The following is a 142,020-nucleotide window of genomic DNA, read 5'->3' on the forward strand; positions in this document are numbered from 1 at the left end:
ACTCTAATTGTGTTTAGTGAAAGTTAGCTAGAGTCCAAATGTTTGAATCTCCTCAAAAGTCATATGTGGAGATCTTTATGCCCAAGGTGATGACATCAGTGGGTGGGGTTTTTGGAAGGTAATTAAGTCACGAGGGCAGAGCCTCAAGAACGGGATTTTTCTTTTATTTTATTGGCACTGGGGATTGAACCCAGGGGTTTACCACTGAGCTACATTCCCACCCCCTTTTAGTTTTTTAAATAGAGATAGGGTCTTGCTAAATTGCTCAGGATGGCCTTGTACATCCATCTTCCTGCCTCAGCCTCCTGAATCACTAGGATTACCAATGTGTTCCTGGCATGAATAGGATTTTTCCTTTAAAAAGAGACCTCAGGAAGCTGCTTAGCCTCTTCCACTGTGTAAGGATACAGGGACAAGGCATCATCCATGAACCAAATAGACTTTGCAGCCTCCAGAACTGTAAGCCAGAAATTTCTCTTGTTTATAAGACACCCAGTTTATGGTATTTTGTTACAGCAGCCTGAATGGACTAAGACAAGTCTATATTTCAGTATTGATGGTGAAACTTAAAAGAGGTTGTTAGTTTCCAAGTAGGTTAACAATGCCCTAGAGAATTGCCACCAATGACCTGCTATGGAGAAGACCTTATCTGCACAAGGACTGGAAGCAGATGTACCACTTGGCCACTTCAGGAGCGCGATGGGTGGAGAGCTCATGAATCCTGGGACTTAGCAGTGGAAGCAGGGTGGAGTGGTAGGATTTAGGGTACATGTTCATCTAATGTCCAGCTGTGAGGGCTCTTCCCTTCTGCTCCTGTGGTAGTATTATTAGCACCATTTATGGAGCAGAAAGCTAAGACTCAGGATGTTCCAGTAGCTTATCCAAGGTCACGGGGCTAATAGAGTAGAATCATGTTTGGAGTCTCAAATCTGAGAGAAGAGAAATCTTGATGCTGAGAGCAAGGAGGGTCTAGGTCAGTTCTGGAGCCAGTCAAGGTGCTTTGTTGGCTTGCCCCACCCCCCCACCCCAAGTACGAGAATTGATCCTAGGGGGCGCTCTAACCACTGACCCAGATCCGCAGCTCTTTCCATTTTTATTTTGAGACAGGGTCTTGCTGAGTTGCCAGGCTGGTCTTGAACTTGTGATCCTTCCGCCTCAGCCTCCAGAGCAGCTGGGATTACAGATGTGCACCACCAACAGAGACCATCCTTCTAGGTGAGTTTTGAACATGAGTGAATTCCACAGCCGCCTGTGCAGGGCACCACTCCAGGGACAGTTTCCCATTTCAACCCATTCAGGTTCTCCTTTCCCCCTATCCTTCCGTGAATTCAGACACTGTTTGTTTCCTGGCTCCTGCCCACCTCGGGAGTGGTGGTCTCTTTACCCCTCAGTGGTCCTGGGAGTCCTGCTATGCACAGAAGTTGGAAATGGGGCCAGAGTCTCAGGCAAAAATCCCAGGATACAGATTAGAATACCTCAGCCACTTAGGGGGATCCTGACTCAAAGTAAAAAATTAAGAGGGCGGTGTTGTGCGGTGGCAGAGCATTTGCCTAGCAAGCACGAGGCCCTGGGTTCAGTACTGCAAAACTAAAAATAAAAAACAACAACACCTCACCCCTAGGAAGGCAGGGAGAGCAGAAGGAGAAGACTCGGAAAACCATATCCTCAAGAGAAGTAGTTTGAAGAATCAGGACTAGTTAACTAAGAAAAGAGGTCTCAGAAGAGACCTGACATCATGACAACTGTGTTTCAATATCAAAAAGGGCTACCTGGGAAGGGGGGCAGACAACCTGGTGGACAGCACTGTCCTGAACGCAGAACTATAGCCTTTGGGTTAAAAATTGCAAGGAAGCAGATTCATGCTTAACGAAGGGAGAAATGTCTTCCAATTTAATCCTTCTGAAACTGTGACTTATTTTTTTAAAAGTGGTAATAATACATCAAGAGTACTGCATGTTGACATGTAGCAGGCTGGTTGAAACGTAGGAAATTTGCTGTTCAACCATTTTTTGTTGTTGTTGTTCAACCATTTTTGATCTACAAGAATAGTGATTTCATGTGGTTTGACTTATTACATCTTCCCATCTTGGGGGTAACTTAATTTCCAAAGTCCTCAGAGGACCGGTTCCAGTTCACCTTTCTGCAGGATTTCTTACCAGTCTTTCATAGCCCCAGCCACAGTTTTTGGTGGTGGTTCTTGCTACTGGGGCTGGAACTCAGCACCCTGTGCATGCCTGACAAGCATCTACCACAGATGCTACACCACCAGTCCTTTGTATTTTTATTTTGAGGCAGGGTCTCACTAAGTCGCCCAGACGGACCTTGAACGTGCCATTCTCCTGTCTCAGCCTCCGGAGAAGCTGGGATCACAGGTGTGCCAGGCCACCACACTCCTTGTTGATTCCTGAGCTCTCTACACTCAGGGACATCCGACCACTGAGCCACATCCACAGCCCTATTTTATATTTTATTTAGAGGCAGGGCTCACTGAGTTGCTTAGTGCCTCATTTTTGCTGAGGCTGGCTTTGAACTTGAGAGCCTCCTTCATCAGGCTCCAGAGCCACTGGGATTACAGGTGTGCACCACCGCACCTGGCTGCACCAGAGATTTTGCAGCTGCTGTTGCCTCTGCCTAGACTATTCTTCCCCTAGATATCAACCCAGCTCACCTGTCCACTTATAAAGACAAGTGCCTTCTCCAATGGCACCTTCTCCTTAAGGCTTATGACTCTCCGGTTTTGTTTATTTGCTGATCGTCCGCATTCTGCCATTTCAGTGTAGCTCTTAGAGAGTGGGGACTCTGTTTTGTGCCCTGCTTTGTTCCCAGCGTATGGGATTCTGTCTGTCACGCAGTAAATGTTCAATAAATACTTTTGGCAGGGATGAAAGGATGATTTTTATCGATGAGGAAACAGAAGCCCAGAGAGGCCAATGGATTGTCTCTCTGGATCAGACATTCAGATTCCAAAATCCAGACTTCATAAAAAGACACCCTACTTTCCTATCATCGCCTGTCGGCCTTGACACAGAACCCATTTCTCTCTGAGCCTGAATGGGGGCTTCTGCTTTGGGTCTAGATTTGGACCAAATGGCCCCAGAGGCGCCTTCGATTTTTGAGGTTCTATTTTCCACAGGTAAACATCTATTTTACGGAGGGAATCACACGGACTCTGAGAAAAACAAGATTTTTGGTCACCCCTCAGGCTATCTGCTAGTAATCTTGACGGGATGCTGTTTGAAAAGAGGCCCCCACCAGTGTCTCTTTTGGAAAGGTGGAACATTAATCTGAGCCTCAAAATATGAAATATCCCCCCACCCTCCCACCCCTGTTTGCAAATGAATGCAGGATGTGTTTGCCTAGCGACCACCAAGAGAGCAGTATTAAGTGGAGAGGAACCAAAGACAAAGCTCTGTGGTTCAATTCTGGGAGCTGATGGCTCCGCTCTCCCCAGGAGGTAATCTCTGGGTAGCTAATTACAATGGGTAAAGGAAATGGGAAAGTGAGTGCCAAGGAGGGATCGTTCTCCTCCCCCAGGTTTCTGCTTTGCTGAGAGCTGGTCTTTTGGTTTCAGAAGCCTGGGGCCTGCAGGCGGAGCTCCATCAGGCCCACCTGGATGGGCACAGTCTTCTACTATCAAGTCCACCACTAGAGCCTGTTCATATGGTGCTGTGGCAGGCCCCTGGGTGAGGGGCTGGGGTGCTGGGGGTGGGGGCTAGGTAGGGTGGGGCAGGATGCTACAGTGTTAATGGGTCAAAATAATCCACTCACATTTGAATAGTGTGTTGCTATTTACAAAAGGCTTTTGAATAATTCCCCTCATGGAAGACTTCGAGAAAGATTTCACAGATATATAGGTAGCCGGAAGGTGTGCTGACCTGCCAGGTATCACAGGGTTACAGCAGGCTTTGCTGGGATTTTAACCTACTTATTTCTTCTCTTTTCAGAGACCAGGTTCTGTTTACTTTAAAAATAAATAAATAAATAAATTTGTTTTTGGTCCTGGGGATTGAACTCAGGGACACTCCACCAATGAGCCACATCCCCAGCCCTTTTTTTGTATTTTATTTAGAGACAGGGTCTCCCTGAGTTTCTTGAGGCTGGCTTAGAACTCGAGATCCTCCTGCTTCAGCCTCCAAGCCACTGGGATTACAGGTGTGCACCACTGCGCCTGAACAGGTCCTGTTATAATCTCTAGGCAATTGTTGTCAATTTTCCTGAGATCTCCAAGGAAAGGGGCAAAGGAAGGAAAGGGGCAGAAGCCCACTGCTCCCCTTCCTCTAGATTAACAAATATTGACATTTACTGAGGACTCTGTGCTAGCATTCTGCTAAATACTTTCCCTGGAATAGGAACTATTACCAGTCTCTTTCACAAAGGAGAAAAGAGAGATATATAGATAGGAAGTAGTTTACCCAAGGACCAAATGTGAAGGAAGGATTTTAACACTCTCTGTGCTAATCAGGATAGGACACATTGTGCTGCTGTAACAAACAACCACAAGTAGCTCAGTCCTAGAGCATGGGCTTAGCATGTGTAAGGCTCTGGGTCTGATCCCCAGCACCACAGGCGAGATAAAAGTATCTAAATAATATTCGTTTCTCCTTCAAATTGCGTGTTCACGGGTTGGCAAAGAGACTCTGCTTCACATAGTCACTCAGGGACCTGGGCAGAGAGATTCACTATTGTAAAACTGCACCATCTGGAATCAATGAGCTCCTGACACTGTGGCAGAGGGGGGAAAAAAAGCTGGAGAGCCTCACACTGGCAATTAAATGCTTTGGTCTGGAAGTGACATGTCACTTCTGTTTATAGCATGTTGGCCCAAAGTAGTCAGATTGGCATTGCCCAGCAGCCCCCGGGGACTCAGAGAGAGCTCGGTATCAGCACTGGTCATGTTCATCCACTTGGCACTGACCTGAGTCCATGCCTCTCTACACCATGGGGTACTGCTTCACCCTGCACGAGCTCCTCCAGGTTCAACCCCCTTGACTCACTGTTTCACCACTCCCCCTCCCCTGCCCACATCCCCCCCACTTCCCGCACACACGGAGCAGCTCCAGGCTAGGCATGCTGGTTGGGTGATGGGGACACAAATAAGTGATACATGACCTCTGCCTTCATGTGTCCTTCTTTTAGGAGAGAAGCGCTGATGCGTTATACACCAAACCCTGTGATCAAAGCAGAAGGTATTAATGGGAGGGAGAAAAGGTGACGACAGTTTCCCAGAGGACAAGGAAAAGGCCTTAGAGCTGAACCCTCAGGATAAGTAAAATTTGGAAATGAGAAGGTAAAGAGATATGGGCAGAGAAGAGCTTGGGCAGCAGCAGAGAACCAGGGCCATACTGCAAACAAGGCACGGTCCTTAGACTGTGGTCTGGTTTGGGTCAGACCCTGGAGGACTTTGAACTTCACTCTTTGGTGTGAAAGTGCAAAAGGGTACATGTCCGAAGCTCAGCCAGGAGCTCTGGTGGTGAGGCAGACCTCACAAGAGACAGTAGAGTGGCTTTTAAAGCTTCGTCATGCTTGGTGACATAGCGGCTGTGTCATGATGATTTGTCCTGGGGCCTCTGGTACAGGATGAGGCCCAATATACAACACAGGACTAGCCCCTGTGGCCTTTCTGTGGTTAAGAGAGTGGGTTGGTCCAGCGGAGCCTCATGCCCAATACGCAGACTTGTCCCCAAATATCTGCTGGCCCTGTGCTAGGCTCTGGGGAAGCAGAGATGAATAAAACATATCCTAACTGGACACAGGAAGCTGCCCGGGAAGTGAGGACACACAAACAGACTCAAAGAACAGGACATCCCAGCCAACACCACTTGGCCTAACCAGACTTCACCTGGGCCTCCATGTTTGCTTAACTTTGCTTCTTCTCCGTCTATCCCCTCCCCTCCCCCACAGTCATCTATTTGTCTCTTTCTCTCTCTCTTTTTTTTTTTTTTTTTTTGGTGGACTTGCCACTGAGTCACATCCCCAGCCCTTTTGATTTTTTTTTTTTTTTTTTTTTTTTTTTTGAGACAGGGTCTCACTAAGTTGCTGAGGCTGGCTTTGAACTTGCAATCCTCTCGACAGCCTCCAGAGTGGCTGGGATGGGATTCTAGGCCTGTACTGCTGAATCTGGGTGATCTATTTGCTTCTAGATGCTGACTATGGATGCAATTTTTTTTTTTTAAATCTGTACCAGTGCAGTTTACCTGGCTTCAGCCTCTACATTCGCCCCGCACTGGGCCTCTCATTCCTATCTAGATTATACTCACCTTGGGAACCTATAGACATAGTCCTGACCACGTGCCTCCAGATTCCAGACCTCTTGCACCTATAACCTCCCTGGGCTTCAGCTCCTGGGCTGTAACCTCCAACCTTCTTAGAAACAGTTTGCATTATATGGAAAATATATTTTTTTTTCAGTTCTTACATCCCATATCCCTGGCTGTGTTCTGTGTCCCATGTGTACAAAAAGGCTCCTATAATCAGTCTTGAGCCTGCTCGGTCATTAACTGGATGAGGAAAATGATAAGCCACAGCATTACTCTCATATGAGTTATAGCTTTCAAAATCATTATCCGAAAATAATTCCAGGTATCAAATGCTCCCGCAAACTACTCACGGTGAAATCCCAGAAAAACTCTACTAAACTCAGAAAATTTAAGATTTCTCTGTGTGCACACTGCCAAACCATCTCTTTCACCACAAGTTCCAAAGATTGGAGGCTTGGTAACCTTTTGCTTTTTACCCAAACCACAGCATTTTAATAAATGAAACCAAACCCTGCTTGCACACCCACTCCCAATTTCTTTGGGACCTGAACCCCAGGTTCAAATGCTCCCCCTTTCTCGTGCTCATAATCAGGCCGGGTACAGAACATTGGGAGTCTATGTTCAAAACAAACAAATGAACAAACAGGAAAACCCCCAGAGCTCCTAGTATTTGTCTCTGAACTGCTGTAACTGGCCTCAGGGTTCTGCAATAGTCACAAACGGGTGAATGAAATGTTTGCACATAGTGTGGAGGTGACCTAAATATACAGCTTCTGCAATCTCAAACCCAAACCTGGACCATTTCACTCCAAACCCAGTCAGACCGAGAAGTAACTAGTTGCTTGCGTACTAAATAACACAAAACATCATACTTTTTAAAACATTTATATTTATATATATAAAAAATTAAATATATATAATATATAGTGCGTTTGAGACTAAAAATATAGTACATAATATTTAAAAAAAAGAAAAAAACAAAGGCAGAATAGGAAAAGGTGTGAGGGACACACAGATACACATTGCTAAAAATCTACGATGGTTTGTCCTAACAAAAATAATATTTCTTTTTCTCTTCTCTTAATTATCATCATGGATCCATCGATTGGGATTTGGGTGGAGAAAAATTCAACTGGAGCCAGAAATAGAGGTTACAATCCCAAGAAAGGCTGGGGTAGAAAATGTGACCACAGGGAGCCTTGGGCCTCTTTCTGGTGAAGTTAGAGGCAGCCAAACTCCTCTGGGTCACTATTGCTAGTGAGATTGGGTCAAGAGTTTTGATTGTATTGGCAACTTGGCTGTTCTTTCTCCCCAGAATTTGGGTGTTCCCAGGGGCTACATCTGAATGCTCCAGAAGTCCTGACCCACACCAACTCAGAGGCCAGTGGTCGGGGCCAGCAAGAAGCCCAGGGATGGGGAACAGTGGAACGGTAGGAATGAACGAGAGTCGTGTGCACATGGAGTTATTATTATTGTTGTTGTTATTATTTTTTTTTTAAAGGGCAGCCCTGTACCGGAACTGCCCAGTATGGCCTGTGACTTCTGCGCAGCAATGATCTCTCCAGGGGCAGGGCCTGGAGCTCCCTCACAGTGATACAAGAAAATGGGATTCTGCCCCATCTCCCCAATTCAGAGATCCCCCAGCCACGCCTCTCCTCAGCAGCTCAGAGGTTGAGTGTCAGAACCAAGCTGCCAGAGGTGAGCCAACAGCCTCGCCAACAGCCAGGCTTTGACAAGAGGAGGAGAAATACCCTGGGGGACATGGAGAAGGGAATGGGATCTATAGATGCCAATTCTGTAGCTTTTTCACAAAAATGCATGCGTAGTGACGCTGGTTTGCCGGTGCGCCTCAGTGTCCCCTCGTGACACCCTCTCTGGGCTCACTAGGGTCAGGAGCCTGACTAGTTCTCTCCGGTGACTCCCTGGACATGCAGAATGGGCTGCAGAGGCACAGAGCAGTGACCTGCCTCAGGTCACACAGAACTGAAATGATAGAGAACCAGGGTTTCCGAGCCCAGGGCGGCTCTGGGAGGTCCTGCAGTTCAGCCATCGGGACAAACCGCCCACACAGCAAAGAGTAAGGTTGTGACCAAGTCAGCTCACTCCCAGTTGGGGTCTTGGCCTTAACCTTGGTTTCCACACACCCCACTGGGCTAACATTGCTGTGTGTGTCCAGGTGTACCGTGTTTGTGGCCATCTGACTCTAAGGAGCCCGGGACGTGATGCTCCTGACAGTGTCTGCAGGTTCACCACAGAAGTGGAGGGCAAGAGACTCCCCTGCCATGTGCTCCATCCTGAAAGGCAGAAGAAGCCTCCCTCAAAATCGTAAGGAAAGCAGAAACTGCTGGATAAGTATCGCTGGCCGACAGGGTGGTCAAACTAACCTTCCATTCCAAGCTCGATATTTGAGAACCTAGCACTGCTCTCATGCCTGGTACTACTGTCCTTTCTCACTACGATGAGTTTTGTTTCATGCAAACTCGATGGCTACACTTTGAGGGACCCAGGATTTAGGATGCAGGCTGGGCCCTTCACAAGCAGAGAGACCATGGCTCATCCAAGGTAATAAGAACCTTTTTGGGACCCAAAGCTTATGTCAAAACCACTTGCCTCCTCTTTCCCCCACCCGCTCCCTCATGGAGAGGTCAGCTGGACCCACTCCCAGCCCAGCTCGAAACATCTGGACTGCAGGTTTCATCTTGTTCAGTAAGCAGGAGGAGTTATTCTTCGGACCATAGGAGTGTTTCGAGGACCAATTACCACTCCCCACCAAGAAATAGATGCCTGTCACCTGGGAGCAAACTAAAGGAAACCCACTATGCCCTTCTCTAGCCACAGAATCTCTTTGCAAACCTGTCAGAATCAAGTGGGAAGCAACACAGATAACTAGGGTAGCTGTTGCTGCTTGTAATAAAGGGGTTTCTGGTGGAAATTAATTCACAACACTTCTGACAAGATAATGAAGCACATGGTGAAAGCTTCTTTCAGTAGGGGAGAACCCCTGAGCTCCCCAACCCTCACAGATTGCTGACTGCTCCCAACTCCTTGCCAGGGATGCACAGCCCTGCATGGCACCTCCTCAGGTGAACAAAGCCAAAACGGAATCCTTTCAGGTTTGTGTAACGCTCTCCCCTCATCTCGCAGGACAGAAAGTTGGAGGCAATGAACACAGAGGTTAGGCCAGGCCACTCTGTGAATGAACCCAGCACCGGAACTGGGTCCTGGATCTCCTGACCACTAGCCCCGTGCCCTTCCCACTGGGATGGTAATGTCCAAGGGAATCAGGATTGCCAAGTCCTGGGGCAATGCAATGTTGGGGACTATAGCTTCAGATAACAGAGCTCTGGGATCAAGGGCATCTTCTCCTCCCTAGAAAAGCTATCCCACTTGGTCCACCATGCAGGTTTCCACAGTTAAAACCGAAAAGCCCAATTCCCAAACACAATTGAATACCTTGAATTCTCCTGTTTTAAAGGTAACCCTATTTAGGCTTCAATTGTTTAGATTAGCCATAGCTGCTGGTGCCTATGAAAAATTTGCACAAATTTATCTGCACAGGAACCTGCATTCTTAAAGCCTTCTCTCTGTGCTCCCATGAGGACTCCGTAGGACCGTATGAGCTTCCAGGGGTGGGATACAGCAGGAAGCCGTAAATACCCCAGGTAGGTCCCATTCTGCAGGGACTGTCCGGCTCAAGTGGCAGAGGACACAGGGGCAGGCTGGAACTGCAGCTGCTGGCTTCCGGGGTCTGACTTAGTCTTCACCTGTGAGAGGGTGTCTAGGAATGTCACCCCACGGAGCCATCTGCAAGGGGTGGTGATGGCCCGTGGCTGATGAGCATGTAACTCATTAAAGCGAACATGACTAATGAATGGTGACCACCGAGAAAGGGCAAGGAGCATTCTGGGAATTGCACCGGAGTCCCCCTCCCATCGGGCTGGCCATGGGCGGAGGAGGCAAGCTGCAGACGCAGCTCCTCGGGCAGACAAGGCCGGGCAAGGGTACCGATTCTCTTTGGGATGCCTGTTCTCTTTGGTCAGAAGGTGGCAGCTGAGAAGTGATGGCATGGAATGTGCGTGGGCGCGGGTGCACGTGGGGGTGGGACGAGAGCATGGGCTTTGGAATGCCCGCAGTGCCCTTCCATGCCTCCTCCTCCACCCGGGTCAGCGCTGAGCTCCCCCTCAGGGCCATCTCCAGGCCTCCTTTCCCTCCAGGTCCTCTCCCCTCACTCTCCTCTGACACGGTAACCCTTGACAGCCTGTCTGGAGCTTCCCAAGTACCGCTCCCTGCCCACACAGGGACGGTCACCCAAAGCTAGACACTCAAGGCACTGAAGTGGAGGAAGGAGTCGGATTGGTCCAAGGAGGGAAAAAAGACACTTAAACCAGAACTTTCCTAGAAAGAACCTCTCCCGGCCCTCTGGGAGGTGGGCCCTAAGCAGCTGGTGGGGCTTAGGGTAAGACAGCAGAGTCAGAGACCCATGCCCTTCCCTAACCCTGTTGGAGCCCACCTGGACCACCTGAATGTATAAAATGAATTCAAAGTGCTTAGAGACTGAAAGGGTAATGGAGGGTGTCGGGAACTTGGTGGAGAAGAACAGGTATCCCTTTTTCTTTCCACTGGGACTTGTATTTGGGCGAGGTAACCCCTACAGCTTCTTTCCAGATGAGGTTTTCATCATTTTTTGTTGTTGTTGTTGTTGTTGCCTTTGCAAAATAGCTTGCAACACCTCTATCTCAACCTACTACTTACTCCCCAAGCAGGCTCAAGAGTCAAAGCCAGGAAGTGGGGCAGAAAACGGGGCTCGAGTGCCTCCCTCTAGTGTGGGTTCTGGGAACTGCCACGCAGCAGCAGCAGCGCACAGTGGTCTCTCGCTGATCCATCAGGACACGGACCTGACCTTTCCTTCTCCACCACACCTGCAACTTGATCCCGCTGCACCCTGACAGATATCCACAGTGGCAGCTAGGGTGACTGACATTTTGATCCCAGCTGAGCCAAGGCTCCCAGGGCTGTTCTATAGACAAGAGCCAACATGAACCCAAGGTCCCTTCGGCAGTGCCCTGAGGGACAGATGCACCCAAGACAAGAGAGCAAACAAAGGGACTGGGTGGGCTATCCTGTTTTCCATCTGTCTGTGCTAGAGCCACCCACTCCCATCCTTAAATGTCCCCTAGGTCAAAGCCTGCCAACCCCCTGCCTGTTTATGGGAGACCAGAGGGGCGGGATAGAAAGGGAATGCTAAAAAGTGCCCCCTCTGTTCTCCGCAACCTTGACTTTCCCTGTCCCCGTGCTGGGGTCAGCAAGGGCACAGGTCGCAAGAGACACAACCTCCCGAAGAAGAGGGAAGGGCAGGCCCAGGAGGCTGGGGCATGCGCAGAGCACCATCCTCGGGACGGGGTGTTTCTGGGAGACCTGCTCCCCACCTGCCTTGGTGGGAGGAGGAAGGCTGGTCCAAGAAGGGAGCAATTAGCAACGCCCCTGAATATCAGGGAACAGCTGTGAGAAGCCTTCTCCTCTGCCCCGCAGAGATGCCCCCGCCAGGTCTGGCCCCTACACGTGAGTCTGCATGCGCTGCTGGAACCGCTGGCCGTAGTCCGAGTGCTGAGAGGTGTAGGAGAACCGAGTGGCCGTGGCGTACTTGCCGATGGGGTCATACGCCTCGTACGGGGTCCGCTCCAGGCTGGAGGGTGGGCCCTGCGGGTAGCCCAGTCGGTAGGTGGAGTACCCAGCTGCCCCGGGGAAGGGGTGGGAGTTGAACTTCTCGTAGTTCTCGTAGGACAGCTGGCTGGTGGTGTCGGTGCCCGCAGGGGCAGCAGGGCCAGCGGCTGTGGGCTCCGGGCCATAGTCAGAGGCGGGGGCCCGGCTGTAGGTATTGAGCTGGGCATAGCCGCTGGAGTGGGAAAGACGGGATGAGGGGCGACCATCAAAACGGGCAGGGCCAGGGGCGCGGTAGTCAGCATAGAGCACTGCCCTGGAGGACGGACGGTCTTCGTGGGCGCGCACATTGTAGTAGCCATTGGTGGGGTCCTGGGGGGCAACGAGAGAAGAGCACGGAGGCTGGAGTTTCCTCTTGGAGTCTCCCGGGGCTTTCTGGGCCTGCCCCTCTGGCTCTCCCTGTTCCTATCCAGCGCCACTCCACCCGGCTACCTTCCACAGGCCTCCTCCAATAGCAGGCCCTGGACCCCAATTTCCCAGGTGGTCCTCAACCAGCCCCCAGCCAGCCTCAGCCCTTTCCCACCTTCATCTCATACTCCTCCCGCGTGTCGATGGTGTCACAGCGCAGGTCCTGCTTCAGATCCACATCATCCTTAAAGGACTGCAGAGCGGCAGGAGCGGGTGTCAGGAGATGGGGGCCCTGCTCTTGTCCCCCCTCGCCAACCCCGTCCCCATGCCCAGAGGCCACCTGCTAAGGGAAAGGTCTGGGGTCAGAGGCAGACTTGCATTCTCTGTCTTCCCCCAGCAGAGGCACTGGGATGTGGCCGGAGGAGGCCAGAGACCTGGCTTCCAGCAGGTACTGGGGATTGCACCCAGGGGTGCTCTACCACCGAGCCACATCCCCAGACCTTTTTATATTTTATCTTGTATTCTGAGACAGGCTCTTGCTAAATATCCCAGATGGGCCTGGTGCTCCTCCTGCCTCGGCCTCCTGAGCCTCTGGAATTACAGGTGTGCACCACTGCACCTGGCTACCCAGCACGGATTCTGTGGCTAACATGCAGTGTGACCTTGTGTATGTGCCTGCTGCTCTTTGGGGCTGTTGCCTCATCTCGGTGATGAGGGAATTGGAGCAGAAAACACCTAAGGAGTTCTAACTCTGGGACTGTGTGGCAGAAAGACGGGACAAAAGAAGCCTAAGAGAACCCCACCCCTCCCTGTCCTCCCCTGGAGGGAAACCAACCTGGCATGTGTATGTGTGCTTGGGTGTGAGTGTGCAAGTGTGTGGAAGTGGGTTTATCTGTGTGTGGGCGTGCATGGCCGGACTATGGTAAACTGAGGCAAGGGAGAGCAACAGCAGTTCTCAGAGAGCTGGGTGGAGCTGGTCAAGAAGGGGACCCTCACCGAGTAGATGGCCTTCATGACCCGGGTGGCCGTGGAGACGCTGGCAGTATCGTCTTCCCGGTCAGAATGCATGGTGAGTGGCTCTCGGTTCACAGTTTCCACCTTGATGTCCAGCTTCCTCAGGGTCACATCTTTACGACCTGGGACAGGGAGATGCAGCTGGGCCACATGCTTTCTGCCGTGTCTGCTTCTAGTCCCCCCACCCCCCCATGAGCTAGGAAGCTCAACTGCCACCCCTTTGGCTCGACACGGGCACTGTCTGCCGCGTGCCCGGGAATGAATGCGCATGCAGTGGGGATAGGTGTGCTGTGGCTGCACGGGGACCATACTCACTGCCTTTGCGGCGTCGATAGAGGAAAAATACCAAGGCAATGAAGAAGAAGATGACCAGGATGCCTGCGCCGATGGTGGCCCCCGCGATGATGCCCACAGGTAACACCTCTTCCGACAGGGGAAGGAAAGGAACAGGGTGAGGACAGAGCCATACTGGGGACCTGCGCTCAAGATGGGCCATGAGCCACAGTGGCAACCCTGTACAAGGCTAAATTGGGACTGAGTCTGTGGACCATATGAGGTTCAAGTTCAGGTGGCAATGGAGAGGGAGATCTGGATTGTTGCCGGATTGTAATGCTTTAGCCAGACTAGATTTGACTTCATGGCTGTGTCCCATCCCTGCAGCTGGGCATCGGCTTGACTCTGGTCCTTGGTTAGTCTGTCTCTTCCTTTTTTGGTCCACCTGACCATGAAGCATGGTCCCGCCTTCCTGGGCAGGGCCCCTGTTTGAGGGTAGCTGTCTCCAAACACTCTGATCTGCCATCTGTGTTCCACCCTCTTGTCGCCTTCCCCATCCACACCACTGTCTTCTCCCGACCCCCATCACACCCTGCAGCATCCTCAGCTAAACCTAAATCGATGAGATCTCTATAGTCATTTTCTATAGTTCCCTATGCCCAACATCAATGCCTATTTCTCAAAACCAAAAACAAATGCTGTCTTTCCCTCATCCGACTTGAGGATGCCCATCAGTCAAAAGCAGTCCATCCGACCAGCCGTGCCAGAAAGAGGGACACATCTCTCCTATCAGACTGGGGATTCTTGAAGCAGCCGGGGAACCCAAACTTACTGAGCACTGTTGCACACCAGGCATTTTGTAAATATTGTCTCCCTGAGTCCTAACAAAACACCCAACGAGATAGGTAGTGTTACCTCCTTGTACAGATCACTTAATTTTTCTCTGTCTGAATTCATTTGCTTCCACTCTGTGAGCTCCTCCACTAAGCTGAAAGCTATTTGTGGGCAAGACTGTCCCTGCAGCCCCTCCTGCAGAGTCTGGCCCATAAAGATGCTCAGTAAATGTTCATAAGGGAGCAGATTTCCCCACTGAGCACAAGGCCAGCATCTGGTGCTGCTACTCAGAAGAAGGAGTCCTCTCTCTCTTTCAGAGCCTTGCTCTGGAGAGAAGAGGGAGCAGAATCCCCGGGCTGCCCTGGGCTGGGCTGGACAGCCAGCATGGCCAGTCACCTCGCTCTTCCAGCTGGATGATGGCTGTGCCGGGCCCAAAGCTGTTCCAGGCCGTGCAGTTGTAGTGGGTCTGGAAGTCGGCCTCCATGACATTGTTGATGGTGAGTGTGGACAACACCCCGCTGCCCGAGTTGGTCCTCTCCACCGTGTATCGTTCCAGGGTCCCCACCTCTAGGAAGTTCTCCTTCCATGCCCAAGCCTGGGGTGGGGGGGTACAGGAAGGAAGGTCAGAAAGCGGGAAGTAGCAGAAGCATTTGCCCGGGTGTTGCCCGATCCTCCCTCTAGCCCCCTCGCCCCCATCTGCCCTGTGCATCCTAAGACCTGCCCAACACTTACCCTATAACCAACGTCACACCTACTGCCTCAGACCCTTAGCATTGAGGAGCAGGAGGACATCAAATTTACCTGGGGAGATTCTTTAGAAAGTACCATCTCCAGGGAAGAGATCTCGGGATCTTTTAATTATGACCCTGGGTGATGTGAATACAGCTGACCCAAAAAAGGGAGCCCCCAATGTTGCAGAGAAAAGTTCTGGATTGGATTTGAGGACCTTGGACTATAATCTTGGCTCTCTCCTATCCCCGCATCCCTGTGTGGCCTCTCTTTCCCTTTCTAGGTCTCAGTTTCTTTGTCTATAAAATGAGAGAATCAGGCTAGAAATGGGCGATACTCAAAACTTCTTCTAGCTCTAAAGTCTGTGATTCCATAACTCAATCTTTAGCCTTTATTTATTTTTTATGTGGTGCTAAGGATGGAACCCAGTGCCTCACAGGTGCTAGGCAAGTGCTCTCCCGCTGAGCCACAATCTTATCTTTGACCAACCCACAAGAACTTGCAATGCTGGCACTGGAGACCCACCCACCCACCTGCAGGCTCTTGTCATGGGCAGGAAGGAACCAGAGAGGAGCATCCCCCAGATCCCTGCCTGCCCCACCACCCTGTCCTCACTCACAGAGTGGAGCTAAGGAAGGGGAGCAGCTGAGAACTAACTGGCTCCTTTCCAGGGATCAATCCTCCCAGCTCTGCAAAGATGGCCCCCCGGGAGCCCAGCCGTCGGCTGCCCGGGCGGCCGTGGTAATGAAGTGTCCCTGGGCAGCCCTGGAGTTAGCCAAATGGTCATTAAATGTGATGAGGGGTTTGACGGTTAATGGTCATGGAACGAATTAATGGCTCATGGTGTGGTGGGAGGAGGGAGGAGTGGAGAGGGGCTGGGAGGAGGGATGCAGGAGAAGGGAGAGGAGAATGGGGCAGGTGGGAAGGAAAGCCCGTGGGGAGGGAGGGGGAAGGCAGGCCAGGTGGGAGGACCAGAAAGCACTGGGGATGCAGGAGGAGAGTTTACAGGTCAAGCAACTGAGGTTCAAAACGCTGTGAAACTTGCCCACGGTCACCCGCATAAATAAGGAGGTGAGAAGGGAACAGAAAGGCAGAGGGTTAGAAGACCAGGAAAGGGGGTGAGGACATGGAAGGCGCCAAGCCAGAGGCAGTGGGCAGAGCAGCAGGGGCTGGGGTCCAGGCTGGGTCCCAGCACTCACGATGCGGTCCGGGGGTGGAGTGCTCCCTATGAAGCATTCCACTTTGCCACCGTCGCCTCTCACAGCGTACTGCACCGCCTCGCTGGAGATGATGGGGGGCCCTGCGAGCGAGAAGACGCGGTCAGGGCCCGTCGGATCCTGCAGTCAGGAGCCCCCACCCCACCCCACCCCACTCAGGCCACTCACCATTCACGTAAAGTGGCACCTCCCGCTCAGCCACCCCGATCCGAGGCACGATGGCCCGGCAGGTGTAGGTGCCGGCATCGGCCTGGGTCACCGACTTCAGAAGCAGTTGGTTGCTGTTACTCAGAACCTGGGCAGAGAGAGCAGCCTCGGGTGGGGAGCCAGGAGGCCTGGGCCCCTAGGTCCGTGAGGGCCCCGCATTGGAGGCATTGGAAAGAAAGCAGGAAGGGCCACAGGTGAATTCCCAGCAGGGAGATGGGGTTCCCGAGTCCGTTCGATCCTTCCCCTGACTCTAAACACACTGGCACTGAAACAGATCATCTGTGCAAGAGAGGCCAGGGGCTGAGAGGAGGCCAGCCAGGGCAGGTGGAGGCTGCAGTGATTTTAAGAAAAAGTCCAAACTGTCACTAGGCCCCCATTGGGTGGGTCTCTAGAGCGGCGGAGCCCAAACCTCTCTTCTCTAGTGCGTCATTCTGGCGTCCCCCCTTCCTGTGCACCGTGAATTTCCTGGATCTTGTGCCACCAGAGCCATGTTACCCCATGAATTTCCTGGATCTGGTGCCACCAGAGCCATGTTACCCCGGGCCCTCTTTACTCCTCCCCCACCAGCCTCATCCCCTGCCTTAGGCCAGCTTGTCCCTCCCACCGCCTCTGAAGGGGTCAGCTGTCTTGTGAGCAGGGGAAGGGCCCTTCTCCTCCACGTGGCAGGACCCTCGCTGTATAGCCCAGGTTCAACTTGAAAAAGAACCCTGCCCCCCTCCTTGCCCCTTGCTAGGCCCCCACGGCCACAGCCCTCCGTCCCCATGCAGGATGGACAGGGAGACTCTTACCATGTTTGAGTCCTTCTTGGTCCAGGTGAGGGTGAGCGGGGGATTCCCCACCCAGACACAGGTGAGCGTCACGTCAGAGCCAATGTCTGTAGTCGTGGGCTTGGGGTCAACTACAATCCGGGGGGCAACTGAGGTAAACACAAGCAGCTGGTCAGGTCCGAAGCTCACTGGGGGGCCAACACCCATCCCGCTACCCCTCTGATTATTTCCCACCGTCAGCTCCTTGAGCTGCGTGGGTCCTTTCACCACCCCCACCCTCCGCCCTTCGAAGGCCCCCTCTTCCCGTCCCTGTCCCTTTAGCTACTCACAGTGGACGTTTACTAAAGTGCTGACGTTGGTACTGCCCACTTTGTTGTGGACCTCACAAGACACGGGCTCCGTGAAGAAGGAGTAGTCGACGTTGGTCTCGTAGCGGCTCTCCTGGGCATCTTCAATCAGGAAGCCCCCCTTGGCCCACCTGGGGGAGGACGCAGCACAGAAGTGGGATCAGGACTTGCCATCCTCTCTCCGCTACCTCCGAGGACACTGGCCTCCACAGTACCCCCACCTCCTGGTCTCACTATCCCTCCCAGAGCGCTCCCAGCCCCGACCCTATCACCTATAGCCCAGGATCTCGGGGTTGGCTGTGGCCTGGCACGTGAAGACAACACGCTCGCCTTCCTGCACCGTCTGCGGCTCAATGGACAGGGTCACGGTAGGAGGGTCTGCAAAGCAGGGGACAGGAAGTCAGGGTCTCTTCTGTCTTTTGAATTTCTTATTCTCCCCCTGGCACACATGTTCTGGTGTGATCTGGGAATTTCGGTTTGCAGTATGATCGGTCCAATAAATAAACCATCTCCCTCATCTTCCCCACCCAGGTGGAAGGGTGGTTGTCGAGGGTGACTGACCACCAAGGATGGCACCCAAGGGGCGAACTATTTAATGGGTGTCATGACACACCACGGCCACTAGGCGTCAGTGTGGGCTCACTGGTCTAACTACAAGGGGACAGGGTGGGAGCATCCCCAATTACTGCTGGCATCCCCATGTTTCCCTGGGCAGAGAGGGAATTTACTGAGTACCTACCAGGTAAGCGTACCTGGTGCTAGGCGTTCTTATACTCTAACTTATTTAATTCTCACAACCCCAAGAAGCAAGTCCAGATCCAAAATCCCTTATCTGTAACCCTTGGGACTGGAATTTGGAATTTTTCAAATTTTTTAGAAAGACTCTTTACTATGCAAGATCCCCCGAAGCATTTGAGCCGTGCGTCATGGTGAGACACATAACCCACTTTATTTATTATTTATTTTGGCGGTTCTGGGGATTAAATCCAAGGATGCTGGCTCTACCACTGAATTACATTCATTCTCCAGATCTTTTTAATTTTTATTTCGAAGCAGGGTCTCACTCAGTTGCCAAGGCTGGCCTGGAACTTGTGATCTCCCTGCCTCAGCCTCCCTAGCTGCTGGGATGACAGGCCTGTAACGTGCCACCACACCCAGCAGGAGCATCTGGCTCTTCAGTTAAATACCTGGGTTCAGGTTTCGACCCTAAATCACTTCAGTTTGGGATTGTGGATAAAGGACTGTTGGTCTGTATTTCATATTCTGCGACTACAGTGCCCCTTCTGTCAGCCCTCAGTGCCCCGAGTTCCAACCAGGAAACTGAAGACAAGGAAGGGAACAGCTGTCCGGGGTCCCCTATGGGATGCTTATTCTGGGCTTCTCAGAAGGTCGCCTGCATCCTCTCCCCACCTGACAGCCCCCGACTGCCCCTCCCCGGGACCCCACTCACGATGCACATCCAGCTCAATGGAAGTCTCCTTGCCGCTGGGGATGGCCTCGTTCATGCTGCGGCAGGTGAAGACGCGCCCGATGTCCAGGTCTGTGGGGTTAATGAGCAGCTGGCTGATGGTGGTCTCCCTCTTCCCATCCTTCAGCAGTTCCTGGGGAGGGCCGAGGGTGGGTGACATGGTCAAGCTAAAAACCCTCTGCTCTCAGGGGACCCACTCAGAGTCGAGCTTGGGCAGGTGGAAGGCTTTAAAGTTCAGCTTTCTCCCTCGCTCCCAACTTCTTCCCCACCATGTGATGTTGTTGTTTTTAATTTTTCAGACTTTATTATTATTGTTATTATTATTATTAGGGGATACCAGGGATTGAATTCAGGGGCACTCAACCACGGAGCCACCTCCCAAGCCCTATTTTGTGTTTTATTTAGAGATAGGGTCCCACTCACTGAGTTGTTTAGCAACTCGCTTTTGCTGACTGACGCTGGGCTTTGAACTCACAAGCCTCCCATCTCAGCCTCCTTCCGGGGCTGCTGGGATTATAGGCATGCACCACCGCACTCACAGACTTTATTATTTTACAGCAGAAAAATAGTTTCCATATATTCTCCCTACCTCAGTTTCCCTCATTATTGACATCTCGCACTTGTGTGATAAATTTATTACAATAACCAGGTGTGGTGGCTCACACCTACAATCCCAAAGACTTGGGAGGCTAAGGCAGGAGGATAGTGAGTTCAAAGCCAACCTCAGCAACACAGTGAAACCCTGTTTCAAAATAAAAAAGGACTGGGGGGTATAGCTTGGAGAGAGAACACACCTGGGCTCAATCCCTGTCCCCTCAAATAATAAACAAACAGCAGAGGAACCAATATTGATATATCATCACCAAAGTTCATGGCGTGCCTAAGAATTCCCTCTTTGTGCTGCATAGTTTCCCCCGTGGCATTGAGCTTCATTCTTGGAATTCTTTGAGCCCAGTACAAGTCCTTCCTCTTCTGGAGCGCCTGCGAGGGCCAGCCCAGGCCTCAGGACTCTCAGCCTGAACTTGGCCCCTCACAATCAGGCTGCCCTACACGTGGCTCGAGGCACATCCACCTGGCTCCCTGGGGATGTTTTAGTGCCGGGCCTTTCCCCGCTGACCTGTAAATGCCTTTGAGTTTAGGGAAGGGACTCATAGGCTCAAAGTCACTGGCTCAGTGACACGCAAGCAGAGGTCCCCAAATATGGTCACAAGAACCCACAAGGCTGTTTTCCATATTGCCAACCACCTAGGGGAAATGCTCCCATGAACCACAGTAAGGTCCTGCCATTTGACAATCCTACACACACCTTTGGGGGACTGGGACAGTACAGTGACACTCATGTTGCTTCAAAGAGCCACAGGCTTAAATGAATATGAGAAGGGTGTGGGGAAGAAATGGCACTAACAAATAGACTTGACAGATTTTATATAAATATATATTCATAATATGTGCATACACACACACACACACACACACACGTACACATCCCCCCGCATCCTGGGGATTGAACGCCGGGCTTCACACACACTAGGCAACTGCTCTACCACTAAGCCACATCGCAGCAGCCCAACTGTTTTAAAACATGTACCCTATAGGAAAAAAATAACTGAGTTCTTGATGGTAAAGGGTTAAGAACTACTGAGGCCAAAAGATCACTTTTAAATTCCAGAGAAGCAGAATGAATTTTTCAAGGTCATACAGTGTGTTACGAGTAGAGATAAAGCCAGAGTCCCCTAGGCTCATGCTTGGAGGAATATTCTCTCTCCCCACCCTGAGAAGCATCTCCTGCAGCACTCGGCCAAGGGCTGGGCACATATGTTCCCCCACGGCTAGCAGAAGGAACCCCGGAAACAAAGATTTTTTTTTTCTTTTTTTGTGATACCAGAGATTGAGCCCAAGGGTGCTCTACCACTGAGCTCACCCCAGCCCTTTCACTGTTTTACTGAGACAGTCTCCAGAGTTTCTCAGGCTGGCCTCCAATTTGTGGTCTTCCCGCCCCAGCCTCCCGAGTCTTGAGGATTACAGTCATGCCCATCAGATGGGCTTCTACCACCAATTCTGCCATGTGACCTCGGCAAGTCACTTACTGTCTGGATTCCTTATCAATAAAACATCCGTGGTGATCCCCGTTTCCCCAACCTCTGAGTTGTCGTGATTGAGATAATGTGCCAACCTGATGCTGAAGGAAATGAGTAGAGGTGACTCGTGGAGAGAAAGCACTGTCAGACCCAGGTTCAAATCCCAGCTCGCCAGCTGGGTGACCTTGGCAAGACACACAACTTCTCTGGTTATCGGTCACCCCTTTGTGAGCTCACAGGGAGACTGTCCAGGGACCTGGCATACAGGAGGTGCTTCATCCATGGCAGCGGCTAGTACTACCCTCCACTGCTGTTCAGCCGACTGGCACAGCTCTCTAGACCTCCGTTTTCCCTTCTCACATCTATGTTCTCCTCAGTCTATGGTCAAATCCCCATGGGGACAGAAAGGTGACCTAGGGCTGGGCCAAGGGGAGCCAAGGGGGCAGGCCGGCGTCTCACCGTGCTGGCCACAGCGCCCTCCTGCTGCGTCCCGTCCCGGAACCAGATGATGGTGGCTGCAGGCTTGGCGTTGAAGGCTCGGCACGTGAGGTTGTGGGGGGTGCCCGCCTGCAGCAGAATCACAGGGCCTCCATCAATTCTGGTGTCCTCTGGGGGGACTGCGGGGGAGACCAAAGCAACGTCAGCCCAGGCTGTGGCCAACAGTGTCCTCCTGACCAAGACCTCTGCCCACAGAGGCATCCCTGCACCCACATCCACACCTCTCTGCAGGGAGGTGCCGCCCACCCTGACTTACAGTGACCGTATTGCCCCACGCTATGTTTTCCTGCTGGTCCCAGCCTCCCGCCATGGCTATTCTTTCCTAGCCTGGACCATTTTTTGTTACTACACCCCCCCCATGATGGCTCAGGTGTCATGGATACATACTACAGATGGAGCGGTAGCATTGAACTCAGGAGAAGGCTGGGCTCCCGGGGCTGGAGTGCAGCTCCTACCTAGGGAAGGGTGTCTACCTCCACAGGGCTTCTTGCATCCAGCCCCTCCAGCCTGCTCCTCTGCCTTGGGGCAACTGCCCTGAACATGATGAGTTGCCAGGCCCCCCAGCCCCCTGCTCTGGGGCCCTCCAGCCAGGCCCTGCAGCTTTGCACCTCATTGTTCTTTCATGATGGTTTGTCCTTAGCTCACAGCTGCTGTTGGGGTCTCAGTGCATGCAAAAAGTTTCCCATGCTCCACTCCCCAGACAGTCCCATAGCTCTCAGCACTGGCTGAATACTCCTCTTATCTGTATCTGAATTCCTTGCCATGATTATCTAACCCGATCCCTTGGAAAGTGGAGACCCTCTCCTACGAACATCAATATAGAGTCTCGGGTGCCTAGACCAAAGCAGCCCTTTACTAAATGCTTAAGGAATCCAATGGTCAGATATCTGATGCTGGCAAATGGTGGTGGTGGTGGGGCCTCTCTATCTCCAATCTCTGCGGGCTTCTAACTGCTCAGGTGATCAGATTGCGAGTTGCCTGGGGGCATGGGCTCTTTTTATTTACTCTAAACCCTCAAAGTCCAGAGCTTGGTGGTTAGCAGGTTCTTGGGGAGATTTTTTTGCTGAATTAATAAATGGACAATTGATGGGATAAAGGCAGGAGGATTTTGATTGTCATCTTTTTAGTTCCCACCGCGATCATCAGCTAGAAATGAGAAAAGATGTGTTTCTGCTTCTTTGGGGGAAGACAAGGAGGACTCTAAGGGAGCTTTCCAAATGGGACCCTTGAAAGGAGACCCTGGGAATGCATGGAACTGGGGAGGAAGGGCTGCCCTGGAGCTCATGAAATGGGCTTCTCTATGTTGGGGTTTGCACCAGTGGCCTGTGCCAGCGTTCTGTCCAACGCACGCATGCTGCGTGGTATCCTGGGAAAAGAATGGAATTTAGAACCAAGCTCCTGGGGTTTCAAATCCTGGCTCCTGTCTGTGATTTGGGGTGAGTCTCTGGAGTCTGCGAGTCTTAGTTTCTTCATTAGAGACTTAATCCCTACTCGCTGGAATGTCTGTGGGATGCTGTATGTCGACGGTATCGTGCAATTCCATTGTGAAATGTAAAATGTGTTGGTTTTACTTCCCTCCCCGAGTCGTGAGCAGTGGCTCTGGCTCCCGCCTGGCTGACCATCCTGAACCCCCAGCTCCTCCTCTTGCACCCAGATGCATCTGGTTCCAATGCCAGATGGGGATGCAGGTGAGAAGCAGCTTGAGAACTAAAGAAACATGGAGAGAGATGAGTAAGGGGCTGCCTCTCAGGGTCTCCTGGTCTTTCAGGGCCCCTCTGAGGTCGCACCTTGGTGTCCTACCAGGAAGTAGGGTCCTGGGTGACCAGAGCCCTGAGCTTCTACAGGTGGAGACGCCATGCACACCCAGATGCAGGGCCGCTCCGGGGTGAGCTCCTGAGCTCCTCCCATGAGCTCTCAGTTCCCTTTGTTCAGGGAAGGACTCCCCCCCATCTGTCACTTCTCCCTCCAGCCCACCTTTTTCTAGTCTTTTCAAACTCTGTGCCTACTCTCTGTGAGCCCGACTCTGCCCTCCACAGCTGGGCAAAGGACACCAGCCGTTAGGGTGCAGGAGTCCACCTGTGCTCCTGCGTACGAACGAGATCTCAGGATCTGTGACTTCGATCTGTGTATCCGTGTGCCCACGTCGTGTCCCCACCCTCTGTTCCCCTTATTTGTGAAATTTCAAAACTAACATGGATACCGACTCCCCAGAATTGCAGTTGTGGGGGTAAAAGGAGATGGAGGAAGAGAAGCCACCTGGAAAGTGTGCTACGATTGATGACAATTTCCTCCTTCCTTGGAAGTGGGCCTTGTGTCAGCTCAGTGTCTCGTGCAGGTGACTTTATTTTACCTTGCCACAAGGTGTCCTTCCCTAATCCTTTCCTGGGAATATCACTGACCCTAATTTACCCAGGAGGAGCTGAGGCTCCGGAGGTGACACCGACGCACTCAGAGCCACGAGAGTGGACTCACTCGGTGGCACAGCTGGGATGCGGGCCAGGCCTGCCTGACCCCAAAGCTAAGCCCATCGCAGTGCACTCTGGTTGTTATTGCTGTGACTAATGAGCTGTCGGTCTGCAGATCTATATTGTGTCTGCGTCTGCCGGGGAGCAGGAGGCCTCCTCTCACAGCCTGCCGTAAACAAGAATGAAAGAGTTCATTCTGTGAAGATGGCTGGCCTGGGGAGGTGGGGTGGGCCGCGGGGGCACACTGGCTGGGGCTGAGCGGGGTTTATGAAGCTGGTGTGTACAGGAAGGCTGATCCCAGGCCCAGGGCACAGCACCCTCCTCCTTTGTGGCCTGCCCGGTCTCTGGGCCCCCGGCTGCCTGGAGCCAAGGTTCTGGGTAGCAGGAGGGGTGCAAGAAATATCACGCCTTTCTGGGGGGACCCCAGTGGCACATGCCTGGGAATCCCAGCTGCTCAGGAGGCTGAGGCAGCAAGACGGCAAGTTCAAGGCCAGCCTAGGAAATTGAGTGAGACCCTGCTTCAAAACAAACAAACAACAAGAGCTGGGGATGTAGCTCAGGGGTAGAGTGCTCCTGGTTCCATCCCCAGTACTGCAAAGAGAAATGTCGGGCTTTCTTATTAGCTCTGTGGGGCACCTCTGCCAGGCATTTCAGGGCTCAAGAAAGAGACCAGGAGGGGGCAGAGTGAGGGAAAGGTGCAGCTAGACTAAACATCCTGCCTCCCAGGCAGCGTGCATGTGCGCTCTCGCTTTCGCGCTCTCTCTCTCTCTCTCTCTCTCTCTCTCTCTCTCTCTCTCTCTCTTCTTTTCTGGTGGTTCCGGGGCTCAGGACTCTTGTGCATGCAAGGCTAACACTCTACCCACTGAGCTGTACCCCCAGCCCAGCTCTCTGACTCCTAGGGCCTTTCCCTGCTTTGATCATACATTCAAGCCAGACCAGCAAGACCCTACCCAACACTGACCCCATCCTCCCATAAGCCAGTGTCCCTGCTGAGGCAGCGTGCCCTTGTTGACCTACAAGCTTTTGAACAAGGCACTCCTGCCTCTAGGGCTCCCTTTGATATTCTCCTCCTCCAGGAAGCCTTCCTTGACTGAGCCAACCCAATGGAGGCCATGAGAAGCCCTGGCTTAGTTGGATTTTCCTCATCTCTAGCTCTCCGTCTCTGTACTGGGGATACTAGAGAGAGAAATGAAGAGTCTCAGGACCCCTCATTAGGATGGGAGTTCTCCAGGGCAGAAGCAGCACCTTCCAGGGTCCAATACAGAGGCAGTTGGGGAGGGGTGAAGGAAGGAAGGATTCCCCTAAACCATGGTTCCCTTGGAGTGCCCTGTCCAGGGTGACAAGATGACACGTTGGCATCCTGTGCTTAGCTCTAATTCCTGCTCTGGGGTCCCACCCTGCTCCTGGCTGTTCTTCCTGATTTAGTCCTAGAGAGGAAAAGCCAGTCACCAACCAGCCTGGAATCCTAGTCCTTTGGGGCCTCTCCATCCGAAGAAACCAGCTGCTGGGTTCCTCGGTGCTCGCCTATCCTGACACCTCCCACTCGGGCGCATCTTCCCAGTTTACAGCTCCCTGTGCAGGGAGCAGCCAGGCGGCAATGGCTAAAAAAGGCCAGCGTCACTGTGCCGCACTATGGAGGAGAAACCCCGTGCCCAGGGGTCGTGACCTCTTTAGGATCCAAATGACCCAGGTCTCGGGGCTCCCGGCAGCCCACCCAGACAACCTGTCACAATCTCACTCCTCTCCCCTCTAAATCAGAAAGCCCCCCGAGCCCCCCTCCCGAGCCCCCCCACTTCAACGATTTCTGGTTACAGGGAGGGAAGAGAGAGGGCAGCGGCACAGATCCATCTAGAGGAAGGAACGAGATGGGGACAAAAATCAATGACACGGGAACAGAGGGTCACAGGCAGAAAGGTTCCAGGCCAGAGACGGGCAGAAGGGAGGCCGAGGCACCTCCAGACCACAGAGCGGGGGAGACAGACAGGGGGGGGCCGGGGGAGAGGGGCCAGGGCACCGCAGGGCTGGCCTCGTTCCTGGGCTTCTGCAGGAGAGTCCCTTCATAATGCACATGCCCCAGGGGTGACCGCAGAGGGACATCTGCTCTGGTCCCCGGTGGGCCCCCGCTGGGAGCAGGGCTTCCAAGAGGCAAGCCCCCCTGAAGCTTCAGCCTGGGGCCCCTTCCCCGGCCCCCGGCCCCCGGGGGCCAGCCTCAGGCCTACTCTTCCAGCCCAGCTCCCTGGTCCCCAGGAGGCACAGGTGAATCTGAGAGAGGGAGAGAGGGAGGAGGCAGCCCTGGCTAGAGGGGCCACTGCTGGGGATCAGAAGCAACGGAGACAGGTGGAAGGGAAGAGGGGGACGATCTCTGACCACCAGCCCCGACTGCCAGGCGAGCTGGGAAAGCCAGGGACCACCACCCCCATACTTTTCCTCTCCCTTCAGGAGAGCCCTGTCTCCACTGGAGGTGGGACTGGGTCCCTGGAAGGGCCTGGGCAGAGGATGAAGCAGAGGCCCACACCACCTGCCCGGCCACCAGCCCCCTAAACATTCTCCTCCTCCTCCAGGCAGCCTTCCTTGACTGAACCCACCCCATGGAGGCCATGAGAAGTCTTCGTCTGCATTTGGATCTGGGAAGCCACTGAAGGAAGGAGTTGTAGAGAGAGAACCAGAGAGAGAGCAGGGCAGAGATGAGGCCAGGAACAGAGGGAGAAGCTGGGGTGGGGGAGTCAAGGAGGGAGTGGGAGAGCGGGAGAGCCAGGGTGTGGGGCACCGAGGGGCCCTGGGTCATTACTGAGCACGGTGAGCTTGGCCCTCCGGGAGCGCAGGGCGGCCTCCGTGGCCTGGCACTCGTAGGAAGCGTCGTCAGAGAGTTCGGCGTCCGTGATCTCCAGGTTGTACTGACCGGCGTCCGCAGAGCCCACAACCCGGTACCGTGGCCAAGCTGCAGAAACAGAAAGGATGAGACCCAGCCCTGGGGCCAGGACCCCCCCTGTCCCCAAGGACTCATCCTCTCCCCACTCCTGGGCCACCGTTGACAGGTGACATCATGGAGTGCCAGACTCCAGAATGTCAGGACCCCCCCATGGCGAGGCTGGGAGCCGTGAAACAGGAGGGGCAGACGGGGATGGGGGGCAGAAGCCAGGGGAGAGCAGAAGGGGGAGAGGAGCAGGAGCAGGTGAAATCTCAGAAGCTGTTTGCAGACAAATGTCTCTCATAATGATAGCAAAGGGAGAGGGGGAGAGGCAGGCAGCAGGGGAGGAGGGAGGGGGAGAGGGGAATATAGGGCATCGAACCACAGACATGAGCTCACTGGGGGCGCCTCTGTGGGACCTGGCCAGGCAGCGGGAAGCCCAAGCAGGCCCGGGTCTTGCCCCCGCCACTCACCAGGAGGTGTGGGCCAGGCAGGGTCCTCCAGCTCCCTGCAGGGGCCCCTAGGCAGAGGCCTGTTTCCTTGCAAGGTTGATGGCTGGATTCAGGGGTCCTCTCGTTCCTTCTCCCTTCTCCTCCCTCCTGCAGCCTCCCACCACCCGCCCCCTCCCACGATCTCCCTCTGTCCAGAGGCTATCGATTCTTCTCACTCCATATCTATTGATTTCTCTCTCTCTTCCTCTCTCCCAGTTTCTCTCTCCATCATCGATAGATGCACCAAACCCTTCCTACAGATGGCTCCACACCAATTTCCCCTCCCTGGAATCCACAGCAAGTCATCTCAACCCCCTCGGAAATAAGAAGAACAGAAACACACACAGCCCCTCCCCAGGCCACGAGAGTACTCCACAGCCAACACTCTGGCTGCACTAGGCCCCTTCCCTCCCTTCCTGCCTGCAAGACCCACAGGTGCACTTGGAAGGCAGGCACACCTTCAAAGGGACAGGTAGGCCTGTTTCACGCTGCAGCAAACCAGGCTCAGTGAAGGGAGGTGACTCTCCTAGAACACCCAGCCGGCAGGTGGCGAAGGCAGGAGGACAGCCCTGCTGGCCCGGCTCCTCACCTGTTCTGTCAGGGGGCCCTTCCATGGGCTCTTGACTGGCTTGGGAACATAGGAGGATTTGGGGTTTGTTTGCTTCTGACTGAATCATTATGTTTTTCTCAATACTCGCTTCATAGCCAGTGCTTCATAAACGCTTGTTGAGTGAATAACTGAATAAGTGCTCAGGCTGATATTAAAATGAGCTTTTGGCCTCTGAGCCACATGGCCTGAGTGTGTGTGTGTGTTTGGGGGTGGTGGAGGAGGGAGCAGAGGCAGCCTGTGTGATGCATTTGAGGGACACAGGAAGTGCTGGAGCTTGCCAGCAGACAGGTGACGCTACTGTCCCAGCACCTCCTGCTTGACCTGTCGGCCTGCAGCACCTCAGTGTCTGTCTGTCTGTCTCTGGTTTCCCTTGATCTCCAGGCTGTGGGTTGCCTTTCCCCAGCCTCCACAGTGGGGAGGAAAGACAGAGATGCAGGGTGGGCAGGACAAAGCTCAGGAGGAGATGGAGAGAGGAGAGTCCACAAGTCCAAGCTGGGAGTGGGAATCGGGGTACAGATGGGGCTGTCAGGAAGCTGGGTGGCCCCGCAGTCCCACTCACCTTTGAGACCCTGGCCCATACCCAGGGCCAGCCCGTCCTTGGTCCATTGCACAATCCCAGAGTAGTTGAGGAGCACACAGGGGAGCACCGCCCGCTGTCCGGCGACCACAGTCTGGTCAGCTGGCTCCTGGCTGAAGCGGGTCTGGGTCCCTGGGAAGCCAAAGTGGGCATTGTATAAGGAAACAGGGGGTCTCCAACTAAGAGGCCATCCCTCTCGGGCTCCCACGCCCACCCACCCCAAGAAAAGGCAGGCAGGAGACAGCCTCAGGCCTGGCGGGGGGGGGGGGACTTCTTGCCCTTGTCCTATTTCAGCACCAACCCGATCCTTCCAAGATGTCACGGGCTTGCCCTCTACTCCGCTCTCCCTCAGTGGCCCACGGGAGTGAGTTTCGGGAGCGGGTTTCAGAGGTGCTTAGCAATCAGCAGTGGTGCAGTATTATGTAATGGCCTTAGAGATGGGTCTGGCCCAGCCCTCTCATTTTGCAGAGGCAGACACCAAGGTCCAGGGAAAAGAGGATCTGAACCACAGACACCCAGAGAGTTCACAGTAGGGTCGCTGTCCTGCAGGTCCTGGGCTGTTCCTCTAAGACCCCACCCACTGCCTCTCCACACACCCAAGTTCATGCAGGACGCATTGATAATGAAAGCCCCTGGAGACGCTGCAGTCCACCCCTCTGCCCCCACCAGGTCCCTGGGACTAGGCCCATCCGCACACACGAATACACCACCATGACTCTTCTTGGACACGTGGCGTGAGCCAACACGTGGGCAACAGTGCCAGGAACGATCCCCCAGGCAGCAAGGGCAGAGGGGTAGATTCCACAGGGCAGGCGGGTCCACGTGCCATACGTGTGCACAGAAGCTCCCTGGGTGGGGACTAGATCCACAAGAAGGTGGACACGGTCCCTGATCCATGTATTTACCCCTTGGCCCAGTACGGGGGCACGAGGGTGGACACACCGACACACCTGCACACACTCAGCTTCTGCACCACGAGAGCCGAGCCGAGAGGCCGTGTGACTGTGCTCCCCTCTCCCTCTGGCTGCAGGAGCTACACATGGCTGCCCGGCTGGCATCTCGGCCGGGAGCATTTGATTAGAGAACTGCAGAGTAATTGCCTTTAATTGTGGAGCCTAAATGGAGCAGGGAATTGGATTGCGGGTTTCTTCTCCCCCACTGCTCCCACCCACCCGCTAGCTCCATCGCTGGGCTCGCTCCATCGTGGGTCGGCCCCACAGCCCTGGGCACCTCGCAGAGCTGGAGGAGCTGGGCTGGGGGGAAAGGAGACGGCAGGGGACGGAGTGGCTAGAGGACAGCAGAGGGAGAGGTCTCGGGCTTCTCTGCCATGCTCCCGATCGGTCACACCAAGGTGACCAAATCAGCTTTCCCCAGAACGCAGGGGCTCCTCCCTCTTCTGTCCCTCCCCGCTCCCCAAGTCTTTGCAGAGTCCCAAATCCCCGAATCCAATCCTTTCCAAACCCATCTTCCCCCAGTTTTTTCTGACCTACCTACCATTGCTTCTGTTTGTAGAGGAACGGAACTCAGCCTCTCCCCATTTCAGCACCTCTCTCTAAGCCACTGCGACACCTCTAGTTTTTCTGTTTGTTTGTTTCCAGAGCTGGGAATGCACCTAGGGCCTTGAGTGTGCTGGGCAGGAGCTCTGCTGCTCAACTGTAACCCCAGTCCCACAATCCATCTGATCCCCTCCATTTTTTTTTGCTGGGTTAAACCCCGGGCCTAGCCCATGCGCTCTACCTTCTTTTTTCTCCTCCAGCCCCATTTTCTCCCATCTTCCCAAATCCGCTCCACATTTCCCGCTTCCAGGAAGCCTCCTGAACTCATCCTTGGGCTCCGTGGCCATCCCAGCTAGTCCCAGGCCCAGCCCTGTTGGTACAGCACTGCACCCAGGGCTTCCTGTCTCCGCTATCAGGGCTTCCGCCCACGGCCTGTGTGCCAGGAGACCCAGGGGAACAGGTGGGTGGGGTCTCATCTGTTCTTCTGGAATGAGAACCTCTCTCCCAAGGCCAGGGGCCATGCTCTGTCTGAGAAACTGATGTGACTCCATTTTTGAGAAACCAGCCTCTACCTCAGAGCAAAGCCTGTCCAAGGAAGGGGGAGTGACCCTTGTCCTTGGAAAACCCCACAGAGCGCTTCTAGGCACATACCCACCCTGCTGAGTTGTTCATCTACAAATAACAGGAGAGATCTGCTGCGCCAGGTGTCCCAGACTCAGTCAGGCTAGGTGAGGACCCATAGCAGCCCCCTAGCAGCCACCAATCAGCATGAGACAGGGAAAATACCTGGGATGCCAGATGACCCCCCAGTAGTTTATGGTGGTTGATAACATGTTGGAAAACCATGTAGTTCAGCACATACACCCCTCTTGGCTTAAACCAATCAGTTCAAACGAACCCCCTTCTTGTACTAGCCAATCACCCCTACCCAACTTGTTCCTGGCATAGAATGTGCTAATCAATGTGAAGAGTTGTTGTTTGATTTTCCTGTGGTTTGGAATGATTTGCTGTGTGATGTTGTGAGGCATAGAGTGTCTCCCCAAAACCTATAAAATCTCACTGAACAAAGGACCGGGACTCACTCCCTGGGACTGCTGCTGCATTGGGAACGGTTGTGAGTCCAGGCTTGAGCTTGCAATAAAGACCCTCGTGTGATTGCATCGGATTCGGATCCTGGAGGTCTATTGGGGTCCCACGAATCTGGCCTAACATGTCCTCCTTCTGAGTCCCTGGACGTTGGACATCCATCCACATTAGTGGCTGAGAAGCAGGTTGGTGGCCATAGGACAACAGAATCTCACGCAGCCTTTTCATTCTTGGTTAAGTGCACCAGTTGGGCCCTTTGGGTCGGCCAGGACCAGGAAATGAGAAACAGGGTCCTTCTCCCACAGGAGCGAGCTGCTCCTCACCCCTGTGTCCTGACTTCTCCTTAAGAAGGAAAGGTTCCTTCACATTTTGAGGGATGCGGGTGGCAGGTGCTGAGTTCCTGGGGGAAGGGTGGGTCAGGTGAGCAGCCAGCATTATTAATTCAGGCATTGCCCTCATTATTATTCAAATTTATTCATATCCTTGCGCATTTCTCTAGAGCAGCTACACACTGCAAACTCTCCACACTCACGTTTCTCCTTCCCCTGGCCCCTGGAGCCCCCGTGAAGGGCTTAAGAGTGGAGTGGCCAGTAAGCCCTGGCTCAGAGAGGGAACTGACATCCCTGGTTTTTTTGCATGGTGCCTGGTCACTCGTTGAAATCTGTAGAGGACAGTGAGCAGCTGGCTCCTTGTCCACTTGGAGTGAGGTGGCGGTTGACCCTGGGACAGGACAGGTGGGAAGTGCCTGGAGTCAGAGTCAGGAGATGGGTTTTGCACAAGTGAGGAGTCCAGTGTCCTTGGGCACAACACTCCCTCCTCCGGGCCTCCACTTGCTCACCTACACGATGACAGGTCTGAGCGAAACTGCCACTGTCCCTTTCTGCTCAAATCCTAGGAGCCAAGAATAGGAAAGAGAATGTGGTTTACATTGTGCCTCTGGGGCTTCCTAACCTGGTGACCTTGGCCAAGGGACTGACCTACTAAGCTTCATTTCCTCCTTAGTAAGTTTGGGAAAGTTGAGGCCTACTCCAAGACATGGGATAGATGTCACGGTCCCCTGCCTGTACCCTCTGATGGATACCTACTGTCATTTTGACAACTGGAGGGGCCGCAGGAAACCTGAGCAGGCACAGGATGAAGAAGGTGGTGAGTACCTGTCTTTCTGGGGATCTGGAAGTAAAACTCACCCTTGGGTTAGGCCTGACTGAGACAACGGAGTCTGGGAAGAAGGGAATGAAGCGACGACTCAGTGGAGATTCCAGAGAAGATGGAAATGAAGCGGTTCCAGAATGTCAGTCCACGGGAGGGTTACCTAGATGTGAGCCTGCACGCCACAAGCAGGGTTTCAGGTCCCCAAACAGCCCCTGGACTCCGGATAGTGAGTGAGATGAAGTCCAAATGCCCCAGGTGGCACCCACGCTGGCTCAGGATTAGGGGAAAGCCCCAAGCATGACTTGACCGTGTCCTGTTCTCTCTGCCCCACACACTCCATCCACATCAGGCCTCTGTCATCCCCTACCCCCTCCCCCGGGAGGCGCCCAGAGACGGGGGCAAACAAACAGGAGGAGGGAGGGAGAACAGTGCTCAGGCAGGACGAGGAGAGAGTCCTGGGGGTGGATGAGCGAGCGGAAGGGAACATCTGGAAAGGGAACAGGGGGTGCCCATGTCTGATGGGTAGGAAGGGGGCACTCGCTACTGTATGTCCTTGAGTGTGAAGGTGTCACGGACCCGGAAGCCATGGCATATGCACACGTCCAGACACAGTCCCAACGTGATGAGCACCTTGCCTTGTGCCATCTGTTCCAGAGCAGGGTCTTTCCTGGACCCGGATTCAATTTTTACTCCCAATCTGCGCCTGTATCCACTTCCAGGAAATTAAACCCACACCCAACAGCAATGAGGGGAACTGGGGGCTGTAGGGTGACGCGTCCGTGGGGCAGGAGGTGGGGGAGCACAGAGGTCTGACTGCAGACAGAGAGGGAAACAGACCATCCTCCTGTTAAACAGCATCAAATCGAGGCCTCACCTGGGGGCCATCCTGCTTCTGCGCGTGTTTTTAAGTGAATTCCAACCTGCTCTGATGTCCTCCCCTCCTGTCTTCAGGGAACATCACAGAACTCTCAAGTAGCCAATGCGAAGGCAGGAGGAGAAAAACGGAGCTGTCCACACACCCCAGCAGGAGCGCGTGTGCACGCACACACGGCCCAACGGGTAGGCCGACAGAGGCGCAAATGACGCTGAGAAACACAGACACTCAGGGGGAGAGCAAAGGAGACCCTCAGAGGAAGGAAATGGAGCCCGGGGTTGGAAAGAACTCAGGCTGGAAAATGCACGTGCTCTCCCAGGGCACCACGTGAGATCCGTGCGCACAGACGCCCGTGAAGTGACACAGACCCGGGCCAAAGCAGAGAAGGCAGGTGGAGAGATGGGGACGTGGTGCGTGGCAGGGGGAGAAAGGACGTTTCAGGTGAACTCCTGCCCTCCGTGCCCCACCCTGCAACACAAAGCTCCTCTAGCCTCAGACTTGGAAGTTCCTCCTCCATTCTCCCACGGCACTGTTTGGGCGTCTGGTTCTAGCACTTATCACAGCTCGCCTTGGATGAAAAGTTACCCAGCTGTGTGCTTCTGTCCCTGCCCCTGGGAGCCCTGGAGAGCAGGGACGCTCTGGTTTACTCTTCTTGCCCCCTTAGCTTCAGCAATGTCCCCCCTTTCCCTTTCTTCCTTCCTTCCTTCCATACCAGGGATTGAACTCGGGGGGCACTCGGCCACTGAGCCACGTCCCCAGCCCTATTTCGTATTTTATTTAGAGACAGGGTCTCACTGAGTTGCTAAGCGCCTTGCTGTTGCTGAGGCTGGATTTGAACCTCCTGTCTCGGCCTCCCGAGCCGCTGGGATGACAGGCGTGCGGCATTGCGCCCCTCTTCCCCCTTTTCTTTCTTTCTTCTGCCCCCTCTCAACACTGACCTTCAAGGGACACTAGCCTTCCAGCCCTCCCCTCCAACTTCCCCCTCCACCCCCACAGCATTGGGGTAAGAGCTAAGCTAAACTTTGTGCCTGAACACATCTCCTGTTTCCACTGAGCCTGGGGAGGACTGAGGTCAGATTTCATTTGTTGTTTTATTTTATTTTATTTTTTTTTTTTTTTGCTTTTGTGATGCTGGGAATCAAATCCAGTGTGTCGTGCATGCTACGCAAGAGCCCTACCACTGAGCTACATCCCCAGCCCTCAAATCTCATATTTAATTGAGAACTAGGAAGTCGCCTCTAAGCCTATTATGGGATGGAAATGCTTACAGTTTCACACAGTCATGCACTTTTTTTTTTTGAACTGGAGATTGAACCCAGAGGTGCTGTACCTTTGAGTCATATCCCCAGCCCTTTTTATTTTTAATTTTGAGACAGGGTTTTGCTAAGTCACCAAGGCTAGCCTTGAACTCACAATCCTCCCACCTGGGCCTCCGGAGCAGCAGCTGGGATTACAGGTGCTCTACAGTGCCCGGCTAGTCCTGCACTTCCTGTGGGCATATGTGTACCACAACAGCCACGCACACACATTCATTCACACGCCCACAGCTGCACCTCCTGCACCTTTACATTCAAGTCTACATCTGCCTCTGACCACGGGCACCCTCGGCTCTGTGTCCTGGCACGGGTGCCCCTGCGGTCATGTTCCCAGAGCCTTGCCTGCCTGGCTCAGGACTGGAGAGGGAGTGGGGCCAGGCACATGAGAATCCAGGGAGCAGGGCGGCAGGAGAGGAGGATGGTGGAGGCCAGGCCCTGTCTCCCCGGATTTATCAAACGAGCAGTAATGAACCCCCTGGGCCGGAGCAGTCCCTGAGCTCTCCACTGCAGATCCTGCTGCTGGTTCAAAGGGAAGCCTTTGATTCGCACCGACAGCTTTCAGATGGAACTAAATCTCTCCACACTCCACTCTCCCTCCCTCTCTCCTCTCACATCTCGGCGCTCCCCTACCCCCACCGGACTCCCCACACCCCCAGTCATTCCTCTCCTGCTCCATGAAAAATACAACAGCCAGAGAGCCCCTCACATTGGATTCTCATGGAGAAAAGAGGATTTCACTTCTCTGGGTTGGGCCAGCAAAGGGGGAAGGAGGGGAGAGATTGACACTTCTGGATAGAGAAGGAGGGAGGAGAGGAGAGGAGAGGGAGAGTGAGTTGGGCTGGCGCTGGGCAGAGTAACTAAGGAGAGAAAGGCAGAAACCCTGGGCAGGCTGTGGCCACAGAGGCCGACCCTTAGACCTGAAGGTCCCGGTGGGGTGGGGGCAGGTCTGTGCCCTCCCAGCTGCCCAGGCAGGAGGGGTCTGGTGCCCAGAGTCCTATCATGTCAAAAATCTGATGTGACTGTCTTTAGCGACTCCTTTGACAGATAAGACTTCAAGGGTCAGGAAACTCCACTGACTGGCTCAGAGGACTGTCTGAGTAGAGGTGAGGCCCTCTGTATACCAGACGAAGAATCCCCAGTGACAAACAGCACCCCCAGGCAAGTCCAGATATTCCAGGACCAACCTCCACCCCACGATCCTGCCCACCAGAGCGCTCGGGCTTCATTCTATGGTGCAAGCGGAAAAGACGCCAGGCAGCCGGGAGCTCGCTCAGATGCCCTGGAACGTGCGTCCCTCCCTGGCCACCCTGTCCCTTCCCGTCCTCTCTGGAAGCCCAAGCCCCAGGCACAGGACCCAGTTACTCCTCCCTCACCCCAACTTGCTTGGCCACAGCACCCCGATGTCCCTTTCTAAGGCCGGGGATACAGGGAGGACGGCCAAAGGGGACTCTTTCCAGGGACCAGATGGGATTTTACAAGTGGCCACAGTCTGGCCTGGTTTCTTTGCATTTGAGCAGACAAGGGGCTGGCTGGGGTTCACGGGGACAGAGCAACTGGGTTGACTAGCCTGGGCCAGTGGATTAGTCACTCAAAGAGGAAGGAACCGGGCCCTGAAAGAGGCAAGGGGGATGGGCCGGCACAGTCCTGGTGTGTGTGGTGGGGGGCAGAGTGTCCTGAGCCAGGAGTCAGGAGGTGCGGGCATATCTGGTCCTGGCTCTGTCAGCAACCAGCTGTGTGACTTTGGGGAGGGGAGCTCTCCTCTGGATCTCGGCTTCCTGAAACTGTCACAGGGAGGCGCTGAATAACTTGGCCCCCAAGGACTTTTCCAGCTCTGACGTCCAAAGACGGTGGTGGTTCACTCAGGTAATCCCGGCTACTAGGGAGGCTGAAGCAGGAGGACTGCAAGTTTGAGGCCAGCCTCGGCAACTTACTTTAAGACAATAAAAAGGTGGGGACGTAGCTCACTGGTAGAGTGCTTGCCTAGCGTGTTTGAGGCCCTGGGTTCGACCTCTAATATTGGGGTGGCAGGGAGACTTCAGGATACTCCTAAGGACTCAGTCCCATGTCCTGTCACCTTCAGACAAGGATAGAAGAGGGAGGTCTGTGGGTTTGTGACCATAGGACAGTGGCAGAGAGGTCCTGGATGGGGCATCCGAGCAAGAAAGAGAAGCCACCGATTTCCTCCGTGAGTCCCCATTAGAGCTCCTCACACTCCCGGCTCTGGCTCCTGGCGGGTGAGTGGAGGAGAGAGGACAGGCAAGCCTGGGTCGCTGCAGCCACCTGCCAGCCCAGGTCCACTCACAAGGACACTGAGCTCCAACAGAAAAAGAGTGGCAGGTGTGGCTGGAAGCACTCCCACCTGCCCCGTTTGGGCCTCCAACCCCCAGGCACCTGGGCCAGGCCCGAGCTGACAGCTCTATGCAAATGTGCCCTGGCAGGGGACCTTGAGAATGTTTTATGAGAAGGACAATAGCAGGGTGAGCCCAAGAGAGGTTGGCTGCAGCAGGTATGACAGGCACGAGCAGGAGGGGGTGGCAGGCTGGCGGACGGTTCTGCAGACAACCGGAATCTCCATCTGGCCACAGTGGGCCAGGGAAGAGAGGTGGGGGACAGGCAGGGGGCAGCCCAGGACTCAGCGCATCCGGGAGGCGAGACTAAGAGGAAAGAGAACGGAAATTAGGACAGAGACGAGAAGGCTTCGAGAGATGAGGAGAGGCACAGACTGGGCGGGGGGAGGCAGGCAAGAAGGGGGCGCATCTGTCCCCCTGCATCAAGACCCTGCATCTGCCTCACCCATGGAAGCAGCCGGATGAGGAGCCCACCACGGAGCCTCCTTCTGTCTCAGAGTGCACAGAGAGGTGCAGGACAGGGGGAGGGATGCAAAGCCAGAGGAGGACCAGGGCTGGAGCTCAGCAGCAGGGCACGTGCCTCGTGTGCGCTCTGGAGGTCGAGGGTTCGATCCCCAGCACCACCCACCAACACACACAAAATAAAAGATAAAAAGACAGAGAAAGGCTGGAAAGAAGGCATGTTAGAGAGTAGAGAGCAAAGCAGATAAAAAGAGCTGGTGGAAGGAGGAATGAGAGAGGAGCTCAAAAGATCATTTTAAGGTCAGGTAAGGAAGTAAAGGGAAGGATGAGCTCAGGGCACTAAGGTACGAAAGGGACGGGTCGGGAGGCTGAGGCAGGAGGATTGCAAGTTGAGGCCAGCCTGGGCAAATTAGTGAGACCCTATTTCAAAATAAAAAAGGAAAAGGGCTGGGGATATGGCTCAGGGATACAGTGTCCCTGGGGGTTCAATCCCTAGTACAAAAGGAGGGGGCAGGGGTGGGGAAGACCTGGAGGAGAGGGCCTGGGATCCCCAATCCTGTATTTTGAAGAGACAGAGGGCAGTGAGGAAGGAGGTGTCTGGGGTGGGCCTGTCCCCACATTCCTAGTGGCTTCTGAGGCAGTGTCTCAGTGACTGAGGCCCCTCCCGGGAGACTGGGCACATCCCCAGCCTGCTCTCCTGCACCGGGGCGACATGCAGGTGAGGACCCCCCTGGGACTGCTCCTGCCGTCCAAGAAGGACAGAAGGAGGGGTCTTGAGAGAAGAACTGTGGAGGGAAGGGAAGGAAGGAGGTGGGTAAAAAGTAAGAACCGAGAATCAAGAACCACAGAGCAAGGAGACCGTCTGGGAGAGGGAAGTGAGAACCGAGACAGAAGGGCAGAGGAGCAGGGGGACTGGAGAGGCCCAGGGAGGTGAAGGGGAGAGGCCCGGAGGCTGGGCCTCTGCTGCACAGGATGGAGGGTCTCCGGCCTCATTTAAAGGTCTCGAGCCTTTAGGTCAAAGAAAAGGAGCGAAATCCTTGAGAAATGGAGGGCTTATGAGAGGATTAGTACTGGGTGTCGGGATCGATGTAGAAGGCAGCCGAGGTCGGGGTCCCCTCTCCCACAGCTAAGGCTGGTCCCGGTTCCACTGAGCCTCTCCCTCCAGCAAGCAGCCTCCAGGGGCTGGACCCTGGCCTCGGAGGACCCAGGTCAGTTAGCCCTTCACGCCCTGCCTTCCTGCCTCTCCCAGGGCAGACACACTTTTTCCTGGGCCTGGCCCCTGTCCCTCCTCCACCAGGGCCACGCCCTCTGGCCCCGCCCTCAGCGGATGGGCACCGCCTCCCTGCAGCTCCATTATTAAGACAGCGCCAGTTTGCTATGCAAGTGTCCCTCCTGCAGCTTAAAAGTTCTTAGTTACCACTATTATGAACTGAGCTGCAGAGTCCAGCCTGAGCGGAGCCAGAATGGTACCTCGGAGTCCCCCCCAACAGGCTAGGAGCCCAGCAAGAAACAGGCTGGACCCAGCTCCCCATACAGCTCTCCTGGCACTTTTAGGCGCAGTCTCCTGAATAAACCAGCCTCAACGTGAAAAGATCCGGGAAGCGCTGGGCAGCGGCGAGAGCATCCTGTAGGCAGAACTGAAAGAGCCAGGAGGAGATCCAGGTCTCTGATACCAGGCTCCTAAGGACACTTCTCTACTTCTAAATTCAATGAGCTTTTATGTTACCCTAGCTCCACCCCTACCTTCTCCATCAAAAAAAAAAAAAAAAAAAAACCCAAAAGATCCAGGTGTAGACCTTATTCTCCTTCCAGAATCTAGAACCCATCATCACAGGTGACTCTGCAGGTTTCTCTGGCATTTCCAGGTGTTCCATCTGAGCCCGTGAGCCAGGTGAGCAACCCGGATGGGGACAGGCCGGGGCTCTGACCAATGCTCTCCACAGGGCACCTGGCTCTCCTCCAGTGCCTCTGTGAACGTCCGAGTTGACAGACACTTTACAAGCCCAGGTGTGTCCCCAGGCCCCAGGACTGCACCTTCTATACAAACTGCAGGCCACATGTTAGTGACAGTAGATCCCAGGGAGCAGAGAGTTTTACTCACATAGGAACTTTCTTTCTTTCTTTTTTTTTTTTTTTAAGAGAGAGTGAGAGAGAGAGGGAGAAAGAGAGAGATAATTTTTAATATTTATGTTTTAGTTCTCGGCGGACACAACATCTTTGTTGGTATGTGGTGCTGAGGATCGAACCCGGGCCGCACGCATGCCAGGCGAGCGCACTACCGCTTGAGCCACATCCCCAGCCCAGCCACATCCCCAGCCCAGCCACATCCCCAGCCCTAGGAACTTTCTAATAGCGGGTGGGTGTGCGCTCCACATTACCATGGGGTGTCCGACATAAAGCTGGATGACCACCTGGCAGTCACGCTCCAGAGGCCTCTTAATAACACTTAGGATCCCTTTCAATGGTGGTGCATTATGATTCTATTTACATCCATACATTTTCTTCCCACTTTGGACATATGCCCAATCAAATAATCAACTCATGACAGTTCGCTCAATCAAGGTGGACTTACTTGAGGCTTAAAGGAGAGAATTCTGAACAGAAGCATTTTGAAGGGGAAATAACTGGTCAAAACACAATCTAACTAGTAACCGAAGGTAAAGTTGTAAGTAGAATCTGTGTCCCGTAGCAACTGACCAAGAAATTTCAACAAGTCAGCGATGGGACTTGGACATAATAGTACTGATGTAGACCTGTAGTCTCATTGTATTTTATTCTGGTTCCTTTTAGAGATGATTAAATGGTAGACTCCTGGCAGCAATAGATGCAATCCTAGTTGTTCATGTTGTAAAATGACTGGCACAATAGAGCTTTGCACACCATGAGTGCTCAATAAATGCTTATTATTCTGTTATCTGCACTGATTTATGGATAAAACAGAGAAAGCCAACTCAATTTAATGTACATTAATTCATGTAACAAATATGGAGTGCTTACTACCTCTAAGGCATTGTCCCAGACCCTGGACTGTGAAGGCAAGCACAGCAAGCCGTCCTCCCTCCGTCCATGAGGTGTCCCCAAATATTCAAGCAACACAGTGTGAGGTGCACCGTGATGGAGAAAAGTGCCCAAGGTCAAGAAGAGAATCCTAGAGGAAATGATATCTGTGTTGGGCTCTGACCGATGAGTAGGAGTCATCCCCATGAGAAGGGACAAGTGTTCTCTGAAGACACAGGGCATGGCAGCAGTGTGGAATTGAGGAAACACAGCTTTTGGGATCCCAGAAATAGCTCAGTCTGGTGGTGTCTTGGTAGGCCAGACACTGTGCTCTCTGGGATGGGCATGCGGCATGCAGGACCAACAGGAGATTGTCCCTGCTCTTACATCCCACCAGGGGACATGAGTTGATAACTACTTAAGTGATGAAAAAGCTCTACCAGTGTCATACTATGCAGTAGTGACCAATGTTGAGGATGAAATCCGGGTGGGCTTGATGGAAGCACCCAACTCCCTCAATACTCTTTTGAATACATTCTACCACTGAGCTACACCCCCAGTTCCCCCTACAAGCCTTAAAAAAAACAGGATCTTGCTAAATTGCCTAGGCTGGCCTCAAACTCATGAACCTCCTGCCTCAGCCTTCTGAGCCACTGGGATTACAGGTGTGTGCCACCACACCTGGCCCCAAATATCTTGTAAGTGTGGATACGAGGGTCTTACAACTTGAATGTAGGCTCGTTGAATGGACATCTTAATGGAGCTGAATGGTCAAATAAACTGCATTTTGTCACATGTCTGTCTTCCACACCGGTCGTCCCCGCGGCTAGGAGCCAGACCTGGTTGGCCTTTGTCTGTTCTTTTTATAGCCATACGCTTGGTGGCTTTTCTTGGTCTATGTATTTATGTGTATAAACGTCCAACCAATACACACTTACTGATGGGAACTGCATCGAGCCTTGAAGACAAGAAGGATTTCAACAGCCAGAGAGCCGGGGGAAGGGTATTTCAGACAAAGGGAACAGCTTGAGCCAAGACATGGGGACATGAAAGTCCAGTGAGCAGTTGGAAGTGGCTGGCATTCGGGCACATCAAGAAATTGGAAACAAGATCAGACATCTTTAAACAGTCCACCCTTTCTCTTTCTGGGCATTCCTCAGTCTCTGCTGTCCAGAAATTTCTGAGCTATGGAGGGACAGTGGTCATAGACAGAGAAGTCCAGATTCAGAAAGAGAAAAGTGGAGACTGGCTGATGCCATTTGCAAAAGCCATGTGTCAACCTGGTAAGGTCTGGGATAGGTTTGAGAAGAATCAGAAGGAATAAGGCCGGTGGTGGTGGAGGGTGGGTGTGTGCACGGCAGGGTCAGGGGGTACATGTGTACCGGTCAGCCCTCACCTGCCTAGGTAAGCATGCGAGTGTTATGACACACCTATACACAAATATCGCTAGGTAGTCATCAAAAAGGGAAAACAGGACACTTTCTGCCTAGACCCAGGACATGCTAGGCTTTTCCAATTAATCTCCATTAAAAAGATTTCCCGCAAAGGCGCTTCTAGAAGCCCCAAGTTGGGGTCACCCGGATCAATCCTGCGTCGAGTGAAAGCAGCCCCAACCAGCTGCGGAATCGATCCATCTAACTTGGTTCATTCTACCCGGGCAAGGGGCACGGAATGTTAATTTGCAGCAGGGAGCTCAGGGAGTCTGGAAGTGGAGGCTCCATAATTAATGGCTGTAAGAGCAGGGGCTCAGTATGGTGGCATTCCCGAAGCAGCGGCCTTCCCGGGGAAGGGAGGGCCCAGAGGTAGGCCTTCAGGGTCGATGGCTCCGGGGCGAGGAGCCACATGGGGAACTCTGGGCTTTGGGGATCTTCTCCTGATCCTTCCTGGTTTGCTGATCCTGGTTCCCTTGCCAGTTGGAACACAATTGCCCCCAGAGCAGAGGAGGACCAGGAAGACCCAAACCATTCATCAGAAGCACCCTCAGAAGTTCTTAGGACATTGGTGGGGGACATGGTGGCAAGTGAACAATGACAAGAATCCACGGGAGACTTTTTGGTCAAGGTCACGCATGCTGATTTGAGGGCTGTTTCTGAGACCCTGGAGCACATGAAAGCCAGGGCAATTTGGTGACCTTATTTCTGTAAGGAGGCAAGAGGTTGACAAAAGGGAGAGTGACCTTCTTGTACCTATGCTGACCACCCGGCTGTCTCCCACCAGACCCACACCCGTCTCGAGTCTTCAAACCACCTTTGTTCAGGCCGCAGCCAAGAGGGTCTGGATTTCCTTTCCCATGCAAACCAGGCACTCCAGCCTGGGCCTTGGTCAGCCTTTCCCAACTGTTCTACTCTCCCCAAAACTTCACTGATCTGGGGACACCCAGCCTTGCTCACCTGCCTCTTTGTCCTCTGTCAGTACATCTCCGTCTCAGTACAGCCCAGACATCAGAGGAAGAGCCAGAAGCTTCACACAAAGCTGCAGAGGGGTGCTTGATGGGGCGGCAGCCATGAGGATGCAGACACCCAGGGACAGGGGAAACCTTGAGGAAGCCGCCTGCCCTTCCTTCTCACTCATTCTCTGCATCCCTGATTCCTTCCTTCCATTTCTGATCTCCCCGTGTGGCTCCTGCCAACACGGCTCCTCGGGGGGCAATGGGGAGGAGGTGTCCTGTTCCCCCACCTCTGCTGTCCCTGGTCTCTGCCACAACCTAATGATTTCTCATTTCGCTGCCCAGCCCTCCATGCGGAGAGGCTCCCTGTGATTGCTTGTGACACCAATCTCACAACAAATTTAGCACCTCGTTTCCTGGATGAGCCAATATTCCCCCTCGATTATCTCCCGGAGAGGGGGACAGGGTGACGTGCATTCCAACGAGCAGCCCCGGCCTTTCCTGGCCTCAGAGTCAATCAAGCTCACAATCTCTCGTGGATGGACGGGAGGCGGGTTCTCGTGGGAAAGGCTGAGGAGCCGGCAGGGCCTGGAGAACCCTGCCGAAATCAGGTCCTCAGTGGACAGAATTCTCATGCACAGAATTCTCCGGAAGGGAAGGTGGGGATGGGAGAGTTTTGAAATTTCCTCCCCATGCCACTCTTGATCCTGGTGTTTCATCCTGTCACCCCTGACACTCTGGGCTGGGGGACAACCTGGGACTCGTGCTATTTTACCTGAATGACGTGACAGGGCCTCATGCCCCTGCTCAGGCATTCCTCCACGTCCCCGGCCCATGCAAATGGCTGTTCCTAACAGGATCCCTTGCTCCCAGGGCCCTGTCCCATCTAACTGAGGGGCCGGAGAGGATGAGAAATTTCCTCTGACCGAGAGGCAGCAGAGGAGGCCGACTGGGGTGGGAGTGTCCTCTGAAGGGAGAGAACAGCGGAGGAAGCGCCCACCCAAACCAGAGAGCAGGGGGCTTCTGCCCAGACCAGGAAATGAGTGAGAGGGGAAAGGAGGGGGAGCGGCAAGGAGGTGCTGCGTGAAAGGCCAAAGGGGAACCTAGGAGAGGCCGCTCCCCAGAGGATGGTGGAGACTCACAAGCCACCCAAGCCAGAAGGTCCCCCACGCCTGAATGACAGAGTGGGAGAACCAGAGCTGCCCAGGGGGACGCGAGCTGGAAGGGCACAAATGGTGCGTCCCGGTGACCACGGAGGATGCAGAGGGAGGGGCGAGGTCAGAGACACCGGCCCCCAGCTGAGCTGTGAGAGAGGACAGACGTCTCAGCACCCCCCTCCTCCAGGAGTACAGGAGGCAGACTCCCCGCTGGGAAAAGCAGAGGAGGAGCTGGCAGTGAGGAAGGGGAAGGGGCTGATCACCAGGAGGGGTGGCAGATGGTCGCTGTCATTAAACGGATTCCAGTAAGTCCAGGAAGCCTTAGACAGCACGGACAAGCTTAGGTAAGCATTGGGAGGAGAGGATTGAGGAGCAGAGCCTCGGAGGAAGGAACTTCCTACCCAGAAACCGCACACCAGCCTGTATGGCTTCACACAACTAACAGGCCTCCCTACTCCAATCCCAACTGCAAACAGCAACCTCCCGGCCAAACTCAACCCCAGCACCACGTCCAAGCCCAGAGTAACCCTAATGATCACTCTAGCCCCAGAGGTCAAGTAGAACGCGAGCCTCTTGAAGGTAGAGCGTGCAAAGTCCCCTCGGAGCCTGGTGCAGTAATAAGTGATCCACAGATGCATGCATATGGAATCAATGGTGACCTAAACCGTTAACCTGGGTCCTTACCAGGAATCCCTGCTTCCAGCCCAACCCCACCTGCCTCTCCCACCCTCTACTTAGCATTAGCCAATCCCAAATCCCTGACTGTTCCCCACCCTAACCCTAAAGGCCACTGTGCCTTACTCCAATCTCATTGCCTCTAACTCTAACCCCAGTTTTTCCCTGCCCCTACACCTCTGGATAGATGCAGACCTTAGAATTCCCTGAGGGCAGAGACAAACAAAAGGTGCCCACTCAACCCATGGAGGCAGAACTCAACCCAGGCCGCAGAACTCTCAAGACTCATCATGGATGCTCCTACCTGCCTCTCACCCAGCCACCCAAGCCTTCTGCCCCCTTTGTCCCATTCCCAGTGGCTGGGTCCTAGAAACTGGGGCTGAACATGGGCTTGGGGGCTGGTCCAAGGTTATGAACCCCAGGACAAAGGAACCTGATCCTCGAGACAGTAATAAGAATGAATTAAGCCCGAGGAGGCGAATTGGAGCAGACATCTGCTAAAGGAACTGAACAGACTCCAAAGCCTGACATCTACCACCCAAAGCCTGACCCCTGGCCCAGATCCTTGGCGAAGGGGGTGCTTTCCAGAGTGCCCAGGAAGGCAGTGGGGGGGGGGGGAGGGTGCTGTGCAGGGGGCTGAGCTGCTCTGGAGCCTCTTTCTGATTGCCCCACGACTCTGGAGCAGGGAGCTCTGGCTCCAGGCCCCCGCCCACCCTCTCACACCTCCGAGGAGCACGGTTCTCCACATCTCTTAGGACCTGTCACCGCTGCGCCTGGGAGAGGATCCGACGAGTATTATGTTCTGTTCTTGCTGCAGCCAAATCTGATTATGAGGACGTGTGATGGATGAGCTGAGTTTGGACCCCCAGCTCAGGGAGCGGGATGATGGAGTTAGCCTGTCACACTTTCCCCAGGGGATGAAGCAGCGGGTCCCAGATGTCGTCTGGAACGCGCATACCTAGGAGATGTCTCCCTAACCCACATCCCTGGAGACTGAAGATCCCTCCTGGCTTCCAACTGTTTCTTGTTATGAAGACCTTGGAGCCCCAGAGCACCCGCACTAGCTCTGATCCCAGTCCTGCAGAGAGTAGGATCAGGAACCCCGGTGTCTCCATCACTGGCCCTGAGTGCGACCCGTCGCCTCTGGCCGGTTGCCAATATCTGTGGGGGCCCCTTTGAGGGAGGGGGTGGGAAAGCTTGCCTCTGCTCTTGGCTAGGGGCCTCCAGGCATTTCTCATTGACAGCCATGGGCCTCGGAAGCCTGGGGCAGGGCAGGGAAGGAGGGGGGAGGGAGTCAGTACAGAATAATAATGAAGGATTTTTAATAACGCGTCAGCTCTAGTGTCAGCTCCGCAGCAGCGGCAGCACAGCCCGTGGGGAAAACTTGTCGAGCAATTGTCTTCCTAGGAAGCGAGAGAAGTCAGAGGGGATGAGAGCAAGGAGGAAGAGTCCGCTGCATCCAGAGTACCAAAGAGCTTCCCGTTAGTATCTAGCCCGAGGGGCAGGACAGAGTGCAAACAGAATTACAGAGCCCCCTGGCCTGGCCCTCTGGGAGCATCCACTCTGGGCCAGATCCACAGGTCGCAGACAGAGCTGAAGACACACCGGCCATCTCTGGGGTCCTGACAGAGCACCGTCAAGACACCTCTCGAGAAAAACGCATCCCCCCAACTTGCCCTGTGAGATCAATCGACGGGAAGGCAATTCTATGCTTATCAAAGAGCTTCTTCTCTTCCCTGATAATTCACTCAGGAATTGTCTGAAGTGGCAATGTCATCAAAGAAGGGGAGAGAAAGCCCCTGGTGACCGCCTCTTCAATGGCCTCGTTTTTCGGATGAGGACACCGAGGTCCAAAGACACTGCGGAGCGTTGGTGGCAGAAGCAGGACTCCTAGAAACTAGAAATCCAGGTCACCTGAAAACTAACGTGATTTTAACCTACGAAAACAGAATCTGGAGACCCTTTTCAGAGGGCCACCTGCTCCAAAGAGGGGGGGTATCTGGACCTGCTGGAATGTCAAGGGCAGCGGGTTTGGGGTGGGAACGATGGGGAGACCTGGGGTAACCATCTTAGCCATCACACATCCCCTCTTCTCCTCGGATCACTCGAGAAAGGCTTTCGGGAAACGTGGCTCTCGTTGTGGATAAGAAACACAGGCTTGGTAGAGGCGGAGGCGCCTCCATTCTCAGGCAGAAAGCGAAGACCGAATGATGGCTTTCCCTCTTCCAGGAACAGAAACTAAGGCACCAAGGAGTAAGCACGTGTTCCAGAAGAGAAGTCCGGAGATGAGACTCGGGCGTCAGCCCCCCGCCCAGCCAGCTGCTCTGGAAGATGTAAAGTGCTATCTAAACGTGATGCATTATTAACACTTTAGAAATCATATTTCACAGCCGCCCTGCTGGAGCTGGAAAGTGAATTCTTCCTCCAGCTCTCCAGCAGGGGAATTATTGTTGGAGCCAAATGTGACAGCGATGACATGTGACCGGGGCCAAGAAGAGAGGGCACTTGAGGGTGCAGACCATGGACACCCACCTGGGCAGATCCTGGGGGTTCCTCTTCTGCACAAGGGCTCTGCCCAGGCAAGGCAGCCCACCTGACCCCTGCCTCTCTCCCTCATGGTCATCAGCCTTCAGGGGTGCCTGGCAGGAGGCGGAAAGAGCCCAGGACCCCTCCCCAGGTGCTGCCCAGCACTTCCCCAGGTGCAGAACCTGCTTCTGCCTGTGAGGAGGAGGAGTTGCAGAGGCGGAGGTGCTCCAGTGTGATGGGAGAGGTGAGTCCTCTGGAGGCCAGAAGACCTGTCACTGCTCCACAGGGACTTTTTGAAGGAGAGGGTACAGCGCTGCATGAGGAAGAGGTGTCTAGGTAGCGCTGAGTGACTCCCGGGCAGGACCAGAGGTGCTGTGGGACAGTGGCCCGGGGAAGAGTGCTGACAGAGGGGAACTAACTGGTTGTGCCCGTTGGGGTTGGAAGGAAAAGCCTGGGCAGGATGGGGAGGGGGGAGTGCATTCCCTGCCGGGCGGGGCGGGCAGGAGGGAGGGCGGGAGGGAGGGCGGGAGGGAGGGAGGGAGGAAGCTGTCAGTGAGCTACATCCCGTTCTCACTGGAGAAGCACCAGCCATGGAGAGGAAGGGAGGAGGGAGGCAAGGGAGAGCCAGGCCTCAGGTGGTGGATACGGAAGAGAGAGAGCTGCCAAAGTCACTGCCATCCCCATCCGGGACCCCAACCCTACATCTTCCTGGAGGGCGCTGGGCTTCTGTCCGTGTGCCCCGTAGGCAGTGCAGGCAGCTTATAATTAGGCATGGGGAACAGACGAACCAATTTTCAATTAAAACCTTATCTACGGGGTGCACAGATAGAAAGGCGGGGAGGTTTTGATTCTTTTCTAAGCCAGCCTTCAATATTTGCAGTGCCTGGAAGGAGACTCGGGGAGGGCGCCCAGGCAGCCCTGGTGACATATAAATTCTGCTCATAATTACATGACTTTCAACACCACGAAATGCCAATAAAGTATTTGCAAGGCACACAAATTAGCAGCGTGTTGGTATTCCCGGGACAGCACGAGGATGGCCAGGGCACCGGGAGGGGGCTGGTGCTCTTGCCTGTGAGTTTGGAGGGACTGAGGCAACCCACAAAAGAGGACCCCTCAGCTTCGCATCAAAGATACCCCCGATTCAGGTTCTCCCCGACCTTATCTCTCTTATCTCTCCTGGATCCCCAGCTCTGTTAGGGCTGCAAAAATAAAAGATTTAAGATGTGTCTCTTCCAGAAGGAAGTGGAAAGGGGCCTGAGGGAACCGAGGGAAGTGGAGCCGATGAGCTGCAAACAGCTGTTGGTGGTGACAGCAAATGTCAGGCTCAGGAGCTCAGGAGAGGCCCCTCCCCGTCCTGGGCTTGGTGTCTTTTCTTGCCACCGTTGCAGGGTTGCAGGCCGGGAACCCTGGGTTTCTTCACTCCCGTCCATTCAGAGGGGAAGGCAGGTGGGCGGGCTGCAAGCACTCACACCTTCAACCAACCAAGTTTCACCAGGGGCAAAACACTGATCACTGATGGCTCAAGAATGCCCTCAGAGAAGACCTGGGAGACGCCTTCGGACATGCTCTACGACAGGAAGGTCCCTGGGTGCGCAGGAAGCGTCCCCACCTCCAGACACAGTTAGGCAGTGAACGTGTCAGGAGCCGCAACTGCCATTTCCCCATGGCTCCGTTATTTCAACATCCCCCAGCACAGGTCTCTCTGCAGGAGTAGATACTTGATAAAATAAACATTTGTGGAACTGAACGGAATTGATGAAGACAGATATGAGGAATTCGATTGGCAACTTGGTGGGAGAGTAGCAAAGAGCAGGTCTTCTGGGTCCCGGGGGTAGAGCTCAGTGGTAGGGCACTTCCTAGCATGTGGGAGGCCCTGGGTTCCACCCCCAGCGCCACCAATCACAACCACATGAACATGACCCCTGGTATCAGAGGACCTGGGCCAGCCTCCAGCTCTGCCAGTTACGACTGGGGAAACAGTGGGTGAGCCAGCACCCCTCCCTAGGCCAGGTGTCCTCGTCTGTAAAGTGAATGGGCTGGACAGAAGATCTGGAAGACATCTTCCAACTCCCAGGAGGCCAGGGAGGGGACTCTGGGATCGATTTTGAGAAACTGCCATGATGAGTCCCCAAGACAGGATGAGGTTGACCATCAGCACACCACTCAGAGCTCAGGATGCTAAGACAATCAAAAATTAAACAATAGCAACACTGATGTTTCCATGAATGTCCACAGGCAACGTGGCGGCCCAAGTCTTGCTTATCACTTCTGTACGTCTCCACCAAGTTCAAGCAATCTCCCTTCTGGTGGCAGCGTCACCCTCATTCCAAATCAACCCCATCATTTCCTTGATATCCTTTGGCCTGTGATTCCAGAAGAAAACTGGCAGAACTTATATAAGATTGATTTAGTTCAGTTCTGTTCTATCAGCAGAACGAGCGTTGGGGACCTACTATGTGCCAGAGTTCATGATGAACACCATAAAGTAAGGGTATTAATAAGATAAAGCCTTGCCCCGGAGGTATTCATAACACATATCTTTCGTGAACCGGAATGCACAGCCTTGCCAGTCCCAGTGGTGCACACCTGTCATCCCAGAGACTCAGGAGGCTGAGGCAAGAGGACTGCAAGTTTGAGGCTAGCCTGGGCAAGTCAGCAAAGCCCTGTCTCAAAAAATAAAAGAACTGGGGCTATAGCTCAGTGATAGAGAGCCCCTGGGTGAAATCCCCAGTACTGGGGAAAAGAAGAGGAAGAAGAAGAAGAATGCTCAGGTCAATCATCAGCTTTGGTGGGTAGGACAGAAATTATTAATTTCAATGACAGAAAAAGAAGAAAGTCAATCTGAGCATTTTGCAAGGGAGTGAATGTGGGAGTGAAGCAGATGTGTTCCCCCTGGGCACAAGGAACAGGGAGGGCAAAGGCAGGGAAGTGTGGGGTATGTCTGGAAAATAGTGTGGCATGGCTGGAGCGAGCGCTGGGTCTTTGTGAAAAGGCAGGGTTGTGAGGATTAAAGGTGATAATCCCCTTAGATACACTTGCAAGCTACTTGTACATGGCAATTATAAAGAGCTGCATTTTCATTGTTTACAAGAGATAAGAAAAGACAGGTGGATTGGGATCAGATTGTGGCAGGTCTATAGGACAGAATGTCAATCATTTATTCATCATATATATTTACATTACAAATATATGTATACACGTGTGCATGCACACACACACACACACACACACACACACAGAGACACACATATACTTGTTTTTGGTAATACCGGGGATCCAACCCAGGAGCATTCTCTACCTCTGAGCTACATCCCCAGCCCTTTTAATTTTATTTTGAGACAGGGTTTTGTTAAGTTGCACAGGCTGGTCTTGAAACTGTGATCCTCCTGCTTTAGCTGGGATCACAGGCATGTGCCACTTTTCCCTGCCACCGACTCAATATTTAATGCACATTTACCTTACTACGTGTCAGGCTCTGTGCCTGGGGACAGAGACAGAAAGTGGAATCCCACATGTCTCCTGCTCTCAAGGAATTTATCGGTGAGTAGTACAGACTTCCACGCTTAAATATAGCATATAGGTGCAACAAAAAACATGTGCAAGTTTGGTGGACAGAGGGGACATCCCTTAGAGATCTGAAATGGGGGAAGGGTTCCCCAAGCAGGTAGGGGAGTGTTGGGGGCAGGGGGCTCCTCCAAGCAGAAGATCAACGTGAGCAAAGGCGGGGCAGGGGTGTTCGGTGGACTGTGGCATCCGCCAGCTGTTCTGACCAGCTAGAATTCAAGAGGGAGGGAGAGGGTGGGAAGACGGGCAAAGCGGGTTGCGGGGGCCAGATCCTAAGGAGTTTCCTACGCTGGATCAGGAGTCCAGATTTTGTGTCAGCATTTAGAGAAGCGATTAAAGAGAACATGCTGGGACTGGGGTTGCAGCTCAGTGGTAGGTCACTTGCCTAGCACACGTGAGGCACTGGGTTCAATCCCCAACACCACCTAAAAATAAACAAAATAAAGGTATTATGGGGCCGGGGTTGTGGCTCAGAGGTAGAGCGCTCGCCTGGCATGCGTGAGGCACTGGGCCCGATCCTCAGCACCACATAAAATAAAATATTGTGTCCACCTATAACTAAAAAATAAATATTTAAAAAGGTAGTATGTCTATCTACAACTAAAAATATTAAGAGAGAGAGAGAGACATGCCGGGAGAGGGTGGGCACAGCAGGGAGAGGCTGCGGTGTTCCTGGAGAGAAATTATAAGGATGTCAAAGTAAGTGAATGAAGAGAAATGAAATGGATATGAAATATACAAAGGAGGTAGACTCAACAGGACTGCGGAACCCGAGGGAAAGCGGGGTCGCGTTCAGTCTGGGTAACCAGATTTTTGCAAGGGAGAGCATCTGCGGGAATTCTGGCAGGGTGGGAGGCAGGCAGAGGTCGGGGACCCCTGGCCTGGTAGCATCCAAGGTCATTCTCAGGAGTCTGTCTGCACTTTATCCTGTAGATGATGGGGAGCCCCTGGAGGGATGATTCTTAGAAAAAAAGAGTAAGCCAGAAAGATAAGTGAGTTAGGAGAAGGGAGAGAACACAGTGGGTCTCACCCACAGGAGGGAAAACCCCAAGTCTGCCTAGCACGGTGGGGGTGTGGCCGTGTGCTGGTTGTTGGCAGTGGTGACCGTAGTGAGGACTTAACAAGATCCCACATAGTAAGTAAGCGCTCTGAAGTGTCAGCCACCGTTTCATTCATGCCAACTCTGTCATCTATCGATATTTGCTGTATGACCATGAACCATCAGTGATGCTTGTTTATCAGCTGTCATCGTAGATGATAAGGGCAGGAAGCAGAAGCTAGGAGTAAGGGTCCTCGTGTCACCCTGTGCTTCAGGAGAAAGAGTGAGCGGACATGAAGGAGGACCCCTGGATTTCAAATGATCAAGAATCCAGAAAAGGTCTGACTTTGGGAAAGCACAGAACGGGAGACCAGGGAGGGATCCACTAGACCCACCCCCGCACCTTAGAGCGGGTCTCCGACTGCGCTCTTCAGAATCATGGAAGTTTAGAGTTGGAACCACCTACACATTCCCACCATCTAACCCAGTCCTTCAGCGGCACAGATGAAGCACAGAGGCCCAGAGAGGAGCATCTAAAATCACCGAGCTGGTCGGCAGCCAAGCGAGAAGCCTCAGTCAGTCTCTCTGGACTTCTAATCAGGCGCCACGTCCACCTCCCCTCTGACCTCAGGCTCCCTGTCACCATCGAGGTCCCCTGACACACTGAACTACAGTCAGCTCAGTGGCCCCTCAAACACGTGACTTGTTGCTTTCATGGGCACTATTCTCCTGGACTCCCGTTAGCCTGCAAGCCCTCCATCTGATCTCCCCGACCCCTGGCAGAACCCTGGCATGGAGGGGATTGGATGGATCCGCTGTTTGACTAGGAGACTGCCGGTGCAGGGCAGGACTGCTGCAGGGGACCTCCAGTGTACAGTAGGAGTCCCTGGAACCCAGGAACCCCGACCCTCCAACCACACCTGACACGTGGGCGTGCAAACACACTCACATTCACATCCCTCTCTCCTTCAGCCCCCACCTCCAGACACTGATTTTTGTTTTTTTAACCCAAAGAACTGCCAAAGCCTTGGTCCTGGTGCAGGGATTCCCAGGAATTTCTTATCTTCACTTGAAACTACTCTGTAAAAGTTGTGGACTGTTCCTGTGACCCTCCTTAGTTCACGGCAAGGCTGTGGCTGCTCTGATAGCAGTAGACTTCCTACCCAGCATCCGGCCACCTCTTTACCCTCATGAAACCTGGGACTCACCCCCGACTCTTTCCTCTCTCTCATGTCATCGTAGGGACCACTGACTATCCCTCCTAAATAGGTCCCGAGTTATCCCTTCCTCTCCACCCCCACGGCCTTGGTTTGAAGTCCTCTTCATGGCTCCCTGGGACTCTTGCAATAACCTCCTAATTGGTTCCCCTGCCTCCAGCTTGCTCCTCTTCAATCCATTCTTCACACAGTTGCCAGAACGATCCTCCTAAAGCACAAATCTAATGATATCACCACCCTGCGTAAACCCCCTCAATGGCTCCCCATTGACTTCAGATGAAGTACAAATTAGGTTAGGTCCTGCTCAATCTGGCTGCTGTTTACCTCTTTAGCATCCTCTTCTGCTGTCTCCGAAGCATGCTTCCCAGGCTATCAGAGACTCCTACCCACGCCCAGCTGCGTCTGACCTCAGGGCCCTGCCTCAGGAGGCACCCCTTCCCCGTCCCTTGAAGTCCCCCTCATCATCCTTCAAAGTGCAGTTCAGGTTTAGAGCCCCAAGCCTTCCTGAAGCCCCCAGCCCAGGCCAAGGGCCCAGCTGAGCTCCCTGATACTTGAGCATCCTCTGACTCTGAAATCCCATGACTGGACACTAGGTTTTCAATTCGTGTGTGTGTGTGTGTGCGCGCGCGCGCACGCATGTGCGGTACTTGGAGTTAAATGCAGGACCTCATGCGTGTTACAGGAACACTCTGTCACTGAGCTACATCCCCAGTCCTTTTCATTTTTTTTTTTTTTATATTTTGAGACAGGGTCTTCCCCAAGTGGCCCAGGCTGGCCTCCAACTTGTGAACCTCCTGCCTTAGCTTTCTGAGTCAAGCCCATTCTCTCTCAAACACGTCAAAGGTTCTGCACTCACTTGGTCAATACCACACTCTTTCCTATCCTTGCAATTTCCCCTCCAGCTGGGGGGGAAGGACTTTACTCCATTCCTGAAACAGCACCCAGCACCCAGCACCGGTATTTACCATAAAAGGTGCTGACCGCAGTTGTTAATGGCCTGCCTTGAACTGCCCACTTGTGTGTTTCGGGTTATTTTGGTGAATGTGTAAAGCAAGGTGTGCGTTCCCTTTTCTTCTGTGGGCCTTTCACTTCACCTCCCTGTGTCCCACTTAGGATGACACCCCAAGGTCTCATCCCTCTTTGATGCTCCGGGATTCTATAGCCGTGAGTTCACGGAGGGCAGGAGCTACATCTATTTCTTCCCCAACAGCCCCAGCACAATGAAGGCTCAGAACAGTTATGCTGAACGGAAGCCTTTCTTGGCCTCGGTTCTCGGTTCTTCCCGCCCTGCATGCAGCACCCGGGTGGAGCATGTCCTCGCTGCAGCCCTCTCTGCTCTGCAACCTGGGGCAACGTGCTTGACGGCTCTGCGCTTCAGTTTCTTCATTCGTAAAATGCAGATGACATTAGCATTAGGTAAGTTTTAATTATCATCATCATTATTCTTGTCCTCTCCTTCTTTCCACCCTTCTGATTTACAGTTTCTAGATGTCTAGCTCCCCTTGATCTTTTGGACTAGACAGAGCTCACCAATATCTGAGAGACCCAAGGACGGTGGGCACAGGGAGGACAGGTTTGCCATCCTTTTAAGCCACTGTTGAGCATCAGCAAACTTCTTGTTTTTTTTCTTCTTATTATTCTTTTTTCTTTTTCTGGTTCTAGAAAATGAACCCAGGGTTGCTCTACCACTGAGCTACATCCTCGCCCCTTTTTATCTTTTATTTGGGGACAGGGTCTCTCTAAGTTTCCTAGGCTGGCCTCAAAATTACAACCCCCCCCCCATGTCCCAAGTTGCTGGATTACAGTCACGTCTCTCGGAAAACTTGTTGAAGTAAGCGAATGTGAAGCAGGAGCAGGAAAGAGAGAGGGCAGAGAAAGTCCCTGGCAGAGGACAGGAAGCCATCTGACTTGGTTACAGCCAATTCTTGCTGGAAAGAAGACCTGGCCGAAGGGGTGTGAGGTAGGGAACACTTCACCTGAGACCCAAACCCTGGCCCCAAAGCGCCTCTGTGCATGGGCACAGCAGAGAGCGGGGCAATGAAGAGTCAGCCTTCGGCAGCTCTGGGAAGGAGTGTGTCCACTGGACCAGGAACTTGTGGATCTGATTCTAGTCCCAGCCCCATTTCTCCCCCTTTGGTGGTGGAGACTGAACCCAAGGGAGTTCCACCCCTGAACCACACCCCCAGTCTTTTTCATTTTGAGCCGGAGTTTTGCTAAGTTGCTGAGGCTGGCCTTGAACTTGTGATCCTCCTGCCTTTGCCTCTCAAATTGCTGGAATGGCAGGAATGCACCCACCCGCCCCTGGCTCCATCTTTATCCTGATTATTCAACCTCAGGCAAGTCTCACCACTGTGAGCCTCCGTGAACCCAGCTGTATGTCAGGCCCAGCCACATCCCTGCCTGCTCTGGGGATTAAAAGTGTTCTGGAAATGATAAAGCACCACCCATCTATCAGACATCATTTTTACGAAGGCTGTATCTACAGGGCCTAGTCATCCAGAAAATGTACCTGATAACTGAGGTCCAAGTGCCTTTTAAGCCTCATTTATTTGGGCCAAACAGGCTCTCAGTTATCAGAAGGTGGAAGATCGTCAGCCAACCATTATGCCTTCCCCGCCCAGCCTGACCTTCTCCTGAACCCCGTTCCCCACCAACCTAGTCAGCAATTTCCACACCACACCACACGGCTGCTCTGTGCTCCTCTCTTCCGCTGCTAGAAGCCGCTGATTTTTTTTCATAACAAATGTGCTCCTCCCGGTGCCTAGGCCAGGGCTGGTCCTACAATCAACACTGACTTCCTGAATGAATGAATGGATGGATGGATGGATGGATGGATGGACGCACAAAAAAATTGCCACTTAGGCTGTGCGACAATCCTTTTCTGTAGCTTCTGGCCATTGGTTCTCCTTCTTTTCTCTGGAGTCACATAAAATGAATCTAATTCTCTTCCACATGACAGTCCTTTAAGCATGTGTGAAGAGTTATGACATGCCCCCAGAGTCTCCTCGACTCAGGACCAAACATCCCTGGTTTCTTAAACTGCTATTTCCACGGGCATCTGCATACAAATGAGCTGCGTTTTCTCCTCTCAAAAAAAAGTCCCTCTCTTGACCCCATACCCAGCCACCCCTGCCCCTGTACTCTGCTCTCCTTTACAGCCAAAGTACTCAGGCAGAGTAACGGCGTGCACCATCCTTCTCCTGCAATCGCTCATGAGCTAACACCAGAACTTTTCTTGTCAAGGTCACTAGAGGCCTCAGAGTTGCTAAATCAACATCTTTTAAGAAAAAAAAAAATTATTTTTAAAAATATTTTTGCAGTGCTGGGGATAGAACCCAGGGTCTTGTACAAGATTCTACCCCTGAGCCCTCAGTCGCCCAGCCCTGAGTCCCCTACAGCAGCACCTGATACAGTCCATCTCTGCCTTGGCAAGGACTTTCCCCCGTGGTCCTGCGGGGCCCACGCTCTCCTGGTTCTTGACCTCGTTCACAGCCTCCTTCATCTTCTGTTAGAGTGTCCCACCTCCGGGGGGTCTTGCTTGGCCCTGTTCTGCCTTCCCTCTGCCCCCGTGTGGATTCACCCGGTCACGTGGTTTTAAAACCGCCAGCTCTGATCTCTCCCTCCAGCCCCCGTTGCATCTGTCAACCTGCTTATTTAACATCTCCACTTGGGCATCTGATTGGCATCTCACGCTTAACATGTTCACAACCATGTTCAAAACCGAGCTCCTGGACAGGGGGTGTGGCTCATGGGCAGGGCACGTGGTCAGCATGGGCAAGTCTCTGGGTCCCATCTCGGCAGCACTACTGGGGAAAAAAGAAAAAAACAGTCCCTGATCCCCCCCTCTGAAGTCCCATCCTTTCAGTAAATGACATTTCCTCCAGGACCTGAAGACAAAGCTGCAGCGTCATCCTTGACTCCTCTGTCCCTCTCACCCTGCATTCAGTCCATCAGTAAATCCTGCTGCTTCTAACTTCAGAACAACTCCAGAGCTGCATCACTTCCCACAGCTCTTAGGGGTCCCCTGCCATCACCTTGGGCCTTCGTAACTGTAGTAGCGAGAAGCCCGAGGGGTCTCCCTGCCCCTACCCTTTCCTCACACAGTCCCTTCTTAACATAGCCACCAGAGGATTCTGCTAAAATAGAAATGACGTCATGTCACTCCTCTGCTCAAAATCCACCAATGACTTCTACAGCCATTCAAAGTTAAAGAAGTCCCTGTGAGCTGGTTGCCGTGGCTCACGCCTATAATCCCCGCAACTCAGGAGGCTGAGGCGTGAGGATGGCAAATTCAAGGCCAGCCTCAGCAACTCGGCAAGGCCCTAAGCAACTTAGCGAGACCTGGTCTCAAAATAAAAAGTAATAATTAAAAAAAAAAAAAAAAGGGCTAGGGACTTGGCTCAGTGGTAAAGTGCCCCTTGGTTCAATCCTTAGTGACAAAACAAATAAATAAATAATTAGGGCTGGGGCTGAAACTCAGTGGTAGAGCATCCACTGGGTTCAACCCTCAGTCTGGGGGTGGGGTGGGGAGAGGACAGAGGCCCTATGATTCCTTCCATAAAGAATCTGTCTTTCTCCTGGTTCCTGGACATAGGTTCTAAATGCTTGGAATTTCCTAAGTGATGGGAGTGGTTTGTTCCTCTTGGTAGACCTTGGACCACACCTGGGTTTAGGCTAAGGAGGTGACTGACCCGGTGAGGGAGGGTGACAGTCTTAATTCCACAGTCAGAGGACCACAGAAGCTTCACACCGTGGACCCTCTCAGACCTCAGGACCATTTGATGGCTGCTGATTTGTATCCTTTATTAAAGTAAAACATAGATTGTCACTGAGTGTAGCACTTTTCTAAGTCATTCTATTACTCAAACCGGAAGCGGAGGAAGGTCCCCTCCCCCAGGGAGAATTTACAGTTAGCCCAACACTGGTGTCCAGCAGAAGGGGTTCACCTCTTGTCTGTCACTTTTCCACACCTGCCTTTTGTACAATGTAACCTCTCTGTGGCACTTTTCATGCGTCGCAGAGACAGGCTGGGTGCACCAAGGCAGGCACGGTCTCCACCTTGCTCATCTTTGTGCATCTAGGAGGAAGAACCGGCAGCTAGCGCGCATCTGACTGAATGAACGCAGGCTGAAGACATCAAGCTCACCTCTCTCTGTTTTTTGGTTTTGGTACTGGGGATTGAACCCAGGGGTGCTCTAACCACTGAGCTATATCCCCAGCCCTTTCTATTTTTCATTTTGAGACAGGGTCTCACCAAGTTGTAGAGGCTGGCCTCAAACTTGCAACCTTCCTGCTACAGCCCCCTGAGTCCTGGGATTCCAGGTGTGTGCCACAGTGCGTGGAGAGTCCATCAGTGAACGTGAGTATCTCTCTGCATCCTAACACCTATTGTTAAGATACACATTATCCATCCCATCGAGTGGATGGAAAGATGGAGGCTTAAGGAAATTAAGTAATTTGCCTATGCCACAAAGCTAGTGATTGGGCAGAACAGGGAAACAGGGTTAAATGTGAGGTTAAATGTCTTTCTGCTCTTAAGGGCCATGGCCATTTAGTTCCACCTTCTCACTGATGTATTGCCTCAAAGGTCATGTCACCATGGACAAGTGAAGGAACACGTGAGTCTCAATTCTTCTTCAGCTATAAAATGTGACTGTGGGATTAGAGGCACTAGCCAGGTGTGGTGGTGCAGGCCTGTGATCCCGGAGACTCGGGAGCCTGAGGCAAGAGGATCCCAAGTTCAAGGCCATCTTGGGCAACTGCGCCCAAGCACGGGGTTCTCAAAACCACATCATAAGGGGCAGGGCTGGGGCTCAATAGTAGAACACCCCTGGGTTCAATCCCACCACTGGGGGGGGTGAGATCCATGAGCTGAAGTATATGAAGTGCTGAGCCACAGTGAATACGATGTCAATGGTGGCCATCGGTCATAATTATGATGATGAAGTGACATCAAATTGCATTAGCCTTTCTGTCACCAACATCAAGGTTCTCAGCTCACCTCACGCTACAGTTACTGCCTCTCCACCACCTGAGAGAGCACATGACGTCCCGTGGGAAAAGCCACCTCCCAAGGGTACAGGGCTGCTAGGACCCTGGCCCCTCATCATGGACAGGAGTGATGGGGTGAGCCTGTGGGGGACACAGGTGGGCTCCTACTGGCCGGAGCTCACTCCAGGACAGGGCAAGGTGACGGCAAGCCGGGGCCATGGGGTGAAGGGGAGAGATCCCCAAGCTGCCCCCAGGCTCCCCTGAGCTGCCAGTGCTCCCAGACACAGAGGCCTTTATCCCCTGAAAGGGAGCAGCCAGGCAGAGAGACAAAGGCCATGTCTGATGGGGCTGGGGTGGAGGCCACAGGCTGGGGGAAGGGAGGCTGCAGAGGGAGGGGCCGGGGGACCCTGGAGCAGGAGTGGAGGAGGGACTCCACAGCCAGGGTCTTCTATCCTCGCCCTCCGCAAGGGAGAAGAGAGGCTGCAGCAGCAATGGCGCGTGACCGTTTCTATTTCTAAAGAGTTCTTTCTTCATCCGTTTCCTCCTTTTCCCACTCCCCCTGTTTATTTCCTTCCTTCCTTCCTCACTGTGCTGGGGATTGAACCCAGGGGTGCTCTGCCACTGCTCTGCACCCCCAGCCCTTTTCATTTCTTATTTGGAGACAGGGTCTCACCAGGTCACCGAGGCTGGCCTCAAACTCACGATCCCCCAGCCTCAGCCTCCAGAGTCCCTCCAGGTGTGGGCCACCATGTCCGTCCCCTCCCTCCCTTAGCCTCCCAGCGTGGGCCTCATGCCCACTCGCCCACTCTGCACACTGCTTCTCTCCACGTCTGCTTTTGTGCCGTGTCGGGTGGGGGACCCCACGATGATGACCATCCTTCAGCAAGGATGTCACAAGGAGAGTGCGACAGAGGGTGAAGGACACAGACCGGAGCCCAGCTGCCCGTGTGCACGGCGTGACGGTGCGTCCATGTCCTTCACCTACAGAAGGGGGAATAACTGCCCCTACTTCAGGCCACTGTGACTTGTGACTGAGGCCCTGTGTGTGTGTGAAGCACATCTCCAGCATTATACATGGGGAAACTGAGGCTCGGGTCACAGGGAGAATCACGGCAGGGCCAAAGACGCGAGTGTTTGTGGGACCAGGCTAAAGATTCCTTCTGAATAGTCTAGCTGCCTCCCAATGGAACAGGAAGTGGCAGAAGGGCACAAAGGTCCCCCTCACCCCACACCCTGAACTCCAGGCTGGGCCCCCGCTCCTGGCCCACATGTTCACATGGAAACCTTGTCCTGTTACCAACCCTCTCTCCAAGTCACACACAGGCTCAGGTCAAGTCACACTCCTGGGCCTGCCTTGGACCTCAGGGCCCTGGGTGGCCCTCTCCCTCTCCCTGGCCCATACTCCAGGCCTCCCCCAACACCTCAAGCTTTAAAGGCCCTGGGCTCTGCCACAAGTGCTCCCAGAGCCTGCCAAAGCCCTCGAACGTCTAGGGTCCACTTCATCCTCCTCACCTCCTTCCCCAGGAAAAACAAGCTGTGAGCCAGACCAAGGACCTACGCCTGCTCCCCATCCCCGCTCACCAACCCACTCCCTGCCACTCCGTCCAAGCCACCTGTGCCCACAAGAGCAGCAGCCAAATCCCAAATCCCAAACCCCAGGCTGGGCGGACAGCAGACCAAGCCCTCATCCGCACCCTGCCCAGCCCAAGGGCAGACTTGCAGGGATCACACGTGTATTAGTGGGTGAAGAGCTGACCTTTTTATTTTTTTTTTTGTACTGGGGATTGAACTCAGGGGCACTCCACCACTGAGCCCCGTCCCCAGCCCTATTTTGTATTTTCTTTAGAGACAGGGTCTCCCTGAGTTGCTTCGTGCCTCCCCAAGTTTCGGAGGCTGGCTTTGAACCCATGAGCCTCCTGCCTCAGCCTCCCCAGCTGCTGGGAGGACAGACAGGCACCACGTGCTCGGCCAGAGCTGAGACCTGGATCTGGTTTGGGGAGAGGGCTGACAGAGGGACCTGTCTGGGCCAGTTCTAAGATAGGAGAAGGGAGGCCCAGCAGGCAGGGGTCCCGCCCGCTTCAGGGTCAGCCAGCATCGCCCTGCCCTGACACCCTGGATCCTCGCTCCCTCCCAGAGGGACTGTGCCCTTGGGGACCTGGACCCCTCCCTCTCTTACCAACCCCGGACGGACTCCTTTTGGAATTGAAAGCTTCCTGCCCTGAAGGGCCCCTCCCCTGGTTCAAACCTGTACTCTTTCTCTCCTGGACCATTTCAACCCCAGGACCACCTTGCCCAGTCATCTGTGTGAACGACACCCCCTGGAGGTGTGCGACCTGCGCCCGCCCGCCTGTGCGGATGAACGAGCGGCCTCCTCCACACCTCTCTCGTGAGCTGACCCTCCCTTCGGCCTCCGCAGGACCTGTGCCTCCCTCGGGCAGAGCCTGGCCATGGCTTATTGTGTTCCCTATTTATCTCCCTCCCCCAGGGATCCTATTTAATCCATCTTTGTATCCCCCGATGCTCAGTGGCGCGCCTGGCACATAACAGCTGCTCAATAAACATCTGTTGAATGACTGCGTGTAGCCTCTCCCCAGTCCACGCCCCCTTTTGTTGTCTCTCCCCTGTGCTGCTCTCATTTCCACACTGTCCCCCAGAGGTATTATCCTAAAACGCAAAATTGGTTCCATCCCTGACCGCGTGAAAAACCTCCATTTTGCCTCTGCCGTTGACAATAAAATTCAAAATCCGTACCTGGACTCGCTCCATGACCAGGTTCTCAACTGCTGCGCCACCTTATCTTCTGCTGCCCACTCCCCGGCACACAGCCCTCCTCTCTGAACAGGCCAGGCCTTTGCTTTACCAGGGCTGACGGTGAAGAAATGTCTGTTCTCACTTCCTGGAAGGATTTTCCACTCCATTTTCTTCCCCCCCTCCCTTCTATCGATTTCTTTCTCTCTCTCCCTTTTCAATACTAGGGATTGAACTCAGGGACCCTCTGCCACTAAGTCACATCCCTGGTCTCTTTTTATGTTTTTTTTTTGGAGACAGGGTCTCCCTAAGTTGCCTAGATTGGCCTCCACCTTGCCATCCTCCTGCCTCGGCCTCCGAGCAGCTGGGATTTCCTCACCATCTTTACCTGGGAAAACGCTACCTGTGTGATAAGCTCAAAGCTCACCACCAGCTCCACTGTGAAGCCCTCCTAAGTTGCCCAGGCAAAGTGAGTGGTTCCCTTTGTGTTCTCCCAGGCAACAGAGAGGAGAATCTACAACTAACTCCTGTGTTTGTAGAGTTCGGATGGTGTATTACCTGATTTAATTTTCCCTCCCAGCAATCTCAGAAGATAGATTTGACTAAACCTCAGCTCATGCATGTGAAGAAAATTCAGAGAAGCTGGAGCTGGGATCTGAACCCTGGTCTGCCCCATCCCTGCTCCTCTTTCTTTTCCATTTCAGCCCCTCTCACCTCTTTTGTGAGGCTTGTTTGCTGGGCTTCTCAGCATTTCCCAGTTCACAGGTCTGCTTCGCCTGTGAGAGGCAGGGTAGAGGCTGGTTCTTGTGTGTGCCTCCTGGAGGCCAACCCCAGACCCTGGGCTTAACTGAACGAACAAGTGCACGAATGGCTGAGTGAAGGAAGGAAGGAAGGAAGGAGTTGAGGGTGACCTCACTCCCCAGAAGTGAGCAGGGACGGAGGCACTGTCCTGAGGACCAGCTCTCAGGGGAGGCCGCCTCCCCGGCTCTCCACAGGGAACCTCTGGTGCACCAACCCTCTCCTCTCTTCGGAGCTCTGCTTTCAAAGCAAACCCACAGGCCCAAGGAGATGGCCTGGTTGCCAAAAAACAGAAAACCAAACACATCCAAACAAACCCAAAGAGAAACATAACAACAACACCCAGAGGTGACGCGCCCAGGTCTCTATAAAGCACAAGACAGACACGTCCCTGCCTTCTGGGACCTCCCCGGGAGACCAACACTCAGCGCAGCTAGCAACATGGAGGCCATTTGGAAAGAGACGATGGATACTGTGCAGGACCAGGCTGTGCATCCCAGGCCCAAGAGGAGTCAGCAAGCGCTGGGGAGGGAAGGGACCGCCTGTGCTCGGGCACCAGGTCCCCTGAGACGGGGAACAAGGGGAGAGGCTGGTGAGCTGCTGCTGGTGGGAGGTGGGAGAATCTAGGCACAGGGAGCCTTGGGCGTGAGCTCGCCTGGCCGCGGTCCCCAGCCTGCTGGGCTCCCCATCCCGCCCGGCCCTTGCTGCTCATGTCCCCAGCCTGAGTGTCCAGCCAATGCTGCTAATTGTCCTCTCCCCCGGCCAACTGGTGGGAACGCGGGGCCATAAAGGAAGCTCCCAGCACACGCTGTGCATCCAGCAATTTTACTGTTGGCAATTTGATACAGAAAAATAAAACGAGGACAGAGCCAGCCGCAGGGTCAGTAAAGGGAAGGACGTTTCCAAGTGATTTTTATTTTTTCCCCCCCTTTGACTGCCGACCGGTCAGGGCTCCTCTCCGTGGACAATTCCTCCCTAAGCCCGACCCGGGCATCGTCAGCAGAGTCCGGGCATCCAGGAGGCGCCACCAGGCGGGCGGGGCCCGAGGAGGGCTGTGACAGAGTGGCAGCGCCTCCATGTTGCGAGGGACAGTGGAGGTCACCTGGTCCAACCTCCCTCTCAATCAGGAGTCCCCTTCCAGCGTGCCCACCAGGTGGCCAGGCGGAGCCCTCCCCGGGGGGCGGAGCTCGCTGTCCCCTGGAACAGCCCTTTCTACTGGCCACAGCTCCAAGCCCCTAAAAAGCCCTTCTTCCTAGTCTGTGGGGGGCTGTCCCCCTGCGATCCACACCCCCCACCCGACTCCAGCCGGTGACTGTTCACGGAGGACCTCCATGTCCTTTAAACCCTGAAGCAGGGGACCCACAGCCAGCGGTCCACTCTGCGGCCACTTCCACGTGACCGAGGATTTTCCACTTTGCCCAGACCCTTGGGAGCCCCATGTGTGTGAGTCTTCCGTTGTGAGGTCTCTGTGTCCTAAGGACAATTTTTTTCCTACTCCACACTTGGGGTGGTTCTGGGGACTGAACCTAGAAATGCTCGACGACTGAGCTACATCCCCTTGCTTTTCATTTTTTTTTTTTTTTGAGACTGGGTCTCCAAAAGTTGTTTAGGGCCTTGCTAAATCATTGAGGCTGGCCTTGAACTTGTGGTCCTCCTGCCTCAGCCTCCCGAGGTGCTGAGGTTACAGGCATGTGCCTCTCTCTGCACCTGGCTAGGAAGACAAAGAAAGAAAGTGTCCAGGAGATGACAGTCTCCTTCACCTCACGACACCTATCGCTAGTTACGGGGGTCTAGCTCCTTACTGTCCTCTAGCCACCCCCACCCCCACTGACTGGCCCCCTGCAGCTAGGCCAGGGTACAGCCCTCTTTCTCCTCATCCCAGTTGGATCCCTGGGGCTCACAGCAGGGCAGGCCCCAGAGAAGACCAGTACCAAAAATTAAAGAAAGCACAGGCAGGGCTTGACGGGTGACAGTTAAACAATGGTCCCTCACTGGACCCGTGTAGATGCTGGGCATTCTGCTTTCAGGACAGGGATTCACTTAACGCTCACAGTCTCCTGAGCAGCCGGTGTGACTGGCCCCTCCCGTGAAGAGCTTTGGCCAAGGTCCAGTCACAGTCTGTGGGACTTGAACCCAGGTGCCCAGGGCTCCAGGCCTGACCTTGCACCCGTGGGCTCCCTGGCACCCTCTGGAATTTCCCTCCCACAGGAGAGCTGCAGGGGACCCAGCTGAGACGGAGGTCAGCCAAGGACCCACTCAAGTTCAGGGCCGACCCGCCAGATTCCTCAGACGGGCCAAAGGCGCCCAGCCCAGCTGCTGGCCTCTCTCTCCAGTTGACTGTCCCCACTGGTTTGGTTTGTTCTCTGCACAGTCTTTCTTCTCTCTCTCTCTCTCTCTCTCTCTCTCTCTCTCTCTCTCTCTCTCTCTCTCTCTCTCTCCCCTTTTCCCCCCCAGTACTTGAGGTTAAGCCCAGGGGTGCTTTTTGCCACTGAGCTACATCCCCAGCCCTTTTTATCTTTTGTTTTGAGACAGGATCTCACTAGTTGCCCAGGCTGGCCTCCAACTTAAAATCCTCTGGCCTCAGCCTCCTGCAGCTGTAGGAGGCCCAGACATTGCCAGTCCAACCCCTGGCATCAGAATGGAGGACTGGGCACCAACGGTTGGCGGAGATTATGCTCGGCTCCCTGGTCTGGGGGAGTCTCTCCCACCATCAAGCCACATCCCTTTCATGGGCTGTGCCTCATCTGAGACAACTCATGTCCCCCCTCCCCACCCCCATGAACTCATGAATCCCCTCCATGGACCCTGCTCCCCATCCTTCCTGCCTACACCTGGAGAGATCCAGGAGCTCTCCAGATTGCCCTCATTCCCCAGGTCCCTTCATCATTCATAAATACAGGTCACCCCGTAGAGACTTCTATTACTGAACATCAATATGTCCCTTCAAAGCCGGGCACAATGGTGTACAACTGTAATCCCGGAGACTTGGGGGGGCTGAGGCAGGAGGATTGCAAGTTCAAAGCCAGCCTCAGCAACTTAGCCAGGGTCTAAGCAACTCAGCAAGACCCTGTCTCTAAGTAAAATATAAAAAAGGGCTCGGGATGTGGTCTAGTGGCTAAGTGCCCCAGGTTCAATCCCGACACACCACACACCCACACCCACACACACACACACACACACACACACACACCCCTCTCTCCCAGTCTCTAAAGCAGCTGCACATCCTTCCTCCCAGAGCAGCTCCCTAAGCCCCCAAACTGTCCCCTTCTCCTCCCAAACCAGCTGATCCACATACTTGGTGCCTCAGGCTCATCATAATATCCATCTGGATGGATCAAAACCAGAAAACAAGGGGCTGGGGCTGCAGCTCAGTGGTGGAGCGCTTGCCTCACACATGTGAGGCACTGGGTTAGGTCCTCAGCACCACATACAAATAAGTTAATAAACAAAGATATTAACCAATACAGAAAGTAAGTCAGAAATCATAAACAAGTGAATGAATGAATAAACTGTGTGAAATCCCATTCTCTGATTCTGTGCTCCAGGGGAGCATAGACTATGTGACCCGTGACTCTTGCAAGTCAAGGCCCAAGGTCCCTTCTATATCTAAAAAAACAACAAACCGTAGTACTTCTAGAACACTCCTAGGTTTTGAGTGCCAGTCGAGGGAAGTCTCTCTTCAAGCCTTGGCGGTCTTCATTTGTTAAGAATTGAGGGCTGTTTGAATATGTAATGGTAAGCTTAGGGTTAAGAAAGCTGGCAAACTGGGTCTTTGCCATTTGCTTTAGAACTGAGGGTTGACAGTAAATTCTGTGAATGCATAAAACCATCCTTTAACTTTCTGGGATTTTGAGGTGGAAAAATATCTCCCTCCACCACCCACCACCTGTACTGAGGATTGCACCCAGGGGCACTCTACCACGGAGCTATATCCCCAGTCCTTTTATTTTTATTTGGAGATAGGGTCTTGAAAACTTGTTCAGGCTGGCCTTCAACTTGCCATCCTCCTGCCCCAGCCTCCCAGGGGGCTGGATTACAGGTGTGTGCACCACCATACCCGGTGGTAAAATGTCTCTTTTAAGGCGCAAAACTGTGTTCCTCCCCAGTGATTGGCACTATTGCTACCAAGATATAGACTGTGGCTAAAATCTTCCAAATGTCCCATGAGTGTTATGAATCACACGATGTGCATCTAGCAGGGGGACGTGGCCTGTCTCCTTCACTAAGGAGGTTCACTAAAGGTCTAAGAGACGATGATGAACTGGATAAAAAGAGCCAGCAGTGTGAGGTCAGAGGCCTGAGTTTGAATCCCAGTTCTTCCTTCGCTTCTCTGGGTCTTAACACCTCATCCAGAAAATAGGGTTCGTGATGTCAGTGATTCTTATTTAACAGGGATCCAAGAGAATTAAATTAAATGGGTCAACAGTAAGTAGAATATCTAGCAGCGTCTGGTGCTGTGTATCCATTCTCTCCCTGTGGATTTTCTCTCCTTCCCCTGGCTCCGCCCTCTTGGTGTGCAGGGTGGGCTCTCGTCTCAGTCTTCATACCCGGGTGCCTCCACTCAGGGTGGGAGGATGCCCGAGATGGGGGCAGGCGCTCTGCAATCCTGCTGTCAGGCTCGCTGGGTGCAGTTGCGACTGTACATCAACACACAGCATCTGGACCTCCCTACGCTGAGATACTCCTGCCCGGGGCTCCAGTCCCCGGGGAGCTGTTCTGAACAGGTTTCCTTCTAAAAGGAAAAAAAGAAACTGGCGGATGGTGAGTAATTGATCCCTTAAAAGAGGCCGGGAAGGGTCTCGCCCAGCTACCGAGCCAGGAGGCAGCGGGGGATGGCTCCTACCAGCTCCTGCCTCAATTCCCAGATTCCGAGCTGTGAACGGACCCAGAGAGGTGGAAGAAAAGAAGGCAAGGGGGGGAACTGGCCCAAAATAAATGCAAGTGCTGGTACACACACAGCCAGTTTAATATAGATGTTTCTTAGGTAGAAAATATAGAACAGAGAATTTAAATGCTGATCTCCTGAGCAGGCTTGAATTTCTTTACTAAGAAAAAAAAAACACATAATATTCCCTTATGTCTGCTAGGATGAGAAGTAAATGCACAATCTTCAGTAGTTACTGGGTACCCCCGTATCCAAAACCATGTCCACTCCAGCTACCTAAACTGTAGGCCTTCCACAAGGATCCCTGTTCCACACTCCCTACTAACTGTGTCACGGACACCAGGACTGACAGAAATAGCAAGCAATAAGAACCCACTTATGTGGGCAGGGTTTGGTGGCACACGCCTGTCATCCCAGCGGCTCGGGAGGCTGAGGCAGGAGGATCACAAGTTCAAAGCCAGCCTCAGCAACTTGGTGAGGCCCTAAGCAACTCTGTGAGACCCTGTCTCTAAATAAAATGCCAAAAAAAAAAAAAAAAGGGCCTTGGATGTGTCTCAGTGGTTGAGTGCCCCTGGGTTCAATCCCTAGTACCAAAAAAAAAAAAAAAAAAAAAGAAAGAAATCACTTATGTGGAAAAGAGTAGAGGTATATGCCTGAAATTCCAGGAATTTAAGAGGCTGAGTGGGGCAGGAGGATTGCAAATTTAAGGCCAGCCTAGGCAACTTAGCGAGACCCTGTCTCAACATAAAAATGTTGAAAAAGACTGGGGAAGTAGCTCGGGGCAGAGTGCCCCGGGGTTCAACCCCCAGTGACACACACACACACACACACACACCCCACTCACAGTTGATGAACAGCTTAGAATTCACAAATTACTTTCATGTCTGTTTTATTTTTCGAACCACAAAAACTCAGCCCTACGAAATTAAGTCTCAGAGAAGTTTAGTGATTTCCTTATGGTGGCACAGCTGGTGAGAGTTTATAAACTTGAACTCACGTCTGACTACTCGCTATAGTTTGGATCTGAAATGTCCCCCAAAGGACATATGTTGGAGGCTTGGTCCCTAGCTCTAGGCATTACTGAGAAGTGGTAGAACCTTTGAGAGGTAGGAACTAGTGGAAGAAAGTTAGGTTGCTGGGACCTGTCCTATAAAGGCCTGTCCCGAGCCCTTTCTCTTTCTCTTTTTGTTTCCCAGCCGTGAGGATGGAAGAATGGCTTCCTCATCTGTGAGCTCCCTTCATGAGCTCCTTCCATGATGCACTGCCCCACCACAGGCCCCAAAGCAATGGGGCCACCATTCAAAGACTGGAATCTCCAAAACTGTTAACTAAAAATTACCTTTCCTCTTTTTAAAGTTCATTATCTCAGGTATTTTGTAACAGAGATAGAAAACTAACACCCCTGACACACATTCTCTTTTCCCTTAACTGGACTGCAAAGTAGAAGTCCAGATAATGGTCACAGACCGTGGATAGCAACTCCCTTCAATTTTGGATTTTTTTTTTTTTTTGGATCCTAGTAGAGCTGGGGTTTGGGGAATATAAAGAAAGCCAAGTACCTGGATATAAAATAGAATAGAAACTGGGAAAAGGAAATCTGTGGGAAACTGAGGCACCTAAAATCAAAGAGAACGAAAACTTCAACTTGCAGCCAGGTGAAGGAGCGTACGCCTGTCATCCCAGCGGCTCAGGAGGCTGAGGCAGGAGGATCACAAGTCCAAAGCCAGCCTCAGCAACTTAGGGAGGCCCTAAGCAACTCATGGAGACCCTGTCTCTGAATATTAAAAAGGGCTGGGGATGTGGCTCGGTGGTTAAGCACTGCAGGGTTCAATCCCTGATACCAAAAAATAAAAATAAAGAAAATCAAAAGCTTCGCCTTGTAACTCTAGTGTTAGTTCCATGGTCCGTAGTCAAGAGGGAAGGTGGTGGCCACGGGTGGGTGTGATCCTTCCTGTTCTGATAAGGCTCAAGGAGGTGGAGGGGTGCTCTCAAAGGCAAGGGGGATCCCCCATCCTAGCTGGAGATGATCTATGAAGACTGGGGACAATCCGTCAGAGGGACTTTGGGACAGGTGAGTTCTTACTCCTAGGACGGCCTGCCTGGACTTACAGGACAGCCCACAGGGCACATTTCCTTCCAAACGTGCCGGCAGGGGGCTTTAGATGGACCTGCTTTCTTCCTCTGCATCCTTTTCCTAAGGAACATAATTCAATTCCCTTGTGGTTCCTACTACTGATCTCAGAGAAAAGGGGGTGGGCCCTCACTCCCTTACAGATAATTTCACATCAAATGCAACTTTTATCGGAGCACCTACGATGTGCCAGGAGCCGAGGCTTAGGGGAAAGTCAGCCCACCCTCAGGGAGCCCCCCACAACCAGCCCCTGGCACCCCAACTCACCCTGCTGCTCTCAGGCTGCGGCTTCCTGCTTCAAGCACAAGTTCATCCCCTCCCTGCCCAGCAGCTGGCCCCGCAGCGGTGGCCTCCCCCCAGCATACGGTTCCTGCCTTGACTTCTCAGCTCTGCTCTCCCCAGACCCAGTCCCCAGTTACCATCACATACCAAGTGCCCAGTACTCAATCTTGCCCAATTTTCTTCTCTTTGGAATGTTCGATCTTTTCTTTCCGCATACTGGGGACGGAACCCAGGGGCGTTCTGCCACCGTGCCATATCCCCAGTCCTTTTTGTTTTTTATTTGGATGCAGGGTCTTCACGGGCCCTAAACCCGCGACCCTTGTGGCTCAGCTTCCCGAGTCACCAGGATGACAGGTGTGCACCACTGCTCCCAGGTTAAATGTTTTCAAAAGACTTTTCGGCCCGTGGACTGGGGGCACTGGGGTATGCCTGTCATCCCAGCCACTGGGGAGGCTGAGGCAGGAGGGTCGATCGCCAAGTTCAAGACCAGCCTGGGCCACTTAGGGAGACCCTGTCTTACAATCAAAACAAACAAAACAAAAAGTAGGGCCGGGGATGTAGCTCAGCGGTCGAGGACCCGTGGCTTCAATCCCCAGTGCCCACCCCCCAAAAAAGTTCAAGGCCTCGTCCGCAATAAAAGGCGAGGAGTGACAGAGAGACATGGATCTGCGGGTCTTCTGTGTCCACAGAATCTCTTTCCAAGCACACCCGGCCCCCAGGACTAAAGGGCAGACTCAAAGCGCATCCCCAGAGAGTCGGGTCAGTCTCACACACACAAAGGGGGTCCTGCTCACCCTGGGAGCCTCCTGGGCCCAGGGTGTGTGCCCGCATGCGCTCAGCAAAGGGAGAGAGGAGTAAGCCCCGGCAGAAGAGGCAGGAGGATAAAGGTGTCTGCCGTCACCAAAGCGACACCGGAGCGGAGGAGACCTGCCTGCCTATTATTCCCTATTAGGGAAGACATCCCGCCATTTGTTCCCCATTACAGCCTTCAATTCCCTTCCCGTTCAGGGGGCCTGAAGCGCAGAGCCGGCTTGTGGATTGGTCGGGATTTAATTCATTTGTGTAATATCCCTGTTCAGAGCGAGGTCTAATTAACACTTTTGTTGGGGGGAATAAAACCTCCCATAACCATTAATGAACGGGGGAGGGGAAGGAAGCCTTCCCAGGCAGCCGCCTGGCTCCTACCGGGGCTGCTCACTGGCTCCATCTTAGAGATGTCTTAATGAGACGCGTCTCAGTGATGGGATTATTGCTCACTTTGGACTGGGATAAGCAGATGGAGTTTGAGATTTGATGAGGGTACATGATTCAGCATTCACACCTAGGGACGGGGACTCTGATTCAGGATGCCCAATCCACAGGACGGGTGCAGCCAGGGTGGTTGAGTGGCGCACACCTGTAATCTCAGAGACTCAGGAGGCTTAGGCAGGAGGATTGAAAGTTTGAGGCCAACTTCAGCAAATTAGTAAGACCCTGCCTCAAAATATAAAAGTAAAGTGGGCTGGGAATGTAGCTCTGTGTTAGACAGCCCATAAGTTTGACCCCCAGGACCACAATACACACACACACATACACACACACACACACATACACACACACACACACACACACACTGGGTGCGTGACTGTACAGACTCCCTCAACCACACAGAGGCACTCCAAGCCAGATAAAATGTGAGAACCAGTCTGCTTTTTTCTGGATTCTTCACCTCCTCCAGGCCTTGCAGGGGGGAGTAATACCATAGATTTGTTTATAACTTCACAGTTTGCAAAACGACTTTATAGATGTCAGTTCAAAACTCTATCGGGTCAGGCTACACCAACCCCATGTAATAAACACAAAAAGTCATGCTCAGAGACACTGAAGGACTCGTCCAAGGTCACAAAGCAAAGACAGAGTGTGGCTGAGAGTGGAAATCAGAACTCTTGGCTCAGGACTCTGAGCTTCTTGGGGAGCAGAACTGGCTTGCAGGTCCCTGGGCATGTGTTACTGCTCCCCAGAGAAGCCCCATAAGTTAAAGCCCTATTAAAATACAGGATGTAAAGAAGGCCCTGGGATGCTTTGGCTTCTTGGGCTTCTAGTGGTTGAAGAATCATCTCAAATTATATGCAAGCTGAGTGGGACGGTGCAGGCCTGTAATCCCAGTGCAGCTGAGGCAGTAGGATTCCAAGTTCAAAGCCGGCCTCAGCAATTTAGTGAAGACCTAAGCAACTCAGTGAGACCCTGTTTCAAAATAAAAAGCAAAAAGGGCTGGGGATGTGGCTCAGTGGTTAAGCGCCCCTGGGTTCAATTCCCAGCACCAAATAGACAGACAGATAAAAATCATATGCAAGAGTGTGGACGGCATCTGCATGTGAGGGGTAAGGAATGGGGCCATTTGTACCTTTCCTAGGATTCTCAAGAGCCTATGGCCCCACAGACTTGGGGCTGGTCTTCAGCCAGGGCTTCTAGTGTGCAATGTAAAATCCAGAAAGCTGGGGTCTCAGTAAGAAGACTTGGATTCTGATCTCACCGGTTTCATCTGGGTGATCTCAGGTCAATGGTTCACCCTCTCTGGGTTTCAATTTCCATACCTCGAAAATGAGGATCATAAACTCTACCTTGCCCAGCACACAGGGATTTTTATAAGGACCAAAATAAATACATAAAGGGAAAAGAAATGGTGGCTAGAAGAAAATGATGAGGAAGAATTATTTTCACTGTTTACCCTTTTTTGCATTTTTTGCATTTTGCATCATGTGCCTTGCCTCCAAAAAATATGAAATTAAAAATCGAACAAAGAACGCACGAAGCCATCATGTGATGGAATGCTTTGCACACACAATCTCACTTAGTTCTCCAAACAGCCCTGCAAAGTAGAGATAATTTCCCCAATTGCATATGAGGCAACTGAGGCTCAGCAAGCCCAGATAAGTCATCCAGCGTCAGGAATGGGACTCAATCTTAGCAGGTCGAGGATTAAAATTCACATCGCTCTGATTTCAGAGTTGCGACTTGGTGCTTTCTCTCCCGCCTATATATATATATATTACAGGTGCTCATTCTATCTCATAAAAGCTCAGTGTTAAGAGATAAACTTGATGAATATTGGAGGAGAATAAATTTCACTCTATTACTACAGGAGGGCTAAAATTCTCCCAGTCGTTATCTAAATAGAGGACTCCCATAACCACTTGCCTTACAACCAACTTAATTGTGCACCGGCTGCCTGAAGAAAAAGTATTTAAAAAGAAGTACACGCACACAGAGAGAGAGAGAGGGGGAGAGAGAGAGAGAGAGAAACTTTTGTCGTAGCAAGAAGGAGAGAGAATTCGAAACGGCCACTGAAAACGTACTCCCATGATCTGGCTCTGCAGAGATGCACCCAGGCAACTTGGCAAGAGTTACTCATTCTGTCCCATCTCTAAAATGCACGTAGCCTGGCCTTGCACAGTCTTGTAAATACTTTGCTGTCGATTCACATCATTGTTTTCGTTCTGCGGGCCACACGTCCTGCACAGGCTTATCCATGTCAGTGCCTCTGGCTTGGACGGCAGCCCCAGAAGGCAGGGGCTGGGCCTTACGCCTCTCCTCCTACTGTACCCACATGGAGCCAGACACAATTATGTGCTTAATAAAGGTCGGAGCAGATGACCACGAAGATAAAGGTCATTTATTCCAACTTAAAAAGAAATGAGGCCTCAGGGTAGGGTAATCTTCAGCCGACGGCGCTGGGCAGTGGAACTGCTCACTTAATACCCAGAGAAAGGTCAGGGTCTGCATCCCACCTCTACCTAGTTCTAATCGATTGACGGCAAGAAAATTTGCCTCTCTCCGTTTGTCCACCTATCGAGTGGAGGTGATATCCACTTCATGGGACTCTAGTAAAAATTAAATAAAGGAACCATCCTGCAAATGGAAAAATGCTATGTTCAATTACTTAGTCTAAAAAGGGAAAAAAAAAATAGAGGTTGGGGTGTAGCCCAGTAGTAGAGCACTTGCCCGGTACACGAAACACCCTGAATTCCATCCCCAGCCCCAAAACAAAATAAATAAACAAACAACAACCAGAACAGACTCCTAGGATGCTGTGCTGTCCCAGGGTTTAACACCAGGAAGATGTCTCCCGGGCTTCCCATCCCTCTGTGCCTTGCATAAGACCTGAGACATCATCAGCAAACCGGATGAACACTCCAGAGACTCTTGCAAAAAGCCGACACAATTAAAAGTCAGATTTGTGCCCGGCTTGGTGGCACACACTGAAAATCTCAGCTACTCGGGAGGCTGAGGCAAGAGGATCACAAGTTGGAGGCCAGCCTCAGCAACTTAGCGAAACCGCAACTCAAAAAATAAAAAAGGGCTGAGTCTGGAGCTCGATGGCAGAGCACTCCTGGGTTCAACATCCAGGAATGAGAGGGAAAACAAATTAGATTTGTATCCAGCATTGGAAACAACTGAAGAGGAAAATTAAATAAAGAGGAAAGCTATATCCCAGATTCTTCCTGAATTTCATTGAAGTTGCATTGGCCTACGTCTAGCTATTCTGGATGGGACCCATCACACAGCTACAGCCACACCAAGCACTAGGGAGGCTTTAAGTAATCGACCAACTAGTGTAAATTACCATGCAAGGGTACCCCGAGGACCCAGGCATCAGCAGACCTGGGCAGGCAGACAAGACTGATCAAGTCATGCCCACAGGAGCTCTGTGGCTGGTTTTGCAGAGGAAGGTCAAGGGTTGGTGGTGAAAAGAGATAGGGCAGGCTACCTGGAATGTTCCAAACATGGAGGCAGGAGGGAGCAGGCCCCACGAGAGAGACTCGGCAGAAACAGCATCAGTAGAACCCACGTGGGGAACAGTGCCTGTCCTTTCTGTAGTCTCTGGATGGTGGCGCATTCCCCTGGGGCTGCCCCCGTCCTACCCGTAGGACTGAGTTCTATATGATAAGTGCGATTATTTCTTCCTGAAGGTCAAGTCTTCTTCTCCAGACACCCTAATAGGAAGTGATCTGTCCTTGCTGTGAGGCTTCTGGCTGTGCTACTCGCGTGGCAATGCAGCATCTACTGACTTGATAGGAGAAGACACAAACGTATTGAGGACCTACTGTGCACCCAGGGCTTTCAGCTCCTCTGATTCTCCCCACACCTGGGCACTCCGTGACATCATCCCCGCGTCCACTGGAGGGTGGGGTGAGGATCACGGTCTCCAGGCCAGTCTGTGTGCCTCCAACCACAGCTGTCCCCGCACATCTCAGCCATGAGACTTCATCAACAAGTGACTTAGCTTTGAACGGCAGATTTTCCCTTCTGTAAAGTGGGGAGAATAATTACTTATCTCCCAGGATCACTGTGAAGGTCAGATGCATTAATATCACTTAGAAAGATTCCTGGACAAGCGGGCACAGTGGGATATGCCTGGGATTCCAGCTACCCCGAAGGCTGAGGCAGGAGGATCCCAAGTTCCAGGCCGGCTGGGGCGACTTAGTGAGAGCCTGTCTCAAAAGGAAAAAGAAAAAAGGCTGGGGATGTGGCTCAGTGGTCAAGTGCTCCTGGGTTCAATCCCCAGTAATGGAAGAAAAAAGAGAAAAGTAAAAAGATGCCCTCCACAGGGTCAGTACATGAACTAGGCTCAGAGACTTGCCCCCGACCTGTAAGGGATTATATCCAAGCACGTGGCCGCGAGGTGGGTGCTCTTTCCACTTTCTCGCAGTGTCTCCTCCTCTGGTTTTTCTCTAAGGATCTCGTCCCCCATCTCTCATCATCCTCCCTTTACCTCTGTGTAGAGCGAATCGCTCAGGGAGTCCTAACAGGCAAATCCAGAGAGAAGGTCCACTTAGACCACTCCTGGTCACCCAGCAGGACAGGGGTGGGGAGGAGGGTGGACAGACCTGGGCCTGAAGCTCTTCCTCCCTGTGCCCGTCTCCCATGGTCTCTGCTTTCTTGTGATTTACCCGGGAGGAAAGCTGTGCCAAAGCACCGGGCAAAATAGGTGCCCTCCTCTACGGCACCCTGGTGCTGTTGAGCGGGCGGCAGGGGAGGGGCGTGGGGGTGCAGGGCCGGGCCCCCCTGCTGTCCTGCGCATCAGCACCCCCTCCTGCCCCTGCTCCCAGCCCACTCCCCCGCGTGCTCTGCCTGGTGAGGGCATTTCTTGGGCCCTCCTGCCCTCCTCCTGCTGCCGGGGAGGATGGAGGCATCATTAGCAGCCCCCGCTCCTGGGGAGTGGGAGAGCACAGAGGCTCATTAAACCGGCCACGCGTGCCTCTGTGCCTTCGCCCGCCCTCTCCTCGGCGTCTCCTTCGCCCCATCTCCCTCTCCCACCTCACCCCCTGGCCCCAGAGGCTCCAGTCCCGCGTCACCCTCCCTCCCTCCTCTCCTCCTCTTCCCGGGCCACCTCTCCAGGGCCCTCCGGCTCCTGGGTTTCCTTCCTCTGGCTCCGTGACCTTCTCCCGTGGCATCCCCAGCTGGCTCTGTCCCTGGCTTCCCGACCCTCATTCCTCGCGTCTCCACCTCCTTCTTCTGCTCCATTTACTTCCGACTCTGCTTCTTTGTGAGCTTCTCCTTCCCTCTCCTCACCGTCTCCCTCTTCCCACCTGTATCCCCTTCCTCACCTGCTCTCTGCCACCCCCAAACCAGTCCTCGGGTCCCTCTGGTGGGATGAGAAGATGGGGGAGGGAAGGAGGGGAGGCATCTGACCTCTCCTAGCCTAAGTGCCCTGCTGCATTCAAGATCCACCAGGGGGTCCCCAAGGTGAAGCCCAGGGGCAGATGACAGCTCAGGGGTTGAGGCCAAGGAGAGGCCACCTCCACGGAGGAGAGGAGGCAGGAGCGCAGGCTTCAGGGAGGTGTCATCTGGGTCATCCTGGCCACAGGTGCATCCCAGCTGCACACCTGGCCCCCCACAGCTGCTGCTGAGGACTGAAGGGAGCCCCTCTTTTTTGGGTCTGGTTTCCGCAGTTTAGGGCAAAAAGTTCCAACTCAACTTGGTTTGGCCACACCGCCGCCCCCTCTCCTTCTAAAAATGCAGCCTGTGGTGAGCTGACTTGAGTTCTGAGGTCAGGACAGGCCCAGCGGGGCTGGAGGGAGGGCACCCAGATGGCCTTTGCCTGGCCTGTTGCCATTCTCCTCTGAAAACTTTTGCTGCCCAGTAGGCAGTCTGCAACCAGGGCCACCCCGCAGGGCCACCATTCTAACACTGGCTGCTCACAATGCCAGTCCCAACCCCTCTCTCTCTCCCTCCCTCCCTCACTTCCTATCTCCATTGTCCTAAGATAATATTAGACAGCAGGATGTCTTTCCAACAAAATAACTTTTTTTTTTTTTCCCCAGTACTGAGAATTGAACCCAGGAGTGCCCTACCACTAGGCTACACCCCTAGCGACACCCCATTTTATTTTGGTCCAGGGTCTCATTAAATTGCCCAGGCTGGCCTCAACCTTGCCATCTTCCTGCCTCAGCCTCCTGAGTGGCTGGGGTTATAGGTGTGCACCACGGGCCTAGCTCCAGCCCCCAAACCGTTTCCTTCCCGCTTTCTATAATTGCACCTCCCGGCTGGGTGTGTGGTGCACGCCTGTAATTTCGACTCTTGCAGGTTTGAGGCCCGACTTGGCATTGGGCAAGACCCGGTCTCAAAATCAAAATAGTAAGAACGGGACACGTGGCTCAGAGGCAGAGTGTCCCTGGGTTCAATCTCCAGTATCACAAAATAAAATAAAAAATGTGTAACGGTACTTCTCCCAGGAAGCATTCCTGGGTTGACCCCACCTTAAAGCCGGCAGAGATCTAAGAAACTATATAATCGCATGTCAATTTAGAATCAGGGCCCAGGCATGGCAGCGCATGCGTATAATCCCAGTGATTTGGGAGGCCAAGGCAGGAGAATCCCAAATTCAAGACCAGCTTGGGAAAATGGATGTATCGAAATTAAAAAGCAGCCGCGCACGCAGTGGCACACGCCTGTCATCCCAGCAGCTCAGGAGGCTGAGACAGGAGGATCGTGAGTTCAAAGCCAGCCTCGGCAAAAAGCAAGGCGCTAAGGAACTCAGTGAGAACCTGTCTCTAAATAAAATACAAAATAGGGCTGGGGATGTGGCTCAGTGGTCGAGTGTCCCTGAGTTCCATCCCTAGTACCTCCCCCGCAAAATTAAAAAGTGAATACATAAATAAAAAGAGCTGGGGGTGTCGTTCAGTATTAGAGTACCCCTGGTTCTCCATTACTACCAAAAAAAAAAAAAAAAAAAGAGAGAGAGAGTGAGAGTTATTAAAGTGAGGGCACTGAAGCCAGAGTGGGTGTGCGGTTTTCCCAGGGCACACGGTACATTAATGGCAAAGCTAAGAGTAAACATCAAGTCCTGCTATACTGGAGACCCATGTTATTGATCTTAAACGGAAACTTGCTTAGATGTGAGCCCTTGCAGGGCTGGCAACCTCAGCACCTAACAGTGCCTGGCCTCTAGGAACACTTGGCCAACTGAAGCTCACTGAAATGAAGACATGCTGCCGACCACCTAGGACTACAGAGTCTCCCCACCAGCAGAGGCGGAGGAAGAGTCTTTGTAGACAAGGATGACACAGCCTGGCCCAGGAGATCCCCAGGACGCAACTTGCTCTTTTTGCTCTTTCCAAGACCCTAGGGGAACGGCACCACCTTCTCGGCCAGGAACCTTGCATTTGGGTGGCCCATGTCCTGGCTGCAGGCCGTGCAGAAGGGAGGACAGGGGCTACACAGGCTCCCAGAAGGAACTTAAGAAGACACCTGCGGGCCCTAAGATCCTCTAGGGTGGTCGCTGCGGGCTCCTTCCTGCTCCTCCTGGGCCGGATCCAAGATCCCCTGTCACATGCACCCACTGAGCACACACAGATGAATTCCCCAGAAAGAAACAGACCAGAAGCAGGATGGGGGCCCTGGCAGGTGGGCAGAAGGTCTGCAGATGTCCTCACACTAGTCAAAGGAACCGTGGAAGGCGCGAGAGCAGCCTAGTCAAGCGGCCCTTGCCTGAACACTTGGGTCCTCTCCCTCCTCTCCAGTTAAGTCACCGTGCGACTCTTCTGCAGGCTGTGGGTGTGGGGGGGGGGGGGTCTAATCTCAGGGCCTGGCATGTGGACGGCTGGATACTGGAGCAATCCCTGACTTTATACCCTAGGAGGGCGACACGCGCATAGAGTCCGGATCCTGGGATGTGACACGCATAGAGTCCGGATCCTGGGATGTGTCCCTCTACCCAGTGGAGCCCCTTGGGCACTAGATACAGAGAAAGCAGGGAAACCGAGGTCAAAGTCCACGGGTGGTACTTAGCTACCACAGGGCCCTGGTCAAGCGGGAGGATGGCAAGTTCAAGGGCAGCCCGGGCAATTTAGGAAGAACCTATCTCCAAAGAAAAGGGGCTGGGGCTCTAGCTCAGTGGTAGAGCACCCCTGGGTTCAGTTCCTAGAAGAAAGAAAAGAGGCGTGAGGGAGGGAGAGAGAGAGAGAGAGCGAGCGGCTGGCCCTGGCATGGAGCATGGCAGTGGGAATCCCGAACCAGGGCTCCTGGCCCAGGCTGGCTCAGGGTCAGAGGAGGGGCTTGGGGCCAGGGTGTCTGCAATCCTCCTCGGGACCAGATCACCTGTCCGGTCCCCCCCATATCTGCCCCCCAGCACAGGTCAAAGCTGGTGAGGATGACTTCTGAAACCCCCCTCCTCCAGTATGAAGGCTCTCCACAGCCCAGCACACCCCTGGCCTCCTGGGGATGGTAATGACCCTTCAGACTCCTCCCAGCATCCTGCCTTCCTCGGTTCCCTGTGCCCAGACTTTGGAGTGGAGCCTCTCAAATCCCACCACGTTGACCTCTGTCTTGAGAACCTGCCTACTAAGAATCCAGGTGCGTAAGGCTGCAACAGCTACCCACGGAGCGAGTGCCCGAGCCTCACCAACCCCAAAGGCGCCCCCACACCCCTGGAGGACTCTTCCTGCCCCTGCAACCCGGCCCGGGCCCTCCTTCAGAGCCCTGTCCCCTCCGGCTGCAGTCAGTGTCTTTAAGGAAGTCTGGCCCAACCAGCGCCATCCAGGCCACACCTGGCCACACCCGGGGCTATTTCTCCAGTATTTAAGGCCCCAGGCGGCATCATATTTATCTGAGGTCCTTTAGGAGATCCTGGTAACAACTGGAACAATTTGCCTCTGGGACTCACAAGTGAACAGAAAAGGAAAGTCCCCTGCCAAGAGCCCGTCAAGAACCCGGTGTGAACCGCGAAAAGAGAGATCAGGGGGAAAGAGTGGATCGATCGCCTTTGGGCACAGTGGCACACACCTGTAATCCCAGGGACTCAGGAGTCTGAGGCAAGAGGAACCAAAGTTCAAGGCCAGCCTGGGCAGCTTAGACCCTGCTCAAAATAAAAAAAAATAAAAAGGACTAGGGGTGTGGCTCAGTCGCAGAGCACCCTGGGGCTCCAATCACCAGTATCAAGAGCAAAAAGTCCCTAATCTACAGAAGACTCGCCCACTGAGCCTGGGGCATTGGGGTGGGGGGGAGAGTTTAGTTTTCTCCAGGAAAGGGAGGAGGAGAAGGGTTGAAAACATTTTTATAATGTATCTTATTATAGAAGCTATTATAACCTCCGGTAACCTATTATAGGCAGCAAATAGTTTCACTCAGAAATCATGTATATGCACATTTCTTTCCAACCTCAATTACAGACTTACACAAAAAGCTAGAGCTAAAAAGAGCCTTTGGCTAGCCCAACCTCCTCACGTTGGGAGTTACTAAAGCCCAGCAAGGTTAAGCAACTTGTTCAAAGTCACACAGCTCATTAGCAGCAGAGTCAGGAAGGAAACTAAGATAAGGGTAAGGGCTCAGACAGGACACTTTCCACAACATTACAATACTTCCACCAGGGGAACCAATCACACCCAACAAAGAGTCACATTGGTGTTACATCGCCTGACTGATTCTGCATTTTTTTTAAAAAATAGAGAATCTGCATTCCAATGCAGTGAAAAAACCTCACTGGTTCAGGGATCCACCTTGTTTCGCCCCCCCCAGTCCTGCGGACTGAACCCAGGGGTGCTCTTCCACAGAGTTACACCCTCAGCCCTTTTTATTTTATTTTGAGACAGGGCCTCACTAAATTGCCCAGGCCGGCCTTGAACTTGTGATCCTCCCGCCTCAGCCTCTGAGTAGCTGGAATTTCCAGGGATGCGCCACCCCCCCCTCCCCACTATGGGATCCACTGTGGGAGAGCCTTCCTACATGCCATCCCCCAAAGGCCGCTTTAAGGTTGGAATCTGTGCAGATCCCAGGACACTTAGCAACTGAGAAGAAAGGATGTCGGAGGACACGGGCGACCACTTCTTCCTCCTCAGACCTATAAATCCAACTGTCCTTTGCAGGCGGGGGTCCCCGTTATCAATGACAGGGAAAAGGGTCACACCTCGGTTAACCACACCACTGAGGAAAAGCGGTGGCGTGGATAATGCAAAAGTCATTTCTTTTTGGCATCGGAAAGCATGATAATGAATTTTTAGCAGCACCTAATTATGTTCTGCGGAAGATAATATTAAAAAAGTGTTTGCATTCTCTGAGCACGTATTAAGTGACAGTGTGAAGAAGTGGGTTGGAATAGGAACCAGACTTCGAATTCAACCTCATTATTGGGGACCCACCAAGTGGATAATCCACCCTCAAAGCACTCAGATATTCACTCCACAGGCGTTGGGGTGTGTGTGTGTGTGTGTGTGTGTGTGTGTGTGTGTGTGTGTGTGCTTACCGCATGGCTGTCACCCTCCTGTGCACTAAGAAAAGAGGTCACAGGGAATTCACAAACACGAAGTCATATTCCCTGACCTGGGGAGGGTTGGTCTCCTGCAGGAGATGGCAGTAAACAAGTCCCTGTGATTAAAATGGAATCTGCTGTCCAAGGAAGACCATGTGCTCTGGAAGCCCAGAGGAAAAAACAGGTCATTTTGGGAAGGAGGGAGAATGAGGAGACTGCTTTCTGGTGGCTTGGGAGGTGCACCTGGAAGGCAGATCCCAACGGAGCTCTGAACCATCCCGGGAACAGGGAGGTGGCCTGACCTGGTGTCGCGGGAGGAGAAAGACCGGATTGGTTTTCCCCGTAGAGCAAATGCAAATGCGGGTCAACCCCAGCACCCCTTCCCCTGCGCGCCTGGCTCCTGGCGTGGTCTCCCTCCATCCCAACAAGACACGTCTCGCCCGAGTTCTCCAGGAGCAAGTTCGTCTCCACTTGTTATTTCTGAGAGCTAAAAACATTCACCCTGGGGGAAAAAAAAAATCCTGTCCCTGTCCACAACAGAGAGTGTTTTGAATTTCTAACGAACCGGACTCTGGCTCGTTTCTCTGGGATCCCAGAACCCGGAGCTTCCTCTCCACCCGGGCCCTGGGGTGTCTGGGGCCTCTCTCTTAGGGGACAGCCCCTGAGACCCTTCTGAGCCGGCTGCTGTTTGAAAACTGAAGGGGAAAGATGATGGAGAGGAGGCCTGTTCCCTGGCTCTGCGGTCGACGCTCAGCAATGATCCCACGAGCCTGGAATTTGAGGAATTTCCTGCCCCTGCTCCCTCCGAGAGCTGAAAGACCTAGCAATTAGGCCTGCAGTTTCCACCCTGGCCTCCCTCCACCCAAGTTCAGTGGCCCCAGGGAAAAGCAGCGTCCCGAGATCTGCCCCGGCACATCTGCAGCCTGACCGTCCATCACGAAGGGTCCCCTACGAAGTCACCCCCACTGCCACCCCCCATCACCCCCTTCCAACCACCCCAAGTCTCTGCCAAATGTCCCCCAGCCCTCCTGGGCCTGCCTGAGTGTAGAAATAAGAGAACCACAGCACAGATTCACTCCCTTCTGAACCCACCTGGTCCTTCTAGAATCTTCCAAGGATAATTAGATGCTTTGGGGGTTGGTTTCCCCTCCTCCAACACCGCAGGGGCCAAGCCAGCCTGGGTCCTTGTTCCTCCATCTTTCTGCCCCTCTCCTCCCTTCCCCTGGGCCCATGCGTCCTGACTTCTTTGCTCAGTGTCTGTTCCTTGCTCTCTCGGGCAGCATGTCTGTCCCGGGGACTTCTAGAAAGCAGGGTGGAGGCTCCGAGCCTCGGTTTCAAGCCAGAGATATGGGGACAGGAACGGGGAGGATGCTCCCAAGTCGTCTCAATGAATCTTAGGTAACTTTGCAGCAGCAATAACAGAGGCGACTTCCTCCTCCTCGTTATGTGTGGTCCAGGCTCCTATTAAAGTCGGGCCCTATTCTCTCTTGACACGTCAATCGCCGTCACACGGATACCAGGGGCCGAGGCCAAACTCAGCCGAGGATTGAAAACACTTGCCACCAACAGTTCTCCTGGAGCGTCCCAGCAGCACCCGAGGAAGGGGTGCCGTCCCCTTTAACCTTCCCCTCTGGACCGCAGCCCTCCCTGAGCCCCCAGGCCTGGGTCTGCATCTTCAGTCCAGTGCCTTTGGGGGGCAGTACCGGGGACTGGACCTAGGGGCGCTCACCGCCGAGCCACATCCCCAGCCCTCACTGTCTTGAGACAGGCTCTGGCCAAGTTGCTGAGGCTGGCCTCAAACTTGTTACCCTCCGGCCTCGGCCTCCCAGTGGCTGGAATCACAGGTGTTGCCCACCGCCCAAGGTGAGCTGGCCCATGGTCAACCCCTTCCACAGTGCCACCGCCTCCCTTGGTTTTCACTCCTCCTCTGCCCAACGTCCCAGAGCCGCTGACTGGGTAGAACCTGGCCCCACACCTCCCCTCTCCTGCTCTTGGGCCGGCTCACTCACTCCCAGGGGGTCCAGGACAGTGGGCAGGAAGCCTCCCACCCCCACAGGTCTCCTCCAGGGCCTCACCCCCCTCCTCTCCCCTCTCAGCGACCAGGCTGGAAAGTGGGGCAGCACATGGCCCGGCCTCCAGCCTGTCCCCCAGCCCCAAACAGGGGCCTCCAGGCCTGTCCCCCACCCCCAAACAGGGGCCTCCAGGCCTGTCCCCCACCCCCAAACAGGGGCCTCCAGGCCTGTCCCCCAGCCCCAAACAGGGGCCTCCAGGCCTGTGCCCCCCAGGCCTGTCCCCCACCCTAACAGGGGCCCCCAGGCCTGCCCCCCCAACCCTCTGGGCCATTCTGACCCGGGATGGAACTCGGAGGGCAGTCTCCTGCTCCCGTCCTTCCCACCCCGAGTCCTTCCTCTGGGCCGTTCTCCCAGCCTCAGAAGAACAAGACGGTTAAGAAGGAAACCAAGGCTGTCCCACTGCCTCAGTGGGAAGTTCACTACCTGAGATCCCCTCGGCCGGCCCTCAAGACCCTGCCTTCTGAGGTGGGGGTGCCGTCCCTCACCACCCCCCTCTCACAAAGCTTTTCTCCCAGGTTTTTGACCCTGATGAAGATTTTTAACTGGAATCCCTTCTTCTTCATCTTTGTCTTCTTTTTTTTTCCCTTTCTCCCTTTACTCTGTAATTCTGAAAGATCTTTTGTCCTCTCAGTAAAAAAAAAAAAAAGAGAGATTGGGAGGGGTCTCCCCCTCCTTGTAAGTGATTGAGAAAGAGGTTTTGTGTTGTTTGTTTGGAGAGAAAGAAAAAAAAAATCAATGCAGAACCTATATTCTTTCTTAGATTTTTTTTTTCTTACCTAGACATAAAGGAGAAGGGGTGTCGTGGCTCACACCTGTAATTCTAGCAACTTGGGAGGCTGAGGCAGGAGGATCACAAGTTTGAGGCCAGCCTCAGCAACTTAGCAAGGCCCTGAGTAACGGAGACCCTGTCTCAAAATACAAAACGTTAAAGGGCTGGGGATGTGGCTCGGTGGTAAAGCACCCCTGGGTTCAGTCCCAGGTACCAAAAATAACGAATCAGAAATCAATGGGAGAAGTCTTGAACACGTGAATGGAGAATGGCGGCCCTCGAGGGGGAGGGTTAAAAGGGTAACAGAGAAACTGAGGAAGGGCTGCAAAGGCCTCCAGAGAAGGAGCAGGGAGGGTGAGGAGAGAGGCCCCCTTCCTGGGCTCCAACTGGGAAGTAAGAAATGACCTCGGATCCCCCACTTCAAGGGTCCTGCACATCATAGCACCTAAAAGGGCCAAGCATACAGTAAGTGCTCAATCCATGTGGGGTTAAACAAAACAGGGCTGCTGTGGTAATTATTTCTTCTCTCTCTCTTTTTTTTTTTTCCTTTTCCCCCAGGACCAAAAGAAAGGCCCAGTGGAAACCAACAGAGGGAAAGAAATAAAGAATTCCGGGCTGACCTCAGCTGAGCTAGGGCAGGGTGACCGACAGAGGTCCGCCAACCCCTCTGGTCAGGAAACCCCTTCTGTCTTCCCTGGACCTCGGCCTCTCCCTCATCTGGCAAGCCAGGCAAGACCGATGCATCGAAACGCTGTCAGCTCTCAATTATTCAAACACAGGATCCTCACTTTGGAGATTATCCACGGAAAAATCTTAATCCCGGGCAGGCTCACTCCCTTTGCCACCCAGGATGTCTCGGTTGTCAGTCTTGGTGGGAGCAGGGAATTAGAAACTCATTTAAATAGCGGTCCGAGTCAACTCTAATAAGCAAGGCCAATCTGATGATGATCATCATCATTATCACCAGGATGCATTCCAAAGTTGGATGGAAAATCAAAAAAAACAGAAGGTTAAAAAAAATCAGAGACTGGGTGTTATCCCCCTGGAAGCCCCCCTCCTGCTGGGTCAACTGGGTGTTAACTCTATTTACCGAGGGCCTTTAATCTGGACAGCTCTCTGCAGCTTCTGGTGCATCTTTACGGTGCCTCTAAAGGAAGATTAGAGACAATTTGTGATATTTGTTTCCTTAAAATAGTAGCTGACTTTCTCACTGCTGTCTTACCATTTGCCGGTTTCGTGTAGTTTCGCTCATTTAATGAGTTTACTGACTTCATCAAAGATTTGAGGCCACACACATCTGCACACCTTTGGTCGGTTATAGAAAATGTCAATGATATTTGCACAGATATGTGCACAGTGGCACAGGCCTATGACCCCAGCTCCTCGGGAGGCTGAGGCAGGAGGATTGCAAGTTCAAGTTCAGCCTGAGCAACTCGGCAAGGCCCGCTCAGGCAAGGCCCTGTCTCAAAATAAAACAAAAAGAGCCGGGATGTAGCTCAGAGGTAATGTGCCCCTGAATTCAGTCCCCGGGACTGCAAATACTAGTCATAAATAAATACAATACAGTATAAATTAAGACTAGATGCTGGATGGGCGTGGTGCTGATTAGAAAAGCAGGGGAGCAAATACAGACAGGAGAATGAATGGAGGTGGGGGAAACCTAACCCAGGAAACACAAGCCACAGGATCTCCCAGGCCTCTTCAGAGGCCAATGGCAAGGTCCAGGCCCGAGCTTCCCGGCAGCCAATGCAAAAAAAGGAAAAATGCAAAATGCGTGACATGATTTATCATGTCTATAAAACAAAAACCACCCGATGACTTAGGAAAAGTACTGCCCCGGAACTTTCACCCACAGATCCTCATAAAAGGACACTAGGATGTGTGGAGCCATATCCTGGATGACATCCCTACCATAAATACTCCAAGGGTTTTCCAGGGCTGGCTCTTTAGAACACTCCTCACTCGGGCAGGCTGGTGGCACTAGGCCAGATGCTCAGCTCAGGAAAAGCCGTTCTTGAGGGGGCCCAAACCGTCTGGCTCGGTCCAGGGATAAAACGGAGAGTTCCTACAGGGACGGAATGGAGGTGGGCGGGAGAGCGAGGCGTAAAACAGGACTCTTCCTACTCGGCTATTTCAGCCCCCAGCTCAGAGCTGCCTCCTGAGATGAGGAAGGAGAGGTCGGAGAGTCACAATCTCTGGGGAGGGATCTGAAGACAGGGGGAGGGAGGACCCAGAGGGGCCCCGGAGGGAGGGAGGGAGGAAGGAAGGAAGGAAGGAAGGGAGGGAGGAAGGAAGGAAGGAGAAAAGACATAGAGACACCTAGCCCCATAAATATCAGCTCAGTTTTTGGCATCTTGAGGTCTGGAAAAATCCTGAGAAGAGTCACAGAAAAGCCAGGTGGCAGGAGACAGTGAAGGCCTGGCCAGCGGGCACTCTCCCGGGGGAACACCCCAAGCACCCCCACAGCCCAGCGGCTGGAGGGCCCGGTCCACACAGGCTGGACCCAGAGGCTGTCCTCGCCTGGGACAATCCAGGAAGGAAGCAAGCTTACAACCCAAGCATCAGGTAATGGGGGTGTGCAGAAACTCTCCCGTTTATCTGACCAAGACCTCTTCATCCTACACAGACCCTATTTTTCTCCCCAAGGGAGGGCGAGAGCCCGGTGCCGTGGCCTCAACCTGCTCATCCCAGCAATTGGGGAGGCTGAGGCAGGAGGATCGCAAGTGAGAGGCCAGCCTGGGCAACATGGCAAGACGTGATCTCAAAAAAAAAAAAAAAGAAAGAAAGAAAAAGGGCTGGGGGTGTAGTGCAGAGTGGTGCCCCCTGGGGGAGAGCCCCAGTACCAAAAGGAGAGCAAACTTGTCGAGCCTTGTCTGTCTGAGGTGCTGGGGCTGCAGGGAAAGCCCCAGGAGAGGAGGGACAATGAGGTGCAGGGCTGGTGTTCCCCGGCCGCCTCTCCGAAATCCTCTTCAGGAGCCCGGGGAAGGAGTGGAGGGTGGAGGAGGAGAGGGAGAGCAGCCGGCTGGCATCTCCGGGCTGGCATCTCTGCCCGTCCCCTGACAATGGCCAGGAGTACGGAACCTGCAGCCTGTTACTTAATTATCTCTGAATGGTTTTTGTTCCTGGCTTTAAACATTTACCCCGATTGGGTTTTCACGGCTTCACAAGCTCTCTATCTCCTTTTCTTTGCCGTCGCCATGGCAACGACTCCAGGCCTACAACTGCTCTCTGATTTTAAATAAAAGTTGAGGTTTCTCCCCCCCGCCCCACCCCCACCCTTCCCTCTCTTTCTAGGGGATGGGGTTTCTCTCTTCCCTCCCCCTCCCCCTCCGCCCTCGCCCCCCCCCCCCCAGCGCCCAGCGGCTCCTTATCATCATCACCTCCTTCTCTCATTACCTCCTTCCACCTGCCTCCTCTCTGAACCCTCTCCCATCTCTGGACTTCCAAGCCCTAATCCCCTGGTTGCCATGACGGCAAGAGACGGGGTGCCGAGGAGGGAGGGGGTGCCGAGGAGGGAGGGGGTGCCGAGGAGGGAGGGGGTGCCGAGGAGGGAGGGGGCAGAGGTTGACAGATCAGGGCCTCTCTGGAAAGGGTGGGGCATCTGCCGACAGCCTGGGGAGCGGCGTCACCCTATATGCTCTGGGGACCACCCCCTTCCTCCCAGGGCCCCCCTTCCTCCAGCTGTAGTGGGCAAGCAGGTTCCTTCGGTCACCACCCTGGGTCCCCAGGAAGTGTTCCTGCCCCCCCACACACACACTAGGGCCTGACCCCAAGGGCTCCACCGCTGAGCCCCATCCCCAGCCCTCTTTGAGTCCTTATTTTGAGGCCGGGTCTCACGGGGTTGCTGAGGCTGCCCTCCAACTTGCCATCCCCCTGCCTCAGTGCGTCACTAGGATTACAGAAATGTGCCTCTAGGTCCTGACCTGTCACGGAGGACGTCTGGATCTGTGCCATGGGGGGCGAGGGGTGGGGGAGGCAGCAGATTTCCAGAGAGAGGGGAAGGAGGTTGGCCGGGGAGGAGGAGGCCAAGGGGGAGCCTCCAGTTCTAACCCGGCTCTGGGCCAGTGACTCACTCCCCCTAAGGCCCTGGGCTTTGTCTCTAACAGGGAGGGGTTGGATTAAATCCCTGAGTTTCCAACTCTTTTCAGGTGCCCTGGCCGGCCCAGGAGGTGGCTGGCCGCTATGGCAGGGCTGGGGGGTGGCGGGCGAGGGCAGCAGCCAGCACCCAGCCCCTCCAGGACTCCTGCGTCCACCAGGTCCACCAGATACAGCACAGACCCCGACCACAACCCCAGGTGTTCCTGGGGGAGTCAGGGCCTCCACTCCCCCTCCCTGGTGGGTTACCCAGGTGACTTGGCCACCTCCTGTCCCTGGCCCAGACTCACTGACCTAAGTTAGGCAGGGCTCATAGGGAGACCTCAGCACTTCCAAAATGAGCTCGCAGAGTATTTCCACAACAGTATGAACCTCTCATTTATATATTTTATTTTTTGAGGCACTAGGAATCAGACTCAGGGGCCCTCTACCACTGGGCCACATCCCAAGTCCTTTTCATTTATTTCTTTATTTATTTTGAGACAGGGTTTCACTAAGTTGCCCAAATCGGCCTTGAACTTGGGATCCTCCTGCCTCAGCCTCCTGAGCAGCTGGGGTCCCAGGTGTGTATCAGGCCACCTGGCTGGAGGGTCGTTTATTGTCACACCTGGAGCGGGAGGTGCTTCTGGTTTTCAGTGGGTAGAGGTCCAGGATGCGAGAGAAACAGACCCTACCACGACGGGGTTAGTTGTGCCCACCTAAAGCAAGTCATTCCCACGTTGTTTGTTCACAGGTTACTATGTTATACTCAATCACTTATTTAACCCGTCTCCTGAGTGCCGATACCAGGCACTGGGGAGGAGAGGCAAGACCAAGACACAGGAGGGGGCCCTACCCCCAAGGACTTCACTTCACCTCATATTCTCAACTCCTGATGGCAGGAGCCAGGATATCACACAACAGGATTCATGAATTCCGTGTCAGAGTTAGGAAAAGAGACTTGCACAAGATCAAAGTCAGGACTAAGAAGACCGAACCTGAACCCAGGTCTCCTAACTACAAATCCAGGGCTCTTTTCATTACTCTACACCATAAAATATTTGAGCTGGGTATTGGGGTGCAGGCCTATAATCCCAGAGGCTGGGGAGGCTGAGGCAGGAGGACCAGAAGTTTGAGGCCAGCCTCAACAATTTAGGGCTAGGGATGCAGCTCAGCGGTACGGCACCACTGGGATCAGCCCCCAGTGCCATAAAATAAGTTTTTTAATTTTAGAAGAAGTAGTTAGGATTCATTGAAACCGTAGGAGCTAATAAATGCCACCTACTGCAGACATCTCAGACCCCGTACCAAGGGTTCTACAGATTATTTTATGCAGCCTTATCCGTCACTCCAGGTGGAAGGCACTGTTCTTCTGCAAGGAGGTGAAATGACTGACACAAAAGTCACCCCGGCTGGAAGAAGCAGCTCCTGGGTTCGCACAGAGTAGTCTGAACTCCAGACCTTGCCCTTTTACCCAGAAGCTGCAGAGCACATCACCCTGGGCCTCTGGCATCACCAGCTTCCTCCAGTGAAACAGCCAAACAGACGGAGGCCCTGAGAGAGCCCTGAGAGAGCCCGAGACTCCTCTAGGAAGCAGCAGTCCAAGAAGAGGTGAAATCAACCCTCCCATCAACCTAAGATCCTCATCTAAGATCCCAAGATCAACCCCGGGGAAGCTGGAGGAGGGAGGTGGAAGATTCTCTATGAAATAAACAAAAACAACAAAGGTCAGGCGTGGTGGCGCACGCCTGGAATCCCAGTGGCCTGGGAGGCTGAGGCAGGAGGACTCCAAGATGGAGGCCAGCCTCGGCAATTTAGCCAGACACTGCCTCAATATTTTAAAAAATAAAATTAAAAAGGGGGCGGGGGATTCGGCTTAGTGGTTGAGCACCCCTGGGTTCAATCCTTCAAAACAAAAACAAAAACACAGAGGCCCCAAGAATCAAAACTTTAGAAAAGCAGAGGGTGGAGGAGTACGGAGTGGGACAAAGAGCTGGTGGTGGAGAATGAGAACGGGGCTGGCTGCAGAGGAAATCAGACCAACAGCGACCTTGCTGTTGGGGGAGGTTCCCAAGTGTGGCTGCCCTCTGATCTGGCCACCCAAGCTAACAAAATTCCCCGTCCCTCTGTCCCGGGGAAGTGCCTGACACACCCCTCGGCCCCCACCCCATCTCTAGCCACCAGCATCAGGGCCTGTCACTGACAGAGGGACAAGGAGACCCCGACATCCCCAGGCCTCAGGGACATGGCTGCACCCCCCCAGGGCAGTCCCTGAGGGGACCCCGAGGTGGCCTCCAGAACACACCTCCCCTCCATCTGGAGGCCCTTCCAGCCTCCGCTGAGCTCCCCGCACTTTAAAGGCCTCCGCTTCACTAATGAGGAAAAGAGGCCTGTCCCAGCCCACAGGCAGGGGCCCCCGGGGGCCCTCGGGGAGAGGCCGAGAGAGGCCGGTATTTGTTGTTTGTTGGTGGTGTTTTTTGTTTTGAACAAAACATAATCCGGGGCCTTGGGGGCCTTGCAATCTGGCTGGAAAACGCAAAGGTCACTGCTTTCAACCAAGGGTAAGCGGAGCCTGTCACAGGAGACCCAAGGAGGGGTGGGGAAGGGCTCTCCGCAGCCCCAGTGGGTGCAGGCGGTCAGCGGCCGGTCAGCGGGAGGTCGTGGGGGTCTGGGCAGAGAAGGGGCGAAGGAGGGCTTTGAATGTCACAGTCAGACTCAGGTCCCCGGGGGCCGGGGCCGGGAGATGGCCCTGGTTTTCATTTGGTCCCTTCCCCCAGCCCCCAGCGAGGCTCGGCCTCCGAGATGATTAAAACCAAAAGAATTTTAAATGTCTGGAATTCGCTTTCCACCACGGATGCCTTTTGGTGTTGTTTTCTCTCTCCCCTCCCTGGTAATTTCTCCTCCTGGGAGAGCGAGCGTTCCCTCCTCTCTTCCCGGCCCAGTTTGCCGGGGGACGATTCCCAGTCCACACCAGTTAACTTTGTTTTGATTTTGGGAGAGGAGAGAGGGGGATGGGTGTCTCACAAAGAGGAGGAGGAGGAGGAGGAGGAGGGAGGGTGGAGAGGCCTTGATCTTACTGGCTAAAAAGTTCCCAGAAAAAGAAGAAATAGCTTTCAGGGGGGAAAAAAAAAAATTCTGCCAAATGTTTATGTTCCCACAAGACTCTGCAAAACCTTTTCAGAGACCAGAGCTAAAGTTCAGGGCGAAGCCAGAACATGTTTCTTCAGGGAGAAAATCTTATCAGCAGGCGCACACACGCCAGCACCCACACCCTGGGTCGGGTCCCCACCTTCCAGGGGCAGGCTGGGCCATCCACAGGACAGAGGGGGTGCAGGGGTGGGGTGGGGGTACAGGGCTCCGGTTCCCCTATCCCAAGTCCAGGCCGGATCTGAACCTGGAGGAAAACCCTGGCTTCCACTGTGACTCCCGAGCCCACGCGGCTCCTCCCGGGACACTGCAGCCATGGCTCCCAAAACCCACCCGAGAGGCCCGGGGCCCCACTGGGGAAGAGCCAGTCCTTCCGGGGAACCCTCACAGGAGGGCAGCCAGAAGGTGTCGAGGAGATTAACCTCCTCACTGTAGGACAAGCAGACAGGCCCAGGTCCCTGCGTAAGGCCACTCCACGAGGAGCACAGATGGAGCCAAAGCCACATCTAGATGGGCAAGAGCACGTCCTTCCTTATTTTGAGTCTGGGTCCTGATGAATGGCTGAGGCCGGCCTCTTTCCCATCTCCATCGTCAACCTACTTGCAACTGGGATCACAAGTCCCCACCTCTTCCTTTAGGACTCGCAGACGCCCAGGCCACAGACACTGGCCGAGACACAGAAATGAGGAACAGATACAGAAGACACACACACACACACACACACACACACACACACACACACACACACACACACGGGAGGTTTGGATTCCAGTCCAGCTCTGTGTCTAACTCGCTGGACACACTGCTCTCCTGGGCCTCTCTGATCCTTCATCTGGACCTGTGGTCTCTCTGGGTTGGAAGCCCCAGGAAGGTCCTGGCAGAGGCGCTGGGGTCCAGGGGTGAGGGCCCAGCAGGAGCGGCATCCTCTCCCTCCCTTTCCCCCGTTTCCGGTCCTGTGCCCTGACCCTGTGGAGCTGGGCCCTCCAGGGTTAAGAATCCACCTTTTCATGAGGCCTGGGTAGGACACGCCTGGAGTCCCGGGCTTGCTTAGGGACCGCCAGTCGGAGGCCAGCCTGGGAGATTCAGGGAGCCCCTGTTTTAAAAGAAAAGATCAAAGGGGCTGGGGTGTGGCTCGGGGGCCGAGCACTCCTGATTGAATCCCCGTTTCCAAAATGGAAAAAAAGAAGAAGAAGAGAACCTTTTCCGGTCCATCCGTCAAGCCTGGGTCCAATTTGCTGTGGTTTGGACCAATTCCTCTCCCTGAGCAGCAGCAGCAGCTCTGCCCCATCTCGAAAATGGGAGTGATGAGCAGATTGGGGGGCCCCTGGCACAGCCTCCGCCTGGGAAAGGGAGGCCCAAGTGCCTGGCCTGCCCTTCCTCGGAGTTACTCAGTGCACATCCCTCTTCGGTTCCAGGCTTCAGGCCCCAGGTGTGTGTTCTGCTCCCTCCAAAGCAGAAGAGTTCCCCTGAACGGCCTCTCCCACTTCTGTGCGCCCCACTTCCCGGCACAGGGGTGCGCCAACTCCCCCGGGGACCCCTCCAGCCCCTCCTGCGCTGTCGACCTGGGCCGCTCCCGCCGTACCCCAGGCCAGGCACCCCCTCCCCCAGCTCGGCTCTGCCCACTCTCCCCTGGTCTCCCTCTCCCTCCCCACCCCCTCTGCTGCTGGCTGGGAGCAGGAGGTTATGAAAATGAGCCGCATGCCCAGGAGACTGTAATTATCTGCTAAGTGTGAAAGCCAGAGTGATTAATTAAGAGATAATAAAAAGAAAAGGAGGGTGAGAGGGGGGCCTCTCGGCTTTGCTTTGATGATAGAACCTGAGGTGAGCCAAGCAATTAGGGGAATCTTTATCGAGAGTTAGCTATAATCCACAAATTATCAAGCACCAAATGCTCCAGGAGCAGGGCGCATCTCACTCCCGCCGCCGAGTGACAGACAGACAGACGGACAGACAGGGAAGGACAGCAGGAGGAAGGGGGCCTGGGGAGCCCCTGGCTGGGGGGCCGGGGAGAGCCGGGGCGCGGGAGGTGGGGGGGGCTCGGGCTCTGCTGGGGGAGGCCAGCCACCGGGTGGGCTGCGCAGATTGTCCCCGTGCCGGCCACAGGCTGAGCTCCCAGGACCCCGGGCCATGGCCGTCCTATCCGCCTACCCTTGGTAAAGGGGACACTACCCCTGAACACATGCCGGCGGGCCCACAGGCTGGCGCCACCCTGCCAACACACAACTGTCACCGTGTCCACTCTGCGCTCCTCTCTGTGGGGACCACGGACCCGTCTTCTTGGAGGACCTCGTTCCACCCTGAGCATCAGACCTCACGGGGTGCAGGGCTGCCTGGTGCATGTGGGAGGTGTCACAAGGCTGGTGTGACTGCTGCTGGTGTGACTTGCTGCACTTGGCAAGGTAACCCCAGGGCTCTGGGCTCCCCAGAGCCTCCACCTCTTTTCCTGGCCTCCACTCTTCTTCCAAAGCCCTCCTCCTCCAGGGGGCTCCCTACCTTCCCGTCTCTCCTTCCCACCTGGATCCATTCCTTCCTCTTGCCTTCCCTCCACCCTCCCAAGGATCCTTCCCTAACTGACTGCCAGATGCAGTATTTCTAGTATTTTCTCTCCCCCCACCCCCTTCAATGCTGGGGATTGAACCCAAGGATGACCCACCGCTGAGTCACACACGCAGCCCTGATTATTTTATTTATTCTTTTTTATTTTGACACAGGGTCTCACTAAGTTGCCAAGGGCCTTGCTAGGTTGCCGAGGCTGGCCTCTGAACTTGAGATCCTCCTGTCTCAGCCTCTCAAGCAGTTGGTCTTAGAGGCGTGCGCCACCGTGCCTGCGTGCGTGGTTTCCAGAGCCTCTTCTGCACAGCAGGCGCATAACAGGATCCGAAATCCGCCCCCATTACTTAGATGATCTAGGTAGGTCTGTGTTTGTATCCTCTAAGTACGGGTTGCCATCTCCCCTAGGGTAGTTACCTATCGAAGAGCAGAAATGGAGTCGTCTTCTCTCTCAAGTTCAGGTTTAGAGCTAAGTTAGTCAGGTCCAGGGAAATGCCCAGCTCCTTCCTCCCTCGGATGAGGAGACTCCCAAAGGCAGGCCCCCACGGATGCCCCAACCTTCATCTGCCCACACTCATACTGCTTAGTGTCCACCCACACAGAACTGGGCCCAGGAAGGGCACCCTGTGACTCTGAGAGGACAATATTCCTGCCAGCACAGTGATCGACTGCGGGGTGGGCCACCCTGCCACCAGCCCTGTGCCCACGTCCCTCCCTACCTGGCTTCAGCAGCAGATGCCAGCATCTCCCCACCCCCACCCCCACCCGGGGGGGGGGGCTGCAGGTCGAGGCCAGAGATGGGAAGGACAGCAGAGCTCCCGGCCCCCAGCTGCTCTGAGCTGCAGAGAGGGGAACTGGACAGGTAAGGGCACAGAGTGACTCAGGCAGCTTCCTGAGAAGGCAGGAGACACTGCAGAGGGCCGCCTCCATGGTTAGTTGGAAAGCAAATCTGACTCCTCATGAGAGAGGCCTCAGAAGCAGCTTCACCTAGGCTTGTTTCTTAATCTCAGGAACTGTGCCTTGAAGTTTGAGAAGGATGTACAGACAGGAGAATACGGAGGAGGCCTTCTGTCACAGTCCCTAATTAGACCTCTTCCAGGCAGGAAATGGAAAGTTTCAGGTTAGACACAAAGAAGAACTTCCTGCTTGCCACAGAGTATCAGAGAATGGGAGTGTGAGCAGATTTAGCTGATGAAACTCCTTTTTCTTTAAACATGGATGTCCAGGTTGACCCCCCACCCCCACCTCACCCCCGCCCCCCATTAATTGGGTCTTAAGAGTGCGAGCTTGAAGCTGAGTGTGGTGGCACATTCCTGTAATCCCAGTGATTCAGGAGGCTGAGGCAGGAGGATTACAAATTGGAGGCCAGCCTCAGAGAGACCCTATCTCAAAATAAAACATAAAAAAGGGGGGGGGGGCTGGGGATGTGAGTCAGTGCCCCCTGGGTTCAATCCCTATATGAGAGAGAGAGGGAGGGAAAGAGAGAGACAAAGAGAGAGAGAGAGAGATCTTAAGAGTCCAAAGATGCTGAGGGGTTTTTTTGGGTTTTTTCTTTGGTGGCAGGAAGAATTAAACCCCACGGCACTACAACTGAGCTACACCCCCAGATCTTTTTATTTTTAAATTTGAGACAGCCTCGCTAAATCGCCCAAGCTGGCCTTGAATCTGCGATTTTCCCGAGCCCCTGGGATTACAGGGGTGTGACATTGGACGGGCTGATGTTGGGGATCTTAAAGAGCCGTCCCTCCGTGTTCCTTTCTGACATCAGTTTATTTCTCCATTTCCAGGAAGCCTAACCTGATCCCCCCGGCCCCTTCCTTATTTACGGTGAAACCCCTCAGGACTGATGCTCAGGTCTGCCTGCGTTCCCATTCACAACTACAGATGCCCTCAGGTTGTATGGGAAGGAAGAGAGGATAAGGGAGAATCAGTGGGGGTTCCTGTCCGAGTTTCCCCACAGGAGACCCCCGAAGGCAGGAGTCTCTCCACTCTGACCTCCAGCTCTTCCTCTGTAGCCTGGAGCTCTCACAGTGATGGAGATGGGAGGGAGCCTGAGTCAGGGCGCCACATTGGCGAGCCAGTGTTGGGTCTACACAGAATGAGAAGCTGACATACCCGAGAAGGTTCCCCACCGCTCCCCCCAAATCATGCCCCCCACTGACCCAATTTTCAAGTCAAACCAACAGGATCAAGACTCTGACCAAATGCTCTGTCAAAATGACACCCCCCCCAACATCTCCCATTGAGAAGAACCATGAGGACTTTCCATTTAAAAATAATAATGATAATAAAATGGAATGGAAGTGACTGGCTCAGGCACAGAGGAGTTCCGACCAACACGCTGGCCGGTTGCTTTTCAACTCGGAAGCTGGCAGCGTGTGAGTACAGATTTGGCGGGGAGTGGGCAGGGTCACCGGGAGGAAATGGACAGGTCAGCGTTGCAGCTGAGGACGGGCACACACAGGCAAGCTCTGCACCCTCTCCTGTCCCACAAACACCTCGGGACTCCCGAATCCATGATCCATCAGGGGGGTGTTACACAACTAAGCTGGCTGAGAAGCAGGTTCTGTTAATGAATTCTGTTCTCTCTTGATTCCCATTAGAATGGCTGCAGATGCATTTCCCTAGAGGAGGGCATGCTCTCACACCTCAGGAGTGCAGTCCTGGGACAAGCGTCAGGCACCAGCCTTTCGGAATCAAGAGTCTACCCAGATGTTTTGTTTTGCGGCTCTGGGGACTGAACTCAGGGTGCTCCACCCCTGAGCTATACAACCCCAGCCCTTTTTATTTTTCATTTTGAGGCAGGGTATTGCTAAGTGGCCCAGGCTGGCATTAAACTTGCAATCCTCCTGCCTCAGCCTCCCAAGTCGCTGGGATGACAGGTGTGCACCACTGGGCCTGGCTTTCCCAGATGTTTTGTAAGCACACTGAAACTTGCCTTGGCTCTCACACAATGAGTTGAAGACTTCTGGAAAGACCGTGGTTAAAATGATGCTCAAACTTACCATGCACTGTCCTGAGAGTGCTCCCCCACACCCCTTTGGTACCAGGGATTGAACCCACAGTGTTTAACCACTGAGCCACATCACCAGCCCATTTTTTAAAATTTATTTTCATTTATTTTTTAAATTTTAAGACAGGGCCTCGCTAAATGCTGAGGTTGGCTTTGAACTTGCAATCCTCCTGCCTCAGCCTCCTGAGCTGTTGGGATGACAGACATGCACCACTGCTCTGGGGCGTTTTTTTTTAGGGCTTAAAATAGGTGGGTAGGTGCAGTCATTTTACAGATGAGGAAACAGAGGCTCGTTCAGTCTCCAAATCTAAGACACAGGCCTAATTATAAACCAGGGTACTTTCCATCATTCCCCGAGCCTCCCCAAAGATCCCTGAACCCCCAGAGGCCAGGGATTACCCACGTTGCTGGTCACTTCCCTTGGCACCATTAGCACAGACTTATCTGTATTTGGCCTATTATTTGTTCATCTCTCATTCTATTGTTTCCTCTCGGGTCTGCCTTGCACTGTGAACCGTGGAAAAAAGCAAGCCCTGTGCAATATTCATAACTATGGTTTATGGAGTGCCAGATACTGTTCCTTAATATATTTTCATTCAATCCTCATAACAACCCTGCGAGGTAGGAACAGTCGTCTGCCTTTGATAGACCTCAGCAAAACTGAGGCCCCAAATAACTGACAGGCAGAGGGGCGGACCCTCCCACGGAGGACCTTCTAGTTAGGAGGTCCCGGGGCATTCTCAGGGTCACCCAGTTCCGGGGACGAGTCTGTGTCTTATGACATGCCCCTCGTCAGAAACCTAAGGCAATATGTGCCAACTAAATCCCTTCCGATTCAGGCTTTCCAGACTCTCTTCTCAATTTTCTGCCTAAACGGAGAGCAGCCTCGGTCCAGATAATCCGGAAGCCATTTCAACTTGGCTTCGCATTGCATCCATCCATTTATTCATTCATTTATTTATTTTGCAAAGTCAGACATTTTTTTTTCCCTTTCTAATTATATTTGGCTCCCACTGACATTAAAATGAGTCTGCATTCTCCCTTCACCCCCTGACTCACACCAGGCATCCCAGATGTGTGCCGGGGCAATAAATAGGTCCTGCAGCTTAGAATCCAGCATCATGGACAGAGTGGCATCATGGACAGACTGGGGATCCTGCGAGGGGTGGGAGGGTCCGCGTGGGCAGCATGGCCCAGCTGGAGGGGGTGGGGGCAGAGATGGGCAAAGAGGGCAGGGTGGGACCTCTGGCCCTCAGCCGGTCCCACGGGGAGTGCAGTCCAGCAGCAGGTCAATGGCTCGGGGTGTGGGATTCGAACCCAGCTGGGTCCAGGCAGTAGGTCTTTCTGGATGGCTGGGACCTCCAGACCCAGAGCTCCACTTGCCAAACTCCCTACCCACTTGGAAGACGCCTTCCCGGGCTCCTCCTGTCTGCTCTGCTCTGCTCTCTCCCACTGGCCCATCTCTGCCCCTTCCCTGTAAGAAGCTCCCAGTTCAGCGCATGGAATGGGAAGACGGTTAAAAGCGCCTCCCGGCTCCACAAAGCTGGGTAATGGAGCGAGCAGGGCCCCAGGCTGCTGCTGGGAGAATTCAGACAGGAGGGGGCCAAGTCACCATGATCAACACTAATACAAACTCTGCCGAGGAGGAGGAGCAGCACGTTAATTTAGGAACCAAGCCCTATGGGGAGGGGGTGGGGGTCGGCAGGAGGGAGGGGGGCACCCGAGGCTGGGAGATTGGGGGGGGGAAGGGTGCTTTAGATAAACTGCCTTTGTTCCTGGAAATCATAATCCTTGGGAGGGACGGCTCACTCCTTGGGATTCCTCGGCTCCTTCCATCCGGAGCAGGGGGTACAATCAGGGATTGTCCAGAGCCCGGCTATCTGGAAGGGCCTGCATTCCAGAGGCCGGGCAGTCCCCGGCTCACATCTGTGCACGTCCCCTCCCCCTCCCCCAGACAGGGAGACGGGAGCATTTTTCACATACCTCTCTCACCACCTTTATCTTATAGGATTGTCAATATGTGTTTAGACGTCCATCTCCCACACCAGGCTCGGAGTGCCTCAAGGACAGAGGCTAAATCTCACCTTTTTATCCCCAGGTCTGGGGGCGGGGGTACACACACACACACACACCAGGCTAGCTCAGGAGCACCAGCTCTCAGCCCCCTGGCGGGCCCCTCTTCAAGGTTTCCCTGTGAAAAGCCGAGCTTCCTGGCAGGTTTTTGCAATCTCCAGGCTCAGCCCCCAAAGGCACTCAGAGCTGAGGCCACCGACCAGTGCCAGCAGCCCAGGGTTGACCCCGCAGGGACCAGACCCCAACGGGCCCTCCCTTTGGTGGAACCAGATGTTTCCCTGGACTCTGGGCCCTGTAGATGGATGTGGCCCCAGGCCTAGAGGGGACAGATGACAAAGGACCTGGACTCCCATTCAGGTATCTTAGAGGGGGCAGGGCTCTCCTCTGGCTATCTCCCTTGAGCTCTGTCTCCAGGCATCTTTATCTTAGACCCCAAAGAGTCACAGAGAGAAAGACTTCCTCATCCTCCCAAAGTGTCCCCGACTGGGGTCACAGATCAGAGACTTCCCAGGGAGGAACTGATATTTCTCTGACTCTCTGCTCACTTTTGTCCAGCCAAACCCTGACTATCTGTCTAGCTCTTTTTATTTATTTTTTAACTAAAGGGGCTGCACATTTCCACAGCTGCTGCAGCAGATAGAGTTCTAAGAGGAGCCAGGAGTAGTGACACATCTGTAATCCCAGGGACTCTGCAGGGCTGAGGCAGGAGGATGGCAGGTTTGAAGCCTATCGGGGCAATTTAGCAGGACCCTGTCTCAAAACTTTAGAATAATAATGAAGGGCTGGGGACGTAGCAACCCTGGGTCACATCCTCAGTCCAGGGTGGGAGCAAGGCAGAGTTTAAGAGGAAGGAGGTTTTTATGAAGAATGAGATGCGGATGATAAGATACTTGGTTTTTTTGTTTGTTTTGGTTTTGGTTTTTGGTTTTTGGTTTTGGTACCAAGGATTGAACTCAGGGGCACTCCACCACTGAGCCCCATCCCCAGCCCTGTTTTGTATTTCATTGAGAGACAGGGTCTCACTGAACTGCTTAGTGCCTCGCCATTGCTGAGGCTGGCTTTGAACTCGCCAGCCTCCTGTCTCAGCCTCCTGAGCGGCACCGTTTGTCTGCCTGAATATCAGAAGTCCCTGGCTCTCTGCTTCTTACAGGCCAGCCTTTATCCTGGCCCTCTTGGGAACGGGGATTGAACCCAGGGTGGCTCTACCACTGAGCTACAACCCAGCCCTTCTTACTTTTTATTTTGAGACAGGATCCGATCAAGCGGCCCAGGCAACTTGGTTGGGATCCTCCTGCTTCGGCCTCCCCAAATGCTGGGATTGCAGGCCTGGGCCACAGCACCTGGCTTGGCCTCTCAGGGTCTTCTGGGGTCTGCCTCCAGTCCACTGCTTGAGACCACCTCATTCCTAGCTCTCCAGCCCACACCCTCAGCCAGCCTCCCTGCACCTACCCAGCAGTCAGACGCAGCCAACCTGGCTGGGTGGAGAGTTCATCTTGCCTGCTCCTGTTCTCAGTCTGTCCCTCCACGTGGGGCCCCATCTTTAGGCCCACTCCCTCCAGCTGGCCTTTCCTGGTCACTAGAGCTCACAGCACACTGCCCTGTCTCCAACTCTCCAGCTCTGCCCTGCACACCACCCCGGCACCACCAACTGGCCCCTCTCTTCCTGCATTGTAAGAAGACGTCTGGGATGTGGAGTTAGCTTCTTGGAGGGGAAGGCCCGTGGACTGTCATTTCTCTAATTCCACAAGATTCTTAGCGGGATGTTTTGCACCTGGTAACGTACATTTGTTGATGATCACAAGCCACATAAGGGCATTTCCGTCAATGACAGACCCCCTGTGCGACTGTGGCCGCAGAAGACTATGTCCCTAGTTGATGTCACAGCCATCTTGGTTTGTGCAAGTACACTCGGTGACGTTTGCCCGACAAGGAAATCGCCTCATAGCGCATCCCCCCGGAATGGTCTCCGTCATCAAGCAACGCGTGAGACGATTTTTCTGCTCAATGAAGGAACAGAGTTTGCACCAGTCCCACTCAGAATGCCTCAGAAGGGGACCCAGCAGAGAGAGAACAAATGGTTCTGTTCCCGAGAAGACTCTCAGGTTCCTAAACTAGCCCAGGGTGCCACAGTCTCCTGGGACGGCCCTGCTGGACCCTGACAGCACCCCAGACACTCAGCTTCCTGTACCCCTTCCCTGCCTCAACCCCCAGGTCCCACAGCCTTCTGGGACGGTCCCCCATCACCCTCCTGGGAGGGCCCCAGAGGAATGAGGCAGCAGCCCTGTCTCCCGGGAAACTAGTGGAATGTGCTGGAAAGTGCTAGAGATTTCCATCCTTGGAATGCAGACCCTCCGTCCCAAGGAGGCTGGCGGACTGAAAGGCCCGTTTACTTCCATACCCACCCAATTTTGTTAAAGGGGCTCAAGAAGAGCAGAGAGGGGAGAGGACTGCAGACCCTGGAGACCACCAAGTTCATCAAAGTTGCTGAAGGAGGAGGCCCTGGGAGCTGTGGACGGGAGGGAGAGTGCGCGAGATGGAAAGAGGCAGGAGGAACCATGTTCCCAGGAGGTGGGCCATCTGGGAGTGAAGAAGCTTCCATCCTGGGTGCTCCAGTAACCCCATCAGGTCAGAGAATCAGGGGTGGGAAGGTGTAAAAGCTAAGGCCACAAGAGGCACAGGGACCCAACCAAGTCAGAGAACCAGGCACTCAAGGGCTCTGACTTTCTCAGTGTGGTGTGCCTAGAGTGAAACTGCGTCCACAGGACTTCTCTGAGTCCTCTTGATCCACATCCACAAGGGAAATAATAACATCTGCCTTTAACAGGTTGCTGTCGTCGGTATTAAATTAGTTACTGGTATATGCCAAACACAAAGTCGGCCCCTCCACGCTGGAGAGCTCCTTCTCCTTCCTGACTCTCACCGAGGCCTCTCCCTGGCCTCTCCCCGGCCTCCCACTTCAGGAGGGAGGGAGGATACAGAGGCTTCTTTCTCCCCCTCCCCTGATGACCCACGGTGGCACCCCCAGCAGTTTCCAGGTCGAAGCTCCTTGTGGGAGATGGCCAAGTCCCTTGGCCGGTCACCCTGGGAAGAAACCAGACAGGAACTGGCAGGTCAGGAAGGAGCAGCGCTTTCCCATCTCTGGAAGCGTGGAGAGGAACTTCCCTCCTGATGGAAAGCGCTCCCAGAAGTCGGGGGCATGAAGGAAGTGGCCTCCCTCGGCGTCCAAGTTCCCCTTTCCCCCAGGCTCACTTCCACCCTGGAACCAGGCGCCTCACTTTTTGGTTCTGTTCCGTTCTGTGTTTGGGTGATGGGGGTTGAATCCAGGGTGGCTTTACCACGGAGGGACGCCCCTTGCTCATTTTATTTATCACTTGGAGATAGCGTCTCACTAAGTTTCCAAGGTCGGCCTCGAACTTGGGATCCTCCTGCCTCAGCCTTCGGAGCCACTCGCATTACAGGCACGTGCCACCTCCAGCCGAGAGCTGACCTCCGATGACAACTCTTCACCACCCTAAGCCAAGCTGGACGAATGGCCTAATCGGGCAGGTGGGAACCAGGCCTCCCAGACCCTGGCCTCCCTGTGTGCCAGGCCTGGGACCCATTTGGAAGCCAACCGACACTTGCGAGGGCCTTTTCCTAAGATTCTCCCCACCCAGTGCTTCACCCCAGGCCTCCGGAGGCCTCTGAGCGTCTCCAGAAGTCACCCTTGAGAGTACAGGGGTATTCTGCGATTTGTGATACCCTGGCCTGTGAGGCTGCGTTTAGGATCAGAAAACACACGGGGTTGCAAACCTTATTTGCCAATAAAACCCTTTCTTTTTAAATATATATTTGTAGATACTGATGGACCTTCATCTGGTTCATTTATTTATATGTGGTGCTGAGAATCGAACCCGGTGCCTCACACATGCCAGGCCAGCGCTCTACCACTGAGCCCCAGCCCCAGCCCCCAAATCCTTTTTTCAAAAAGTCATTTAGTAGCCCTGTCATAGTCATCAAAGAATCCTCTGATTTAGCTGAGTATGAGGGTGCATGCCTGAAATTCCAGTCTCTTGGGAGGCTGACAAGGGAAGATTACAAGTTCAAGGCCAGCCTCCAAAACTTAGCAAGACCTTGTCCCCAAATAAAAATAAAAAGGGTTGGGGATCAAGATCAGTGGTAAAGCACCCCTGGGTTCAATACCCAGTACCAAAAATAAGAAAATAAAAACGACTTGCTTTTTTCATCCATGAAATGGGGTTATTTACAGAGTATATCTCGGGAGGAATGTTGGATAGATTAGATTAGCTATTGCGTAATTAGTAATTAGCATGAGGGCTCAATAAATGATTCATCTTATTTCCAGACTGAAATGCACCACCTTGGCCTAGTGACCCTCTTCATTGCACAAGAGACCTCTCTCTGGCTCCTTCTCACTCGAATGCCAACCCCCTTCTGCTGGGCCCTCTCTCCAAGTCCCTTCCTGAGACCTTTTCTGAGGTCTCACCATGGGGTGGGGGGTGCTGAGTTTTCTCCTTTGGGCCTCCCACAACTGTTTCCATGAGATACGAGGCAGAGGTTGACTGAAGCCCAGGGCCAAGACTCAGGGGAGTTGGGGCTAGGGAACAAAAAGAGAATCGTAAAGAGGAGAGAAGGCTGGGCAGAGGGCCCCACTGCCTGTCCACTGGCATCAAGACGCAAAGCCACATGAAGCATTCACTTCTGTGCCAGACACCGATCCAGGCACTTTCCATGGGTCAACATAATTCATGGCCACCACGGCCCTAGGAGGCGTCATGACCGCCCTCACTTTATAGATGCACCCACCGAGGCACCGCACGTGACTTGGTTAAGCTTGCACGACGACCCAGGTGGGGGCTGGAGGCCAGCCTGTGATTCAATCACCGTTTAATCCTGCCTCCCTCCAACACTGCGGCAATGTCATCAGATCAATCCATTGATCAGATATTTAAGGGGCATTTACCGTCTGCACGACACTGGGCCAGAAGCCACCGGGATAAGAGAGAAATGAAGAGTTGGTGGCTGGCTGCTTGAGGAGCTTCCTGGGAACAGGACACTCTGCATGGGTGGGCTAAGGGCAGGGGTCTTCACTCACCCCTGCCCCACGGGAGAACCAAAGGTAGAGCCAGGAGGGCCGAGCACCCAGCTCTGGTAAGGAAAGGACGGGGTGCCGCCTCCTCCCCTGATCAGCTGATCTGGATCCCGGGCAGTGGCACCAACACTTGGCCTCCCCTTGGGTCTGAGTCTCACTTAGGAGACAGAAGGTGGAGTCCAATCAAGGTCAAGGAGGGGCTTCTGCCCGTCTCCCCCTGCCTCTTCCCCAAGCTCAGTGCCCTGCTTTGGGCAGAAGTGGGACATCTGGAGTGTGTGTCTCTCCATGTGCAGAACGCAGGGGAGGGCCAGTTCCCAGCTCCCCTCCCAGGCGGGCTGTGCTCAGAGAGTTCCACACTGGGAATTTAGGAGGCCCTGGGGCCTCTTCCCTTTAGCCTTTACTCCCCTCCTAAGCCATACCAGGAATGCCAAGGGCAGCTCTGGGGACCGGAGGGACAGACTTTTTTCACCCTCCCCCACAGCCACCCTCCCCTGGTGGAGGCAGCTCCCGCCCCAGCGGCCTGTCATCCCACATTGCTCTGATTAGCTATAATCTTTCTTTTTCAATTTCTCCTCCCCGAGACTAGGGAGCGAGAAAATCTCCCAGAAAATGAATAAATATTTCAATTTTCGGCGCAATCAGTCTGAGGAGCCGGCGCATGATGGAAAACGGGGGGAAGGATAATGGTTTTCATTTAGATAAGATACAGAAAATTATTTAGTGAAAAATGAAGATTGATGAAGCCCATTGAAATTCTTTAAAATGCGATTTTTATTTCTGGGCCTGGGCTGAATCTCCCCTTCCCGGCTCCTCCTCTCTGCTCCCCTCAGTGCTGTGCCTTCTCGGGCCACCCCCCACCCCTACGACAGCACCCCTGCCTCCTCCCCCCTGCCCGAGTCCCGGGTCCAGAACTCCTTTCTAAGGATGGAGGCTAAGGAGAGCTGGGGGCCTGCCAAGCCCCCCTCCTGTGCTGCCTTCTCCCCAGACCCTTGCTGTCCCCCTCCCAGCCCCCCCGGCCTGAACACTCAAGAGTGATTTCCTCTCCCTCTGGACTATTCCCTCCCATTCCTTTCTTTGGTATCCTCCCCCTACCCCAAATACTTCTGCACACTTTCATGAGGTCTAGCTTTCTCTCTCTCCACACACACACACACACACACACACACACGCACAGTTGGAGGCCAGGAGGTGGGAGGAGCTCCCGAGTTCCCCAGCCCCTTCCCCCTTTGCAACCGGAGAGAGGCAGGCACTGGGCACACACACGTTTCTTCCTGACCATTCCGGTCGGTCCCCGACTCAGTCCACACAGTCGCTCCTGTTTGCTAACTGGAGCCTTTTGTTCCTTCCAGCCCGTGCGGATCCATGTTGCTGACACGGGAGGGCTTGGAGAGGAGAGGGACAGACAGCAGCTTGGCCCCCAGCACAGGCCAGCGCTGACCCGGCCGCCCCTCCCCCACCGCGCAGCCCTCCCCCTTCTCCCCCTCCCTCAAGGCTTGGCTGAACAAAGTCAGAACTTAAGTCATCTTAAGTCATCCTCCCAACTTTCTGCCAAGTGGCTGGCCCGGCCTGCCAACCCGGAGGCCAGGCCTCCCCGTTTCTCCCAGCACCACCTCCCACTCCCACACCACCAGATGTGTGTGCTTCCCACACCTTAAGGGAATGGAGGGGGGGGCTAGGTGCCCTGGGAGGACAGATGCCGCTAGGCCAGCCCCCACCATCTCAGCTGGGCTTCGCCTTAGGAGCCGGGGAGGGGCCTGACAAGGAGAGGAGGGGTCCAGTGAAACACCCCACCCCCAACACACACCCACAAACCAGGAAGGGAGCAGAGAGCTGGGCTATGCCTGAGGCTCCTCTGTGCAAACCTTCTTCCCTCTTCTCAGATCTGCCCCCTCCCCAAAAGAGACCACCTCCTCCATTTTGTGCACTCCGTAGGTGTCTGCCCTGGTGACTGTCTGTGCAAGTTTCTTTGTTTGCTCGGGGGTTGATGTGTGTGGAAGTGGGCACCGTGTCCTTGTAATGCCCGCCTGCATACATGAACTGTGTGTGAGTTTGGACGCTGGGGTAGACGGATGTGCAAGTGTGAGCCGTTAGGAGGGGGCGGAATCTGTTTCCTCCGATGTGTCTTGTGTCTTTGTGTATGTGTCTGTCTCGTGGTGGGGGACGTTGGTGGCTATGTCTGTGTCTCAGTGGGTGAGTAGTCTGTCTCAACGTCTGTGACTGTTTAACAGTGTTTGTGTGTTGATCTCGGGGTGTCAGCCCCATTTGGGGTGGGGGGTGGAGCTCAGAAGGATTAAATACCCCTTGGAGTCAGACCCAGGAGGCAAAAACCCTCTCCCACTGACCCCAGTAAGAACCCTCTCCCACTGACCTGGCTGGAGTCTGGACCCTCGGTGTACACACACACACACACACACACACACACACACACTCACACCAGCCCTGCTCAGGATACACTAACAACATCCTCATCTCTCTCCACTACCTCCCTCACTTCCCAGCCACTTCCAAACGAGCCCCCAGACATGAACACTTTCCGGACCCCCAAGTGGGTGCCAAACCCCCTTGGGGGCCCCCTCCACGTCCACCTGGCCTGAAGCAGTATTGGGAACTCTGCTCCCCGCCCAGAACCTCTCTCTCGCGGCAGCGGTTCCAAAACCAGAGGCCCCAAGCACTCCCCTTGGGGGCGGGGAGGGGGCAGCCTCAGGCAGCTTGGACGGCGCGCGGGTCAGCCTCCAGTCTCCCCACCCCAAGGGCGGGGGATCCCTTAGCGTCGTCTTCGGGAAACGGGGTCCCCAGCTTTTGCGCACCCCCCAAATCTGGAACCCCACCCGTTTGCAGCTTTTTCTTTAGCCAGGGTACAGGGGTGCGGACCCCCGGCCTCAGAGGGGCAAGTGGGGCTGCCAGGGGCTCCAAGAAAGACTTTGAGCGCCCGGGTCCCCTTTTCTCTCCGACCCCGGCCCTAGCGGGCCCAGTCCTCCGTTCTCCCGCGCAACCACAGGAAACAACTTGGGCAGATCAACGGAAAACTCCTTCCAGCCAGCGCGGCGACTCCGCGCCCCCTCCCCCAGGACTCGCGGTGCCTGGACCCGGCGCCCGGCCGCAGGCACCGGGCTCCCCCGCTCCCCAGCGGCGCGCGGCCGGGGTCCCCGGGTGGGGGCGAGCTTCGGGGGCGGGCCGGGGTCTGGGGGGGGCGCTTACCTTGGGAGAAAGTGTCGGAGAGAGTGAGGATCCAGACGAGGAGGCTCAGCATGCTGCCCGCCCGCCGTGCGCCCGCCCGCGGCTGGGGCCCGAGTTGGCGAGCGAGCGAGCGAGCGGAGGAGCGGGCTGGGAGGAGGGAGCCCGGAGCCCGCCCCCCGCCCGCCCGCCGGCACACACGCGCACACTCACGCGCACAAACTCACTTCCCTTCCTCCGCGCCTCTTTCTCTCTCCTCCCGGTCCTTCTTCTGGGCCCGCCCCCCGCCTCAATTCTCCCCGCTCCCCAGCTCGCGCCCGGGTCTCTTTCGATCTCGGCGCCGCTCGCCCTTCCTCTCCCCTTCCCTTCCTTCCCCGTCTCCCCGTCTCCCTCCCTCCCTCCCTCCCTCCGCCTGACGTCTACTCTCCCCCCCGACGGCGCCTCCCTCCACCAGCCCGCCCCCTGCCCCCCAACGCGCGCGCACACACACTGGCTCCCCTCGCTGGACTGAGATGGCAGGAGAGCGCAGAGAGGGATCGAGGGCCCAGGCGCCCGGGGTACAGCGCGCGGCAGGCGGCAGCTCCGGAGCCCTGGGACGCGCCGGACCCCTGCCCTCCCGCGCTCCTCCCACTTACAGACCCCATCTGGGCTCCGGGGCGACGGATCTGAGCGGTGGATGGGGTGGGGGGACTCGGACTGAGGACGACCCTCCAGCCCAGAAGAGGATGGTGATGAGGGAGGGCGTGGGAGCGTGTGTGTTTGAGTGTGTGTGTGTGGGGAGGTGGGGGGGTAAAAAGCTTAAAGACCCCCTTTTTTTAAAAAAAAAAAATCCTACACCAGAATCGAACCCTTGATTCTCCAAATTAAGAATTCTCAATGGACCAGTAAATGGGACAGTGGGGGATGAACATTCCTCTCCCCACTACAGAGCCCCAGAGTCTTCCTGGACGGGCCTTGAACCCCCGCACGGCGAGGGGTGGGGTGGTGGGGTTCTCTTAGCCACCGAGGGGAGGGGGGCGGACCCAGCGTTGGAGTCCTCAGCGGCTGCGAAGAGGCGCAGTGGACTCTTCCTTTGTTCATCTTGGGCATCTACCCATCCAGAGGGACAGCCAGCCCACTCGACGGCTTCGAAGGGCCCAGGCCTCCGGACATCGTCTCCTCCCGCCTCTCCGGGAAGGCTGGCCAGAAGACAGAGCCGCAGAGGGAAGATCTCTAAGCACGCAGGAGATGGAGATCCTTCGGGGTCGAGAGATGCAGGAACTGGGAGGGAGGGGATTTCTGGTGAGAGTAATGAGGACATTCAGGAGAGGTCTCCTCCAAAGGGCTCAGTGTGGCAACCAGCCCATCTGTCAACGCTTAACCAAATACTGCTCACAGGGTGCTGGGGGTGCCTGGCGGTCTAAGGGATGAATCGAGGGGAAATAACAGAGGAGCCCCAGGAATTGCACAACTTTACAATCGTGCTGGCCTAGAGAGTTCGGCACCTCTTTTCTTGCAGATTCTAGGTCTCCTGGGTCCCTAACGCTCCCCGCCAAGATTTGTGGATCCGGCCCCAGAGCTAGGGCGCATGGCTCTCTGGTGCCCTCTGCTGGTGCAACACAGCTACACATGCTCTTTCCTCCAAGAATCCTGACACCCGGCTGAGCGGTCCACACTCGTCCACACACAACTAGAGGACACGAGCAGAAAAAATGCACAAGCTCATATTCAGCAGCACGATATGCACAGACCCAGAGAATCCTCCATATGTTCAAAAGCACATAGGCAGAGGCCAACACAATTTAAAAATTTAAAAATAGAACTGTTCTGAGCCCAGAAATACAAGCATATAATCCCAGACACAGATACACACCAACACAGACATGTAAGGGTTTTTCACTTATTCATCCATGAATCATGCATTCAACAGACATTTCTTCAGTGCCTGCTATGTTCTAGTCACAATCCCAGGCTTTGGGGATACAACAACGAAAAAACGCAGGTAAAAATCCCTCCCTTTTAGTGTTCTATTCTGGAGGGGAGAGAGAGGCTTTAGAAAAATACATCATACACCAAGTTATCATGAACGCTAAGGAATACAAATAAATCAGGATAGAAAATAGAGAGAGAAAGTAGGAAGGGACGAATTGCTATTCTTCTAAGCAGTCAAAGAAAGCTACAGTAACATTTAAGCACATCTGAAGATGCTGAGGTATTCAGATACTCGGGCATTCTAGGGAAGAATGTAGCAGGTAGGTGGTAACAGCGAATGCAAAGGTCCTGAGGTAGGTATGTTCTGGAAGGATCAATGAGACAGTCTTTTCCCATTTTCACTCTGAATGAAGGTGCCCTGAGAGGAGGGATTGGGTGTTGATGATATAGGGACATGTTAAGAAGGAAAGGTCTCTTGCTGAGGGAGGAGAACATCCTTAGCTTAATGCTTATTGCCTGCCACCCAACTTCTGATATTCGGGCTTGATACTTATTCTAAGCACGAGGAAGCACTGGGCTGCCAAAACTTTTGGCTTCCCTCAGTATACAAACAAACAAACAAACAAACAAAAAGCAGTATTGAGACTTTGCCCTGATAAGATGGATTGTTTGGGGGGTTTTGTCCAACCATCAGTATTTTTTTTGGGGGGGGGGTTGGGTACCAGGGATTGAATTCAGGGGCACTCGACCACCGAGCCACATCCCCAGCCCTATTTCATATTTTATTTAGAGACAGGGCCTCACAGAGTTGCTTAGCGCCTGCCTCATAGTTGCTGAGGCTGCCTTTGAATTCGTGATCCTCCTACTTCAGCCTCCCGAGCTGTATTGGGATCACAGGCCCGGGCCTGGCTAAGCACCAGTATTTTTAAACGTACCCGGAGTAATGCCCGCAACTTGGGAGGCTGAGATAGGAGGATTGCAAGTTGGAAGCCAGCCTCAGCATTTCAGACCTTGTTTCAGAAAAGGCCAGAGAGGTCACTCGGGTAAAGCACCCCTGGGCTCAGTTCCCAGGACCAAAATAAAATAAAATAAACATAGCCACAAGTCGTTCAAATGGGCAACCGGAATTGGGAGCCACGGATGGGAGCAGACTCCTGCCCTTGGCAAGACTGTCCACGGTCATGGTCCCCCGCCCTCCTCTGCTCTCCACTAGCATTTCTTCGGCCGATTGCCATCCTGTATGATTCCCCTTCCTTCTAGAGCAACCCAGTGAACCCCCCAGCTCTGCTCCTCCCCACTCTTCAGTGCTCACAGTTATCTTATTGGAGTAACTGAGTCTCCTGGAGTCTAATCACTAAACTCTCACCAACGGGAGCACCAGGCCAGAGTCCCCAGTGTCAGGCAGGTACTCTGAAGACAAAGCCTGAGTCTTTCCATCAGATTAGACATAGCTCCACAGGACAGGGGCTGCTCCTCTGTTAAATCTGAGACTCCTGGGAGGCAGTGATTGTCCCTGTCCCCTTGTCTGGAGCTCCCCCAGGGTAGAAGAAGCTGGTTACCTCCTCCTCATCAGTGAGCTAGCAGGATGATTGGGAGCAAGAAACAGGATGCTGAAACCAGACAAGGATTTGAATCCCGGTTTCGCCCCACTGCTGAGCGACTTCAGTTTATACACTTAACTTCTCTGATTATTGGTCCCTTCATCCGAAGATGTGGATAATAATAGTCCTTACTTTATGGAGAAATGTGATTGGGTGTTCCCCAAGGGTCCAAGTGGTCAGAGGCTGGGTCCCAGGGCGGCAGTCTTGGGAGGTGGGGAAACATTTAAGAAAGATCTTGTTGGGCGAGAGCACAGGCCGGTAATCCCAGCAACTCGGGAGGCTGAGGCAGGAGGATCACAATTTCAAGGGCAGCCTGGGAAACTTAGTGAGACCTTGTCTCAAAATAATAAATTCAAAGTGCAGGGAATGTGGCAGAGATTCCCGGGTTCAGTCCCCAGTAACACACCTAAGATAGAGATTCTTGGGTAATTGGAGAGCGTGCCGTAGTGCTTATGGGTCCCATTGGTAGTTCTTACCAGAGGGTTGTTATGAAAGGAGCAAGCCTGGCCCCCCAACTCTCTGGCTTCTCTGAGATGTGGTCCCTCACCTCCCCATACTCTCCTACCACGATGTGGCACCATCAGCAGCCCTCGCCAGACACCCAAACTTGAATTTTGAACCTTCAAAACTGTGAGCTAAGTAAACCTCTTTTCTTTGTAAGTATCCCATCTCAGGTTTTTAGTTATGGTAGCGCAAAGCTGATTAATACACGGGGTAATGATGAAGACTGAGCAAGTCCATTTACATGCAGTTTGTTGAATAGGGGTAGGGACACAGCGATCACTCAATAAATGCTAGTGGTGATTTGATTTGATTTGATTTCTTTTTGGTTTGTGAATTCCCCAAAGCAGGGACCTTTTGAATATTCCTCCTGTGGATTTCTCTGGGTCCCAGGCACAGAGCCCAGCCTAGAAGGAAGCACTCGGGTGTGGAGGTTCTCATCCCCAAGGATACTCCTTCACCTAGGGAAAAAAAAAAGAGAGAGAGAAAACAGTCAAAGGTTATATATGGAGTTAAGAGAAATATTAATAAATTTTTGAGCACAAAAGCAAAAAGAGCCAGAGGTCAGGGAGTGAGCGGGAAGGCAATTTATGACCATCAGCACAGAAGCCACCCCGAGAGACAGAGACGAATTCTTTGTCTCCATGAGGGCTAAGAGCCGCAGAACGATTCTATAAATTGTCCTCTTTCCCCCAGAGCGGGAGGGGGATCGTGTCCCTGCTGCGGAGGAGAGAGAGAGACCGAGGAGAGAAAGGCCCAGGTCTTGTTTTCAGCCTGGAAGATTATCCTGACCCTACGGGAAGCGCAAGTCCCTGTGGGTGAGGGCCACCTGGGGGAGCCTCCACTCTCCCCAGCAGAGGCTGGGCCCTGAGGGTGGTCAGAGATGCGCCTCCTTCAAAAGCCCTCCCAGCCGGAGGCCAACCTGGGCAACTCAGGAGACCCTGTCTCAAATAAGAAGTAAAAAGGGCTGGGGACGGGGCTCAGTGGCAGAGCACCCCTGGGTTCAGTCCCCAGTCCAAAAAAAAAAAAAAACCAATAAGCTCTTTCTCACACCATCTCCACGTTCCGGGGGCTGCATAAAGTCCTCTGGATATCAACCCTTGAACCTCCTGCTGCGACACCCATCCCTGTTCTCTCCTTCTCTTTTCCCTAGGATGCTTGGCTTCTGAGAGAGACAAGAATAAGGGCAGAAGCAGCAGCTCACCATCATGGCAATGGGGAGAGACACCCATCTGCACTGTGAGGGGAGCTCAGGTGCAGGAGGAAGAACCAGCCTCAGGCCCAGCACCTGGATCACTTTTATTTTTTGGGGGGGGGCGGGGGGCCTACTGGGACTTGAACCCAGGGAAGCTTTACCACTGAGCCACATCCCCAGCCCTTTTTATTTTCTGTTTTGAGACAGAGCCTCACTAAGTTGCCCAGGCTGACCTCAAGCTTGGAATCCTCCTGCCTCAGCCTCCCAAGTTGCTGGAACTACAGGTGTGCACCACCCAAGGGTCCAAGTGGTTGGAGGCTGGGTCCCAGGGCGGCAGTCTCGGGAGGTGGGGAAACATTTAAGAAAGATCCTGTTGGGCGGCAGCACAGGCCGGTAGTCCCAGCAACTCGGGAGGCTGAGGCAGGAGGATCCGGTTTGTCAACCGTGCTCCCTGTCTGGCCAAGGACCAATGGCCTCCGCTGTTGGGGTGGCACTTCTCTAGTCCCTCCCACCTGTGAGCAGAGCAAAGACACTCTAAGGAAGTCCTGCTCCCTGGTGCAGTAAGACCTGGGGCTGCCAGAAGGAGGCTCAGCAGAAACTGGGCATCCTGGGCAAATCCGTGGGGTTGCTAAGGGGCCAGCCTCCGCCTCCTAAAGAAGGAGAAGGTGGACCAAGGACTGGGACTCCCTGGAGGGGGCTTGGAGGATATGTGGAGAAGGGGTGCTGTTATGGATGCCGATGGAGTCAAGGCTAGACCCCAAGAGGAACTGTCCACTGGGGAGGACTGTCCACAATATCTAGGGAGACCTGGCTTGGATGGGTTGACGGAGCTCTGAGCAGGGCCTTAGCAAGGATGGGATGGGCAAAGACGCACTCCCAGCATGTATCTGCGTGGAACAGCTGTGATGGCCTGGATGCAGGGTGTTCCCCCAAAGTTCCTTTGTTAAAGAAGGAGTATCCAGAAGTGGAATGATTAGATGATGGGAGCCCTGGCCTAACGGGTCCATCCTAGTCTGAATGACTACCTGGATGGTAACCGAAGGCAGGTGGGGCGTGGCTGGAGCAGGTGGGTCACCCGGGGCCTGCCCTGGGGGGTGCATCCTCCCTGAGGGCCCGTCCCCTTTCCCTGCCATGAGCAGAGCCCTGCTCCTCCGACCTTGATGCTCTGCCTCACCTCCACCCCAGGGCAATGGAGTCCCCCCATCATGCACTGACCTCTGAAACCAGGAGCCCACAGGATCTTTGCCCCTCGACGTTGTTCCTGGTCACAGAGACAAACCCTGACCCACCAGCAGCGCCCGTGAACAATCGGGCGGCCCCGTCCCTCTCATTCCAGTGCCCACACTCCAGCTCCATCACAGGGGGTGCTGAGTGCTCAGTGGACCCGCTGCCTCTCATTGGGTTTCATGAGGATTTCGCTGTCGACTCGCAGGCGTTGGGGGGTTTCTGCTTCCGATGAGCCGCCCCATGGAGGAGACCCGCTCAGCGAGAGGAGGCACTGAGTTGGGGAATGGATGTGCGTGGGGGAGGAGAGCGGGAAACAGAGTTAATTAGGAAGAAGATGGGAAACGTAATAGAAATCAGTGACTCGGATGCCGAGCTCCAGAACAGGCTGAGACCCCCATAACCTCAAGTCCAGCTCCCTTGAGGCGGTCAAATGATGTGCCAAAGGTCACCCGGCCCCTTATGGCAAAGCCAGGACGAGAGCCCAGGCCCCTTGCTCTCAGACCAGGAGAGGCCCAAAGGCCCTGCTAACTCTGCCCTTTCTCCCCCGAACCCCAAACTGGTCCCAAATATATATATATAGCAAAGGGAGTGCTTATACCTAGATATGACCGTTATGCTGTGCAGACTCGACCTTTACTGTACGTCTCTGAAAATCAGAAAGAGTCCAGTGACCGGGAAGAGGTGGAAATGAGTCGCTCAGCTTTCTTTGGTCCTTGTTTTTAGTTGTTTGGATCCGACCCTGGAACCCCTGGTCTTGTGGCCCTCCAGTGCTTCCTGAAGACCCCAGACCACCCGCCATTAGAGCGTCATTATCAGGACTGGGGTTGGTTGGTAGGTTCGGGACTTATGTTGGCATCTGAACTCAAGATGAGAGTTGGCAGGCCGCTGGGGTTAGGGCCTTAAATTGTATGAAGGACACCAACATCGTGACCAGATGGGAGGGTGAAGTTGAACACGGTTCTCAGGAATGGAAACGTAAGCCTTAGACTTACTCTGTTTTTCTATTGAGGATTGAACCCAGGGGGGCTTTACCCAGACATTTATTTATTTTTTATTTTTTATTTTTTTAAACAGGGTCTTCCTAAATTGCTGAGGCTGTCCTTCACCTTGACATCCTCCTGCTTCAACCTCCTGAATCACTGGGATTACAGGCGTGCCCCACCACACCCAGCCCAGGTTTTTGAAGCCTATAGAACAGGGACTGCTACAGGGTTCAGCTTGGAGGCAGCAAAAAAAGTTTTCTAGTTGAGAACTGAGAATTAGGGTCTGCAGTCAGAGTTTGAAGTGTCCCCTGGACAACCCAGCTGTCCTTTCTGGGCCTCAGCTTCTTACCGGCTCTGATCCCCTGTGATACCGTGAGACTCTCTGCCTGTAACCCAGAGTCAGGGCTGATTCCTTATTGAGGCGTTCATCAGGGCCTTTAGGGGAGTCTACCAATGCTCTATATTTAAGAACTATGTCTTTCTTTCTTTATTCTTTTTTAAAAAAATTTTTTTAGTTGTAGATGGACACAATCCATCTATTTTATTTGTATGTGGTGCTGAGGATGGAACACCAAACCCCGTGCATTCCAGGCGTGAGGTGAGCGCTCTCCCACTGCGCCCCAGCCCCCCTCTATCCTTTGTCCTGCTGTCCGGGGGATGAACTCGGGGTGCCCTGCCCCTGGGTGCCTTCCTAGCTCCGCTTCCTTATTTACATCTTGAGACGGGGTTTTGCTAAGTTGCTGAGGCTGACCTGGCCGTCTTCCTGCCTCAGCCTCCTGAGTCATCCGCACGTACCCCACATCAGGAGATAACCCCTTCTTCTGACTCTTGGGGGCCCCTCCTCCCTAGGGATCACAGCCAGGACTCCTCGGAGGCCCCGGGTCAGGGACCCCTTTTCCAGCGCCCACCCCCTGCGGGTGCCTGGGGGCCTCTCTGCACAGCCGCTCTCCAGGCCCGTGGACCCTCTGCAGCGTTGGATCCCGGGCTGCTGTGCCAGGGAACTGGCCCCGAGTGCTGCCAGGCAGGGCTGGCTGCCGGCTCGGAACGCACTTCCTGAAGGGACAGATGGAGAAGGGTGGTCTAACGTCTGTCCAGTGCTTCTCTCCAGCCTCCACACAGCCAGGTCCCTGTTCCAGGCGGTGGCCCAAGCCCCGAGCTCTCCGTTCTCCCCCAGCTCCACCCCACGCCCTGTCCAGGCAGAACCTTCGTCCAGGCTCCAGGCTTAACAAACGCAGAGGAGAAAATCTGCCTGTCCACCAAGACAGAACCACAGGACAGAAACCCCGGCCTGCTTCAGGCTTCCTCCGTCCGGAATGGCCCCCCGCCTGGTTGGGATGCAGCCTGGTGGGGGAGCCTGGTCCCGGGATCGACCCCCAGCCCCACCTCCCTGTATCCTGCCGCTCAGACCACACTCCTGCCCTCTGTTCTCACGGCTTCCTCTCCCCAATTCTCCAAATCCTGAGGCTTTTTTCCTGGCCCAGGCTGGGTCACCTCCTGCCTGGACCAGATGTGATGACATCATTCCCCTGAATTTTTTCTTTTTTTCTTTTTCTTTTTTTGAGACAGGGTCCTGCTAAATTGCCCAAGCTGGCCTACTTGAATTTGCAAAATTTGCAATCCTCCTGCCTCAGCCTCCCAAGCCACTGGGATCACAGGTGTGTGTCCCTGCACCAGCTCATGACTCCCCTTCTGGGAACGCCCCTGTCACTCCCTTAGGACCAGACCCAGCATCTTTCCCTGGGCTCTTGGTGCCAGCCTGGGTGCACGGGCCTCACCACCAGACCCATCACCTCCCACTTCTCCTCTTGGCTCCTCCACTCCTTGGCCACCAGTGCTGTCCTGAGTTTTGGGAGCAGCCCACATTCTCTAGTGGTGGGGCATCGGCACCTGCTGCTCCTTTGTTCTCCATCCGGGGCCCAACTTCACCTGGCCCCTGGGCTGCCTCCTGCTCACCCCTCAGACCCCACACGAAACAGCGATTCTCAGCGGAAACGTCTCTGACTCCTCCAAACGGGTTCCCCTCGAGCCGCTCTCTTTCCACCCACAACATCCGCCACACTTTGGAGTTATTCCCAGTCCGTTTCTTCTGCTTGATCCTAAGCCCTGTGCAGACAGGGACTGGGCCCGTAGGGGTCACTGTTACCGCTAAAGTGCCAGGCACCGAGGAGGCTCTTAGGTTTACAAAGAGAGGGACGTGTTTTCCACCCTGCGTTCTAGAGAGGATTCCTGGTGAATTGAGGGTGCTGGGCTCCATCTTGCAGAATCCAAAGTCAGAGAGGTAATGATCAGACTGTGGGAGGAACTTCCCCACTCAGCAGACATTTGATAAGTTCCAGGAAATCATCCTTCCGAGGAGCTGAAGCAAGAAGAGCAGAAATGGGGTAAAAGTTTGTCTTCTGTTGTGCAGGGTGAGAGAGAGAGAAAGAGAGAGAGAGAGAGAGAGAGAGAGAGAGAGAGAGAGAGAGAGAGTGTGTATGTGTGTGTGTGTGTGTTTGAGTAGGTGTGTGTGTGTGTGATGCATATAACCTCAAATGTGCAAAAAAAAAAAAAATCACAGGGAGCAATGAACAAAACTATAAATACAGCCAAGCGTCGGGTGACATCACCTGAACACAGTGCGGCGATTTATGGCCAAGTCACAGGGCCCTCAAGTGTATTTATAACAGTGTAACTCACTAGTACTTCCCCTGCCCACCGGCCCCCCTCATTTCCCTGTCCTGTGGTGGCCACATTCCTTGATGATCAAATGGAACAGGGTGGCAGGGCCAGGCCCCTGCTCGAGGGGTACTGGCATGCTCCAAAAATGGGCATTCAAGAACCTGCCCCGGGCTGGGTGGGGTGGTGCACGCCTGGAATCCCAGGGACTCAGGAGGCTGAGACAGGAGGATTGCAAGTTGAAGGCCAGAAGGGTTAACTTAAAGACCCTGTTTCAAAAAAAAAAAAAAAAAAAAAAAAGAAAAGAAAAACAGTGGTAAAGTGCTCCTGGATCCAGTCCCCCGTAGTGGTGGGGGGAGAGATATTGCCACGGCTCTGTTTCCCTGAAGCCGGGAATTCAGGCCAGAAAAGCCTCTATGTCACTCACCTTCCAGCTCCAAGTCTCCAGTCCAAATTCAAATGCGCCATTTCCCTGAGCTTCAACAGGACGGGGTGCCCTTTGGCTCTCTCCCAATGCTATCGGTGCCCGCTCCTGAGGGTCAGCTGTTTACTACAGTCACATACATGTGTCTTCTCTCCTCCTCAGACTTGGAGAGGCCTCCCCATGCGTCTTAGGACCCCCTCGAAGTCTGCTCAGGACCCTCCCCAAGAACGTTCAGGAGATTTTTTTTTTGTACCAAGGATTGAATCCAGGGGTGCTTACCCACTGAGCCACATCCCCAGACTCCCCAGCCCTTTTTTATATTTTATGTAGAGACAGGGTCTCACTGAGTTGCTCAGGGCCTCGCTAAATTACTGAGGCTGGCTTTGAACTCATGATCCTCCTGCCTCAGCCTCCGGAGCTGCTGAGATCACAGGCGCACCATCCTGCCTGACTCTGAGAATGTTTTCTTTGCATAGTGTTTGACATAGTGGTAGAGCTCCCCTGGGTTCAGTCCCCATCCCCAGTGTCCCTCCTCCCCCCCCCCCAAAAAAAAAAGAAAAGAAAAACAATCTTCATTCCAGAATCCTGGGAACTGATGGTGTGAGCTTTTCATGGCTGTGGTCAAAATACTAACAACAAGAAGTTAGAGGAGGAGGTTTATGTGGACTCCTGGTTTCAGGGTTCGGTCCCTCTCTGTCCTGCACCGTTGCTGGGGGTCTGAGTGAGGCACAGCATCCTGGGGGCAGGCAGTGGAGGAGTCACCCAGCTCTGACAGGTAAGAAGCAGAGGGAAGGGCGCAAGGAGCCAAGAGCAAAACATATAATCCCTCAGGCTGCCCCATGAACCACTCCCCCAGTTCCCACCAGTAATCCATTTAAACGACTCATCCATCAAGTGGATTAGTCCAATAATTAGGTCCTAGCTCTCATAATCTATTTATCCTACCTCCTGCATGGTGCCCATGTATTTTTATATGATAGCATTATACATTATTAACATGTGAATTGTAACATAAGTGTCAGATTATCTCTGAAAAGATACTGCATGAAGAGGATGAGAGAGAGATCCAACAGGCTCTGGGAATTTTTTCTTTCCCCTTCTATTTTTTGGTACTGGGGATTGAACCCAGGACATTCTACTACTGAGCCACATCCCCGGTCCCAACTTTCCCCTCCCCTCCCCCCTCCCCTCCCTCCTCCACTCCCCCCCCCCCTTGTTTCTTTCTTTCCCTGGACATTGAGCCCAGGGGCACTTAACCACTGAGCTACATCCCCAGCCCTTTTTATTTATTTTTTTATTTTGCAACAGGGTCTGAGCAAAATAAAGTCGCTGAGGCTGCCCTTGAACTTAGGATCCTCCTGCCTCAGCCTCCCAAGAAGATAGGATCTGTGCCACCATTGCACTGGGCTGTTGGACTTTCTGATAATCCAGTTAATAAAGAGCACTCATAAAATTCATAACGGGCCACCGCCACTAGGACAAAATGGTTAATGACTTGTCTTTTGAAACGCCGTTGAAGATCAGTTACTATGTGAGAAAACTCAACTCTGTTGAACGCTTCAGCTCAACTATGAAGAAAACTTGAAGTCTCTCTCCTCCCTCCTTCTCTCTTTCTTTCTTTCTCTCTCTCTTTCTCTCTCTCTTTCTTTCTTTTCTTTCTTTCCTTTCTTTCTTTCTTCCAAACTTGACAATCCTAAAATCATACATGGTATTACCAATAGCAATTGTAAAGCTGAAAGACACTTATAAAAGCTATCAATAACAAAAAAAACCCAAAAAACAAATTTTGGCCAACCACGCGAGAAGAAGACTGAATGATCTTACTGCTCTCTATAAAAAACATTACAAAATCATTATGAAGAATCAATCAAAAAGCATGCTGCCCCCCCAAAAAAGTAGAAAAATATCATATAAGTGTGTCAGGCAGTTAATTTTAAAAATTATGTTACTTTCTGGATTGCTAATGATTTTCAATTTGCCCGTTTTTAGAAATTCATAACTTGTTAGGACTCCTTTTTCTCCTTCTTAAAATAAAAAAAAAATATTTTGTACCTGATTTTGCCTTTACATTTTGTAGTCTTTCCCTTTATGGTCGGACCTCTGTCTACACGGGGGTTTTATCAAGGCCAGGCTGAATAATAACAATAAAAATGCCAGCTCCACTCCACGTGCACCACTTAGATTCTCTCACGGACCTCCGCGTCTCCTACCTCCTTACTGACGGGGGAATGAAGCCTCTCAGATGTCGGGGAACCTGTCCAGGGTTACTCAGTTGGGAGGCTGCGAGGCCGGGAGACCACCCAAGCTCTGTTTCCCTCACTGTCCCCAACTTAAGAGCCAAGAGCCAAGTCCCGGATTCCCTCCAGCTCGTCCTACAGCTCAGGGCTGCGCCCAGGGCTCAGAGGGGTTGAGTGACTCTCCTGACAACGCACAGCGGGGACACGGTAAGAAGCAAGATGAGACCTGCGGGCGCAGGAGTGTCCCTCCCAAACCACCCAGCACTGGCCGGGGCCCAGGCCCCTTGGCGGTGCCTCCAGGGCTGGCGGAGGGACTCTCGGCCGGTGTCACCCCACAGCAGCCTGGGCCTGGGGCGGGGGAAGGGGGTGCTTTCCAAATCCCCGCGTCTCCGGGGGCAGGGGCAGGGGCTCGGCCTCCCCAGTTTCATTAACTGGAAAATCAACTGGAGCCACAAAAGGGCGGGCAGGGGAGGGCGGGTGCCCAGCTGCCGCGGGGACGGGGACCCGAGTGGGAGGGGCGCCCCCTCGACTCCTTGCAGCCGCCTGGGGACCTGGGGACCTGGGGGCAGCGCCAAACCCCCAGAAACAACACAGACTAATTTTCTCGCCTTCTGGAGGCTGGAAGTCCCAGATCCAAGGGTCCACCGGGTTGGTCCCTTCTGAGACCCTGCCCTTGGCTTGTAGGTGACCAACTCTGTTTCTCTCCGTCTTCACGGTTGTCTTAGGTTTGTGGGGGTCTGTGTCCCAATTCCCTCTTGTTTGGACACTAGTCCTCTTGGGTTAATGCTCAGTCTCATGACCTTATTGGACTTGATGGCCTCCTTAGACACCCTGTCCCCAAATACAGTCGATGCCGAGGTATTGGGACTAGGACTTTAATGTGTGAATTTGGGGGAACCCAGTTCAGCCCTTAGCACCTTCCCTGTCTAGATCAGCCTGTCACCAAGCCGGCAAGTGACACCTTTACTGTAGCCTGGATATTGTGTCACCGGCAACCACAGCCTGACACCTCCCTCCTCCTTCCCTCAACATTCAGGACATCTCAGAAGTACCTGGTCACCAGGCCCCTGGGACCTGCAGATACAACCCAGCACAGGGGTGTCCACTGCTGAGTTCCCGGGACCAAACGGACGGACCTCCGGCTTCTTTCTGAGCAATCTGGAAACGGCCTATTGCAGAATCCTAGTTCTTCGGTTCCACTGGGAATCGCTTCCCTTTCTCTCTCAAATGTTTCAGTACCTTTAAATAATTTATTTTGAATAGATTGAGAGTTTCAAAAAAAAGTGATATAAAAATGGATTCACCGTGGTCTACTTCCTCCTGTCTCCTCCCACAGCCCCACCCCAGGGGGACTGCTCATTAATTAGCTTCTGCTCCATCTTTTCATTGCAGTGGCTCCCTCCTCCTCCTCCTCCTCCTCCTCCTCCTCCTCCTCCTCTTCCTCCTCCTCCTCCTCTTCTGGGAATTGAACCCAGGGGTGCTTTACCACTTAGCTACATCTCCAGTATTTTTTTTTTTTTTTTGAGACAGGTCTTAGGGCCTCACTAAATTGCTGAGGCTGGCTTTGAACTTTTGATCCTCCTGCCTCAGCCTCCTGAGTTGCTAGGATTACTGGTGTGTGCTACCACACACAGATTGCTTCTTTATGCAACTACAAGTCCACACCAATGTGTGCCTTGCGATTCCTCCTTTCTTATACAAATGGTAGTATTCACTGATTTCCCCTTTCCCCCAACCATACACCCAGGAGATTTCTCCTTGGCTATATAGATGGCTTCTCTCTCTTTCTCTTTTTACCAGCTGCATAGTATTTCATCATGTGGTTGCACTAGGATCTATTTAACCAGTCCCCTGTAGAGGGGCACTTGGGGTATTTCCCATGCCTGTCATCTCAAGTGGAGTTTTCTGGAAACTTTAATCAGCCAAGGCTTCCTAACACCGGGGAGATCAGGATCTGGAGGGAAGGCAGGAAAGAAGGCCAAAAGGACCCAAAGGTCACAGGAGATGTGTCTCTCCTTGTGTGTGAGTGTGTGTGGGGGGATGGTTGTTCTGCTGTATGGAGTTTTCCATGTGAAGAGACCCTACAGAAGCTCCCACCTGACACATTTCTTTCCTACTGCTTAAGGCCTCTGGGGTTAGAGGTGTCTCTGGAAGAAAGAGGGCTGAGGTCAGAAGTCAACGCCGTGGGTCATGTTGCAGTTAGCCTTTTCGCTGCCGTGACCAGATCAGAACATCATTTTAGAGGAGAACAAGTTGACTTGGGGCTCCTGGGTTCAGAGGCCCCAGTCCATCGACAGGCGACTCCATTCTTCAGGACCACAGCGTCAAGGTGCAGGTGTGTGGCAGAGGACAGCAGCTCGGGACGTGGGGATTGGGAGGGAGGGAGACCGAGGTTGGCTCACCAGGGACAGAATATAAACCCCAAAGGCACATCTCCGGTGACCTGTCTCCTCCAGGCACCCAGTTACCACCCAGTGAATCCCTGCAGGAGGATCAGGCTCTCGTGAGTCGACCATTTCCCTCTGAGCGTTCTTGCGTGGCCTCCCACGTGAGTTTTCAGGGGGTCCCTCCCGTCTAAACCACGGCCAGGCGTCTCTCTTGCTCTTGGTGATATTGCCTCGGAACAAACTGGCACATGTTCGGTAGCTTAAAAACGGCCCAGATTTATTTGCTCACAGTTTTGTAGGTGAGAAATTTGGAAAGACCCAGGAGTCAGAATATGGTCCTGGGTCTGGGGAGGTAGGCAGTAAGTAGCCCAGGGGGACACTCATCAGGAGCTCAGCGCCCTCTCCTGGGCTTGCGGGGTCGCGGGTAGAATTCAGTGCCACGTGGTTGTGGGACTGAGACTCTTGGCTCCTGGAAGCCGCCCGTGTTCATGGGAGGGCCACAGCAGGAGTGCTCACCCCGTCAGGCAGCAGGGGGTCATTTCTGCTCCCAACCAATTAAGCAGGTCCACCACCCCCACCCCCACCCTGCTTTATTTTTATTTATTTATTTATTTATTTTTGGTACTGGTGATTAAACCCAGAGGCGCTTAACCACTGAGCCACATCCCCAGTCCTTTTTTTTTTTTTTAAATATTTTATTTAGACACAGGGTCTCACTGAGTAACTTAGGACCTCACTAATTTGCTGAGGCTGGCTTTGAACTTGCCATCCTCCTGCCTCAGCCTCCTGAGCTGCTGAGACGACAGGTGTGCGTCACTGCGTTAGGCTTAAACTGCCCTTTGATACACTCCAAATCAGCTGGACCAAAGTCAGAGCACCTTTGCCAAGGTCGTGTCCAACCTGCCCCCAAGGACTCCCAGCCAGTGCCAGCCAAACTGCTGCTTCTGACCCCTTCCTCACCGGGGCCTGGTACCAAAGCCCTGTCTCCAAATGCCTGAGTTGACTTTGGGCCGTCTCTAACAGGATCAGTCCGGCACCCTTGGCCTGAGGGTCTCAGTTTTCGTGCTATGATGGGCCTTGAACCCAGTTCACAGGACATGATCTCAGGTCCTTGCCGCACTCTGCCCCTCGGCTTGCTTTGCACTGAGGCCTCTTCTCGGTACCGTTGAGTGTGTGCACGTTCCGCCTCCTACCTGCACACGGTGCCCGGGTCTGCGCCTGCACCCAGTCAGTGTGAGCCCCGTAAAGAGCGTGGCCTTTGAAGGGTCTTCTACTCTAATGAACGACATGTTGGCACCTTCATTCTGTCTTCGTAACCTCTCCTCCGAATGCAGCCCAAGACAAAAGAAGAAAAAAAAACAACCCAGACATCCAAGAACTCTATAAATGGCCAAGAAAGAGCAAGAGAAGGCAAAGCCCTGCGGAGAGACTTGGAGAGGGACGGGGAGGGGGGATCCTGGCCAGGCTGGACCTGCCTGCGGGGCTGAGCTGGGGAGCCACCCACCATCAGGACCTCAGCCTGAGCAGACCTGGCAGCTGAGCGGAGTCTAAGTAGCACTTTCCGGCTAAGTGCTCTGCGGGGAGGTGTAATGTGTCTCTATTTAAAATTAATTTTTCAGAATTGGAAGCCCCGCTCGAACGGCAGTGCTCCCCTGGTGGCTTCTGGCAGGATTGGAAAGCCATAACTTTGGAGAGAAACACAATAAACCAGAAATCTCCTCCCAGGTGAGCCAGAAACTGCCTTTCTCCCTTCTGGAGAGAGCATTTCCCACAACTTTGCTCATCAAGTAGCCGGTTTGCAAGCCGTCGCTTCTGTTGGTCAGTGAGCCTCCCTCTCTTGTTGGCTGTCTGCTCCCGACTCTGATGGATGGGCCGAGCCTCGGCGATCCACACGTGTGGGAGAACACAAAAGTCATTTCTCTTTGGCTCGGGGCTGTGTTTCTGTATTTACATGTGAATGGAGGAGCATTATTTTATTTTTTATTTTTTTGCTTTGGAAATTTTGCAGAGCTTGTGCCAATAAGGAGGCACCACGGTGCAGCTGACTGGGAGCTTACAGAGGGGGAAGGTGCTGGAACCGGAAAAGGGCATTCATTCATTCAACGAGCATTTGTCAAGTGCCTACTGTGTGCGCAGTACTGAACCAGGCATTGGGGAAATCTCAGTGACAGCACAGACCAACAAACCAAACCAAACCAAACCAAACCAAAAAACCAAACAAGCCCCCTGCCTTTACAGAGCGACATGGACAATTCATATGTCAGACAAATAAAACAGAAAGGGGTGTCGTGGTTTGAATCTGGAATGTCCTCCAAAGCTCATGTCTCGAAAGCTCCGTCCCCAGTGCAGCCAGACTCAGAGGTGGGGTTGTTGGTGATGACTGCGTCCTGGGGGCTCTGGTCCCCTCCGTCTAGCTGATGGATTGATCCACTGGTAGTTGGGTGGGTGGATGGCTGAGAGGTGGGAACCTAGCTGGGGAAAGCCAGTGTCGTCACCTGAAAGATCCATCTCCTCCCGGTCTCCACTGCCTCCTTCCTGGCTGCCGGGAGCCAGCCAAGCAGCTGCCCTCTCCCATGCCCTTCCGCCATGAGTTTTCTGCTTTGGAACGAGCCAACCATGGACGGAGATTTTGGAAACCATAAGCCAAAATGAGTCTTTCCCCCTTCAGGTTGCTCTCCGCAGGCACTTTGGTCACAGAGAGAGAACCAAGGTTTTCAGCAGCCGAGACGTTCTGCCGTGTCATGAGTGGGCAGCAAAGGGGGGCAGGTGGGAGCAGAGAGGCCACTGTGGAGCCACCAATTAGGAAAGACTCGGACCAGGGTCCCCTATGGAGACGGAAAAGAGCCCAGAGGAGCCAGTTTGGGTGGGTGAGCGGGCAGGGCACAGGGAGGATCAGGGGCTTGGACTTGGATGCGTCCAGTTTGGGTTGTCCCTTAGACACCCGGGCGGTGAAAGTCACTAAACTGTTGAATAACAGAATCTAGAATTCAGGAAAGGATATTCTGAGCAGGAGGTATAAATTTGGGGATCATTAGCATATAGATGGTATTTAAGGCCATGAGACTGGATGAGATCACCTGAGGCGTGAATGAGTGTGTAGAGAGGAGGGAAGAGGTGGGGGAAGGAAATTGGGGGCGCTCTAACGATTAGAGGTCACAAAGGACACTTTGAAAGAGAGCAGCCAGCCGGCCAAGGAGAGCCTAGTTTTTGGTTTTGGGGTGTGCTTTTGTTTTGATCCTCGGGATTGGACCCACGATGCACTACCATAGAGCTACATTTCCAGCCCTTTTTATTTATTTATTTTTGGTATCAGGGATTTAACCCAAGGGTGCTTAACCACCGAGCCACATCCAAAGCCCTTTTTAGATTTTCATTTTGAGACAGGTTCTTGCCGGGTTGCGTACGGCAACTGGCTGAGGCTGGCTTTGAACCCTCAGTCCTCCTGCCTCACCCTCCTGAGAAGCTGGGATTTCAGGAGTGCACCACGGCCCCTGGCTTCACATTTTATTTTTTGAGACAGGGTCTTGCTCAATTGCCCAGGCCGGCCGGCCTTGAACTTGGGATCCTCCTGCCTCAGCCTCTCAAATTGCTGGGATTCCAGGTGTGTGTCTCCATGCCTGGCTCAGAGTAGTGTTCTAGAAACCAAGGGAAGGAGAAATATCCAGGAGGAAAGAGTGTTCAACCGTGTCACAGGCTGTGGGTAGGTCTGGAGGAGAACCGGGCAGGAGGCCAGGTGTGACCTTGACATGAACTTGTCCATGGAGTAACGGGGACAAAGACCTGGCTAAGGAGGTTCCAGAACGAATGTGAGGAAAGACATTAGAAATAGCAATTGAGGAGTGATATTATAGAAGTCAGGAAAGACACTGGTGGTAGCCACAGGGTCAGGTAGGGTCACGCTTTCTTCTTTAAGATTGGAGAAATCAAGATGAATAAGGTGTGGGTCAGGCATGGTGGCATGTCTCTGTAATCCCAGCAACTCTTGAGGCTGAGGCAGAAGGATCTCAAGTTCAAGGCCAACCTGGGCCATTGAGTGAGACCTTGTCTCAAAATAAAAAATAAAACAGGGCTGGGCATGTAGCTCAGTGGCAGAGCACCCCTAGGTTCCAGCCCCAGTGCTACACACACACACACACACACGCACATGCACACACGCACATGCATGCACGCACACACTGGTGAATATGGTATGATCTGTCCTTGAGTCACTTTAAGTCTAAGAGGGAGACAGACACATAAACAGAAGTGATGACACAAGATGCCCACAGGGTTCTGTGGCAATATCTGCTTTTCTTTTCTGTTTTCACAGTAGTAGGAAACCGTGCACATTAGTCAGGTGTTTTCCAATGAGCTACATCCCCAGCCCAAGCAATACACCCTAATAAACACTTTAAGGCCCTAGCCTAATTTAGGAAGTAAGAAAGGAAGGAAGGAAGACAGAGTTTGAAAAAAAATAAAATTTAAACCAAGTCTTGAAAGATTATGGGCATGGGTGTGCACACCTGTAATCCTGGGACTTGGGAGGCAGAGGCAGGAGGATCACAAGTTTGAGGCCAGCCTTAGCAACTTAGTGAGGCCCTTAGCAATTTAGTGAGACTCCCGTCTCAAAAGAAAAAATGAAAAGGACTGAGGATGTAGCTCAGTGTTAAAGCACTCCTGGGTTCAATCCCCAGTACCCCCCCCCAAAAAAAGAAAAAAGTGATTTTTATCCAGAGAAAGCAAGAAGGGAATGGTATTTGAGATTGAAGGAAGAATATAAATCAAATTACAGAAGCTGGAAAAGGCTGTGTGTGGGACTCACAGGAGCTCAGCATTGCTCTTCTAGAACTGGCCTGCCTGGGCATGACTCTCAGACTGCATTGTATTTGACCTTGGGCAACTGATAAAACCTCTGGTGAATCAGATTCCTCAACCATAAAGTGGCGGGTGTACTAGCATGGGTTTCATAGTGGTGTCATGAGGATGAAACAAATCGATACATGTGTAGAGCTTGTGACAATGTCTGACACATAGTAGATGCTCAACAAACGCTAGCTCTACCACTGAGCTATGAGCCCTGCCCTTTCCATGTTTTATCCTGAGACAGTCTCAGAAAGTTGCCCAGGCTGGCCTCGAACACATCCGAAGGATTACTGTGAAAATTAAATAGTAGAATGAAAGTCCCTAACTCAGGGCGTGACACATAATAGCTAGGTAACAAATATTGGTTTTGATATTAGGAGGAATCAAAGTACTCCCAGTTTCCTCATCTGCATGCTGTGTCTCACGGGGCCTGAGACGGGGGTCTCACTAATTGGACACTGTACAGTTCACCCCTGCTCAGCAGTCGGCAGCCTGACCTCCCCCTGAAGCATGGGCCATCTTCAGAGCTCTGACCACGTCCACGGGGCTGGAGCACTGGGGAAGGAGAGCTTCCCGTGTCCCAGGCCTCCCCTTTATCTGCTCATTGTCACCTGGGAGCTTTGGATTTTCCGGGGACCCTCACCACACTCCGCGCCGTGGCTTCACATCATCGTTTGGCAACAGCCCTGTCTTATCTCCTGTAAGGTTCGTGCATTTCCAGGAGGCGCAGGACGCACAGTGAATATGTCTGAGCACCTGCCTCTGCCTCCACAGCCCCGCACCCAGGGTAGAGACCTGCCGCGGAAGGAGGCGTTGACGGATGCTGGATGCTCACGCAGGGCTGAAAGCCTGCCAAGCTGTGAATGAGCGTGAGTGGGTCCGAGTAGGAAAGATGGGAAATCACGTCTTCTTTTTTAAAGTGGAACATAAAGCCTCCCAGCCGCCTAGGCCTTGCTCAGGCAGAGCCAGCAGGGACCTGGCCTGTGGGCCCAGATCCGCAGCCTTGGCCATCTAAACCAGGTCGGCTCCTGAGCCCCCTGTTTCCCCGGGTGCGTTGGGGAAGGAGGTAGGGAGCCCCAGTGGTCAGCACAGTGTGGGGCCCTCCCCTCGGTATTGGGTTCATGCCTCCCAGAGTCAGCTGGAGACCCTCAGAAAACCAGCCACTTCACATGGTCTGCGCCCTCCTGGTCCCTTGGCACACATTTGGTGACAGCCCGAGGAACAGGTGTCTCTCTGGCCCCGGGGAAGGCAGAGGAGGCCCAGGCCTCATCCAACGCTCCTCCCCTTCCTCCCCACTGGAACCAGGTCACCGCACGCAGGACCCATTCAAGGAGGTGGCCCAGGAAGGCTGTCGGGTGGGGTGAGGGCAGAGTAGGGAACCGAAGGTCTTGGCACAGAGAGGAAGTTCAAAGGGTTTTCTGGCCCCACACTTGGGTCTTTATATCGTATCATTGCTCTGCTTTGCAGTGAGACTGGTAATGGAAGATGGCGGGAGGCACACACCTATAATCCCAGAGACTCGGGAGGCCGAGGCAGGAGCATTGCAAGCTTGAGGCCAGCCTCAGTGACTTAGAGAGACTCTCAGCATCTTAGTGAGACGCTGTCTTAAAATCATAAATAAGAAGGACGACGGATGTAGATCAGCAGCAAAGCACCTTTGGAATCAATCCTAGAAAGAAAGAAAGAAAGAAAGAAAGAAAGAAAGAAAGAAAGAAAGAAAGAAAGAAAGAAAGAAAGAAAGAAAGAAAGAAGGAAGGAAGGAAGGAAGGAAGGAAGGAAGGAAGGAAGGAAGGAAGGAAGGAAGGAAGGAAGGAAGGAAGAAAGAAAGGAAATTCGCGTCTGAAGCCTGGAGTGGATGGCCTGTCCATGTGTGCAGAAAGGACAAGATGGTACCAGCTCAGGCCTCCTCCACCCCCTGCCACCAAAACCTGCCCCTGGCTGCAGGTGTCAGGGCGGTGATACTGACAGGGTGCTGGGGAGGGCGCTGTGGCGGGGGAACAAGTTACCCAGCGAAGAGGAGCGTGTAAATGTGTTTGTGCGTGTGTGGTGCCGGTGGGACCTACTCCTCAGTATTCCGACTCCAATATTCAGTCTCCACTCTGAGGCCACTGCTCCTAATGGTCAGGATGAGCGTGATCAGCAGCCAAGAAAGCCCCTGAGTACTTACTTAGCATGGGCCAGCCACAGCGCCCTGTGTTTTACATGTATTATCTGATTTAATCCCTAAAAGTAGTCATGACCCTCATCTCCCACAGTTGAAGAAAATAAAAGGAAAGACGTTTAGGAATCGGACCCACAGATGCCTAGCTAGTGTCTTAGTCGGTTGGAGCTGCTGTCACAAACATCACGGACTGAGTGACTTCAACAGCAGACACTTCTTTTTCACCGTCCTGGAGACCAGACATCCAGGACCAAGAAGCCAGCCGGCCGGGTTCTGGTGAAGGCTCCCTTCCTGGCCCGTGGATGGTGCCATCTTGCTGTATCTTCACGCGGGAGAGGAACGATCCATGTTTCTTCCATGTTGGAAATAACGGGACACTAATCAGAAGGGTCCACTGTCACAGCCCAATCACCTCCAAAGGCCCAACTTCAAGTGCCATCACACGGAGGGGCATCGAAGGGGACATGAACATCCAGCCTGTAGGTTCACAGAACCAGAATTTACCTGGAGGGGTTCATTAGAGATGCTCACGAGTTTTTGTCTGTCAGCCGCTCCCTCCCCCACTCTGTCCTGTGATAGACTCTTTGGTCTCAGTTTAACTCAAGCACTGCTATGGGACTCGCAGTGGCCAATAAAACTGCAGCAGAAGTGTCCCTTCTGGTCGGGAACAAGGCAGGGCCTGCTTTGCCGTCTCCCCAATTTCTTCAGCTGAGTTAGATATTCCCCTGAAGGAGGCAGATAGCACTCCAGTATGTGCTGCCCGCATTGCAGCTCCTTCATTCGACTGAGTAAAAGGGGGCACCCTTCCGTGTTTGGGGCATTAAGCACAGAGCCTGGGACACGAGGGCGCTAGGCGCCTGCCCACTGAAGGAATGAAGAACCCCGGGCACCTCAGCGTGATCCTGGCGCACGGACTCCGGGAGGCCAAGGTCGGCTCACGTCTGACCACACATTCTTGCCAGGTGACGCTGGAGAGTAACCTGTTCCCAGTCACCCCATCCCTGGGGGGGGCTCTGCCAGGTGGCCTGGCACCTGGGGAGTCTGCCCAGCTGGCTAGCCAAGTTTGTGTCACCCTGTGCCGACCTGGGCAGTAAATCAGCAGGCCCGAGGAGTTCACCCCAGAGAGCGATCTAGCGGTGGCAGGAATGAGTAATTTACAAAGCCCATTAAGGCGGCCCAGAATTACTTATTTATGGGAACTTTCTGACAGATCTGCGGCTTAATCATTTATCCCCGTGAACATTCAGCCAGGGTCATTGGTAAATAATTCACTTATTACACACTCTGGAGTGGTTTATGGGGCTGTGACTTACAATCTCACGTGAGCACGCAGCCCCGGGAACTGGGGTGTGAAGGCCGGGGAAAGGAGCGGGTGGCCAGGGGCCCTCTGTGTGCGGGAAGGCGTGTGGGCTACAGTGCAGGAGGGTTGGGTTCCTGGCCCAATCTTCAGGAAGACATCCAGGCCCCAGACAGGGACGTCAGCTGTCCCCCGTGCCTCTGCCCCCTGTGCTCCTCCTGTCTCAATCCCCCTCCTCAGGCCCAGGCCTCCCCACACCACCCAACCATGATCGGCACCTCTGGGAAGCTCCGGAGAACTTGCAAAGTGCCAGGCATGTGACACTTTCCACAAATTCCTCTTGGACTAGACTAGATGTCCCCTCAGGGCCAGGACTCCGCTGTCACTGAGAGTGGCCCCTGTCATAGCCAGACCGCTCACGAGAAGATCAGAAAGCAGAGAGTGAGGGACTCCACTCTCCAGAACCCAAAATATAGACCCCATAGCCACAGCCCCAGTGAACCGCTTCCCCCAGCCACACCCCACCTGCCTCCGCTCACCACTCAGTGAATGCCACCAGGGATGAGTTCACAGACGAGGGCCAGGTTCGTTGCTCCTCCGAATCTTCTTGCATTGTCTCACACAGGAGCTTCTGGGGGCACCACCTCTAAACCACAAGAGTTAGTTAAATAAGCTGCTGTTGTACGGACGACGATGACAGGCATCAGAGTGAGTCCCCAGGAGCCCACCAGTTGTGGTTTGGATCCGGAATGTTCTACAAAAGTTAGAATAGGTGATGCTCAGAAGTGAGAAGATTGTGTCAAGAAGGCTCTGACCTCGTCAGTCGATGGATCGATCGATCCTATTGATGGGCTAATCATTTGAATGGATTGCTGGGAAGTGGTCCAAACCATAGGCAGGGTGGGACGTGGCTGGAGAAGTAGGTCATGGGGTGCAGCCTTGGGGACTATCTCTATTCCTGGTTCCTTCTCTCTCTCTCTCTCTTTTTTTTTTAAAGAGAGATTGAGAATTTTAATATTTATTTTTTAGTTTTCGGCGGACACAACATCTTTGTTGGTATGTGGTGCTGAGGATCGAACCCAGCACTCTGCGCATGCCAGGTGAGCGCGTTACCGCTTGAGCCACACCCCCAGCCTCTCTCTCTCTCTCTCTCTCTCTCTCTCTCTCTCTCTCTCTCTCTTTACTTCCCACAGGTGAGCAACTTCCCCCCACCATGACCTCCCATCACGATGTTCTGTCCCACCTCAGGCCCAGAGGGGTGGAGCCAGTTGATGATGGACTGAATCCTCCAAAACCATGAGCCCCAATCAATCTTCTCCCCTCTAAGTTGCTTTGGTCAGACATTTTGGTCACAGCAGTGAACAGCTGACTAACACGTCACCATGGCTGGCCTTCTTCCACCTGCGTCGGCCCCAGGCCCCAGAGATAGTGGAAGCCTGTTGTCACATCTTCAAGGTTCTTTGAGATTCTGATACTGAGGGCATAGAGGAGCTCATGTTGGGACGAAGGAGAATAGAGTTTGAGGAGTCAGTGGACCCGGGCAGGGAGTCCAAGTGCAAGAGCCAAGGCAAACACTCTCTCGGAAGTTCCCTTCCAAGCCACACTTTTCCCACCCACAACCTTCCAGGAAGACCTCACAGATTCCACGCGTGTTTCCCAGAGCCCTGGCCTGAAGGTCGTTAGCTGGTTCCGAGGTTAGGACCAGCACCAGGAGGTCTCCCTGTGTATCGATACCAGTTGCCGCCAGATGGTAGAAAGAGCAAGGTGGTTCTCCCTGTTTTTACCTTTCCAAGGGAAGAGACAGGCGATGATTGACCACCCCCCACCTTATACCGGATGCCTCTTGTATCCAGGAAGTCCTTTAGAAGGTCCTGTGTCACCCCAGCAGTCTCCATCAAGAAAGTACAGGCCACTAAGCAGCTTGTCACAGAGAGGAAAACCCTGGGTCTTCCTGAGTTGGGAGAAGAGAAAGGACAGAATCAAGTTCATCCCAAGCACAGGGCTCTCGTTCCTCCTTGAAGGCCCTGTGCCCCTTAGGGAAGTTTAAAGAGGTCTCTAGTTTCTTCCCGGAGTCCTGGGAATTTACTATCATATTCCTATATGTTCATGTGTCCCCATAACAACCACACAGAGCAGGTATTCATTCTTGTGATTTTTTTTTTTTATTATGGACCGAACTGTGGCCTTCCCAAATCCATTTGTCGAAGCCCTAAATCCTAGTTTGACTGAGTGTGTAACTGTCCCTCGACATCCCTGGAGAATTTGTTCCAGAACCCCAGTGGGTACCCAAATCCACAGATGCTCCAGGCCTCGGTATAAAATGGTAGAGTTGGGGCTGGGGATGTGGCTCAAGCGGTAGCGCGCTCCCCTGGCATGCGTGCAGCCCGGGTTCGATCCTCAGCACCACATACCAACAAAGATGTTGTGTCCGCCGAGAACTAAAAAATAAATATTAAAATTTTCTCTCTCTCTCTTAAAAAAAAATGGTAGAGTATTCGCATATAACGTACATATCCTCCTGTATACTTTAAACCATCTCTGTGGCTTCTAATACCTAACACCATGGAAATCATATGTAAATATATGGCATATTGTTTAGAAATAATGACCAAAAAAGTCTGCCCGTGTTCTCAACAGATGTAAACAATGCGAGGTCTGACGACATCGCACGTGTCGATTTCAATCCATGATGGAACTTGGGGGTGCAGAACCCTCAGATATGGAGGGCAGACTTTGTTGGAAGACAGGGGTCTTTAAGGAAGTAATTAAGTTTATGTGATATTTACAGTTTGGATCTGGAATGTTCCCCAAAGGCTCATGGTAAAGATTTGGCCCCCAGTGATTCTGCAACCTGTACACTCAGAAAAATGAGAAGTTATACCCCATCTGATTCAAATGTATGAAATGTCAAGATCATTGTTCTGTCATGTGCGACTAATAAAAACAAATCATAATAATAATAAAAAAATATTTGGCCCCCAGCCATGGCTTTGCTGGGAGATGGCGGAGACTTTAAGAGGCAGGACCGACTGGTAGGTCTTCAGGTCCCTGGAGGCATGCGCCCTTGAAGAGTGCCACAGGTCCGCAGTCTCTTCCTCTTTCCCTTCCCAGCCACCAGGTGACAGGTCTCGCCACACACCAGGATGAGCACATGCCAAACGTCCAAAAGCCATGGGCTCCATTAATCCTGGATTCCCAAACTGTGAGCAAACCAACCAACCCTACCTTCCTCTTTCTCCCTGCCCCCTGACCTGGGAATTAAACCCAGGGGTGCTTAACCATGAGCCACATCCCCAGCCCTTTTCATATTTTATTTAGAGACAGGGTCTCGCTAAGTTGCTTAGGGCCTTGCTGAATTGCTGAGGCTGGCTTTGAACGCACGATCCTTTTGCCTCAGCCTCCCGAGCTGCTGGTATTACAGGCCTGTGTCGCTGCGTCCACCTGGCCCCCCTTTACTCTTTATAAGATTTTTTTTTTTTTTTTTTGTGTGTGTGTGTGTGGAGGGGGGGGGAGGTGGATACTGGGATTGAGCCCAGGGGAACTTAATACTAAGCTATATTCCTAGCCTCTTTTTTTCTGATGGATTTTTAAAAATATATTTATTAGTTCTAATCAGATATACACGACAGTACAAAGCTCTTCCATTCATTGTACACAAATGGATAATTTTCCACTTCTTTGGTTGTGCAATGACGTAGTCACACCGTTTGTGCAATCATACACACACCTAGGGTCATGATGTCTGTCTCATTCCACCGTCTTTCCTACCACTTTGCCCTCTCCCCTCTACCCCCTCCCCTTTGCCCCATCCAAAGTTCCTCCACTTATCCCATGTCCACCCCCCATATGGATTAGCATCTACTTATCAGAGAAAACATTAGGCCCCTGTTTTTTTGAGATTCCCAGTCCTTTTTGTTTTTTATTTTGAAATGGTCTCACTAAATTGCCTGGACTAGCCTCAAACTTGCCATCCTCCTGACTCAGCCTCCCAATTTTCTGGTATTACAGAATTGTGCCAACACTGCACCTGGCTTCAGTATTATTATTATTTTTTTACAATGTCAGGAAACTGAATAACACTATGAGATTATAAGGATGGATTCTTAATCTTACAGGACTGGTGTCCTTACAAAAGGAAGGGGTGATGTGGAAATCAGGGGAAGCTCTCTCTCTCTCGTTCTCTTTCTTCCTTTGTTTCCTCCTCTTGCACACAGAGGTCAAGCCTATGTGAGGACACAGCAAGAAGGTGGCCACTTGAAAGCCAGAAAGAGGTCTCCCCAGACACCAGCCATGCTTGGCACCCTGATCTCAGATTCCCACTCTGCAGAACTGTGAGGAATAAACGTGGTTTAAGACACCTGGTTCGTGGGGCTCCGTTAGGGCAGCCCGAGCTGATTAGACCACTCCCTTTTACAGGTGAGGAAATGGAGGCACAGAGACAGGAACTGCTTTGTTTCAAAGTCACCCAGATAGTAGGTGTCAAGGTTTGACATTAGGACTGGACCCCACAGGCTGTGCAAAGATCCTATGGACTGCATCCTGGGAATGAACTCCGGAGTCTGTCCCCTGCATCCAGCAGTCTGCCTGCTGCTCCTGAGGCTGCGCGCCCCTGTCCCAGCTTTTCCAGGGGTTCCCACCGGGTGAGCCCATCCTCTGCTCTCACGGTTCCGCCCCTCCGCTCAGTCTCGCGGCGGCCGGCGGCGCAGTGCTGCCACCTGCTGGCAGAGCCTCCGCAGCTCCCGCTGTTTCTAACTCCCTTAAGCCATCGACCCCTCCCTCCTAGCTCCAACCCCTCCCCCTTTCTCCTGCAATTAGGTCACTAATAGGCTAGTTCCCAGACCAGAGAGGGGTGGGGAGAAAGGAAGAAAGCCGACGAAAAGAGCCACTCTTTGGGACAGAGGGGAAAACTGATTCCAAAAGGGGAAAGGGGCTTGATCCCCATGAGCCGGGTGCCCTCCTGACCCTCGGACTCTGAGCCAGAGAGCCGCAGCTCTGCAGCAGTGGGCAGGGCGTCCCTCGGTGTGGACCCCCACAGGAGCACTTAGGACCTCCCTGTGGTCCGGCAGAAGTGAGCAGGGTCTGGAAGGCTGTAGAGGGGGCTACCAGGAATAACACCCCTCTGCATTCCAGGGCAAGTGGACCATCTCGTGGGTTGGGTGCTGTCGGGGACCCTCCCATAGTGACCTGCCTGGTGAGCCATCCCACCTCGTGTGGCCCATCAGGAAACTGAGGCTCGGAGAGGTTTATCAACCCACAGATTAGTGCAGATGGGTGACATATTATCTGGGGGGCAAGGCTGCTGAGCCTGGAACGTACTTCCAGGGCATGAGAATGCACCGGCTGATCTCACAGTGTGTGAAATACAGATGTCAGCGCTGAACAGAGATGCCACGCTCTTCTTTCCACACAAACCCCGGGCGTTAGCGCCTCTTGGTGAGGTCCCCCGGAGTCTGGCTTATCTGGCCAAGAGGCACACAGCACCGCAGAGCCATACCCAGCAGCTGGTTTCTGCCCTCCCTCCCGTGTTGCCAGGGCTAGTGGCAAAGAGAAGCAGATGGTAAATGGGAGCCGGGGAAAGGGGCCAGAAAGGAGAAGTGGGCAGGGAGAGCCAGTGGAAAGGAAGGGGAATCACACAGAAGGAAACACAAAAACAGCATATGGAGACAAGATAAAAGGCCAGCCGCCTGTCATCCCAGCTGCTGGGGAGGCTGAGGCGGGAGGATCGCAAGCTCAAAGCCAGCCTCAGCCACTCAGCAAAACCCTGTCTCTAAATAAAAAAAAATAAAAAGGGCCGAGGATGTGGCTCAGTAGGTTCAATCCCTGATACCCAAAGAAAAACAAACAAAAAACAAAAAAACACCAAAGACGAGAGCATTTTGACTCTGCAGTTACCAAACTGTGTTTTTTTCAGGGAGGTTTCTTTCTTTCTTTCTTTCTTTTTTTTTAATCTAAAACGTGGGTGTAATGCAACTGCTCCTAGCTCATAGGACTATTTTGAAAGTGAAATGATGATGTTACAAATGTGAACTCCCTGGCCCCAGTATTCTACTCATAGTCAGCTTCCAATAAGTGTTAGTTGAGCCTGAAACCATGAAAACCAGGGGGTGGACTCATCATTGTCCCTTCATTTGCCGTGACTGCCAAGCTACACTCACATTGATTTTCCTGGTAGGTGCTCATCACCCGGCCCCACAACACCCCCTGACTCAAGGCTCTGCGTCTGCTCCAGCTGTTGGTCGGAAACTGAGGTTGGTCTTGCTCCTTCAACTTTGCTCTCTGGAGTTACAGGCTTTGCCTCCGCCCCCTGGGTGCCCCAGCGTGGCAGGAGGGATGTCTGCAACACAGAACGAGGCAGGTAGTAATTAGGAGACACATGGAGTCACATCCTTCCACCAGAGGCTGGTAATTTTGTGTCCTGGGAAAGCAACACATTTGTGTCGATCTGCAGTGTGACTTAAGGGCCTTGAATTGAGAGTCAGGAGTCTGGACGACGATCCACGTTGGGTTTGGTTAACACCTGTGTTATTTTGGGCGAATCATTTTCTTCCTTCAGTCTTAGAATTTTCATCTGTGAACCAAGGGTATGTCTAAATAGGGTGATTAGCTAGCTGTGGTGGCACCTGCCTGTAATATCAGTGGCTCTGAAGGTTGAGGCAGGAGGATTGCAAGTTCTAAGCCTCCCTGGACAACTTAGTGAGACTCTGTTTGAACACAAAATAAAAAGGGCTGAGGATGTATGTTGGTGGTAGGGTGCTTCTGGGTTCCATTCCCCAGTACCCAAAAAAAGACAAAAATAAACAAATAAGTCGGGCACGGTGGTGCATGCCTGTAATCTCAGCTGCTTGGGAGGCTGAGGCAGGAGGATTGTGAGTTCAAAGCCAACCTCAGCCAAAAAAAAAAAAAAAACCAAAAACCAAAAAACAAAAGACAAAAAATAACAACAACAAAAACAACAAGGCACTAAGTAACTCAGTGAGACCTTTTCTCTAAATAAAAAACAAAATAGGGCTGGTGATGTGGCTCCAGGGTCAAGTGCCCCTGAGTTCAATCTCTGGTATCAAAAAAATAAAAAAATAAAAAATAAAATAAAATACAAACAAGAAACTTGTCCTCCAAGTTCACAGGTGTACCTAGGGCACAGGCCCTGGCTGTTGAGTTGGCTGGGGCATCAGGGACTCCGATGGGTCTTTTCCCTGTGGAGCCCCAGGAAGCCTGGCAGCGATGACCTTTTCCTTCCTCTTCCCCAGGGCAGAACGTTCTGGTGCTCAGGCCTGGGCAGAATACGGCTGTTGCCGAGTCCCGTAAGTGACGTTCCCAGGCTGCCTCATAGGCGCCCACTGAAGTGGCCGCACAGGTTCTCCCATCCCTGAACACCCGTGCCTGCAGGGTCTCTGCAGAGTGGGCCATTGCCTTCTTCCCATGACGCACAGCTACCATCATGGAGACTGCGCTGGGCTCTCTGCATGGGCTTTGTCTTGGTCATCCTGGGAGACAGTTCAGAGATGACCAGCCCACCTGCCCAGCATTACCCAGGGACAGAGCTGAGTTTCCAGCCCAGGCCCGTCTGATTCCATGGCCTGCCCTTTATTGAAGCAGCCCGACTTTAGAGTGATTCTTCTAGACTTGGTGCAATACCTGGCACGTGGTAGGTACTCAGCAAACATGTGAGATGGCTGACTTTCTCCACCAGTTCTTCATTTCCTGGTTTTTGAAGAACCCAACTTTTTGGGGGAGTTGGGGTGGGGGGGATACTGGGAATCGAACTCAGGGGCACTCGACCACTGAGCTACATCCCCAGCCCTATTTTGTATTTTATTTAGAGACAGGGTCTCACTGAGTTGCTTAGCATCTCACCATTACTGAGGCTGGCTTTGAACTCACAATCCTCCTGTCTTGGCCTCCCAAGCTGGGATTACAGGTGTGCACCTCCGTGCCCAGCTGAAGAACCAAACATTTGTATGAAATAACTGTGTCCCCAACACCTTTCCGAGTAGTGCCTGAAACACAGCAATACATATTTGTGGGATGATGTCTACATAGAAAAAGTTCTCGTTCCCTGGGCTTTTTCCTAGATATTTGCACAGATAAAGAGAACGGGTCTATCTGCACGATATATTAGTCTGTCATTCTTAGAGAACACTTGACTGAATTTTCTAATTTTGTAAGTGAGAAACCAAGACTAAGAGAGATAAAGTGATATGTCCAAAGCTCATACAGCTAAATTTGAAAACTCCTTTACTCTCTGCTACCCACGTAGCCCTGAGAGCCAGGTCAAATATCCCTCTGCTGAATGGGGACAGGAGGGGGACAATCGGACCTGACATTCAGGTTAGAAGGCAGTGATGGATTTTTAGTTTACTCTTGAAGATTTTGCTTCGTACTAATCTGGGATTTATTAAAACAATGAATTTAATAAAACAGTGAGTAAATCTAGCTTTCTGGAATAAAATGTCAGGTTGAATCTTGGTTTAACCAGTAGCTCGATAGATGGTCTTCTCGTTTTTGCCCGAGTCCCAGATTCTGATCAAAATTAGAAATAAGGAAGGGCTTCCCTTGTCTGATTACTTTGAGGAGGAAATTAGAGGCTCCACATAAAGAGTTTCGGTACAAACCATCCCACAGTGGGTAGCCTGTCGCTGTTGTATTGGTTCCTATCCTTATTAGACTGTGCTGATGTAGAACATTCGACTTTGTAACCTACCCACATTTTCTTTCTCCTTGCTCTGGAAGGTCACCGAGGTCTGAGGTTTGGTTCTCCACAGCTCCTCTGCCTCTCTCCAACACACAGGGCTGCCTGTTTTTGTCCTCCCAACCCCCCCCCCCAGACCCTCCCACTGGGCCCAAATAAGCAGCTTGTTGGGGTGAAGATGCTAGCCTGCCGGAATGCCGGAATGCCGTGACATTCTGCTCTCGAAACTGGTGACCCTTCATTAATCCTGGGCGGAGGCTGGCTGTCAGTCAGCTGGTCATTCACAGAGCCTGGAGATGGCTTGCCAGAGGAAGGACAGGGGCCACCGCCCCCCACCCATGCTTTCCTGCTGCGCCGGAGGAGTCAGTGGAAGGTGATGATTAAATACTGAGGAATTTGCCAAGATGGTGGTTAAACGGTTAAATGTCCAGTATTTTGTGAGCTAGTTCTTAGATTGTTAGTCGCTGGAAACCAGTCTTGGTGACCTGGTCTGCAGGGGTGTCGACCTGAAATCCCAGCCACTCCAGGAGACTAAGATGGGAGGACCACGAATTTGAGGCCAGATGGAGCAACTTTTCCAGACCTTGTTTCAAATTTTAATGATGATAATAAAGGGACTGGGGGGGGCTGGGGCTGGGGCTCAGTGGCCGAGCACCCTTGGGTTCAATCACCAGTACTGAAGGAAAAGGAAGGGAGGGAGGGAAGGAGGGAAGGGAGGGAGGGAGGGAGGGAGGGAAGGACCAATTGTGGTGGAATACTATTACCATGGAAATCTGCAAACACTGAGAATGAAGACCTTGGTTCACCCTGCAACCAGGGGTTGATTAGCACATAGCTGAACAAATCCTTCTGTTTCTAAAACCCACTACCCTAGCTGAGGGAAGACTGCAGGACTCCAGCTTGGCATGTGGTCAACACTCACATTTTTTAGAAAATTAGTTCCTTTTTTGTGGTTGTCTGGTACTGAAGATTGAACCCAGGGGGACTTACCAACCCAGGTCTTTGTATTTTGTTTTTTTAAAAATTTTGATATAGAGTCCCCCTACGTTGCCCAGGCTGACCCCAAACTTGCAATCCTTTGGCCTCCGCCTTCTGAGTCCCTGGGCCCAGATGTGTGCCGTGGCACCTGACTGGAGAATGAATTCTTTAAATCACGACAGTAATACAGACTTGTGAAGCATTGAGATCATGTAGAATGACAAAAGATGAAAACCAAGAGTGTCTCTCCACTGATCCCTTCCAGGGGCAGATACCCACTCTTCTTTTGTGTCTCTCTAGAACTCTTTTGTAGATATAGAAAAATAGCTATTTTACACACACACACACACACACACACACTCACGCACGCACACACGCACGCTGGCTTATTGAATGGGCTGAACTTGAAACAAGAAACGGCTTCATTTTTCTTTTATTTCTGCACTCTCTTCATCCTGTTCTGTAGAATCCCCCCCGACTTGCCCCTGAAGACTGGCTTAAGCAGACACAATAGCTTTCTGGTCACTTCCAGACACTGAAAAAATAGTTCAGTCCAGTTCAATTGAAAACTTAAAATCTCACATCCAGTTCAAAGCTCTTCTCAGCCCCCAATCTTAGGCCTGACCTGTGGCTCAGAAACCTGCTGTGGGCAACAGATCACTCATTCCCCTTCCCTCTCCTTCCCCGGGGGCAGAGGAAGATGGACCAAGTTCTTTCCATCTAGTGGCTTCTCTTTGTGGTTCTCTCTTGGCTCGGGTGGTTGACCTGTACACCCTCTAGTCTGGCAGTGAGTTATTAGGAGGTCTGTCTCAGAGCGTCTCCTTCCTGCTATCTCTTGCAGGGTGACCTCTTGTGACCCTCACTCCAGTCCTGTGTGTACAGGTGCCATCTACAGCCTCTTACGGGTGGGGTCCCTTCCCCCAGCAGGCAGAAGAGCCCTAGAATGGTCACCTTCCACGGCACCCCCTGGACTCGCAGGAAATTCAGACGTCCTTGCCCTACCCAGTGGGAGATGGGCAACCTCCCCAGCTGCTGAGCACCATCTTCTTGCGCTTCCCCATATCCGGCTCCAGCCACCCGCAAACAAGGGCAGTTATTAGCTTAGAACTCTCTGTGTTGTGTTGGGGTGCATGGAGTAAGCTGCGAGTCTCTGCATTCAGCCAATGGGGCAGTTAGAATAAGGACCAGCCTCCCCCTGCTACAGGTGCTTCCAACTTTCGTGGGTTATCTCTTTGGGGATTTTCCTCTGTGGCCTTGGGGTAAGGGGGAAATCCACTATTATTCTTGCTTCCCTGGGAGGAAAA

General features: G+C 53.3%; 1 protein-coding gene across 1 annotated transcript; it reads right to left on the bottom strand.

The window, feature by feature from the left end:
• Window positions 1-7,193: 7,193 nt before the first annotated feature.
• Window positions 7,194-107,729, bottom strand: Kirrel1 (kirre like nephrin family adhesion molecule 1). Its single transcript, XM_026415221.2, has 15 exons — window positions 107,653-107,729; window positions 28,789-28,938; window positions 27,009-27,158; window positions 21,717-21,874; window positions 19,162-19,312; window positions 17,984-18,089; window positions 17,694-17,842; window positions 17,386-17,513; window positions 16,559-16,685; window positions 16,373-16,473; window positions 14,841-15,039; window positions 13,653-13,760; window positions 13,320-13,459; window positions 12,499-12,576; window positions 7,194-12,287 (listed from the first exon to the last, which is right to left on the bottom strand). The coding sequence occupies exons 1-15, from the start codon at window positions 107,702-107,704 to the stop codon at window positions 11,811-11,813; spliced, it is 2,274 nt and encodes a 757-aa protein (XP_026271006.2). The 5' UTR covers window positions 107,705-107,729; the 3' UTR covers window positions 7,194-11,810.
• Window positions 107,730-142,020: the final 34,291 nt, after the last annotated feature.

The sequence above is a fragment of the Urocitellus parryii genome, chromosome 11 (genome assembly GCF_045843805.1).
Source record: "Urocitellus parryii isolate mUroPar1 chromosome 11, mUroPar1.hap1, whole genome shotgun sequence".
Taxonomy (NCBI): domain Eukaryota; kingdom Metazoa; phylum Chordata; class Mammalia; order Rodentia; family Sciuridae; genus Urocitellus; species Urocitellus parryii.

Excerpts from the sequence above, each read along its gene's own strand:
- Kirrel1 (XM_026415221.2), bottom strand. The coding sequence starts at position 107,704 with ATGCTGAGCCTCCTCGTCTGGATCCTCACTCTCTCCGACACTTTCTCC. Across the intron at positions 13,761-14,840 it reads CATCCAGCTGGAAGAGCGAG|AGGTGTTACCTGTGGGCATC; the intron begins GTGACTGGCCAT and ends CCCTGTCGGAAG. Across the intron at positions 12,577-13,319 it reads TCATGAAGGCCATCTACTCG|TCCTTTAAGGATGATGTGGA; the intron begins GTGAGGGTCCCC and ends GCCGCTCTGCAG.